This window comes from Elgaria multicarinata, chromosome 1 (assembly GCF_023053635.1).
Source record: "Elgaria multicarinata webbii isolate HBS135686 ecotype San Diego chromosome 1, rElgMul1.1.pri, whole genome shotgun sequence".
NCBI lineage: Eukaryota > Metazoa > Chordata > Lepidosauria > Squamata > Anguidae > Elgaria > Elgaria multicarinata.
In genome coordinates, this window is record NC_086171.1 from 140,453,393 (window position 1) to 140,560,807 (window position 107,415).

The window sequence follows — 107,415 nt, forward strand, 5'->3', positions numbered from 1 at the left end:
ATATTAGATCCGAACACAGCCAAGAGGATTCAATTTTCGGTAAAGTCCGTTCTCTTCCCCACCTCATCCCCAACCCCCCCCCCCCCCCGGCAGCTGTTCCCACCCACCTTTCATTTTCTGGCAGTGACGTCACTGTACACGCAGCTCTGGGAACTGTAAGGCTCCACCCCCTTCCTCTTTGGGTTACTGGAGCTGCTGGGCCCTAGTGTCCATCTTTGCTTCCGAGGTATTTCGTTACGATCAGGCTGCTTACTTGCCGTGTTTGTCAAGACAAAGAATGGGTGTCTATTAAATCACAGCATTCTGTCGGGACGAACGCCTGTAAGTGGTGCAGCCGCGCTATGCGGCTGGCAAAGCCTCAATGTTGACACAATTTTTAAAAAAGCAGCTCATACGTGTCAGCTCCCCTAAATTTCGAGACTCCGGAAAAAGGCTACCAGCAGCAGCAGCAATAAACGTGTATGTTGCTGCGGCTGTACCATGCAACGGACTGAAGCTTTCTGAACGGCAAATATTAAACGACAAGGGGTCGTGGCTCAGTTGCATACAGAAGGTTCCAGGTTCGATCGCAGACATCTTCAGCTACGGCAGGAAAAACAACTGCCTGAAAGTCTGGAGAATCGCTGCCACTTAGTGTTAACAGTACTGGGCTAGATGGCCCAACAGTCTGACTCATTATAAAGCAGCTTCCTCTGTTCCTGTGTGTCCGACATTGAGGTCTAGATGGAATCAAGGTCCAGAAAAGAAAGGAGGAAGAGGGGAATTTGACAGGCACACAGTAGCACAGGCCACCATACCTCTTCAGGTTTCCATTACTGACCTGGAAGATGCTGCGAGAAGATCACTCAGGTTCGTTATCAGCATCAGTGTGGACAACCAGGGCTTTGTATAGTAGGGAGGCTGCAGGATCTTTGCCCACCCTGATGCCCTAAGAAGAGTTTAGAACGGCCTTTCCCATCCTGGTGCCCTCCAGATGTCTTGAACAACAACCCCCAACATCCCCCCAGCCAGCCATGGGTGGGAGTTGTAGTCCAAGACATCCGGAGAGCAAGGAAGGCTGATTATGAATCCAGGGATTCCTAATTTATAATTTATAATCCTAGGAACCACAACTTGTACACTTTGCACCATCATAAGGATTGCTGCCTTTCTGGAGGCAACAACATTTTAGCTTTCCTCTCTAATCTGGTGCCTATAATGTTTTATTGATTGGTAAATTTGGCCCAATCTTTGCTTCCCTCATCTCTTTCACTCCTTCCCCCTCCCCACCCCTTAGCTGAGCCCATTATCCCCTGGGATCCACTACCACAAAGAAAAACAGAACATAAATATTAGTTATAATATTTAGATATGTTAAAATACTTGACAGGCCCATGCAGTCCACTGCACAATTTGGTTCCACTACCAGTCTGGAATCAGTTCAGGGCATCTAGTATAAAACATATGACTTCTGATAGTGTCCCATTATTCCTTAAATTTTAAGGTGCAATTCTATGCATATTTAGACAGAAAAAAGTCCTACAACTCCCAGCATCCCCCAACCAGTCATGGCTGACTGGGGAATGCTGGGAGCTGTAGAACTTTTTCCCTGTCTAAACATGTATAAGATTATGCCTTTAAGCCTAAAACATGTATAAGATTATGCCTTCAGGCAATGATGGACGTATGATTTAGGAATCCACGAGTGGGCAATATTTGTTTGAGTCCTTTTTCATATAATATTTTCTCATCATAGCTTTGGATATCTTGCTCTCTCTCATAACACTTTGGGAATCTTGAACTAACTCAGTTTTTTTGACAATGTTGAAGTTGGTTGCTAGTCCCCAGTTCCATGGAATAGTGACTACTCGGTAGTCTAAACCTTATTTTGGGAAAGAGGAACATACAAACTTTAGGTCCTTCTTAAGTTTATTGATTGAGCTTTGTTTTAACTTTTGCCCAAATAAAGAACTGGAAACCACTAGTAATCAACTTCAATACTGCATTCTTTTGATGGTTAAAATCTGTCCTTCAGCTATGTGCTTCCTTCCATTTCATGTTTGTTAAAGTACCCATAACTATCTCAGTTTGCAGGATGATGAGATCCCTAGCAATTTGTGTCAGTTAATCTGCAAGCTTGCCTACTCTACCTCTGCTTTTTAGTTTTAGCTATGTATGTATGATTTTGGATTGTGTTCCATCAAGAACAATTGTATTGCCTATACTGGATATGACATCATTAGGTCATTCCCTCACAACATTAAAATGGCATATCTTTAACCCACTTTTAAAACAATAAAGTGGTGGTATATATGTGTGGAAATACAGTAACTATTTAAACGTGTAAGCCATAAGTAAGGTGGGGCTATCTTCACAGTATTCACAATGACTGCAGACACAATAAGGTTGCTTACGAGCGGTATGTAGACTCAGAAGTCTACTGGGACTCCCAGATAAGTGGATATAGGACTGGAACCTAAATCCTATTGAAATTAATGGGCTTTAAGCAGCCTGCATGCAGTATTGCAGCTAATGGGTATGGGAGTTTAGCATGAAAATGAGAGCTTAATTTCATGAAGCATTTCCCAAATATAACATCTGATGAAAACATCCCTAATGCATCTGATGAAGTGCACAATGCCATGAAAGCTTATGCCAGTATAAATTTGTTAGTCCTTAAGGGCTCAGTCCTATGCATGCCTAGATAGAAAAAAGTTATCCAGCTCCCAGCAACTTTTTCTTTCTTTCTAAGCATGCATAGGATTGTGCCCTAAGGTGCCACAAGACTCTTTGTTTTTGCTGCAACAGACTAACACCTTTCCCCAGAGTACGCACTTCCTGATATGGGTATAGAAATTAAAGAAATCATGTAATAAATTATATTGTTTTCTGTTATCTTCAGTACTTAAATGTGTGTGCATGCCACATGAATACAAACTATTATCCCCTACCTTCCTCTCTCTCTCTCTCTCTCTCTCTCTTTTTTTTTTCTCTCCACTATGCCTCAGGATTGGCAGTATAATATCCTGTACAGGATTTTTCAAAAAGAAGACCATACACATTTAACCATTAGAAATACTTGATAGGTAAATCATTGAAAATATATATATATATATATATATATAGCTGTATTATACCAATTCTTTTTTCTTTTCTTTTCTTTAAAAGAGGCTATGATCCTTCAACAAGATTTGTGTGTTCTGATTTCTGTTATTGATACATATGTTGTGAATTGGCAGTTTTCCAGATTTTGCAGAGCTAGTCTTTTAGGGATGAGCAGTGTGCCTCATTTTGTGGCAATGAGTATGCCTCAGGATTGACCAAATTTATAGCTCTTTGAAAGTCCAAATGGACTGGCTTGAGTCATATGTTGGCAGGTGGCTGGGCAATTGCAGATATTCTTGGAGGATACTGATTATTCTTCACCCATTTCAGTCTGGGTTCAGACCTGGTTTTTGGAAAGAATCAGCCTTGATTACTCTGATGGATGACCTCTTGTGGGAGAAAGACAGAGGGAGCGCAACTCTGTTGATCCTGCTTGAACTCTCAGTGGCTTTTGATACTGTTTACTATGGTATTATTTTGGATCATCTCTGTGAATTGGGAACTGGAGGCACTGTGTTACAGTGGGTCTACTCCTACTTGCAGGGACAGTTCCAGAAAGTAGCATTGGGGGACTGTACCTCAGCTTCCTGTCAAAGATGCTGGATGGTGCCACAAGGTATCACCTTGTCTCCCAGACTATTTACCATCTATATGAAGCTATTAAGAGATTTGAGTTCAGCTCTCTTTCTCCTGACTCAGGAGAGGCCTGAGGCATCTTCTGCTAGGATGCAGTGATGGGTTGGATGAAGGCCAACAAATTGAGACTGAATCCTGACAAGAAAGAGACACTCTATGGGTGGGTGATTCCTAGGTACAGGAATTGTGTGGATTTTCCTGTTCTAGATGCAGCTGCACTCTCGCAGAAAGAATCATCATTATCATTAGAAGCTGAGTGGCTTCTGTGGCGAGGAGTGCCAGTTACCAACTCACAGAGAATACCATGTCAGCAACACTCTTTCTTGGCCACTGTAGTCCATGCATTGGTAAACCAATGTTTAAATTACTGTAATGCACTTTTTGTGAGGATACCATTATGCTTGCTCTAGAAGCTGCTGCTAGTGCAGAATGCAGCAGCCAGGATGCTGAGTGGAGTGCATGGCCACACAGCTATTACACCAGTTTTGAAGCAATTGCACCAGCTATCTGTTAGCTATCAAGGTAAGTACAAAGTCTTGTTGTTGTCATATTAAGCCCTGAAAGCCTGGGATCAGATTACCTGGGCGATTGCCTCTGCCCCATACAGACCTGTGTGATCATTAAGATTGGAGGAGGTCTTGCTGGTGGTACCACAACCTGCAGACTGCCAACTTGCAGCAACTAGGAAGCAGGCATTGTGGAATGGCCACCCCGGTACCCAGGAAGCACCAACTAGAACATGGTTTTGGCACTATTTAAAGACCTAATTCTTTTCTATGGCCCCTAGACAGGGACTGGGAGACCAAAGGATAATTTGGATTGTTCCACACCCCTCCCCTTCCCCTCCCAACTGGCGTGGAGAGAACCAGGCTGGCTGCCTTTTTGAGATTGCAAAGGTGATTTTGGAGAGGGGGTAAAGGGGGCATGGCATCCAGCCAAAATGCATGAGCACAAAAGCAAAGATCGCCTACACTGCTCCTCCTCTTCATATAGGGTGCATGTAAGTCTCCAAGTTCAGCGGATTACAGGGGCATTGCCATAGGGTTGGTCTTTCAATGTTTTTATCAATGTTTTATGCAAATGTTTTAGCAATTAGTCCGTATTTTAATTGTATTTTAATGCATAGCATGACGTATTTTAATGTTTTTAATTGCCTTGTAAACCACTTAGACATAGTTTAAAATATGGACAGCGGTATATAAATCCAATAAATAAATAAATAAATAAATAAATAAATAAATAAATAAGGTATGGCCTAACTTTGTGATTTCAAGTGTTGAATGACATGAATCATCTCTGGTGGTGGGTAAGTAGTCATGTGTTTTGACAGTGAGTTGTACTACACCTGCAATCCTATACAGACTTGCTAGGAAGTAAACCCCCTTAAACTCCCATCTAGGACTTTCCCAGAATAACCTTGCAAAGGATCCGGGCTGCTCATATCCTTTCTGTTAATCCCATTGGTGCCCAGGACACACTCCATATACAGTTGACAAAACTGTTATAAAGCGCTTTAACGCAGTAGTGTAGCTCCGGCAGGTCTGGTTTCGCTCGGTACCTGTTTTTGCGAGAGTGCTAGGAATCTCACTATGTATACAACCTTGAGTTTCATTGTCAAGTAAAGCTGGCTTTTAAATAAAACAAACAACGCACGTCTCTCTATGCAAATAGAAGCCGGATTAACCACAATTTGCAGGGCGTTGTGCAACCTAGGATAACGCTAATGGTACAATATTTATAAACATTTGCTCGTTATCTTTTTCATCAGCTACCAGGAAATGATGCGAAAGGAGAGAGACTGTTCCCACACACCCCACTCCACTCCACGCCCTGCCCCTTCTCCTTTTTCTTATCGGCTAAGGCTTAACCTGTTGGAGGAGCGAAATATCACTTTAAGAACTAAGTATGTCCGAGAAATACTGCATGCCCGAAAGCGTCGCGAAGACGGAGGAACCTTCAGCGTCTCCAGTGCGCCTGCTCCGGGTAATTCCCGGCGCATGCGTACAAGGCTCAGCAGTCAGCCGCCGTCTTCCTCACGGAGCCTTTGGCAAGAGGAGCCGATCGAGGACTTGGGGCGGCGTTGGAGTTTGCGGTGCCGTCCGCATCTTGCGTGGGGGGCGGCGGCGGCAGAAGTCTCGGGGTTGCTTAGTTCCGGGCAGGACCACCGACCGGAAAGCCCTCTTCAGCGTCTCTCCGCTCCTCCTCTGCCCCTCGGCTGGAGAGGAGGCTATGCGGGGCAGGGCGTGAGAGCGGCGGGGGCGGACGCAACCCGTTCCTCCTCGTCCATGGAAGCGGTGAGTGTGGGGGGTGGGGGCGTCGACGGGGAAGAAGAAACGGGCCCTTTCCTCCGTTTCAACCGGGTCTTTTGAAGAGGCGGGGACGTGGGGAGGGGGGGGAGAAATGAAAGGGGGAACGAAAGTGAAGAGCGGGGTGGTTAGTCTGGGCAGGGTTGCCTCGGAAAGGGGAATCCCTAAACTCCCCTCCTCTTCTCCCTCCTCTGGGAAGGCCGAAGCCCCCTCAGAGACCAAGAAACTGCCCTCCTCCCTTTCAGATTAAAATGAGGAAATCTCTCCATTCTGACACCCACCCACACCCGGGGAGGGAAGGCTGGTCTCTCCTCTAGCAGTGGAAGGTGTGTGGGGTGGGGTGGGGGGAGAGTGTTTGATACGGGAGAGGGGGGCAGGGAAGGGAAGGACGGGCCAGGTGACTGACTGGTGGACTCAGAGCTGGGATGCGCGCGTGAAGTGCGTGAAGCCGTCCTTTCTCAACCGGATTAAAATAAAAAAATGGAGACGAACCCGCTTCCTTCCTTTGTTGCCCACACAGTCGACTCGCTCGTGCAAGTTCTCGTTGCACTTTGGATATAAACATCCCGAACAGAACGGGTATGGCTGACATCCTGTTTATAATCGGTCTGTGTTCTTCAGACAGCGCGATCTCTTTCTCTCTTCCCCCTCCCCTCCTTTTTCTTGTCATTTCTTTCTTTCTTTCTCCCCACCCCCAAAGTAAGTGTGTGTGTGTTTGTTTGCCAGTTTCCCGGCATCTCGGTCACCAAATCGAATAAATGACCCTATCCAACGATTCGCGTTCCTTGTAATAGTCGCTCGTCGTTACGTTTTTGATTGTTGCAGGAGTTTTCAGAGAAAGGGACCGACAGAATAGTAATCGTGAATCATTGAGATAATGGTTTCGTTTGAAAGTTGTTGTCGCATTAGGAAGTTCCCTGTTGTTTACAGTTTTGTCTTGGGGCGGGTGTGGGGAGAGGAAGCTGTCATTCTAGGGCGAAATGAGGTTGGCCTGGGGGGGAAAGAGGAACTGATACCTACACAATTGGCAATGTTGCACAAGGGCAGAGGAGCTCTTTGGTTCCTAGAGGAGAAATAGATTGTGAAGCGCTAGGTGAAATATGTTTTCCTCTTCTGTGTAAAATTGTACACCTAGCAAACTTGTTCAGGGTGTCTTGTTCAATCTTCTGTGCTTTATTTATATATTTTGGTTTTCAGCTTACCTGGGTAGTAATGTAGGAACTGTGTGTTCTGGGTAGTAGTGCAATAAACTGTGTTTATTGTATATATTCTACATTTGTGTAAAGTGGCTTGCACCAGACAAAAATGGAGTAGTGTTATATGTGACCCAAACAGATTCAAACAAACTGTTAGAATAGTGACAGAACTGGCTGTAAATTCCAGCACTATAGGGCAAAAAGACTAGTTTTTAGAAAGTTACTGTCAGTAATGTTAATGCCATTTTGACAGACTTTGGAGATGCCCTCTTCATCTGTTAGTATGAACAGCAGAATCTATTACTGAAATTACCAAGGGGGGATCTACATTACTGCTTTAAAGCGCTTTATAATAGTTTTGACAACTGTTGGGGCCCAGGACACACTGCATATACAGTTTTCAAAACGTTTTTAAAGCGCTTTAAAAGCAGTAGTGTAGATTCCCCCCAAAACTGCGGCACTACTTTGTGCTACTGAGACATGCATTTGAGATAGTCTGTTACCTGGACTGGCCATGAGCTAAATTGCATCCTGGGCGAGGAGTGCCATTGGTGCCTAACCCCCTAGACAGCTTTAGGGCTCCCCTCAGCTCAGCTTGGTGCCCAGGCAACCACCCAGCTCACCCACCGATGAGGCTGGCCCTGTTTGTTATGGTTTTTCACATTACTTGTAGCTTACTATTTTGCCTTTTGAAAATTATGTGATTTTACTTCTAACAGATAGAAATTTAGCTATCCATGTATGTTTCACTTAGCATTTAAGATATTTCTAAGTAAACTTGCATAGGGTTGTGTTGTTAACTCAGTGGCCCAGTTTGCAAAACATAAGCTTATTTGCCACCACCCTGTGTATGCTACCTGATTTCCCCAGTTACCCTCCCTGTGTGTGACTTGTCATTACGTGCAAATCGAGAAAGGCTGGCTGGCTGGTTAACAAACCAGCAAGAACCCATGGCCATCCTAGGGTTGATGTGTGTTTTCTTAACTATCCCACCCACCCTCACTGGGTTGCACATAACGATAAGCTGCACCCAGCAAGGGTAATTAGGGAACACAAGCCATGGCTTATTAACCTGTGCACGTAAGCCACAGTGGCTTATTCTCCCCCACACACACACACACATACATGTGCAGGTAACATGCCCGGGGGGGGGGGCTTTACATAAGTACCCTTGGCAGTGTGGCTTATTGGACCATGTGAACCTGACCAGAACCTGTTGTAGCCCATGGGTTCTGGATGACAACAAATGCAGGGGGTAGAGGGACTAAGCCATACTGTCCTATTTTCCCTCTGTGGTTGTGATAACCAGAAGTGTTGACTTGCCAGGTGTCAGGGATCATGGTTTAAAGAACTGTATCCTATGTTTTCTGCTGCAAAGGTGCAATCCTCTGCATGTTTAGACAGAAAAACATCTTACAACTCCCAGCTCCTTCCAGACAGCCATACTGGCTTGGGCATGCTGGATATTATGGGACTTTTTTCTGTCTAAACATGCACAGGATTGCACCCTAAAATATACCTATCCCCATGTCTGTGGACATAGGGAGGATTAAGTCTCAATGGTGGTTGCTCCAAGCCTCTCTATTTATAAAGGCAATGTGATTTATGGAGAGAAAGAAACTTAATTTATTTTTAAATTTTAAAAAACAAATTATTGGCTAAAGAAAATTACTTAGTAATTGTTGGAGTTTGCAAGTAGGCCCCATTGAATCCAGTGGGACTTTTTCCCAGGAAAAAGTGTACAGGATTGCAGCCCAATTACATTTCTAACAAGTAAGTCCAACAAAGCTCTGTGGTTCTTGATTCCTATGCGTATTTATTTGGAATTGGCTATCAAAGCACTTTTTGTGTTAATACTGTGGATCACAGCCGTGACACAAGTTTTGAGAGTTGTCGAACTATTAAAGTGTGTTTGTGTAACTTACAGCCCATTGAAAAATGTCTACTGATTTCATTTAGGGCTGTGCATTGTTTTGGGTCTGAACCCCAATTGGGCCCGCCTCGGCCTGAATCCAGATCAGGCTGAAGTCTGACATTAGTTCAGAAGTGGGGAGAAAAAGTTGAAACTTCATTCAGATAACACTGAAGTGGTTGGGCAGGAGTTCTCGTCTGGGAGAGGTTATATAGCCTGTTCAAGATTGGGTTTAACCCCTCTTGAAGGATTGGGTCTTGAGGCGCTGCTTGACCCAGTATATTTTTAAATATTCCACTGATGAGTGCCACAAGCTTCAGCTTGTTTCTCAGTTGTGGATTTCTTTAGAGAAGGGCCTGGCTTTGGTTAACTATGCCCTAGGTTAATTCCAGGCTGGATTATTAAAATGTCACTACATGTGCCCCCCTTTAGAGACAGTATCAAACTTAATTTGGTCCAGATAGCTGTCTAGGGCACAAAGTAGGATTGTTTTCCCCTGATTTTGCCTCCTCTACACTTGTTCACTATTTTCCAGGTTTGCCTTTAAAACCTTAAACAGCTTGGGACTAGGTTACTTCATAGACTGCTCCTGCGTGAGCCTCCCCTACAGTTAAGCTTGACATCTGCTCTCCGTCCTGCTCCTTTTTTTTAGATTAGGGCCTCTTCACTTGGTTACTGAAGTTGCCACTCTGAAGATCTACCAGCTCCCTACTCTTGTAGCATTTAAATAATGTTTGGCACCCCGTTTCAGCCTGCTTTTAGTTTGCCAATCTACTGCTGTTCTTAAATGCATTGTTTTTGTTTTTCATTATTTTGTACTGTTTATTAGCTTTTATTTTCATTTTTGTTAATACCTTTGTGTGATTTTGTAAGAGAAAAATGGGATAAAAATAATAATTGTGGACAGAACAGGGTGTTCTTGCCAAGAGGTCTTTCATCTGGAGTATAATTATTTCAGTGGAGGAATTCAGAGCTGCCTTTCAGTATGCAGAATTCTCTTATTCAGAATCCACTGAACTTTGTTAACTGCTCAGTGAAACAAGTGGAGGGCTAACAAAATAGTGTAGTATTCTCAGCTCATAACAGGAGTGTTCTGTTCAGAGTCCCTGCCTGGACCATATAATGTTTGGAGTTTACCAGGGAAAGAGTAAAAGCCACCTTTTTCTTTGCCTCTTGAAACCTTCCTCTGCTAAAGGGTTTGAGTTGGCAGCTACCCCTGAACCTGATCACTTCATTGTTATATATAAGGCTGAAAAAGCTTCTGGAGAGTAGGACATGGGAAAAGTGGTCCTTTGTTACTTTGTTGCATCAACTTCCCCATATAGTATAGGGAGGAAACTTTTTTTAACCTCACGATATGGACCCCTAGCCTAATTCCCTATCTCCAGTATATTTTCCATAAACTGTTAAGCACTTCAGCAGGCCAATTCTCCATTTTCATATTTTGTACCTCTGCTCCCCATGAACTGGCATCCTCAACATTTTATAGAATTTTAAACATTTTAAAAAGTTGTCATGGTAATTCAGTCCTTCATCCCCACACTGCAGGTTGGGGGTATGTGTAGTTGAGAGAATGGCTTATGACAGCCCTGCAGTGGAGCTGAAACTGAGTTGGGTTTCTAGCCAAAAACTCGCCATACAAAACACCCCTCAGATTGCAGCAGTCTACTTTAATTGTCCCTTCAGACTCCCCTCACAGCCCCAAATCATCTTTCAATTGTGCTTCATTGACTCCAGTGCTGCTCTTTTGAACTTTTAGATCCTTCATATTAAAAAAAGTGCACTTCCCATATAAAATAAGACTTGTGTCTGGGTGGACTAAATTCTGAGTATCTAGGGAACTCCTCGAGTATTTGGAGACCACTTATTTGTTGGTTGTACTTGTTGATATCTCTACTTAATAAGCCAAGATATAATTATCCATACTAAATTATTGCCTTAACTGTAGTAGTTTGCATCTCAATTCTTGTTGAGACACACACAAACACACTCTACAGTTAAGGCTGCGTTTATAATGGACTTCTTGAAATATTTTATGACTGTTGTAACTTCACTGAAGAACTTTTGCATGAAAACTATTCTATTTTGTTTACTTAGCTGGATAGTCTCCAGATATGACTGTAATGTCCTTTAAATAGAATTAAAAGCCTTTTTGTGTGTGTGCAAAGCTTCCTCTACTTAATTTAATTGCCTAAATGTAACACTGATTAATTTATTTAGAACAAATGCAGTACACGTTGGTATGAAAATCTAGAAAGCCAAGGCTTGTACAGTAATCAAGACTATTCAGGATTTTAGAACCTGCAGAGGGGTGATCCAGTAGACAAGATATACTTAGGCTTTCCAAAAGCTCCTGAATAAACATAGCAATCATGGACAAAGATATTAGTTATAGGATAAATAACAGGAAGTGGAATGTAGGAGTAATCAGGCAGCTCATAAAGGAGGGAAGTAATATATTTATTTAAAGCATTTATACCCTGCTCTTCAGAAGGAAAGTTTTCCAGAACAGCTTACAGATCAATCAAAACATCAAGGTATTCAGGGCAGTGAAAACTCAAGCAAACTGCGAACTGCAAAAAGCTCCAAAAGAATCTCTAAACTGAGTGAATGGGGAACAAAATGGCAAATGCCATTTGCTGTAAGTGCAAAGTGTTGCACGTTGGGACAATGACTGGTCAGCAAAAGATGTTGGGTCATAGTGGTGGATAACTTAATGAAAACATTAACTGTATGGCAGCTGGTGAAAAAACAATGCATGCTCTATTGAGAGAGGACCGAAACAAAAAGTGCTCATATTCAAATGTCCTAATACTATATATTGTGGTCACATTTGGATTACTGTGCACAGTTCTTGTCAACACATGTCAAAGAAGATATTGTATAGTTGAGAAAGGTGCAGAAAATGATTGAGGAACTGACCTACAAGGAAATGTTTGGGGCTTTGTTTTATTAGAAAAATGGTAAGAGGGGGAATGGGTGAATTCCGCTGGGCTGATGAAACATGCTCTGTGTAGGCCTGCCTTTGAAAACTGTTCAGAAACTTCAGCTGGTTCAAAATTCTGTAGCCAGACTGTTGACTGGGCTGGTTACAGGGAATATGCAACTTGTTAGAACAACTTGTTAGAACAATGCATTCTACATTAGCTCAAGCTTCTGGAGCCACTTTAAGGACAGCCCTACATAGAGCAACTTGCAATAATTTTTGTGAACTACGCAGAGAGCTTTGGCTATTGTGCAGTATAAAAATGCAATAAAATAAATAAATAATCCAGTCTTGAGATTACTAATACCACCATGGCCACGCTATCGATGTCCAGGAGAGACTGTAGCTGGCAAACCAGATGAAACTGTTAGAAGGTACTCCAAGATACCTCAGCCAGTTGGGCCTCTAGTGACAGTGATGGATCTAGTAGTACCTCCAGACTATGAACTTGATCTTTCACAGGAGTGCAACACCATCCAGAATAGGCAATGACCCTATTTCCTGGACTCAGAAACCACTCACCCACAGGGCTTCCATCTTTGCCAGGATTCAGCTTCAGTTTATTGGCCCTCATCCATCCCATTAGTGAGTCTAGGCACTGGTCTAGGACTTGCACAGCCTTACCTGATTCATATGTCACAGGGAGATTGAGCTGCATAATTACATAAAAATGTAATAAATAAATAAATAAAATACTGTGAATAGTTCGTAAGCCACCATAGCTTAAGATGGTGTGTGAATCAGGCCTTAGTGTCATTGCAAGAGAGGAGGATGGAGACTAACTCTGCCCCACTAGTTCCAACCAGCACCAGCCGCCTGGCATCTTTACTGAGTGTTATCTATCTATAGATGCAGTATTTTGGAAACATTGGCTGTCAATCAATTATCTGTAGGCTGATTAAACAATAAGTGCACCAGGGATTGTTTTAGATGGTTGTAATTTTTGGTTTTGCAATAAGGGGGAAAAACATTGAATTCACTTTCATTTATTTTAATATACTCTCAAGGATGATATTAAAATATAATGCATTGCCCAAGGTTTAAAAAATATTTGTATTATAAAAGAGGACTTTGGTAAAGATTTTAAATGTTAATAGTTTAACAGGAAACGGTAGTTCCTCAACATTTCTTGTTGTCAACTTTCTAGTCCTAATAGTCTAAAAGCAGAGCTTTCATCTATCTTACCACAGCTCTGGATAGGGCTGCTCTACCTGATAGGAACATAGGCTTGGTGACCTTATAATCTTGATGGTAAAGAAGCTACCTCATTCAAAAATCAGATCATACCTACTTGTTTTGTGTAGATATTACCTCATAGCTAATATTATCCATTGTCGCTTAAATCTGGGCTCACAATCTGAATGTCTCAAAATTCCCATAAATTAGAACACATAAGAAAGGCTTAAACATTTATCTTTCAGATTAATTTTGAATTTTATCTTTGAGAAAACAACTCTTTACAAAACTTTACTAATAAAAATGAAGTATATGCATTCTTCTATACATGTGTATATCAAACTTTTTGATGTTTATATCTCATGCAGTATCTTTTGCTCATTAGTGATAACTGAAAACTTAAAGTACACTTTCAAACTTGGGGGTCGAATGACCCTTTCACAGGGGTTGCCTAAGACCATCGGAAAACACATATTTCCGATGGTCTTAGGAAACTGTATTGACTGAACTATGTCATGTATCATCTTTTGTATTATTAAAGCTATTGTTATGTATTATTTTCATTAGCAAACCATCCCATGGCAATGGATCGTGTAGAGAAGAACGAAAATAATTTTATGGTTGGGGGTCACCACAACATGAGGAACTGTATTAAAGGGTCGTGGCATTAGGAAGGTTGAGAACCACTGGTTTAAAGTGTGTTCAACGCTATGCTACCATTGTTAAAGCAACCAAGAGAGGGTAAGAAAGAAGCCTGGGAGTCTATAGTGTCCTCCCCATCTCTTAACCATGGTTATGAGATTAAGAATGTTTCATCTGCACTGGGCCAAAGGAGAAAGAATGAATCAAAATAATACAGAAGAGAGTGGGGGTGGGGCGGGAGATTTTCCTGAACCCAAAGGGCTACAGTTTAGGCCTCAAAACAGCAAATTTCAAGATAGCTTTCATTAACATTCCTTTTTTTTTTTTTTACCAAAATCTAATGAGGAACACAATTCTTGAGCCAGAATGAGACTTTCTGTAGGAATGTACTGTAATTGGAAGCAGGCATACAACCCGTCTGTCAGTCCAACTGCTTCCTTTAACTAGCTTAAATAATGTCATGAAATAATTGTTTACAATGTTTTCAAATGAGAGTATTAATGCCAAATTTTAATCTAGTAGATGATGAGCAAACATCCACTGTTAAACATTAGACAGGCTCCTTTCCCACATATTGAAGGCAATGGGGAACTTTCATTTCTGGGAGTTCATAGGTTCCAATCCTGCTTTTTATTATATCTAACAAGTTATTGTTCTTGAATAACAGGCTAGGACGAGCATTAGTCTAATAGATGCTAAGAATATAATGTTCTTCTGCATCCATGCAGGCCCACTGCTGCCTACATATGTGCTTGTAGTGGTATAGGAGCCATTTCCCAAAATATGGATATGGGATGTGCTGCTCAAGAGCAAGGTGGACTGATTTAAATCTAGGCAGTTTAAAACACTGATTTTAATCATGGTTTAAGTCATCAAGAAAAAATGATCAGCTTAAATTACGGATTTAAATGATTTACATTACAAAATAGGCATTAAACAGCAAAACATCACAAAGTACATTACTTCACTTAAAGTACAATACTTCACTTGTTACAAATAGCCCTTGGAGTTTAATATTGTAACTTTAATTTGAAATTTTAACTAACCTAGGTTATTATAACTATAATTCAGATATTAAGAACCTTGTACAGTTAACTGAAATAACTGGTAAACACATTTATCTTTGAAACCCAGCCTTCTGGAAGATTAGAAAAATACTTCTGAATATTCACCTGTGATGCTGTTTTGGATGAGGATTAGAAATAAATCTGATAGAAAAGATTTTTGTTGATTCTTTTGTTGGTTCTTTTTCCTGCCTTAGGCTGTGGTAGCGAGTGGTTTGCCTTCATGATAACCATTTAGAAATCTTCAACTGGGCTCTTGTACAAAGGAAACTAATAATTAAGAAAACGAACCCACCTTTTGTCTATTTCATTAATTGCTGGTGGTGCAATGCAGCTAATATTTGTTTTAAACATATGTTTTTGCAATGTCTTGTTGCTGTGGCAATGAGCAGCATCTTCTGTACCTTGGTAGGGTGTTGTGAGGTCTCCCTGCCCCCCCCCCCCCCGCCAAGTGCTCTCTTCCTGTGGATCATAGTGTGTGTGTGTGTGTGTGTGTTCAGAGAGACTTGGCAGGCCAGTAGTGAAATGGTGGAACCCCATAACCTCCTGCAAAGTGTCATTTGGTATGGTATCTTCAAATTATTATGCCACAATTTCAGCTCCTCTGAGGGTAGAAAAGCAGGATACAAATGATTGATTGTTTTGGTAAGCTTTGGCATTGCTTTCCATCCCTAAATCTGGAAGTTTGTAAAAGAAAAGAAAAGATGGAACATCCTGAAAAACTGTGGGAAGACAGAGGCCTGGTTCAGAGAACACACTAAACCATGCTGCTTAACCACAAAATGGTTAACGGAATGCATTAAGATCATTCTGTTAACCATTTTGTAGTTAGGCAGCATGATTTAGCGTGTTGTCTGAACCAGGCCATTTAGTCTTAACTAAACACTACGTTATAAATCTGAATAGTGACACCGACTCCAATAGAGTTGGTAAACGAAGTTAACTAAGGAATCACTTAGACCACAATCCTAAAAAAGTGCTACAACTCCTACTTGCAGGACATTTTTTGTCTAAATATGCACAGGATTGCACCCTTAATGTCTTTTCTTTCCCTGTAGTATACTAATACCCATAAAATATTTTTTTTCATTTTAGTGTTTGTACTTGTAGACTCCTTTCAATAATAAAACATTGTTCAGCTCCATAGCATTAAGCAGTCAGTACAGATAAGATCATATTTTTGTGTGCTGGCCATAGTTTTCTGTAAACCCCACCTAATGCCCTAAAATGTCCTTCCTACATTAATATTTTAAGAGTAACATTACATTCCGGATTTCATGCCGCTCTTTTCAGATCCTTATGCTAAATTAAGCTGTTGCTTACTGGAAAACTATTACCATTATATCATAATGTACTTAGATTTGCGTAACGTATCTGCTGCTTTGAGACTAGGAAGGCTCATTCTGTAGTACATCAAGTATTTCCTGGACTACTTTTCACAGCAGTTGTGGCTGGGCTTGTTCTTCGGCGTGTGACTTTTAGCCTGATCTTTTGTTTATTCAGAAGTGAGCCATGTATTCAGTAAGGCTTATTCCCACTAGCAATGCAGACTATTGTAACAGGAGGCTGGAGATATTGTCAGGTTTAGCTTGTCTTTCCAATTTGTTTAATCTGAATTGCTAGAAGTGTTAATTTGTATTGGATGCATATATTCCTATAACTATGTCATTGTTTGAGATCCAATACTTCTCTTATACAAGCAGAAGGTATTTTACACCACTTGGATTTCTGGCAATTCTTGCCCCCTGCACCAAATTGCACATTGTTCCAGTGGGTTCCTTGCCTCTCAGGAGTGGTTTTGGGAGTCAAAAGGGGGTGTAGGAATGGGGGAAGCCTCATTGAACAAAATGAATTCTAGTGCATTTCTAGATGAAACCCTAAGCTCTGGTTCACCCATAACTCTAAGCTATAGTTTATTTAACCCATGGGTTGTTGAATTCTGGGTTGTTGAGCCCAGCTACACTTAACAAGCCATAGTGTAACCATGTACAGCCTAAAAAGCCTGACAAAACAACCCATCGTTCTGGGTTCATGTGTAATGACAAATAGAAGTTGAAACAATCACAGTTTAACCATGTACAGCCTTGAAAGCCTGACAAAACAACCCATTGTTTTGGGTTCACATGTAACAACAAACAGATGTTGAAACAATCCAGAGTTCACAATTCAAAAACAAACCAGGGTTGTTCATGGTTAACAAACCATAGTTGGTTAGCGTGGCTGGGTTTGCACTTAATGACAACAAACAAATCAAGGGATGCAGTGGACTCCATTCCCACCAGGAACAGATATTGGAAGGGACTGCTGCTTTATACACCCTAATGCTAGCACAATGCTCCAAATCATATAGGGAAGCTTGATCACATAAAAACTCTTGTTTGTGGAAACAAAAGAAGTAAGAGCAGGTTTCTCTTCCCCTTTTCTATAATGCATGAGTGTCTTGAGAAGTGGTGGCATTAGCTGTATAGCCAGGAACTTAAATAATTATGCAACATTGTTACTACAATGAAGATGTATTTTAGAAGACTTTGTTCCATTAGACGATTTCAAAAATTCCTTCTACTGAATGCAAAGATATCAGAACATACATACGATAAGTACTTATTGACTAGACATTGATTCTTCTGTCCCTCAAAAGATAATTGTAAAAGAATTGCAGTCACTATTTTTTATATTCCGGGAATAGCTGCTGTAATTGGAAACAAGAGTTAAGGGTTAAGTGTAATGTAAAAGCAGTTCTGAAAAGCAATAGTTTTGACTTATGTTGAGGGTTTCAGGAAAGCATTACGTTTTACTCCTCATATTTAAAGCTGAATTCCTTTTAATATTCCTACAGATTTTTATTTTTTTAGGACTTTCTACAGATGGATTAATTCTTGTGGCATAAACAAAATTCAAATGCATTCCTTCTTTATTACGTTATTATTGAAAAGATGGCTTATATAGTCTTGGGAAATGAAAAATATATTTTACTGTGAGATGCTGTAGAATTGTCTGTCAGTATTATGGGAATAGCTGTATGTTTCTAAAATGGTCATTTGCCAGCTTTGGAACTTTAGTAGACTTAGATGACAGTTTTGATAAAAGTGTGTTCTAGCTATATATTTTTATAGTTGGAATGGATCTCCCCCTTGGATGTATACCAGCTTTCCCCAACCTGGTGCCCTTCAGATGTGCTGGATTGTAATTTGCATAATTCTTAGCCAGCATGGCTATGGCTGAGAATTATGTGAGTTGCAGACCAACGCATCTGGAGGGCACCAGGTTGGGGAAGGCTGGTATTTACCAATTCTAGTTAAATGAACATTTCAGTGCATTGACCAGAGCAGGTTTTAGAAAGGGATCTTTTAAAGGAATCTTATGCAAGCTTAGGGAGATCCTCCACCTCTTCCAAAGCCCTGCGGCTTGCTTTACCATGGTGGGAGGTGTTAAGGAAAATGACTTTGCTGGGCTTTTCAGCCTGGTATTTTTTTCTTTTTTAAATCCAGTTCCCATGGAAGGTACTTGTGCAGCTCAGGGACCTAATGCAGAACCCTCTTCGGAAACTGAGGCACTTTCGAGTCAGTTGAGACAAAGCCACCCCTTGTCAATAGTAGACCCTGTGTAAGTAAGTGACTGTTAGTAGACTTACACAGGCATAACTAGAGTCTCTGGGGTGGAGGATGACGTCCTAACCCCTCCTCGATAGCTGTCCAAGAGGTAGGGCTTGCTCTCTTAGTCTTCTAAAGTCTATAATCTTCTGAAGTCTATAATTTTGGAGTGAATTTTTTTCTTTGCTCTTAACCAGGGTTGAATTGGTTTTGAATTGTTTTGAAGAGACATCCATTCATCTGACTTGGAAGGTCAAACATCTACATAAATGCAGGTATGTTTTTTCCTTTGTGCATTACAGCTTAGCAAATTAAAATGAGACCATACAATGTGCAAAACAACAACAACCCAGTTATGCCTCTAATTTAGTCCTTGCTTCCTTTCAATCAACAGCATGTGGTATCATGATATTTTAAAGCAGAGGTGGGCAACATATGCTCCCCTGCCATTATTATTATTATTATTATTATTATTATTAATTTCAGCCCCAGCTGCTGAATTTGCTGCTGCAGTAGCAGTGGCAAAACCAAACAACAATCTTCCTTGAAAATAAGGTGCACAGATAGCATTCACCTTTTATTCAAGCAAAATCACTGATGCACCACCAAAATTCAGTGGTAAATTCAGTGGAGGGTGTGTGGATGTGGCCCCCAGGGGGAATATGCCCCCCTCCACAACCCAGAAGTTACTCATTCCTGCCTTAAAGGAACAATGCATTTTATTATGGCACGAGCTTTTCTGGGCTGAAGCCCATTTTGTCAATTGCAAGACGTGGCACCAAAATGGATAGGTCTGTACATCCTGCATACAGGGAGATGGGATTTTTATTTTTACAGTGAGGTCAGAAGAACAAGTAAGAGGGAAGAGCAGACTAGAAGGTGGCACTATGGCATTCTCATAAGCAAAATGCTGAAATAGGTCTCTACTCCTTTATCAAGAGAGGTATACTGGTTTTAGATTGAGCAATACCTTGAGGTACCTGTGTAGCCCTTAGTCCCTAAAACACATTCTGAAACTGCCAATAGAAGACTTTGGCAGAGACATCTGACATGTGCCACACAGCCTTGGAGGATATGACTACTTGATTTTATTAAAATACTTTGCATATAAATGAATAACACCTGCTGATAGGAGAACTACTCTTTGTTCCTTTGTGATGTAATAAAAATGTTAAGTCATCCATTTGACTAAGTTTATGATGAAACGAAAGAGTAAATGCTAAAGCTGAAAGAGTTCCAGAGATTATTACTTACATGTTTAAAACTCTGTTTTCTTATGACAGTGAACTAAAATGCTTTTCCCAAGCCCAAAATGGAATAGCTGATGTTCATTGCTGTCAAAATAAAAAAAAACCCTAATCATTCCTATCTGTTCCAGGTGAAAATTTTGAAGTCTTCAGGTTGTGTTATTTGCTAACATCTCATTTTTGTAGGGAATTCTGGGTCCCAAAGCCCATCATAGAACATTAATAGCTTTTTGTTTATGTTTTCTAGATTCTGTATTTCCTCTTTTTTCTCTTATCTCCCATTGGCTTTAACCAATGTTCTGGTTAACATTCAGCTGCAATATATGGAACAAAGCCAGAATAAAATATTTAACTATTATATTACATTGTTTAAATATTTATGCCGTTTTGTGACATTCTTTCCTTCTTTATATATAGTATTTTAGTGTAAAAGAAGACTGCAAAGCTATGGCTTTCTGTGCAAAATTGAGAAGCTCCAAGAAAAATGAAGTGAACACAGAAGCTCAAGAGCAAGGACTTGAAGTAGCATTCTATTTACAAGAGAAGTCTTCTCTTTTGTATACATGTGGCAAGTATACAGCAGAAGAACTTTGCATTGAATCTGCCCAGAAATGCTGTGAGTTTTAGAAGTTTTCTATCTTGGTATTTGACCTATTGAATAAATAGGAACCCTTTTTAAAAAGGGATGCAGAAGAGGGGGCGGTGTCCAGGAAATTACAAGTCAGTTAGCTTAACATCTGTTGTGAGTAAATTGGTGGAAAATCAGCGGGGCTTCTGCAGTGGTAAGCTCTGTCTTGCTAACCTAGGAATGGAAAACTTGTAGCCTTCTTTATATTTTGGCCTACAACTCCCATCATTCATCACCATTCCTATGCTGCCTGGAGCAGATGGGTTGTCCAGAAAAATCTGGAAGGCCTCTTGTTTCCCAGACCTACACTAAACTTTTAGAGTTCTAGGAGAGTGCCAGCACCCTGGATAGGGATACTTAGACTTCCAAAAGTTTGTTCCACCTCATCCCTCAGTCAGAGGTGGCTTCGCTGCACACAGGTTTTATTTTATAAATGAGAGTTTTTACTGTTGCTGTTTTAAATATTTTATGTTCCCATTTTAATTGCATTTGCGTCGTTGATTTAAAAATGTTACCTTGCAAACAACCTTGAGGAGGTCAACAATAATAAATATTGTAGGGTTGGAAAAGGTGAGAAAAGTGACCAAAATGATGAAGGTGTTAGAGTAACTCTCCAGTGAGGAAAGGTTGCAATATTGGGGGCTTTTTAGCTCAGAAAAAAAGTGATTTAGAGGGGACATGATCAAAGTGTATAAAGTTATGCATGAACAGGGAGATGTTTTTTTGCCTGCTCTCATAGAACTAGAATCCTGTATCATTCAGTGAAAGTACATGGTGGGAGATTTAGGACAGATTCTTAACACTGCACATTGTTAAACCACAAGATGTGATGGCTGCCAATTCAGACAGTTTTAAAAGGGGATTAGACAATTTTATGGAGGGTAAGGCTATCAATGGCAACTAGTTATGTTTGCTATATGTGAATCAGAACACCCACTTCTGGGGAACATGAGTTGGAGGGGACTGATGCAGTCATGTTTTGCTTGTGGACTTCTCATAGGCATCTGGTCACTGTGGAAACAGAATGCTGGATTAAATAAGCCTTTTGTCATATACAGCCTGGCTGGAAATAGCAAAGTGTTCTGCAGGCTAGTCTTTGGGAAATTGTCCAAAGACATAGACTCATAGTAGAGTTGGAAGGGGCCTATAAGGCCATTGAGTCCAACCCCCTGCTCAATGCAGGAAGAAGGACAAAATTCCACATTTATTTATTTATTTATTGAATTTCTTTACCGCCCAATAGCTGAAGCTCCCTACTCTTAAATCTTGTTTTTGGATGTTGGAATATTATTTCTTTCAAGATGGTTCCAGTACGCCCAGTTTAATATGTGTGGCTCCTTTTTACTCCTTCTTCATGGACAGTGAAGATCTCCTGGGTAGATTTGAAGAAGAATACATCTACTAATTCTGGCTGCTGAATAACATTTACTTTATTATAAATGACAATGAATACTTTAAAAGCCCATTTATTATTTATGCTAATTGAATTTAAAAGCTGTCAAACACTTTTCTCTGTACTTACTTTAAATGTGTAACACATTTGCCAGTAATTTTTCTTATAAGGCAATCTTATTTGAATGATTAACTTTAAAGTATGGTGGATTTCCCCACTTCTTTTCTTTCTTCTTAAAGAAAATATCTTTTGTGAAAGGTCCCAAACCTACTTAATATTATTTAACTTCTTTCTGGCTGAATTTCACTGAATTTAGATGTTAACTTCCGAGACATAAATTCAAGATGATTTGGAATCTCAATGAGTCTCAAGTAAAGCATATCTTTGGTTTATTTGAAGGATTGTCTCTGACCTCTCAGTTTGACTTTAGAAGCAAATGGGAGTTTGGATTGCATGATCAGGGGTGTTCAGTAAATGAAGGATCTACCAATTTGGATGTTGCTTTCTATTTGTGTTCAAGAGGAGAATCAGGGAGGAAGTGCGTAAACCCAGACCTGCTCCTAATAATTGCTGCAGGGCTGTGTGGGAGCTAACATCTGGACAAAACCTGAATTTCTGAATTTGATCTTTCCAAACTTCCCCTTACATGTGGATAGTACTGTGGGTTGCTGCCAGACTGAAACACAATCCTGACAGTTATTTATACGTGAAATGTTTTCTGATTAGTCTCATTTCTCTTGTGCCTTTTCAGTCTACTATCAACACCTACGGCTAAAACAAAGATTTAAGGGGTTAGATCCAATGGTGTAATTCCATCAGCAGAACTTGGAGAGGGATGAGTCCCAACCTCCCTGGCACACCCTCAAAATTTGATCCCGAGGCCTGGCAAACCCTCGGGAGCAGGTTTAAGGGCAGTGTGGAGAGTTGCATGGGAAAGGCGAGAGGGAAATAGTGCCCTTAACACTAGTGGACTTCCACTAGCATGACATTGGATTTCATTCTATACCTGCAATCAATAGATGTTATAACAGTTCTTTTTTATTTTTACTGTTAAAACATTGCCACTTTTAATATTAAGCACTCTATTTAACCATCTTCCCTTTTTACGACTTGAGAAAAGATGTATTTTTCAAGGTACCACTGAGTTGATGATTTCTATCGTTTTCTTTTTAAATAGCTATATCACCATTGTGCCACAATCTGTTTGCGCTCTTTGAAGAAAGCAGAAACTTGTGGTATGCACCAAATCATGTCTTCCAGATAGATGACAAAACAACACTCCGGGTTCATTATCGCATGAGGTACATATGACCTTATGGAGAAAGGTCTTTGCGACTTAAGTCTCACCAAAGAATTGTGTATTTGTGTTGCATATGACATTTAATTTGCTTTGCTTTAAAATGCAACCAGCCTTCAGACTGTAGCCCATGAAATCTCTCTACGAAAGAGCCTGATGGCTGGAGGGGTTTGAAAAGGGTGCGTTTTTTGCTGCTTATGAGCCACATGAATATTATTGTAGTTTTATTATTTGATGCTATTAGCTGCCCTGCATTTCCCATAGAGGGGTATAAATAGAATGGATGAATAAACATGACAGTCCTAAAGCTATAATTAAATAGCTCAATGTTAATAAATTCATTTCTTATAGCCTGTAGGTATATATGGGCAATATTTGAGCTGCTCACAGGCTACTGTGTAGGGAGATAGTGGTTCCTGAAGCAATACACAATGAACAGAAACACTCATTTCTAGAATGTGGCAGATCAGTGGAGCTCTGCTTGTTTCCAGGATTACTTTCTTAAGCACTAATAAGTAAAAATGGACATGAGAGAGAGGAGCTGTTAATTTGTGTGTATCCTTTATTTCAGTTATTTCATTGTCATTTAGTAAGGCTCTTATTTCCTAGTTATATAAAGTGAAGGAATGGGATGAGGGAGGGATCTAAAAATGAATGGGATGCATGTGAAAATAATGAAAGGAAGTTTGTGCCCCATCTTGTCATCCCAAGGTTCATTCTGACAATAACCCTAGAATTGCTGATAGTGCTTCTGATAGGTTTTTTTTTCTTTGCAAATTTTTATGCTTCTTGTACCTTCAGACACAGAAAATGGTTATTGGTAACTTGAGGGAGAGTATCTGAATCAGCTACCTAGGGAGGTTGTGGGCTCTCCCACACTAGAGGCATTCAAGAGGCAGCTGGACAACCATCTGTCAGGGATGCTTTAGGGTGGATTCCTGCCTTGAGCAGGGGGTTGGACTCGATGGCCTTGTAGGCCCCTTCCAACTCTGCTATTCTATGATTCTGTGATTCTATGAAAAGAAAGGAGAAATCTGAGCACACATTTTATATGAAAAATAAGCTCCCAGTCAATTTATTTTGCCACAAGTCAACTTTAAAGTCATATTTCATAAAATGTATTGCACACCTAGTAAACTTACGATGCGAAGACAAGATTTAAACTGGAAACCTCTTGGTTTGCTCCTCAGCCTTAACCAGTAAGCTTCATTTGCTCTGTTTAGCTCTGGCAAAAGTCCATGCGAACAGAATGATACCACTTATTTATGATGTGCTCTTTTAAACTTTTGTTTTAATTGTTTTAGTATCAGATATTGTTACAGTAAAAGCTAAGAGGATATTTCCTGAATATTCTGTTTAGTATTTGGGCAGTATACTTTTTAAACATACCTGCATATACTGAATGAAACTGTAAAGTGTAAAAACTGAGAATAGTAGTACAAGAAATATTGAGTCAAGCTCAGTAGTATCAAGCCTGATACTAAATACTGCAAACTTATTTTTTTTTTCAAGGTAGAAGTGTTCAGCTTTAATTTTCAGTAACAGAATATCCACCAAGTGACAGACCAGCTCATTCTTGGAGCAATGAGTTATTTAAGCTATCATAAACACTTAATCAAGCAAAGGTTTTGAAGTACAAAAATAAAATATTTTTATAATATGCCGATTGAAGCATATAAGGAAGTATGAGTTTAGAGTAGATTGTTGTAGATAATTAAGCAGGCTGCTCAGAATGAGCCTAATCCCAGAGTCAGTATGTAACTTGATTTAATCTGATTGGCAGAATGGAAATTAAGCAGAACCTTTTGCAGGAAAATTACAGGATCTCTCTATCAGGTTACCTAGGGATGTGGTGGAATTGTAGCATTTGCTGTGTTAGATGATAGCCCATGCTGTTTCACCTCTGAAGCATTGGGAGTTTGCAGGATCATGACAAAACGTCATACCCAGCCTCCCCTGCTCAAGAGGCACCCAATCCACCACCAGCTCCCCTGCATGATCACTCACCAAGAAACGAAAATCTAGTATGAGGCAGAACGTAATAGTATGAGGTGGGGCACAATCCAGCAAAAAGCTGGGAATTTTCAAATTCCTTTGGTAGTGAATGGGGAAAAAGTCAACCATATGTTTAACTTTCCCACTGAAATTAGTGGCGCATAAGTGCATAACTTTGGCTGAATATTGCCCATTGTTTTTTAAGAATGAAACAGTTTGCATCTCTTTGACATTAATACTTCAAAGCTAAGCTGTCCAGATTGCTGTCTTTTGTGGCTGTAATCTAATATTATAATTTTTGTGAACCGCCCAGAGAGCTTCGGCTATTGGGCGGTATAAAAATGTAATAATAATAATAAAAAATGCTGGGATATCATGTGTAATATCCTTGTAAAATAGAATAAAACAAACTTAGTAATGTGTGTGGGCGTTCAACCTTTTATGATTACATATTGGTACTAGTTGTAGAATTTATCCTTTTCACAAAACATGCAAATTTGGAGTGCAATCAACCGCTTACAATCATGTTTGAAGACCAATCTAACAAGGCTTCTGTGTGTAAAATAAATGTAGCCCATCAGCACCTATGTAGCTGCCAATACCTTTGTCCATCTTCAAGGGGCCTGTGCATATTTAAGGAGCCCCCACAATAATTGTGCCATGCGTGTGACTTTGCCTTGTGCTATAATGCTGCCTTGGCCTCCCAGCAGAAAATTGAGCTACCCAGGCCAGTGTATGTGTGTCATTACTCTGGGTTGATACAGGGATATTTCAGGGGAAGCACTTGCAGAAAGGAAGGCATGCCAAGGAAAAATCCCATATTAGGAAACTTGTAGATCCATTACTGTTGGACTGTATAAGGGGGCTGTGGTTGTAGGGCCTGGGAGGGAGCATTAAGGAGCTGGATAGGTCAGCTAGATAGCTCAGCTGTATATGGGTTTGCTAATCTTAAATCACAACTGAGCAATCTTGAGACAATTGGTTTACTATAAGTAGATCAATATATTTTTGATCAAGTTCTGTTTGGGTTTTTGCTGATTCCTTATTTTCTAGTTACATGTTAAAAAAGATTAAATCATGCATGTAGCACCAAATAATTTCCTGAAGTCCTTATCATTATTTTCTCAAGGTTTTACTTTACTAATTGGCATGGGACAAATGAAAATGAGCCATCTGTCTGGAGACATTCTCCGAAGAAACCAAAGAATTCTTATGAGAAGAAACAAGGAACACCCCTCCTTGATGCAAATTCATTAGAATATCTCTTTGCACAGGCAAGTTATTTGTAAGAGGGAATTGTAAGTTTTGTTTGTGTTGGCATTTTTTAAAATAAATTTTACAAACAACCTTTGTTTCTTCAGTGGAGGGGATGCTCTCATGATTATGTTGGCTTTATCTTTTTTTTAAAAAAAGAAGATCAGTTTAAACTCTGAATTACATTTTAGATGTGTAAAAGGAGTGCATTATTAACACTTACTAAATGTTTAATAATCTGCTTTTTATTGGTTTGTTTTAGTAATTTTAATTGTACACTTGCTTTGAATGCACATGTCCAGCAAAACAATCCACAAATAAGATGAAATAAATGGGGTGCTACTCCTTTTGCATAATACATTTTGATTTAGTATTCTGTAGTGCATATGTGGCCTTGTATTGTTCTATGTTTTTTGTTGGGAAGAAGTAACATTACTGTTCCTTTTTTAGCATGTCATGAGACTTTCACATAGAAGACTCTGTTTCACGTAGCTCTTTGGCTGGAGTGATATAACTGTGCCAATAGCTAAACCAGATTTCTCTCACTTCACAATTTAGGGACAGAATGATCTGGTAAGATGTTTTGCACCTGTTCGGGATCCTAAAAACGACCAGGAAACTCATGAAATTGAAAATGAATGTCTGGGCATGGCTGTACTTGCAATCACGCACTATGCAATTAAGAAAAACCTGAGGTTGCCAGAACTTCCCAAGGACATCAGGTGAGTCAGAAGTAGTTATGTATTGTACTACACACATTTCTCTTTTGTGATGGCAGGCAGCTGAATCGGAAGGAAGACTAGGTATAGGACATGGATTATTTTTCTCTTACTAGTAACAGACAATGGAGAAGCAAATTAACTTTTCCAGTCCTACTGTGGGTTCCTAAATGGTTTGTTGGAAGATAAATGTTTGATGTCTGATGCATGTCCAAATACTATCAGTTTTTTTTTAAATAAAACCCTTTATTTTTCCAGATTCCCTTATTTGCGTATATTTGTGCTCACATACACTATTGCATACCACATGTCACACCAAATAATGGTTTGTGTGAAGAAATCCAACTATGATGTGTGTCAAATGTACAAGCTAACCATGGTTTTACTAAGCAGTCAAACTGGACCTGGTTTACCAAGCAGTCAAAACCCAGAACAAACCTTTATTTTTACCTGAACTGTAATCTGAATGCCTATATTGAACATCTGTGTGGAATTCGAGCTGACTCGCAATTGGTTACTGTTTCGAAATAAGGATTTGACCAAAATTGTGCCCTCACTGGCTTCAGTAGAACCAGAATGAATCAGAACAAAGACATAAAATAAAACAGACACCTGAAAGGACTATTTACTTGGGGTTTGCCCAGTCTTCTGTACTTTGCTGTCTTCAAGATGGCTGGGTCTGGGAAACATCAGGCAGGGATTGGGCTGGAGGCTGCTTTCTGTTTAATGCAGAAACAATCGTAGTAAAACCTAAATTGATTTTTTTCTTTATAACCTTTGTCCTAAAAGTTTTGTGGTTTTGAAAGATTAAACAATGCCTCTGTGTTGCTTAGGGCTGCAAGCAGAGCATCTTGCTAGCCAAGTGTTCAGTCCCTGAGAATCACAGAGGTGAATAAGCAGACTCTTCCGAGTCCAAGATGCCTGCTCAGTCCAGGCAATGCAGGGAGGAGGTATGGGGTGGGTGGGGAAGGAAAGAGGGGAAACTCATTGGAGAGGTGGTGCAGCTTTTGGACTGCCTCTGAAGGGTCCTGTTATGTAGGAGCTTCATAATATTTTGATTGTCCTTTATGCCAGGTAGATAATCTATATATAGGAGGGGGCCTTAGTGTCTTGAAGAGGGAGTTCTTAAATAGGATAATGGGTGGGTACCAGAGAGTGCTGCCAGGACACTGAGACTGAAAGTTAATAGCCTTCAAGAGATTAGAGAGGATGTCCGGCAGCATGAAGACAGGTGGTGTGCAATGCAGTAAAAGATTTGGGGGACCATCTTGGTCCCATGATGTGGCGAGCACATTTTTCAACATGGGTAGGAGAACAAGTCAACCCTGTAAGGTAATATTTCAATTGTTCTTCCACAAAAAAGAACCAGTATGCCAAGTTCAAGGCTTCATAGTACTTATTGTTGGCACTTAGTTGTAACCATTTTACACGTATTTAGCTTGTTCCATCCTGCTGTGCAAATGATAATTATAAGGTGCTTTATACTTAAACTTACGTGAACTGAATGGTTCCTGTGTGCCAAGCTGATTACTGAACCCTTATTGACCTGTACTGTAAAAACATCAGGTGCAGCTGAATCTAAAATGGAACAGAACCAAACATGTAATGATACGATTCCTGGTGACTTACCCATACCCTATGCTTTTTCTCGCGTTCTCATCCAAGATTGTCTCAGGTGCTAACCCAAACCCATCTACTTTGCCCTGTTGACAAAATACCAGTTTGAGTCTTTCAATCATTCCCCATTAAAAAGTTTTGTTCAATAATTAATGAATTATAAACATTGCCTTTATTTGCTCTTAATAACAGGAATGGGCTTATCTAGGATATACAGTGAAGCAATTGCAAACACAGGGTGGTGGATGGACACATCCAGGCTGTGGACAGACTATAGTCAGGCCAGGGGCATGCTTAGTGAACTACCAATGAGAGCAGGAGTATTTTCATTTCCCCTCAGTTCAGCACTCCTGTCTTTATGGAGCAACTGTCTTAACCATGGGTTTGTCAATTTGATCATAGCAAACCAAAGTCAAGCTTTGTAAATCTAGTTTGGTGTGTCTGTTTAATTGAGTCACTGTTGTTGATTATCACTGTTGTGATAATTTTCATTTATCACACCAATGTTCTGTACAAAAGTGGCATATTTAAGGGGCTGTTACCACCTGGCAATTTCCTTTAGATTTCTTTGTATAAACAATATCTATACCTTCACTAATTTGTGTCTGTTTAGAGGAATTCTACATAATATTGCTTGTATGTTGCATTTCTATGAAGCTGAACTGCAGCTTGCACAACAGAACAGCTTTTTCTGAATCACATGGGTTTTTAGGGGGGAATTTATGCTAATACACATTACCACTAATGTCAGGCATATTTTGCATTTATGCAAGTGTGCATTATTGCTAATGTGAATTAGTACTAGTAGAACAAAATTCTGATTTTAAAAAGTTCAATTATGTCAATGAATGGACAAACAATGGAGCAAAATATACCTGATAATCCATGAAACACTGATGGAATGTATTTAACAAAATCCGTACATTCTAGTCTCAAGCAATATGATTAGGCAGCCAAATGCAACTTCTTAAACAATTTCTCCTAAGGGGGTGTGTTTTCTGCCTAAATGCATTTCTTTAGGGTACAAATTTTTATAAAAGCTGGAGTTTTTGTATCAAATAAAATCCACTTGATTTCAATACAGAGGAAGTACTTCATTCAGTTTACCAGAGCAGTTTCCCCTCCATAGTTACAACAGAAATTGCTAATGATTGCAAGTCACCAGGGCCTGATCTACACAAAGCAGGATATAACACTATGAAAGTGGTTTGAAAATGGTATATTGAATGTATCATGGGCCCCACAGTTATCAGTCCACTTCAAAACCATTATAAAGAAGTAGTGTAGATTCTCCCCTGATTGTCCCAGGCACGGCTGTTGGATGTCAAAGACCCAGAGTCTTCATCCAGCAGCAAGAAATTTTACTTAGAGCAGTAAAAGCGAAAGAGTCAACTTTATTGTATATGGTTACCAGTTGGATATTACAAGGTGAGGCGACAATTATAGGATCCCTGGTCTCTTATTACTTGAAAGCCTAGTTCTTAAGCACCAATATAAATGATAACATTCTGTTTTTCCTGTCATTCTAAGATCTGGTTTAGTATTCTATGGGTGCATACGGATGGGATGTCAGAATAAGGATGGGGTTTTTACACTCAGCGTCTGTTCTTTTAATGGGGGTTTCTTAATAAGGAAAAGCATTGAATGCCAGCACCTGCTAAGTAACTAAGGTTTCCCAAATACAAATATTTTTGTTAAAGCTGATTTCAGTAGAAAGCACTCATTTTCTGGCTCGTTAAGCTTGTGTTAGGTTTGGAACATGATATTCCCACACTTGTATAAGATATTCCTACTCTTGTATAAGAGGGTTCGCAATACTTTGATTGCTCAGTAATCCTTACAAAAACTCTGAGATAGATCAATAATAATATCTCCATATTGTTGAGGGGGAGAAGCTGATACTAAGAGGTAGGGCTGTGCCCTAGGACCACCGATGAGGGACTTGCCACTTGACAACTCTTTCTCATAACTGTTCCACTATGGTTAATTTTGGGCTTCTCAAGCTTTGCCACGGTGTTGTCTGATCCCCCAACTACCAAGCTTATCACAGATCATAACTGCATTTCATTATGTTAAATCTACTGTCACTAACAACCATTTTTTTTTACAACCTAGAATATTAACTGAAGACTAACTGCTTCTTATTATTATTATTATTATTATTATTATTATTTGCCTACAAAAGGTACTTTTAGACTTAGAGCCAAGTCTGGGCTAGGGGTATTTATGTGTTTCCTTTTTTCTGCTTTAGACCCCAAAGTCACCCCAAAGGTTCATAGCATTGAGAGAGGGTGCCAACTGGTTGGGAAAGACAATCAGCTTTGCCAGGGATCATTGGATTATTCCAATGTATACTCCTGTAACGTGACATACTATGTGGAAGTAGCTTGTGTGCTGGCAGACGTATGTTTGGAGAGGGCCTCAGAAGTGCAAAAGAGCAAACTCAAGGTTTATGATTATTACGTAGGCAAATGCTTACTTGCGCAAACATTTCAAGCGTTTAAAAATCAAAAATGTACAAAAGACAGGTATAGAACTAGGCATCGTTAAGCAGACAATCCAAAACAAAGGAACACAGTGGATATTTAACTTCTTGTAATTATTGGTTCAACCACAGATGCTCTAGGCTAATCTGGCGTTATAGAGCTTTTAGAGGACTAGATATTCATTTCTAAATCATGACTTAGCCACAGGAGCTTGGGGCGGGAAACCATTTCATCTTCCTTATGCAATGAAGTGGCATCCATCAATCCCCACTATGTAGATGAATGAAGGGCAAGTCAGAAATAATAGTCTCCCTGCGGAAACCAGTCATCCTTGGGGAAACTTAAAAGATACCATTTCAGTCAATTTTGTTACTCTCTGAAGTGTGCTTCTTGCTGACTTGTTCAGCACTAAACAAAAGGCTTAGCTCAGACAACACATTTCTCAACAGTGGTTTTAGAACTCCACGGTGGAGTTCTTACATTGTCATTGAGAAATGTGTTGTCTGGCGGGCAAACACTCCATGCTGAATATCCACACTATGCAGAGTAGAGTTCCTGCACAAACATTGTGTTGTGTGGAGGGCTCCGCAGAGTTTTCTGTTGAGTTGACTTCTCCCACTGGCTACAGAATTCTCTGGCAAGAGTGGTGGAAGGAGTGAGTGCCACCCTAGAAGAGCCGCTGGGATTAGTTTTTTTGCAGCAGTGGCTGATGGGATACCATTGGGAGGACCGGGGGAGGAGAGATGGCTGAAGAATTATCAATCAAATGTTGCAATGGATTTTACTCAACTCCACGATAGCCCACAGTCACCAACGGTGGAGTTAGTACATGTTTTGTGGGGAGTACCTCCTAAAAACTCAACCATTGAGTGGAGTTTTCACATTGCATTGACTAACTGAGTCAAACGTAACAGAAATTGCAAAGTTTGCTTTAATGTTTTGGCTTAGGTGTGCTAAGTTTGGCCCATTTTGCAAGGTATTTGCTCATCTGGAAGTACAAAGTGTGAAGTTTTCTTTGTATGAATTTGTGGCATGGCTGACCAACCTACACTTATGGCAATAAATGAAGAAATGAGAATCCCTAATTCTGATAAACAGCCAATAAAAACCTACTTGCTTATTTACTCACTAATTAAATAAATTAAATAAAAGCACACCATGAATTTTGACACTAATTTGTCAAGGGTGTGAAAAGAACCAGTATATTTAAAGGCGAGGTTATTGAGCAAAAACTATTAAAAGATATCCATACATCTGTGAATACATTGCACCCTGAGCTTTCAAGCATTCTTTTTTGTTTATATATGTATTTTTATCCAAAGATGTTTTCTTTTTGAAGCTTTCCTGTTATACCTTGGTTTTCATTAAATATCCCTTCTGGAAGATAATGACAGGAACAATGAATATGCATTTTCTTTTTCCCCATCCCTTTCCAGCTATAAACGGTATATTCCAGAAACTCTGAGCAAGAATATTAGACAGAGGAATTTATTAACCAGAATGCGAATAAACAATGTTTTCAAGGATTTCCTTAAGGAATTTAACAACAAGACCATCTGCGACAGCAGTGTTTCTCCACATGATCTGAAGGTGAAATATTTGTCAACAATGGAGACACTAACAAAGCATTATGGAGCAGAAATCTTTGAGGCTGTCTCATTGCGGGTTTCATCAGAGAATGAAAAAAATTTGGAGGACTCTACTATCATCCCAAATTATGACGTGATGGTGACAGGCAATCAGGGAATTAAGTGGCGGCTTAAACCATATGTAAGTATCCTAATATATGAGAGATATGAAAATTAGTTTGAATAAGACCAACTAAGTGTTGTTGTGTTTTAATCATGTTATATAAGGTGTTTTAACTTGTGCTTACTTGCATAAACAGACTTGGCGCTGCTAGGAATATTTTCTGAAGTAAGTAAGATGTTATCAGAACCAAAGCTTACGGTAAACACATGTTTAAACAATGGACAAAGATCTTTCCAGGGACAGCACTTTCTATGAATTTGAGGGAAAGATGTTGACATGAAATAAACAAAATTCATGAATGTTTTATTCTAAGGGTGTAATTTACAAACCTGGTCATATTATGGCATCTCTAAGCTTTATTTGAAGAGTTAATTCTCTGTGGAGCAGGGAAATCTACCTTAATTTATCAATATAATTAAAACGTTTTCTCTTATGAAATGGCCATGTGTCTAGACTTTGTATTTACATTAATTTCACATTTATATTTAATTGTTCTGATACTGACCTTCATGTGCTTTCTGTAGATACATATTTTTATTCCAGTACTGCAGCTTGTCTCTCCCCTCCCCACCTCTTAACCTACATACTTTTATGTCAACCAGGTTACACAGAGTGATAAAGAAAAACATAAAATAAAGAGGAAAAAAACAGACAGTAAAGTCAAGAAAAATGAAGAAAAAAGGAAGAGGGAGGAATGGAACAGTTTTTCTTACTTTCCTGAAATTACTCACCTTGTGATCAAGGAGTCCGCTGTCTGCATCTACAAGCAAGATAATAAAAGAATGGTAAGTGCTCTAGGTCCTATAAACAATTCAATACACTTGTACTGTGCTCTACTGATTACATAACTAGTACCCTCTTAATTCTAGACCTGCAATCACTGACATAGAATAGGACCCTTACTTCATATTAACTATCACTGAAAAATTGAGAGAGTTCTTCCACTCTTCTTATATTGGCACTGTGAATATGTATGTATGTTAAACTAATCATGTGCCTGTCACATACGGGGCTTGTTCAGAAGGCACCTTTAACCACAATGAATAAGACCTTTTGCTTTATTCACCATAGTTAAAGCCATGGTTTAAGGTATCTTCTGAACACAGCCTGTATTTCTGGCTTAACCACCATGGTTAAAGCCATGGTTTAAAGTGTCTTCTGAACAGGGCCATATTGCACATGCTCCCCTACTCCCACGGGCATGTTTTCATGGTGTAGATAAAGTGAAACAGTGTGCATCACCTCACACGTTAAGTGGATCATATATTTTTAATGTGTGCTTTTTCCTATATGACGTGAAAAGACCCTTGTTCACCTCACCATTTTTGCAGCACCATTCTGGGTACATTAAGCCTCAGATGGGAGCTGTGTCCAGGTTTAATAGCAGTGGAATCATAGCACTGTAAAGTACATGAAGCGCATCTTACATATATATATATATATATATATATATATATATATATACACATATACATATACATATATATATATATATACACATACATACACACACACACACACACACACACACACACCCCTGTGTATGTGGTCATCCAAAGCATTGGAGTGAGATGTTCAAATACACAGATAACAATTCAAGTATGTTTCATTAAGGCTGAAATCCTGTGCAAATTTACTTAGAAGTAAGTTCTGTTGAAATCTCGGTGAGACTTGCTCCTGAGTAAATAAAGATAAGATTCAGATTGTGTGCAGCTGCTTTTGTACTGAGCCAAAGTTGGGAAGCTGTGCCTGAAGTTCAATAGATCTGAATGAAGCAAAGATCTATATGTTAGGGAAATTATCTAGGTCTAGAAGTGGCGTTTCCCCCCCGCTTTTTTTTTTTTATCAAGCCTTCAGTTTTCTTCTCGGAACATGAGGAAAGGTTCCTAGATTTATTATTTATTTATTTATTTATTACATTTTTATTGATTACATTTCCTGTTTTCGTATTGTAATTTCCCTCGATTACATAGATAAAGGATATATATTTTTAGAAAATTAAAAATTAAAATCCTGGAGAAAATAAAGAATGAATGTCTTTCTAATTGTTGATTACAGTTTCTTATAATTCTTCATAAAATTACTTTTCTGCTCTAGGAATTTAAACTGTCTTCACGTGAGGAAGCCTTGTCATTTGCTGCTTTGATAGATGGATACTTCAGGCTTACTGCAGATGCTCATCATTATCTCTGCACAGATGTCGCACCACCCTTGATAGAACACAATATTAAAAATGGCTGCCATGGTCCCATTTGGTTAGTTAATGTCCTTTAAACACTCTGCTTTCTAAAGAGACAATAATCTTTATGTGAATAATTTTCATATTTTCTTTCACGAATCTTACTTTTAACTAATCTACCAAGTAGTTAAAATCTGAATTCTTAGGATTTTTTTTTAAAAAGTGAAAACTGGTGATGTGGAAATATACTTTAAAAACTCGTAACTGTTTTTAAAGCATAGATTCTCTGGCATATTATAGTATCCCATACCTGCATTCAATTCGACTGGTTAACCTAACGAGATTATGAAAGCTCCAGAGCAAATATCACTATGCGTATATGGGACTTCTGAATAAGCATAGTCTTCTATGTGGTGAAAACCTCTATTTTTGCAATGAAGATTTTTTCTCAGAGCTCTTTCCATTATTAATCTGAGAATCCCATGTTCATGCAGGAGCTATGTGTGCACATCTGAATAAAATGTGTAAATTGCCCATTATCTTTTCCTCTTCTTGGAACAGCTTATCTCCTGGATACTTCCTTTAGTAATTAATCTTAATGTTTTTAATGTTGTAAACAATTGCTACAAAGCATGAGTCAATGACCGAAATCTGAATATGTACTTAAAGTGCAGTGAATTCATTTTGGGTCATAAAAATGGATATTCTTATTCTAGATTTCTCAGTTGAAACTCATTCTCCTTAAATTATTTGATTCCTGTTTAAAATACATATTTAAAAATATGGACTACCTGTAAAAGTGTATCATAAAGTATTTGGCAACCAATAGTTTAAAATGCAGTCTAAATTTCAAGGGGATGTTAAATTATCCTCACATACAACTGCTCATTTCTAAATACTTTCAGCACGGATTATGCCATCAACAAGCTGAAGCAAGAAGGCAATGAGGAGGGGACATATGTCCTAAGGTGGAGTTGTACAGACTTCAATAACATCCTCTTGACAGTGATATGTAATGAATACTCACAGGTATGATGGAGTTTTACCAGTTGCGCATCCAATGGTTTTATCTGCCTAGATTATTTTTGATCTGTAAATGTTTGAAGAGTAGGATTGAGAAGTAGTAGTCTGGCCCTTGATGGTTCCAAACTTTACGCTTATGAAAATTGGGCATGAATTGTTCTCACTTACTTATGAGAGGCTATAAGATGGAACTGGCTGACTCTTACTGTAGCTTCCTCAAGCTGCAAGTGATAGGTTTGATCAGGTTCTAGGCTCTTTTATCTACTCTATAATTGGGGGGGGGGGGGAATCCAGGGAGTGTGGTTAATGAATCATAATTTCGTTTGGGTATAGTTAGTTTTTCTCATATGTAGTATCTTATTTCTTGCCAATTGGAGTGAGATGTATGTGTAGCTAAAATATTAATCTGCTAATTTGGAACAGATTAGACCTGAAATTGTCTGACTGCCATAGTACCTCTATGATTGATATGACACTTTCACCCATTCTGCTTATGATGGATGGCAAAATTATTGGTGAACTTGTTTGTTGCACTTTCTCAATAAGAGAAAACACATATGTTGTTTTTCTTTCCAGTTTGTGTGGAGTCATCCAGAGCTCCCTTATTTACCACAAGATAGAATTAACTTGTTTTAGCAAATGCCTGCTAAATCAATTCCAAATATGATTTCACTGCATTCTCTGGAATCTCTTCAGGAATAGATTTAGATTTAGTTACTTTCCACGCATTTTACTTAAAATTGATTTATTCTATCTCTTCCATACTTCCTTCTCCACAGCAGTTGCTAAATACTCCCAAACAGTACAAAAACTTCCAGATTGAAATGAATAAAGATGGATGTCTCCTGCATGGATCCGATAAGTTCTTTCCATCTCTGAAGGAATTGATGGACCATTTAAAAGGGCAGCTGCTTAGAACAGACAATATAATATTCACACTTAAGACATGTTGTCAGCCAAAGCCAAGAGGTAAGTGTCTTTACATTAATCAATAAAACTCTTAACAACACTCACCCCCACCACACATGTATACCAAGAATTATTTGATCCTTTCAGTGGAATTGTGTGCTCATAGTTCTAGCCAATCCTAAAGTATCAAACAGGTCAGTCCTTTTTAATGTAACAATGGCCCCATTCAGAAGACACCTTAAACCATGGCTTTAACCATGGTGAATAAGCAGAAAGCCTTATTCATCGTGGTTAAAGTCATGGTTTAAGGTGTCTTCTGAACACAGCTTGGCTTTCTGGCTTAACCACCATGGTTAAAGCCATGGTTTAAGATGTCTTCTGAACAGGCTCTGAGATTTGTTCAATGTCAAAGGTCAATTTCATACCTTAGTACCTAGAAGCACTGCATGTATAAAAGCCTCTGCCTGGGAATTGTAACAAGGAGTTTCAATAGCTGCTACAAGTGCACAAACTTGGAGAGACTGCTTCCAGCCCTCTCGTTGTAATGAGAGAGCTACTATTTCTGGTATTTTGAGTCATGCCCCCTTTTGCCTTTAGCTCCATTCACCACTGGAATGCAGCCCCCTGAGAGCTGCTCTGAAATGGAATTCAACCATCAGGCTGAAAGAGGTTCTGTACCTCTTCCTTAGAGGGGTGTGGTGAGGCCAAACTGTCATTCTTAGCTCCTCCAAAGAAAGGCAGGCTACAAATACAAGCAAATAATAATGACTTTTGCAGGTGCATTGAAGAAAGTGAATGTTCCTTTGTATGTAGTATTTCAACAGCAATCATCAGCAAAAGTATTCCAATAATTAGAAGTATTCTAATTATTGGAATACTTCTTTAAATGTAATGTGCTATGTCAAATTACATACTTTAAATGTAACGTGCTGTGCCAAATTAGTGTCATCTAGTGTAACAGCTAGAGTATTAGTGCCCTCTGAATTATTTTTGCCTTACGTTTGAATCCTACCTTTTCATATAAAGAACTCAGAGCAACCTACTAACTCAAAGTTGTTATGAGGCTATGCTGAGAGAGGGTGACTTGCACAAAATTGTTCAATGAGAATCATAATTGCATGGGGATTTTAACTTGTGTTTTCTATCATCAAAGCCATATTTAGACTCTAGCCTATATGTGGGCTGAGCAGGGCTATGCTGAAGATTATACTCTGCATATCTTTAATTCTTATGCAATTATTCCAGTGCGGGGCTATCATTATGAAGATTGCTAACAACAGTATTTTGCAAAGCTCATAAGAAGTAGGGAGACAACGGTTTGAAGCATATTAAAGAGGACTTATTTTCCTTACCAGAAATCTCCAATTTGCTAGTGGCTACAAAGAAATCCCAAGAATGGCAACCAATATGTCCTTTAGGTCAGCTCAGCTTCCATCGAATCCTTAAAGAAGAAATAGAACAAGTAAGTAGTTATAGAATTGAAAATATTCCATGAATATATGCTTTCCTGCTGTTCTTTGAAAACTGCTTAACGCTGATACCTAAGAATATGTAGCAAAAGTCTGTTAACCTCACCTCACAATCTCTAAGTAACTAATATTAAATCTGCAGTGAAAATTCAAGTTACTATGCGCCTCCTTCCCCTTTCTAAATTTTGCATGTTACTATATGCTGAGGTAGGCAACATGGTACTCATGGGCACCAGTGCGACTCTGGACACATTTCTTGGCAGCCACAAAGGTGCCACACCACTCCCCCTTTTTTAATTAACACATTGTCCAGTAACTAGGATTGCTGTGAAATAAGTTTCTGTTGATGCTGAATACTGTGAGTTCAAAAAAGTTGGCGAATAATGTGTTGGGGCTCAGCCCCCACCTCTCCCTAGTACTCAGTAATTTTCGGCAGGTTACTTGTCCTTTGCCATGCCTCCCATGGCAGCCATTTTGTGGTGATGCTCAGGACAGTTTCTCAAATTGCCAGATGTGTTCACAGAAAGAGAGTGATAGGTCAGGTTGCTTTTTAGATGAGATTATTCATATAAGTTTGTTTTTAAAAAAGACTGCTTTAATACAGTAATGCGTATCCATTCAGCATCTTACCAAGTACAGATATATAATGCAATGTAATGCTTAATCTAGCTTCACCCTGGGCTCATGTGCTCCCCTCCTCCTCAAACACGTTAGCAAGAAGTTCCACTTCCATTTTAGCTTAACTGTAGCTTGCCACGTCGTCCAATCCTTTTAAAGTTAATCCTAGCTATGGTTTGTTTGAAACAAGCCAGCCTCAAATCAGGATTTATGAAACTGTCTTGTTTCAACAAACCATAGCTGAGATTAACCACAGTTTAGGATAAAGGACATACTAAACTGCAGTTAATCTACAGGGGAAACAGAAGCGTCATTATAATGAAACTTCAAAGTGCAAAATACATTTTAATGTAAGTGTTTTCTCCGTGGTGACTAATGATATGAGTGTTACTAAAACAAACAAAAGGCTTATTTTGCTAAAATTTCTAACTGTTGGATTAAAATTGTATTTAGGGTGAACATCTTGGGAGAGGAACAAGAACACAGATTTACTCTGGCATTCTTCGTTATAAGGATGATGAAAGTTATCACAGTGAAAAGGCAATGAAAGTTCTTCTTAAAGTCTTGGATCCCAGCCACAGAGACATTTCTCTGGTAGGTTCCTCTCTGTAGGTTCATTTATAAAATGGTTGATGTCATTGCTGCTAATTTTCTTTTATATACATTGGAGCGTGTAACCATGCATTTGTAATATAGGTAAGAGTTTATCCCAGGCTTCTCCAGATGTGTTGAACTACAACTGACAACATTCTGTGATGTGAGTTGTAGTTAAAGACATCTGGAAGATATCAGGTTGTAGAAGACTGGTTTATCCAAATGATTCTGAAGCTATATCAATACAGAATAAATGCCTCGGAGTTGCCTCTGATGGGCTGAAACTCATTTTGTTGTGCTAGAAGGGACTATCTCCTATTGTCAAATATTGGCCATTTGGTATGCAACTTCCCAAATCTCTGTTGGTAACTGAGGTACTCATTGGGAAGATGGGAAATGTTTCTCCTTTGTTTAGATGGGGAGGAGATATTTCAGGCATGGGCTTTCTCATTTCCTATTGGTCATTGCTAGATAGAGATACTCCTTCATAAGACTCTCCTCCTCTGATATTGTTGGGATTTGGAAGCCACTTCTTCCTGGATCTCACACTGGATCCTTACTAATTCCTGATGGCATTTGGAATCCAGAAACTTGGATTCTAGTGAAAGTCTAGCAATAGACTGTAACGCCTCACAGTGTGCTCACACAATAAATATGTATTGAAATACATATATGCATCAAACCTTGTTATATTAGCACTGACAGATTGGGTTAGCGTGTCCCTGTGAGCTGTTTTTTCCATCCACGGGGACTTGTTTCCCTCAAACAACCCACCCTGAAAAGCCAAAGTCTGCAGCAGAGGTTGTTTTTACCTACGGTGGGCTATTGTGTCATCTGGCATGCCAGCATGGGTTACTGCAATTGGCTACCAAGTCGCTCGGCAAGAGCAGCTGAAAACACTGTCAGTGCTCTGCTCCTCTTGAGTTATCTCTTGTTTTCCTGCCACATTCAGCTGTGTCTTCACCTCCAGACCATCTCTGCCCTCCCCCTGCATGATTCCACCTGTGGTTAAAACCTCACTCTTCCATGAAAAAGCAAATCTGTGCATTTATCCAGTAGCACATGTGGCAGCTCCACATAAGGGGAGCCTTATTAAATTTCATCTCAATCCCACAAAGTTTCAAGAAGTTGGTCCCCCCCCCATCCCTTTTTGTTGTACATGGGTAGAGATAGGGGACCCAGCAAAGGCTTAGGAAGGCAGTACAAGGGAAGGGAAGGTATGGTTTCCATCACAAAGGAAGCTGAGATACCTGGGCATCTGGGCAGGAGGAATACAGAAGGTGGAGAGAGGAATAAACCATGCTGTGTGCTTGTTTTCCTGATCATCTGACAGGAGCACAGTAGATGGTTTGCAAAACACTGCATAGCTTATCACACACCATGGATGACGTGATGTGTGAACATATCCCTACTAACGAAGTGTGCAATCTGGTCCTTTCTGTGTAGCTGGGAGTGAACAAATTGCTCTAGGGTACAAATTTGTTCATGTACACAGTTTGGTCATAAACCATTATATAATCTGCAACTAAGTAGGTCTTCAGTCAGTTCTTACGGGGTTATATTCAATGATATATAGCCGTACTAATTACTCCAAGGCTGTGTACTTTCTGTGGCTGCAGCGCTTGACGTGAGAACTACTTCTTGATTAATCTGAACTACAGTTATTTGCGAGCGGAATTTTGGTCATGGATTACAATCACTTCAAATAGTCATGTAAACACATGCAGATCATTGAAATTACAGTTACTGTCTGAATCCATAGACTTTTAGTGTTTTCATAGTTTTGTTGATCTTAAATCTCTGCTTTGGTACCCCCTGAAAAATATGTGTATTTTAAATAGGCATTTTTTGAGACAGCAAGCATGATGAGACAAATTTCCCACAAGCACATTGTCCTTCTCCATGGAGTTTGTGTCCGCGATGTAGAAAGTAAGTAAATTCTTTCTGAATACAACTTTTCAAGTAGAAGTGATGGTTGAATTAGTTGGTTTAGAACAGAGGTAGGCATCCTGTGGTCCTAAGGGCCTCAGACTATTTAAAAAAAATATTTGAGGTAAAAATCACATATTTTCAATGTAATTAATAAGTAGATAAAAATATTAAAACTTTTTCAATGAACAAAACGCATACATTACATAGGAAATCCAATAACAATTAACTGAAATCACTGGAGTTTCAGTATATTAATAACCTTATATTTATCCAAAGAAGATTTTTAGGGGTTAAAGATTTGGATGTCATTATCTCGATGTGTTTATGACATGCTGGTGGTTTTCTCTGGGAACCTTGTTTGTTAATAAATTATACCAAATTGTATGGAATGTGTCAGATCCTTTTTGTTGCCTTTGTGCCCTTGACTGTTTAGTTAATTTTTCAGCCAATGTTCCAGAGATCATTATCCCATACAGCTATTGACAGATCTGTAGATTCTTTGCAATTCTTTGCTATTAGTTGATGATACGCCGCCATCATAAAAGTCAGCATTTCTTTTTCCATTTAATGTTCATTAGGGCTAATTTCAAAAGCCCTCTGTCAACTCAGATCTCTGGCAGGAGCTATTTGTTCCTCGGTGAGAGAGAAGAAGGATGGAGGAGGACATGGTAGAAAAGAGGAGGGTTGGCTCTGCCCACTCAGGGCTCTGGTCCTGCCCTTCGATAACTTCTGTGTGTCCATCGATGGCATGCAAACTTTCAACAATTGCCACTATGGGAATATGGACCCACCCTTATCTTAATTTCTTTTCCCATTTTTCCCAGCTTCCAGCATAGAAATTAAAAATTTCCTGGAAGATTTCATTTGTGTGATTTTCTTCTACAGTAAAAATGCATTGAAGACTGAATTACATGTGCTTTTCCTATGGCACTAATTCCCCCCCCCCCTCTGTGGTTTCAGACATTATGGTGGAAGAGTTTGTTGAATTCGGGCCTCTGGATCTCTTTATGCACCGCAAGAGTGATATGCTTACAACTCCTTGGAAATTTAAAGTAGCAAAACAATTGGCAAGTGCATTAAGCTATCTGGTAAGTCCTAGGTGTTACCTACCCATTGCAATTATTTCTGTCAAATCTTCTCTACCACAAAATGCCCATTCAATGCAGCTAGACATTTGACATGTCTTCTGAAAAGCCAGCTATAAATACATACTCATGATTTCTACTTCATATGATCGGGGAATGCTCCTATACCTGTTCAGTGTTCACTCAATGTAAGTGAACATTGAGCAGGAATACACTGGTCCTAGTCCCTTCCCCACTGATTTTCTGCTTCCCTCCATCCCTGACAATCAACCAGCATTCTGTATCCACTGAGTATGCTTATTTCTCATTGGGCAGTTTTATGGAGAGTGTTTTCTAAAGATATTTTTGTGCTTATGTAAACATTGGGCTTCCCCGAGCCTTTGCAAGGACATTGCCATTTTGGAACTAAAAACATGCAATAACAGACCACAGAACATGAGTCCAGTTAACATATTGCCAGCAGTATATTGACTGTGATAGTGTTCAGGGTGACTGCATGAATAGATTTCCCTGGCTTAGCAAACAAAGCTGTTTTATATGTAACATAAGGATCACAGTCTGACAATAACTAGTAAATCTTCAAATAGATACTTTAACACTGCAAAAATCTGCCCTAAGAACCTATCCAGAGGGTAATAAGATAATCCTTACCCACTTTGAACAATCACTCTATGAACTGGCCATGCTGTATGTTGTCTTTAGTACTATATTCCCAGAACAACTACTCTTTTATTTATTCGCAACATTTATATACCGCTTTGCATCTAAATAGAGTCTGAAGTGGTGACAGATTCCAGATTCTTTGACTTTCAGAGGTGGGCAACTTGTGGCCCTCCAGATGCCTACAACTCCCATGACCATTCACCATTGGTTTTGCTGGCTAGGACTTATGGGAATTGTAGGACAAAACATCTGGAGACCCAGGAGTTGCCCACACCTGCCTTAGCCCTAAGGATAAATTAAGGAAGTTCTCAGAACAAACGTTTCCTGCCTGCACCTCCCCTCGCCCCACAGTCACCTGCACCTCCCAAAATGCCTCCTGGAGAACTGGGTAAACAAGGTGGGATGGGGCACAGGGGCTGCTAGTGGTGGGGAGGCAAAGACAGGAAATATTCCTTCCATGAACTTCCTTGTTAACTTACGTTAGGACCCAAACCATAGTATTCTGTGAATTGTTATTTTAAGTATATTTTTCAGTATACTCAAAATGCATGATTGGACCATGCTAATTAATATTCTTTTGAAAATGCAGGAGGACAAGGATTTAGTACATGGAAATGTGTGCACAAAGAATATACTGTTGGCAAGAGAAGGAATTGACAACGAATATGGACCTTTCATAAAACTGAGTGACCCAGGAATTCCAATAACGGTGCTGAGTAGACAAGGTATACCCCGGATCATAATTGTGTTCTTATGTATGCATCTATGGTACTAGTATGCTAACAGTTGGTAAGTTTAGCGGGTGTGTCAGCACTAGTTTCCCTGTACTAGGAAAAAAAAGTATGTGCAGTCTATACCTCATCCCAAGTTGTTCCATTATTAGGTGTTGTAACTAAAAGCTTAATTTTAGAAGTACTAGCTTGTCCACAGTGAGGTAGTGATCTCATAAGTTAATTACATTTTCTGTGATGAAGTGATTCCATTTCCCATTCCTGAGCTGTCTGCCAATAAACTTCATTGGATGATGCTGAGTTCTAGAGTTATGAGAGACTGAGAAAAATTGCTGAGAAAAGCCATGAAATTTAACTCCTAGTAAAAGGCAGCTGGACAACCAACTGTCAGGGATGCTTTAGGGTGGATTCCTGCATTGAGCAGGGGATTGGACTCGATGGCCTGTAGGCCCCTTCCAACTCTGCCATTCTATGATTCTATGAGCATTACAGGACAGCAAGCCAAGATCCACATGGTTTGGAATATTGCTTGTGGGGCTTCTGTTTTGTCTTCAGGCATGGCTAGAGGAGAGGGAGGCATTGCCAGTAGCAGCCAAAACCATAGATATATGTGTGCAGAATACATTTCATTACTGATAATTTTATAATTCTTTCTTATGCCGCTGCTTTGCCATTTTTTTTAATCAAAAAGGTCCAAATGTGTTAGCCTTTCCTGATAAGATGTTCCAACCCCTGATTCTTTTACTTACCTTTTTTCCAGCTCTGTAACAATCCTTTCTGAGACAGAACAGTTAGAACTGTACACTGTATTCTAAAATGTGGCATTTGTATAGAAATTTTTTTGAAGATGTGCAGAATTATAAAAACAAATTGCAGAAGATGCATACTCCATATCTTCATCCAGGTCCTTTTCCTGTATGCATCTTCCCTCTTGAAATAGACATTTCTATTATAGTTCTTGGCTTGAGTTATAAGTGATCACCTGAAAATATGTTCATTTTCGAAGACAACCTGAGACACACCAAATATTTAGGCTCTGTATACCATAATTAACTCCAAAATTCTTCCCACCCTTTTGCTTCATTTAAGAATGTGTTGAACGTATCCCCTGGCTTGCACCAGAATGTGTTGAAGACACAAAAAAATTAAGTGTGGCAGCAGATAAATGGAGTTTTGGTACAACATTGTGGGAAATTTGCTACAATGGAGAAATACCACTTAAAGACAAGACGTTAGCAGAGGTAAGGCTTTGGGGGCTTCAGGTATTTATTTATTTATTTATTACATTTTTTATACCGCCCAATAGCTGAAGCTCTCTGGGCAGTTCACATTTCTATCTTACTAGGCGGCTTTTTTGTGGAAAAAAGTTTTAAGTCTCTCATAGAAAGCTTGCGGGACAAGTGGAGTTATAAGATGAATGACCTCTTCTTTGAGTGCCGTAGGGCTTTTCAAAGACAAGGCTGATCAATCACAGTGGAGAATTTAATTCTGGGGGGGGGGGGGGGAGTTCACTGATAGGTGCTCAGTTACTGAAAACTTTCCTGATGGAAGTCTCTTGCCGAGTTTGGGATGGGAGAGAAGAAGGTTTCTTAATTATGTGAATAACACAGTTGTTTCCATCCTGTGGTCTTGCAGAAGGAGAGGTTTTATGAAGGGCATTTCACGCTTCCAGCCCCATCTTGCAAGGAGCTAGCAGATCTGATGAAGCAATGCATGCATTACGACCCTAATCAGAGGCCATTCTTTAGAGCAATTATGCGAGATATCAACAAGCTAGAAGAACAAAGTAAGGATTTTTCTTTTGCATCTTTTCCTTCTTCATAATAGTACAGTAGTAAATGAGTTTTCTTTGCTCAGTAGTATTCTTTAACATAACTGAATATGCCAGCACCTTGATGGCAATTTAAAAACCTTATTGTGTAGTTCTCCTGGGGCAGAGAAAGTGTTTGCTTTTCAGAAAATACTGGTAAGATTATTCTATGGTAGATTCATATATAAAGCTGTAGAGACAGATCCTATCCTGGAGCGTAATTTTTCAGCAGCTAAGGAAACTTCCTTTGTGAGGTGAGAGTAAAGTTTTCTAGCTCTGCCTCATCTGAATCCTGATACTGCATCAACTCATCTTTTCTATGACTCGGTTTGCACATTGTTATCATCTCAGAATTTGTTAACCTTGGATTGATGAAAATGCATCGGGTGTGAGCTTGTGTGCCCAGCCATCCGCTCCCACTGCAATAAACAATCTAAGGACGTCCCGACCCCGAGTTGTTTGTCGCTGTACCCAAACCCGGAAGTCTGGGTTGTTGGGGGGCTCACGGAGTTCAAACTCTGGGTTCTTCATTCCCCAACAATTCAGAAATCTGGGTTCAAATATCACAACAACCCGGGCTGAAGTGTCCCTGGGTTGTTTATCACAGCCGAGCCAGGCGGGTGCACTGGAACTGGCTGGATGCTTGCTCCTGCTGCATTTTCAACCCACAGTTAATAAACCCTGGATTGTTGATGACATGTGAACCAAGTCAATATCTTCTTGCCAGTGCTACAAGTACAGAACCACTCCCCACTCCCATAGCCCTTGGTATACAATGAGAGGCAGCTGTAAGCAGTCTTGCCTGCTCGTGGAGTTGTGAGTATGCAGGCGGGGCTGTCTGGCTGTCAGTTCTGCAACAAGGAGAAGTTTACTGTACAACTTCAGAGTTGAACAGGTGGCTTCTGATCTCTGCCCTCAAACACTACCCATTTCCCTCTGCCAGTTGCAACTTCCTGCTTTCTGAAAGAACTTTCCATTGTGTGGGGAGGAACAACAGTTTTTTATCATTGGTCTTTCATTATTTGGCACACAGAGGAGGGTAAACACATGATTGGCACATGGAACAGCACATCCAGCAAGATGTGGTGTGTGCTAAAGCAGAGTAACCCCAAATGTAGAGTTCTGAAAATTCAAGATTGAGTGCTCACTTGTGCCACACTGCTATTCTTATCTATGTCAGATCCTGATATTGTCTCTGAGAAGAAACCTAATGCAGAGATTGATCCCACCATTTTCGAAAAACGTTTTTTGAAGCGGATTCGTGACTTAGGCGAGGTATGTTTACTACTACTATTACTACTTAATATTTAGTGAAGATTAACATTGACACTGTGTGAGGTGCTGTATGGAACATAGAAATGGCATTCTTCCTTCCCTTTGGGGCTTGTAGCAGTAGTGTGCCAAAACATAGCTGAACTGTATTTTTACTGTGATCATCATTCAGCATTCTGCTTGTTTTAGTTTCAAAAATGCTTGTTGAGAAAGAATTGTGTTAGAATCAGCACTGTTTGGCTGTTTTTCCTGTGCAGGGTAGTGGATTTTCTTACACATTTACAGAGAGACAAGCATGGCATGATCCCTTGTGACAGAAAGGGATATAAATGCTGAATCTACCTCCATGGTGCTTGTGAAGGCAAAGAAAAACGCAGTTGCCAGTTTCTGAAGAGAGAGATGTGCCAGCACTCAGCCTGTCTCTCTCATCAATAAGTCCCAGGATCTAATTTTGGGCCTGTTCAGACAACACATTAAACCATGGTTAGGCTGCTAACCCTTTTGCAGTAGATGGTTAGTGGCCATGTTTAAACCGTGGATAGGAATGGTTCTCACAACAGAGTAAGTCATGGCTTACACGACACGCTAAGCCATAAAGTTTAGCTCAAAACGCTTAACCATTATGGTTTAGCATGTTGTCTGAACAGGGCCTGAGATTATAGTGATATCTTCAGTGAGGGAAAGTGCTTCCCACAAGCATAGAGGCACTCTAGTTGATTATTGCTTTATATACTATTGTCAATTCCAAGCAGTGACCCTGGAAGCCCCCAAAATGTGGTGATGGTTGGCCCATCCAAGTTAGAAGCAGGTGGACTAAGCCACCACAGATCCACTGAGCCTGGGATCTCCGGTGTAGTGCCTACTGGCACCCCTGTGCCCCTAGACCCCTCCCTTAGTGCCTGCAAATGCCATTTACCAACCTCTCAGTTTTTCCTGTACATTGGGTGGTGGTTGGGCACCCTGGAAAAGAAGTGCCCTTTACCCTTTAATTCCCTTTTCCCAGAATGCCGGCATTTGTAGGAACAAAAGGAAAGCGAGAGGGCAAGGCAGCTGGAAGTGGATGTTTTGCTTTTCAGCCACCTACTCAAACTACCTTAAAAAGGGCTGGGGGTGGGGTGGGAGTGGGAGTGGGATCAGATATGTAGTTTGACTTGTGGGGCTCACACTGCCTTGTACTGGCCAGGTTACCTGTCTCTGTAAAATGGCTGCTGGAGCAGAAAACTGTGGTTCAAGAGAGTGGGTTTGTGTTTTAGGGCTCATATCCAACTCAGTTTCTTGGCCAAGTTATTAGTCTCTAGTGATTAGCCAGGCCTCCATGGCAGCCATTTTATAGTTTCTCAAATTTTGAAATGTGCCCTTGGGTGCAAAATGTTTTGGGGGGCCTGCGCTAAGCAATAAAGTATTTGCTGTTTCAGCCCTTTTGGTCACCAGTACATCTAGGGGTGAGCATATTACCCCAACATTAAAATCACTCCACTGGCTGCCAATTAGTTTCTGGGCAAAGTACAAAGTGTTGGTCATTACCTTTAAAGCCCTAAATGGTTTGGGTCCAGGTTACCTGCGGGATCGCCTTCTCCCATATAGTCCGCCCCACACACTCAGGTCCTCTTGGGTGAACTTACTTCAGTCAGCTAAAACTAGGCTGACATCAGTTTCCCAGAGGACCTTTTCTTCTGTCGCCCCCAGATTGTGGAATGGTCTGCCGGAGGAGATTTGTAAAATTAACTCTCTGTGTGATTTTAAGGCAGCTTTAAAGACTAGCCTTTTCCGGCAGGCCTATTCAGATCAATGTAAAATCAAGAATTTTTAAGATGTATTGATTCCTGTTCTAATGTTGTTCCCCACCTCGATCCAAAGGGAGAGGCGGGTAAGAAATTATTATTATTATTATTATTATTATTATTATTATTATTATTATTATTATTATTATTATTTAAAAGAAACTTTCAAATAGCAGAGACCAAATAGTGGTTACTTTCAAACAGTGGAACTTCCAAACAGTGATTATACCTTTGGTGTAATCAAACCATCCTGCTAATTAAGGCAGCTACTTACTTTGCAAAACAAGTCTGTAATGGTGAATTATCGTATGAAGTGGCTGTTTTTTTATTTTCCCTCTTAAAATCAGGGTCACTTTGGCAAAGTCGAACTCTGCAGGTATGATCCTGAAGGTGATAATACAGGAGAACAAGTGGCAGTAAAGTCGTTGAAACCTGAGTGCGGTGGGAACCATATTGCTGACCTAAAGAAAGAAATTGAAATTCTGAGGAACCTTTATCATGAAAACATCGTAAAATACAAAGGAATCTGCACAGAAGATGGTAACTGAAAATGTTTTCATTTCTCATTCCAGGTTTCTTAAATTAATTTCTTTAAACTATGGTCCTTTTTTCCAAACAGTATATTAAGGAGACGACGGCTACTCAATTTTAGCAATAAGCCAATTGATATAGCTCAACCATAATTGCGTTCAGAGTATGCTGACGTAACTCGGGATGGGTGAGTCCCTCCTTCCATCTCAATTCAGGAGGAGCTCAGTTGAAATTAATTATGTTCAATAACATAGATGGTATTTCCGACCCCATTACAAATTTCCGATCCTGTTGCAATGATGAACATCTTCCTTACCCCCCCCCCCCTTTCTGCTCTCTTACATTGTGAAGCTAGCACCAAGGTCTCCGTTACACTCCGGAACCCGGACACAGCAACATCCTCTCGGCATATGTCATTTCTCAGGGCCCCTCAATCTTAATTTCCTACAGTTCTTAACCTGTACTGCTGCTCCTGTGGAAGCACGTGTATGTGTGTGAGCGGGGGGCTTAATGGAGGAAGCAATGCAAGTCCTTCAGTGCTGTTGCGATTGTGTATGTTTTGAAGTGCAGGAGGGATCTTGTGGGAGGTGTAGCACAAAGCCCAAAACATGACCAGTCTGAACTTTCAAGAGAGTTTTGGCAAAGTGTTAGAATGTCCAACTGGTGAAGTTAGTGGCTGCTGAATAGTTTTTACAATTAGTTAAAAATAATCTAATGATCATATGAATAAAAGCCAATTTGTGTTGAAAAGATGGAAGCCACTCTAGGTGGTGCATTTTTTAATTTTTGTTTGTATGTGGTGCTCATAATCACCGTGCCTGGTGAGTTTCTGGTGTCTGTCTTGCATTGCCTAGAGCAGCTTTTTCTGCTGCACTTGTTGCTACAGGGTGGGAAATGGCATCTGACCTTCCCCACCACCCCAACTTCTGCTCAGTAGTGGAAACAGTTCCAGATATGCACCTGGATTTTCTTTCTGGGCGTGCCTAGGAAAAGGAAAAGCACTTTCCTCCTGCCACGTGGCCTTCAGAGATGGTGAGGAAGCCATGCCAATTGCTTGTCTATGGCCACTTATCTGGCACAGGAGTAACCACAGTAGCTCCCTGAGTGAATGAGTTGAAATGTGTGAGTTGAGAGAAGGAAAGAGCTGGAGCCATATACCTTTCAAATTGATGAAAATAATATTTTAATATTAATTTGTAAAATATTATTTAAAATTCATTTTTGTTCTTTTAAAAATTATAAACACACCATTTGTTTTTTAGAGGTTCACATACATATTTTGTTGTGTCTTGGAACCCATTCGGAAATCTTATACCTCATCAGGCCAATCCTATGCCTGCTTACTCAGAAGTAAGTCCCACAGACTACAGTGGAACTTGCTCCCAAGTTAGTGTGCATAGGGGCAGTATCCAACAGTGACACTCTGCAGATCCAAATAGTGCTAGCAGAGCTTTGCTGAATCTTTCCGTTGCACAAGCCGGTTGCCCATTACACTTGCACAGTCAGTTGTGTGAGCAGTTGCACAACACATTACACAATTTGCACTACCAGAATGACAGTTGGATACTGCTCTAGGATTGCACTTCTAAGTATCCAATAAATAGTAACGTTATTATTATAGTTTTCAAAAGTCTTGGGTGTTTTTTTCCTGCAGTAGTTCATTGTGACCGTTCACATAGTGTTCAAATGTAGTCATTATGCTCTAGGGTTCCATCTACTGGACTGTTCAAGAAAATCAGCTAAAATCTCAGGACTGCTTCACAAATTACGGGAAAAACGAAGTTCAACTGTATATTTCTGTAGTAGTCACGATAATATGTGTAGTGTCGTGTCTGAAAACACACAAGTAAACATGCATGTAGAAGCCACAGTTGGCTGTGGGAACACTTATGATGTGTTTTCCCTCCATTTATTATAGAGGCTGCTGGAAAAACATGTGTCGGAAAAACAAATAGGATTTCTCATTTTTCCAGTTAATGTGTGAAGTGACCTGTAATGCCAAGGCAGTATTTGAACACTGGGTGAAACAGCACTGGGGAATACATTTAAAGCAGCCAAGGGTATTGACTCTCAAAGTTAAGATAATTTCTGGCTTTCTTGTTCAAAGGTGGAAATGGAATTAAGCTTATAATGGAGTTTCTTCCTTCTGGAAGCTTAAAGGAATATCTCCCACGAAACAAGAGTAAGATCAGTCTGAAACAACAATTGAAATACGCTGCACAAATCTGCAAGGTAAACTCTGTGTTTATTTTAATGTGCTAACAATTGGTATCTTGACATTTTCATTAATACATTCCGTAGCACAGTAGCTTTTTGAAATCATTATTCAGAAATAAAATTACCTCGTTAGCCTTTGAAAAATATTTAATATATTTCTTCCTCTCCTTTTAGTGCAAGCCCTCACAGGACAGCTTACAATAATTTTTAAAAAAAACAAAACAATTGAACAAACATAATAAAAACAACATCAGATTAAAAACATATATTGCAGTTGACAGCAATAAGATCAGTAAAAGAAAAGTCTTTAGAACCTACATAAAAGCTTCAACAGAGGTGGCCAAGCCATGTTTTTGGGAGAGGGTATCCCACAAGTGTGGGACCACCACTGAAAAGGCTCTGCTCATGGCACCTGGCAACCTGGTTTAACCTTAGTGATTGGCTAGAAAGCAGGACAGTTTTATGCATGGGCATGTACATATGGGTATAGTTGGTCTTTCAGATAATTTGGTTCCAAACCATTTATGTAGTTCACCTCTTCTTTGGGCAAGTTCTTAGTTTTAACATATGTCACTATATTTTACTGAGACGTATAAACTTCCTTTTATGAAAGTTGAGAATTTAGAGATTATATTAAGTTGGGGACCCTGTATTGCCCAACCTTATGTTAAAACAAGCTTTACATCTAAACCGCTTGTAGCAAAAACATGCCTTTTAATGGGGCATCTAGCATAAAGAACCTACTGTTCACTTCACATGTGTTTCAGTTCCAAAACTGAAATGTTTCTTTGGATAGTCCAGATCATTGGTGCAGAATCACCAACAAAACAAAGGGATTTGGTATAAATTCTTGAGAAAATTCTCTAGTGGTATTTGAGGTAGAAGACAATAAAACAGACTTGAAACGTTTGTGTATGTTTCTTCACCCATCAGGGAATGGACTATCTGGGGTCTCGACAATATGTTCATAGAGACTTAGCAGCAAGGAACGTTCTCGTTGAAAATGAGCAGAGAGTAAAGATTGGGGACTTTGGACTAACCAAAGCAATTGAGACTGATAAGGAATACTACAAAGTCAGTGATGATCGAGACAGCCCTGTGTTCTGGTAAGAGATGTATTGAGAGTATAAGAATCTAGCAGTTTATTTTATTTTTTCCTACAAAGGTTAAGATGCTATGCTTGATAAAACTGAATGAACCACTCTCTGTTCCATTGTGGATTATTCTGATGCACAGAATAAGGCTATCTGGCCCAATTCAGGCAGTAAATTGATTAATAAAGGCAAATTTAACTTTGTCAAAAACTCTTGGATTGATTATATGAGTTGGCCACGAGAAAAGGTTATTGTTTTGCCTAGTCCAGCCTCAGCATCACTCTGACTGGTGATTGTTTTCCTGAATATCCATGGGAATATACCTATAATCAGTCCATGTATACAACGAACACTGTGTTGCTTCCGGCGCCTCCTAAAAACAGCTCTATTCCGGGCAGCATTCCTTGATTGACAGCCAGTTTTTATTGGCATTCTGGATTTATATATATATATATATATAATTTTAATGCTGTTTCAATTGTTGTGTCTTTCACTGTTTTACTTCTTATGTCCACCATTCCAGAATCTGTTTGAGATATGGAGCGGTGTACACATTTTGTAAATAAATCAAAATAAATAAATAACAGCTTTCATTAGTGTCTAGGTACAGGAACTGCTTGCAAAAACATGTGAGTTGGCCTTTAGCTGTTACTTTCTGAAAGCAGACTCTGTCTGATATTTTGTCTTCATTATCAGTCATCTCTCATTTTTAATTCATTTTTGTTTCTTGGCTCCTTTTTGTTCAATTGATGCATAATACTTTTGCCTAAAAAAATATGGAGTTCATAAACAAGTTACTTTGTAATTATGCTAGTCATCTCTGTTATGTTATTAACATCACTGTCCAGAATTCCAGTGTCTCACAATGTACAATGAGTTATGAATTTTGTGTAGCAGTTCTACCAAAAATAATAAATGAAACTTTATACATCTGTAGGTATGCTCCTGAATGCTTACTACAGAGCAAATTCTATATTGCTTCAGATGTTTGGTCTTTTGGAGTGACCCTCTATGAACTATTGACCTATTGTGATTCTGAATGCAGTCCAATGGCAGTAAGTAGCTTTGAAAGGAAACGTTATTTTCAGTGTAACTTTCTGTGTATTCACATAATTCAGGATCTTCTTCAAAATATGAATAGTAAAAGTATCAATGTATGTAAGTTTTCCCACTGGAGGTTCTTGGTCTTTCAGATTTCATGGCAGCTATGTTGTGCAAACTTAAGTAACAGTGAATTTCTGGGAATGTAGTAGAGACTCTCTGAAACTGAAAGATTGGATAAAATAAAAAGATGACTACATTGTCTGATAGAAATGTTTCTTTATCCAGCTAATCTCTCAATTGTTAAAACTAGTTCTTTAAAATGTGAGGATGAACAATTGCTCATTCTAGACCATTTAAACATCCTAGAATAGCCTTTCCCAGTTTGTTCTGGACTTCAGCTCACATTACCAGCATGGCCAATGGTCAAGAATGCTGGAAGTTGTAATCTAAAATATCTGAAAGGCACCATGTTGGGGAGGGTTGCCCTAGAAGCTCAAGTGTCAAAATGGTGGTATTCTTAGTTCTCTAATGCCATTAAAAAGCTGTTGCCTGTAAATAAAAATGTACCACTCCTACCCTGTGTTTGGCACCTGCCAATCTGTATGTCAGACATCCACTTTTACTAATATGGGGAATGAATATTAAGCATATATTTTCATAACTTGTAGGAATTTTTGAAGATGATTGGTCCAACTCAAGGCCAGATGACAGTCACACGGCTTGTGCGTATATTGACAGATGGCAAGCGCTTGCCATGTCCTAAAAACTGCCCAGAAGAGGTAAGAGACTACAAATTGGTGTTGTCATCATTATGTGTTGTCTTGTGATGGGAGAATTCCCATCTGTTTTGTATTTATGAGCTTTCACAGGAAAAAAAGCTTGTTCTCTTATGTAATGTTTGTGTATTCTTACTTTTGCTTTCATCTTTGTTGCATAAGAAGTACCGCTTTTTTCCAATGCATTTTGAATCGCCTCATAAAATTTCATCCAGTTTTCATCAAAGTCGTTGGCATTAATCACAGTTCAGTCAGACATGTGAAAAATATCCTAACACAGTTTTGTAAGGATCCAGAGAACTCTGGAGTTCCTTGAATTATCACACAGGACACAGCTCACGAAACTCTTGAGGTTGGGGGAATTCCGGAGTAGAATGAATTAAAACATAGGCATATTTCCTTTTCATATACTCCCTGAAAGCTCTTCTCTGGCCCATGTGATGGGTAAGAGGCTGTCAACCACCCCCGCCCCCTAGTTCTTAGTAGTCACAAGGGAAAGGGCCTCAAGCATCAACTCATCCTGGTTGGGAACTCCCCCCCACCCCAGTTGGTCAGACAAGCTCAAGGATTGCACAGCTCCCTTGCTGTCAGTGCTTTGTACTAAATAGTAAGGACTGTACAGTTCCCTGGAGCCTTTGAAGACTTTAGAACAGCTTTGGCTGAATTATGGTTTATATCCTGTGATTTGGATGAAAAAATGGATAAGACACAGAGGGGAAGTTGAAAACCCACTGATCGTACATATACAGAAACTTATTTTCTATTGTGGAGAATTCTGTAGGTAAATGATATTTATTTCTAATACATCTGAGTATTTTAAACTGGACAAACTTGTGACCCAAATTTTACTGTATGAGTGGGAGCGAAGAAGAAATTCTTCCACTGGTCTACTTGAGCTATTTGTATGATGTATTTGTTTTCTTACCTGCCTTCAGTTTTTCTATTAGAAAATCAGGATAAATATATATATAATAAATACACACACTTTGGCAAAATATCAGCAACAATAAATTGTTGTGATATCTGAACCATTCTTGTAGGATGACATTGTACAGATTGCAAGGAAACTAGCATCTTTTAGGATACAAAATCCTATGCATGTTCAGGCAGAAAAAAAGTCCTACAATTCCCAGCATTCCCCAGTCAACATGTAGGCTTTTACTGTCTAAACATGCATAGGATTGTGTTCCTAACGTATTTAATGGAAGAATTTCAGTGCTTTGAGGCAGTCTCATCCAAAGCTAAATTGACAGTATCAAATTTTAAGGAAGTCCCGTCTCACTTATGGTGGTGGACTAAATCAGTATAAATCAAAGTATGTGTGCTTTTTTAAAAACATGGATTGAAATGAGTTCCAAACTCTGATATTATATTAAATGCATGCATCTGTTAATCGTGGATTAAACAAGCCACAATTAACCTAACTATTGATTGGAAATGTAACTACTAACCCACTATTGATCTATAGCATCCGGGTTTGGATGTAGCAACCCTCAATCAGAGGTTGAATATTCAAAAATTGCCATGGAACTTGCTTGGCATGCACTATGGCAAAAGGTGGATTAATTAATTAACCCATGATATGCTACTGTTCCATCTGAACCAGGTCATTGTCTGGATCTTATTTCTTGATAATAAGAGGTAAATACATTTTGGGCTGGATCCTGAGTTGTGTGGGGCAGAACTCCACTTGACAGGACATTCCTGCAGGTAGAAGTGGGGAGAGGTGGTTTTCATTGGTTCTCTCCCCTGCTGCCTCTTGAAAAGCTGTTGAGGGGAGTTGGGGAACCCTCAAACAGCCAGGGCGGTGGTAGTAGTGAGAGCTGCAGGTGGGGGATGTGGCAAAAATCACCTCCCCCTTTTGTCCACTCAGAAGCCTGTGTTGGATTTGACTCTGATGAAGAGAAGATATGTCATTCACGGAAGATATGTCATTCTGGATCCTTTTGTAACCAATACGTACTTACCTTTCTTTCTTTTTTTGCTAGGTTAACCAACTGATGAGGAAGTGTTGGGTACAAGACCCAGGCGAGAGGACAACCTTTCACAATCTGATTCAAGGATTTGAAGCACTTATAAAAATGTAATCCAAAGTTTTTATACTGTTACCTTTAAATATTTGAAAATATATATATAAGGCCCTTTATTACCTGTTGTAATTTTGTACTTTGGTAATGCTGTGTTTAAAAGGGTGTCTTCTGTCCAAGAGGGTTTTCTTTTTGAATAGTAAACCCTTGGATCCAAATAATGAAAGCAAGCAGCAGGAGCAGGAAATGGTGTTGAGTACTTTTCCAATCAATATCTATGCTACTCTTACAACTGTCAGCGTTCTACCATTTAGGATCTGATTGGTATTTCAAAAGAATCTTGCAGCATTGGTGATGTTCACTCAGCTTAAATTGTTTTGAGAACTGTGACCTTATACTAAGAGTTTTAGTTATTTGCCTATATGCAATTTGAATCATGCTGGACTGAAAAACAAAAGCTGTTATCACAGAACAGTATCATGGCTCAGTGGTTAAGGTGTGAGATGTTGCATTAAACATTTTGTGGAACTAAAATGAACGAGCAGAAATTTTTATGACAGCCTTAAAAGAGAGCATTATGTAGGAATGCAAGATGACTGTTTCAATAGGGGTTCTGAGGCGCACAACTATTTCTACAGAACCAAGGGCGCTTTGGCTCTCTATTCCTCAAACATCTGCTGTCCTATGCCACATAGTGAATCACCATGAACTTGCATAAAGTTTCCAAAGCATTTTGTTATGGAATTAATGCCTGCTGTTTCAAGTGGAAAATGTGAAAAACAACAAAATAATCGCCCAAGATATGCCCAAGCATTTGGGCAAACCTAAAGTAGCTGTTTCAGTCCTAGCCTATATTTCTCTTGGTATGTTTGTTGCATTTGTAAACTGCCTCTAGTATGTTCATTAAAATTTGAATGTACAATCAGCACTTCATATAGGAAGTTTCTCCTCTGTAGTTCCAAATTTCTAATACGTGCTAAAAGTCAGGTCACTCAAAGATCCTCTTTAATGTTTCATTTATTTACTTCTCTTTAAAGAGATCTCTTGTCATTTGAAGTGCTGCTTCATAAGCCTGTTGCTTGGCATGCAGTCAGTCTTAGAATGTCTACCTGAATTTTACATGCTCGTTTTGGGGAGTTTCAACCCTAGGGGGACTTTACCATGGCCAAGAGCCAGTGTGCTCTTGGCCAAGAGCCATGGTTGGTCACTAACCCCTTAGCAGCAAATGGTTAGTGAGTGTGTTTAAACTGTGGGTTAGGAATGGTTTACATGACATGCTAAGCCATAATATTTAGCTCAAAATGCTTACCTACTGTGGCTTAGCATGTATTCAGAATAGGGTCAATGACTATTCCCAAAACAGCAAGTTTTGTTTGCTGACAAAATATTTTAATCGCTATGAGATTTTCTGTTAAGAGTGGATGTTTTTTGTCCTTACCTTACAATGTAGGATTTTAATAAATCAACCTTGTTTGTCACCAAGCGTGATGCAAAAAATAGTCATTCAGAGGAAAGAGTACTGAGGAATATATAGAAGGAACTCTTTAACTCTTGTGCATGACAGCATTTAGGCCTATTATCATGTAGCAGATTGTCAAACAAAACAATTAACTGGAGTGATGGCTGTAACTGTCTCTTGAAGCCGTAAGGATAAACTGAACATGGATTCAGTTACTGTATATGAATTTCACTCTGGATTCCAGCACACACTGTGTGTGCCTAAGGATATTACAAGAGATAAAATAAACCATAACTATAGAGGGGATGTGTGTATTATTCCTGCCATAAAAGAAATAGGTGATGAAAGCTTAACAGCACCAGGGAAAGTAGGGAGATGATTAGTGTAGATTCAATGAAATCAATGCAACATTAGTTATGACTAACTTATGTTCTTTGATTTCCATGGGTCTACTCTAAGCCTGACTAAGACTAGGTCCAACCCACAAAATTTGATCAACCCTAGTGTTTTTATTTCTCTGGCTTGGGGCCATAATGCATGAGTGACGGAACTATACTTTTCCCTTATGTGAATTCTCTTGTCTTTTACAGGTGAAAGTATAAAATGGGCATTGTTTTTGTTCAGTTTAGAGCTATCTTTCAGTATTGCCTGTTTTTGCTGTAATCCAATTATGGTATATGCACTTTGTTATTCTTTATATAAAAAAATAAAGATTTTATCCATGAAAGTTTGTTTTAAAAGTATTTCTAAAATACTTTAAATCTAAGCTAGCAGATAACAACTTTCTTCAAGGTGATGACTCATTTCCCCCCTTCAATGGTATACTACATCCATTATCCCCATTATTCCACAACTGCACCCTCAACATCTTTATTTTGGTTTTCAGGTATGTAATACGTATCTATCCCACCAACCCAACTTAGATGACCTTCCCCTCCCCTCCATGTAGAATGTGGTGTGTAATCAGCTCCATTAATATTCATTTGTCAGCGAAAGATGTGAAAGTAGATGTGATACACATACAAAGTCAGATGGGGTTGATCACTGCTCTGACGCATGCTCCAAAGTTACCTGGTTTTCATCAAAAGAAAGTCGAAATACTTCATATTCTCTTTCTTGGTTATGTTCCATATCTGTGTACAAACTGGAAGGTTCAATGTAGTTCAGATTTAGGAGCCACTAGGTCCCTTGCTATGGCTCCTCTCCCTTAAGCTAATGAAAAAGCTTCCTGCCATGGGGGGTACATAGCGAAGCACACGCAAGACACCAAGAGCCATAGTGATCAAGTTGCATCTATCCCTTCACTCCCATTCAGCAGGGGTGGGAGAAAGTGATTCAACCTCAAAACTCTAGAAACTCAATTTCCTAACCCCTCTGAGAGTGCAAACCCATCCCATGAAGAGAGGTAACTGCTAGCTTAGCTACTGCTATCAGATTGACTGCCGACAGCCTAGAGAAAATTATGTTCATACAACTAGAGCTATCTGTCTATAATGTTCTAGAGGAAGACCTAGAAATTGAGAGATTTCTGCCACTCCAACATTCTATAGGACATTACAAGTGTTGCTTTGCTATACCCATGCTTAAAAAAGGAATTGCTTACTTGTTAAATCATCTCAGGAACTGCATGGCATGTTGAGCAAAGAACTATACAAACAGGGTGTGTCTTAGAGGCTGATCTCAAAACTTACTGGAGGGGCAGCTATGTTAGTCTCTAAAGGGATCATAAGACTATTTTTGGTATCAAAGGTACTCAAGCTAGCACAAACAACTCCGCTGGGTGTGAGGGGGCTGTCACTAATATTCAATACACATTGCCTCTCATCTTCCCTTCTCGGCTTCATGACTGGTCCCTTCCTACATTGGCAAGACAGCTTCAGGAATTCAAAATAGCCATAAAAGTATAAAACACATGGAGTAGCTTGTCAGTTTATTTATCAAGAAGCTGTTTGTTCAGAAAGAAATTCAATGGGAATAAGATTACTTAATAAACACAGTAAAGAAGGAACCTCTTATAAGTCTCAAAGGCAGCCATTACTTGTAGGTCTAATTCTTCAGACCTGCCTCCTAATCCAGAAATTTAATCACGATTAAGCCCCATTGAAATCACTCAAACAAGTTAGTTCTCATGGCTAAATTTAAATTCCATTGGATTTCAACCAGGCTTAAGTACAATCAGCTGTCTCTTGCATGGGGCCATAATGTGTATTTCTCCATAACCTTCCTCAGCAACACCTGACTCTGCAGATTTTTTTTTTTTTTTTTGGATAAATGATCAAGCATTTTATTACCACCATTGTGGGAGCTTATGCTTTTTAATTGGGCTTCAGAAACATCAAACTACAAGTGGTACTGCTCTAGGAGAAGGCTATGGATAATACCACAATTGTATTGGTAAGAAATATGACTACATTAAGACCTATGTCTGCTTCTTTATTTTTTTTAATCCAAAGATGATTTGGCTAATTTTAACTAGGCTGAATTGTAATGCTTGTACTCAGCCTAACAGACTGTCTGGGCTTTAATCCAGCATGCAACCCCCATTAAAATCAATCATGGAATATTACTATTGTCAAACATCAGGAGAAAGGATTAAACAGCAAAGAATCTAAATCCTCAAAGAGGTTAAAAGAAAAGCACACCAGCATAATTGTTTTCTTAAGACTAATATTGCAACTTCTTCAGCAAGATAGCAAGAACATTTTCACTCCCCATTATTTTATTGCTTTCAGATAAATTCTCAACTTGCAAAGATGCCATTTTAAGGAACTTAATTGTCATCTAACCCATAGAAACTAGCCTGGAGGATAACAGTGATTACATTAGTAGCCTTCCCCCACACTTGTTACACATAAGTTTACTTAGAAAAACTAATTTCCTATATGGAATTGTTCTTTGAATATCTACAATACATATTAAAAGTGAAAGATATGGATGACAAGAATAGAATTAAGTGGCTTTGACTTCAAGCATGATCCTAATAGACACGTTTTCTTTTAAGATACAATTCTGCATAATGTACACCTGAGCTCTGAGTGTGTTGGCCAACATATTCCACTGGGCCATCTTCTGGAGTGGTGATGAGGTATGAAGAACCCCGCTTTTCGTTTCTTATTGGTGTCATCTACGGATTATAAAAGTGAAGTATGACAATTGTGCAGTTCTTTAAAAGTGTTGATTTCTTTTCTTAAGTGTTTTTACAGCACCATAAACATCTATGTGCAAACAGTTTGGATCACGAGTTTTATTCCATTCAAAGGAGTGCCCTGAGTAGAGTTCAGCTGATGTTGGGATGGGGGGTAGGCAATTTTTCCAACTTTTCTTTCCCTCTGCAGCCCCAGCACCATCTCTGGAGCACAACTTCATAAATTCAGCAAAGATGACCTCTTCCTCCCCCATTTAGTTACTGGAAAAGCTCTATTACCAGAAGGAGATTTCCATCTGCAGGAGGCTCATGGTGGATGCAATGATTGTATAAGCTTGGGTTACTTACTTACTTAATTACATTTCTATACCACCTAATAGCCAAAAACCTTAACAACCACAACAATTAAAGTGATAAAATATATTACAAAAATGTAAAATATAAAACTACAGTATAAAACGTAGTAAAAATTAGAATAAACCTAGCAGCAGTTGAAATCTTTCCACTACCAACAGCTTGCGTAACAACTCCCAAGAAATCCATCAACAACATTATTCATTTCCTGAACACTTGGTGGCAGCACAAGATATCCATCTAGCAGCCTGCAGTTCTCAACTAGGAAAAGGGAGTGCATTCAATCTTTCAAAGTGTGGGCTCCTATGCGTTTCATATAATACAAATGAAGGAATTTCAGCAATTGTTTTATACTTTATTCCATCTTGTCATGACACAAAGGTTTGAAGAAATGCACCTGCCCAAATTCCTCATTTATATCATGATCAAGGAACATGGGCCCTAATGTTGAAAGGCTGGCCATCCATAATGTATACTGTGATTCCTAGGATGCATCAGAAATAAGTGTGTATACTCTTTCCTCTTACCTTCAGTGGGTTTTGAGGTGTAACTGGCACAATGCCTGGATGGAAGGATCCTTGGGCTGTAGCATAATATGAAGGCATGACCTGTAAATAGGTACTATAGTCACCATAAACTCCACCATCAGATTCCTACATGCAAACAACATGGAGAGATATGACAAGGCATGTGTTAGCAGGCTGCCAGCCATTGAAACTAAGCAAAAACATTGGGGCAACATTGCTAAGAGAAAGGAATGCTCATAACATTTATTGACACTCTTCTCTTAATATCTTAAGATGAAAGTATCTATTAAGAACATAGTATTTTAGGGTAAAGAACCCTAAAAGCAAAGATTCTCCAGGAATCTCTTCAGGTATTTTGTTTAAGGGGTGGCAGAGACAGTAGGTGGATATTGTTTAAAAGCAACACTGTTTTAATTGGACATCTGACCCAGAAATGTGGTAAATACAAACTTGGAGACGTGGTAATCCAAATAACAGTTAAAAATAATTATTCCAGTTAAAAATAATCCTTTTTGTTATTTTTCTTCTGTTTTTACGACCAAAATGTTTTAAATTAAATACATTCTGCCAGTGAAATTAAGGCTTAATTTTCAGCACAATGAAAGACTCCTGCCTAGATTGCTTACAGCCGGACGAGCCAAGTAGAACTTAGCCTGATAAAGACGGAGGTAGCTCAGGCCTTAAGTCAGCTCTTCCTGTGACACATGCTCTTTTCAGGAGTGCCAGATAAAAGGTTAAGTTGGAGCACACATTTGTTTTATCTCAATTATATCCTTCCCTTCTTCCAAGGAACTCATAGTGGCAAACATGGTTCTTTTCTTCCCATTTTATCCTTACAACAACCCTGCAAAGTAGGTTGGGCTCAGATATAGTGATTGGCCCAACATCAACAGTGGATCTGAATTCCAGCCTTCTAAGGACTAGTTCAACATTCTACCCCCTCACCAGCCAGTGGCTCTATAAACCCCCAAGTGTGTCTAGTTTGAGTTATCAATACCAGGAATTGGTGCTGGCTGTTAATAGATACTCCTAGCTAACATTAAGTCTCTGAACAGGCTTAGAATTAAGTGTTGGAAAGGCAGTGGAATTCATACCCTACAAATACTTTCTTGTGAAATCTGTCCTTACAACGATTATACATATAGAGGATGAAGATAAACAGGCCTGTACCCAGCTTTTAAAGAAAAGATTTTACAACTGACAAATGCTTACCCTATGGATACTTTAATAATTTTTATTTACAAATTATCTATGCACAAAATTTTGCTAAAAAGAAATTTTAGGTGTCTATGGTTTATATTACTGGACTAGTCTGTCATTATTACTTATAAGGAGAACAGGCAAAAGTTTACAGAAAGTTACTGCACACCCTCAGTGTTTGAGTTCTTCACAGTGCATATATATCCTTGAGATGCTGAAAGATGTTTATTTATAGAAATTCGGGAACTGCTAAGTAATACGTTTGTTTTCTTGTATTTCAAAGGTCTGCCTTATATATTAGTACACTGAAGAAATAATAAATAAATAACTTACCTCTGTGCCATCATTTTCTATTTCTCCTACTCTAGCTTGAATGGTATGGTATGCCTGAGCATACTGTTGATACCACTGCTGGATTGAATCCTGTCAAAGGCAAAGCAATTTTCACTTCCATGATTTTACATCATGATTATTATGTTAACGAGAGCATAAGCTTTGGAAAACAAGAATATGTGTATGGTCTCATCACTCTCACCACTCCAGACCAAATTCTAGCACTCTTTTGCTTATTCTATCTCATTTTCTGGAGTAAAGCAATCAGCAATACTTTGATTATAGTGATAGTGAGTGAAAGAGAGAGAGGATATTAGGGGTGAACAACTTCAGTAGATTTGGGGGGGGGGGAGGTAGTTCTAGCTCCCAATACCCACTGTTGCTGAAATTTCTACCATCAAATCTCCACCAGACTTTGCCAGCAATTCAGCAGCAAGGTAACAGGCACATTTTTTGCTTTAAAACATGGCATAAAGGGAATGTGTGCCTCATTTTAATGCAAAATTATACTTCCCTGACACATAGGGAATGTGATTTTGCATTAAAATATGGCACATGCTTTCTTGTGCCTTATTTTAATACAAAAATGTGCTTGTTTTTCTTGTGTCACTTCAGCAGCAACAATTTGGGGGTGGCTAGGACTGCAAAAGGACCAGGGGACATATGCAGGTCACAAGTTGTCCACCTATGGTATATATATTTACTGCCCATAAATAAGTCATCTAATTTATTCCCTGCACAATTAACTTTAATTGAACAATTTCCAACAGACTTATAATGTACATATTTTCTTGAATAGAGACTACAACATTCTACATATTTTTTTAGCATTGCCCAAATGCTTTTTTATGATTAGAAGTGTATGTCTGTGCGTCAGATTTTGTATAACACCCTCTTCCCAGAAATATGCTTTGGTAGAGAGAGAACAAACTGCATCTTACACATCTACAGCAGAAGTAGTTCTCTGTGGCTCTTCACCATGTATTAAACAAATACTTTATTTTAGAAAGAAACTGATATAATTGTGTGCCAAGTATTCTAATTCGTGGAAGATTAACTAGTTATTGAATCCACCTAGATTTATGTTTTTTGATACATACAGAAAACATGTTTGATCTATTTTTCTCAAAAGTAAAAGTCTCCATCTTTGCTGAAAGAAAACTTAGGGTGCAATCCTATGCATATTTATGGAGAAAAACATCCTACAACTCCCAGCATTTCCTAGCCAGCAATACCAGCTGGAGAAAGCTGGGAGTTGTAGGATGTTTTTCTCCATAAATATGCACAGCATTGTACCCCAGGTAGCTATTGTCATCCTCAGTCTACATACCAGACAATCCGACCGACCAACCCCCACCCCTCCGTAAAACTAAATCTGCAGGAAACACTTTGTACATGATTGTGAGTACTAGCAGCAGGACCACAACAGGATCATTGCCACTCTGTGCTTCAGTATTAAATGGTACAATTTGTATTCCTGTAAGATGTAATGAGCTCCCTAGGGAGGTTCGCTTGGCACCTACATTATATGCTTTTAGACACCAGGTGAAGACCTTTTTATTCTCCCAGCATTTTAACAGTCTATAAATAATTTTTAACTTGGTGTTTTAAATTTGTAATTTTGCATTGCTGCTGTTTTGATCTGGTTGAGCTTTTATATTGTATTTTATATTATGGTTTTATACTGTTGTTTTATACTTTGAATGTTTTTAATTTTTGTGAACCGCCCAGAGAGCTCCGGCTATTGGGCGGTATAGAAATGTGATAAATAAATAAATAAATAAAATATAAATCGCAGGATTGTCTAAGTTTTATGGTAGACAATACAAATTGGGTCAATTTGTTTCTCCCTCTACAGAAACCTGCTCTCAACAATTTTCCACAATTAGATGATAAATGCACACTCTACACAACCAGGCAATAAATGCAGATAGATAAATATAAAACTTATCTAGAATATAGGGGGATTCAGATAAGAGGCACTTTATTGTACACATTTTCCTTAACTTTCTCTTAAACTATTTCTTCAGCTTTATTGCTTTCTTAAATACTTGCACAGTTTGATTAGTTTCCTGCAGAGTCAGGGACTTCAATTTGTACTCGTATGGCAAAACCTATCCCAACCCTAATGTTGTAAAAAAACAAAAACCCAACCACCTACAAGCTAGAAACCTGACTCACTCCATAATGCTTTTAATGCATGGTAATTTATAGTTTTCCTAAACTGAGGATAACCAGATGCTTTAGACTACAACTCCTGCGAGCATTATCAAAGGTCAGGGATTATGGGAGTAATAATCCAAAAAATCTGGGGCGGGGCAGGTTGCATATCCATGTCCTAAACAATAACTTGCCTAGAATTCAACACTTTTATAATAAAAAAAAAACCCTTCTGATTTAAAGGAGGCGCAGCCACCAGCTGCAATGATACCATATGAGTGTCACATACCTGTGTGTAATCCCCATACTGTGGTGAATAGTTAAAATAGTTTTCTACTGATTGTTGCGGCGTGGTTCCCTGAGCAACTGCAGTGTCGAGCAAATTATTGGAAAGTCCAGGCTGCTGCTTAGTATTACTGGTTTTACTTGCAATTGCTGCTCAAAGGAAAAAAAAAGTATTGTTCCAACATGTCAGATAAAATTGAAAAGAATATGTAGATATGAAACCAGAATGGTGCAAAAAAAAAAAAGTGTAAATGCCATCACTCCACAGGGCTTATAGCACAAAAGAAGAAACCTAGGCTAGAAAAGGAAGGAATGATGACAGGCCAGAGTAGGATACTAGCACACTGGTTGAAGCAAGATACCATTCTCAGGAAATGCTGCCAGCACTACGGGATGGGATTTTTTTGCTGTCAAACAATTGGCCTGCTCCTTAAAGTGTAATGAATGTAAGAATCCAGGCCTGAAGGCCTTGTTTGGAATAAAATTAAGCGTTTTCGAACACTTTCCAAGAGACAGGTTATGCTATCATAATGTCTGCTCTATCTTCTCTGACCTTTCACCAGTATTTTGACTTCTATAAATACTGCTGTATCATCAAGAAGCACCTACTCCAAGAACATCCACTATTAAAATGAATGGTCAGTCATTTTCTTAACGATATTACTAGACTAACAGTCCTATTAGCATCTAGTAGTGTGAAGGACAGATTGTAGATAGCAACAGTAACTTCTTTGACATCACAAGTACAAAGAGCAATTGGGATGGAAATATGTTACTTCAGCAAATGTGTTCTCAAGACAATACAAATCCACAGGCAGGGGCATTTGGAGAGGATAATAAGTTGATATGGAGGGTTTAACCCTTCCTGCACCTGCAGATTCTCCCTTTCTAATGCCTTCTCAAGGCTGTTTTTTTTCTCTCTGTCAGGTTTATTTCTGGCCTTGGAGCAAAGCTAGGGGGAAATGGGTTAAAATGGGACAATCAGTGAAAGAAGAAAAGGTTAAGAGCTATGACTGCCAATTCTCACCATAAATGCCTCCCCACCCCCCACCAGCCACCAGGACCCCACATTCTCACTACGGGTATGTTTGGACAACATATTAGCCAACACTGCCCTCAGAGGCCCCGATAAGGTCAGTGTTGGAAATCCCATGTTTTTCTCCTAACGTGCAATTCTGTCCTCAGAGAGTACCTAATACAAAACTTCAATGTAATTTTCTTTTCTTTTTCAAAAAGCAACTGAAAGGGGTCCTAATTTGGAGTGGGGCCATGGTATGTGTGTGCATCAGGAGATGTCTAACCCTACCCTTCTGTGCTACAGCCCCAATCAAGATCTCATTTTTTTCATACACTAGGAGCAGCTACTTGCTGTGGAAGGAAAAACTAGTAGGTTTAAATTATCACCGCATGTTTCATCATCTGCAGCTAATAGCTCCAGGGAAACCATCTGGATTATGGCTGAGGCATGGTTGGAAGGGGATGGATCTTCTGTCTCCCAGTGGGCCTGATCCAAAACAGGGAAGGCTATTGCTGCTTTTACAAAGAAAATTTGGCTGTTATTGTTTGGCTTTCGTAACCAGCATTTCCCTAAGAGTCACTGGAATTAGGTGGGATTGATTGCCAAGTCTCACCTAATGTGCAATACAACATACATGAGACACAAAGCTCGTCTAAAAGACTGGATTAGCCAGTTTGACTATATGAAGTTAGATTAGGACAACAGAGCCCAGTCTCATGATCCATATAATCTACAAAGATAGCATAAAATTAATACTAAGAAGTATCAGCTACTAGTAGGACAAAATATGAGGTACAACGCTATTTTTAAAAAAGGCAAGTTTGAAGTTATATTAATACCAAACACTGTGGGCACTAGCATTATTTCCCACACTCCCATCTAGAAAAAAGTCCCTGCTTACCTGAAAGACACATAGAAGGCAGCACACTTGCCAAGTTCAAGTAGGGATTTGTACTAAGATGAATTTCTTTGGGGGGATCTCCCAACAGAGAGGTCTGATTATTTGAAGAGCTCTGTTAAAAACAAACAAACCTGTTTTCATTCTACAACTGGAATTGAAGTTAATAAAATAAAAGGTTGACACATCTCCAGGAGGTCAAATTACATCAGAAAAAAATCAAGTAGATATTGAAATTAAATATCCCATTAGGAGATTTTTCACTTTTCCAAGTAAGAAAGTAATCTTATGGCCCCTGGGAGGTGGTCTAATAGGAAAGTGTGGATCTTCCCCTTTGAGGCTGGAGACAGAGCTCCAACCACAGAGGAGGAGATCTTACTGTGGATCTCCAATGCAACTCCCTCCAATCCCCTCCCAACCACCGTGGAAACCTATGTGATGGCTCCAGGTCCCAAGGTCAGAACTCCAACCTTGGGTAGGGGGATAAACAGGTATAGCAAGGATGTGGAGGTGGGTGGGGAGACTGAAGCAGAGGATCTGCTGGATCAAACAGCCTCTCAGCTCTCAACCATGCCCTGTCCCAAGAAAACATGTAGACATGTTCAAGACCATGTCTACATGTTTCCCATTGCTGGCAATGAGATGGAATGATTTTTCTTCTGTCCATGGACAGAAAATGCTAAACCTCTGCCTCCCTCGTGACTCTCTGCGCTGCCAGCAAGAGATCCATGGGATTTCTGACTATATGTGTGTAGGATTGTGCTGAGTGTCCTCGGGTCGGAAATATTGCAGCTCTGTAACAATAGTAATCAACCGTTAGGGTTGATTGTGAGAAAGAGTGTGTGTTTGTGTGAGGTGAAAATGTGAGTGTTAGGGAGAGAGAATGGGCATAGTGAAGCTGTTAGAAACAAACCTAACAATTAAAACCAAATCTAAATTTTCCCATGTTTCCTCTTAAGCCCTAATTGATGAGAATTATGTGCCTCTTTCTCTTTTCTCAGGAAATATTTCTTGAAAACCAATACACAAGCAGAATCAAATGTTCTATAATAACAGAAGTATCTATTATGAAACCATACACATGCAAATAATGTAAATGCAAATAAGTTCTGATTTAAAATGCGTAGCCTGGATTTATTTTTACCCTGAAATAAATTCTCTGGTCTCTTCAGGCCAATTCAGCGGTAATATCCCTGGCAAAATTAAAGCTCTTCAAGTGTTAAATCTTGCTTAAGAAACTACATTTCATATTAACTGCAGTGTAATGTTTAACTATGGTTAATGCAGAATTTACTGCAATGAGGGGAGAGCATGCATGGTCCCATGGCCTACTATGGATCTCTTAATTTTGGTTTAAAGAGCCTCTTTAATTACATCTGCACTGGTCCCTAGACACTGTTTCAATTTTTTTTTTACAAAATATAATACATGTTTACATCATGAGAAATCTGAATAAAACATATTGAATAATTACAAATATAACCTTTCAGCTAGTACATTTGGTTATATTTAGACATGTTAATAAAAGGCAGTTATTATGTTGTTATTCAGAATAACAGAACCACATTTAGATGCCTTTTGTAATTAAGATGAACTAATGAAAATATTGCACAAAGTTATTTCCCACTGTCTTCAGCAACAATAATGAACAGAGTTGCAGTAGTACAATACTGTTAGCTTTTTTTGTTTTATCTGATGTTACACCGTTTATGCTTTTATTGCTTTTAGTGTTTATACTGCTTTATGGTTGTAAGCCGCCTTGGGAGGGCTTCTGCCCTGAAAGGCAGCTAAGAAATGTTTTAAATAAATGAAAATAAATAGGCACAAAAGCTAGATCCAGTTTTCTTACCCCCAAGCTTGAGTCAGTGGTCTTTGGCTGGCTCTGTGGCTTGAGATGTCCTGCCCGTAGGCCTCCAGCAGTGATATTTGATAAGCTCTGCAGATAAGCTTGTGACCCTGAGCCAGTGCCTTCTGTCAATGCTACTGAAGATGCCAGCTTGTCCTGTGTGATATTTTGCCTTGGCATTGTTTGCCCAACCACATGCTGATTTGGAAAGAATGGCAGCATGCCCATTCCTGTTGCAACCGGTGTTTGAGCTGGAGTCCGATTAGATACTGCACAGTCAACCATAAATGGGGGGGGGAAAGTCTATTAGGCAAGAATTGCCAGGACATTCTGCTCATGTGAAAAGCACTGAGGAATCTGTTTAATAATTGCATCAGAACAGATAATTCTAGTGACAGGGAAGGAACTACAGGAAAAAAAAACACCTAGCAGCTATCTTTAAATGGAATAATTAAAGTTTTACTTGTCTATCATTTTATACACAAACCACAGAAATAACCACAAAACAGCTGCTTGTTTCCTTGTGCTGATAGTGGAATTCTGAATGTTAGGCAAGTGTTAATCTGTTTTTACACTGCCCAAACTATAACAGAGCTATTGCTGCTCTCTTTGGGATATACAAGGACATTTACTATTGATCAGTTATTTATTTATTAAATTTATATGCCAACTGTCTCCTCAAACAGTATTCAAGTTAGGTTAGGTAACATTTAAATAGTTAATATATTTTAATCTTTTATTTATCCTGTCAGGGAAGTAAGTCATTGTTAAAAGATGTGTGTTTATTTTAAATCCAAGACTTTAATTCTGAATTATTCAACACTAAGGCTACCATCCAAGGCAACTTACCTGGAGGTAAGTTCTACTGAACAAATATGCAAGGATTACCCTATTAAAGCTATTGTTTGTGCTTCTAAATAAAATAATTACAGAACCGAAGAAAAATCTCTAGTGGGTCCTTCCTTTCCCTTACTATTATTTCTCCCCTGGTCCTTCGTAGCTGTGCGTACATCTTGTCAATTTCCTACTATGTTACCTAATAATAATACTCCATTTTGGTGCTCCTTTTGACAGCTGAAACATACAAGGAAATTGACAAGGCAAGACTATATTGGACAGCTGAATCTGCACTCTTGCACACTTGTGAAAGACTGACAAAAGTAGTAAAATAAAATTATGCCCTCATTTGTGCAATTTTGAGGCGAAGAAGAAGGAGGAGGAGGCGGCGGCAAATGAATGACGGTCCTTCCAAAGTGCTGTTTGGGCATTGGTGGAGGGACAGTCACCAGTGAGGTAGGCTGGAGATAGCACTGGCAAGACTGCGAAGAGTGGTACAGGTGTTTTTTTGCTGATCTTGCCAAGTGGCTATGTAGCCACTTGGCACAAGCTATGGTGCCAGGTTCAGATATCACGAGAAGCCACCTTGAGAACAAGTTATCTTCAACAATCATTCTAGATGCCATGGGTTCTCAGGATGGCTTGTTGGGAAGAAATAACTCGTTACATCATCCCCACCATGTTTGGACACCATGGTAAGCCACTGTGGCTTATTGTGACATGCAAACCTAGTTGACAGCATGTTTTCAGAGTGGCTCATTATGATGCCCAAACCCAGCAGGGTGGCTTCGTCATGGTTTGTTCAAAAGGGCTACAGAGTCATCTGGCAAGAGAGATGAAAAATCTGGCTGCTCCTCATCTGGCTGCAGAACTCTACCTGGCATCAACATGTGCTACTGCTGCCTCCTTCCTTCCTCCAACCCCTCTGCCCCTTCCTCCTCCAGTTCAATGCTTCATTTGAAAATGACCAGCTTTTCCCCCTTTTGAATGGAGATTTCCTAGCAGAGTTAATGTGTGCATGCATGAAAGAATGGTACCGGTATCAACAGCTCTGCCCCACTACATAACATATTTATAGCACAGCAGGAGCAAGTCAATAGTAGGCAAATTTGAAAGGGTCGAAAACATCTTATAAGAGATGTGCCATTTGAGATGATTGGCCCATTAGACTGTAATACTTAAGAACCTTGAGGTTTTGCTACTTTTTAAGTCTTGCCTGTTTTTTGCTTCTTTCTGCTTTATTTTATACAGCTTATCCTGAAACAGCAATCTAATGTAAAAATGCTGCACATAGCGTGTAACCATTCTTGATGGACAAATTCTGCAAAATTATCAAGCTCACAGTGGCAAAGTTTTATATGGGTATGGTAAAGGAAAAGGAAACATTAAAATTGGAAGAATGCAGATAGAATCAAGAGCTGAATTTCCACTAATATAATTAAGTACATAAATACATAAGAAGAGCCATGCTAGATCAGACTGAAGGTCCATCTAGTCCAGCACTCTGTTCACGCAGTGGCCAACCAGTTGTCAACCAGGGACCAACAAAGCAGGACATAGTGCAACAGCACCCTTCCACCCATGTTCCCCAGCAACTGATGCACACAGGCTTACTGCCTTAGATACTGGAGATAGCACATAACCATCAGGGCTAGTAGCAATTGATAGCCTTCTCCTCCAGGAATTTATCCAACCCCCTTTTAAAGCCATCATTACATCTTGTGGTAGTGAATTCCATAATGCGCTGGGTGAAGAAGTCCTTCCTTTTATTTGTCCTGAATCGCCCACCAATCAGCTTCATGGGATGACCCCACTGGGTTCTAGTATTTTGAGAGAGGGAGAAAAATGCCTCCCTGTCCACATTCTCCACGCCATGCATAATTAAGTACAGAATACACATGGCTATATGACCATTGCTTCTACTGCTGTCTTCTTTCATAAATTATTTAACTTTATCCAACAACAGAGCTTGTTGCTCCTGCACCAGTTATTTAAAAGAAAACCATCAGTACAGCAGTCATCACTACATTGCTTTGGTTAAACACTTTTCTTCCTCACACAGCTAGAGCATGCTTCCTAAAGGGGCTACTCTTCATAATTGTGGATATATTGAACCTATTTAGAAGCATATTTTCAAAACGGGTGCTTGCAACTATAATAGGAAATGAAATGTCACTTGCAATTGCGTGCTTCTCCATGGCTCCCCATGTCTGTGGTCACTGGTGGTACAGTACCCATTCCTAACATTGTTTGAAGCAGCACTGGTGGAGGCTCTCCAAGTAAACTTGGTTTCTGCAAAGAAGCATGAAATAATTGTGTAAGAGATATCTTATTAAACTGATCCATAACCTTTCAAATTCAGGCAATTTCCTTGACTATACTACTTCAAAACAGAAGATGAAGAGAAGAAAGAAAGAATGACTGGGTTCATACTTCATGATAAGCCATGGTAGTTTACAAGTTACTCACAATAGCTTATAAACCACCATGACTTATCGTGTCATCTGGGAGCACATTTCCCCAACCAGTGTGGCTTATTAAGCCAAAATAAGCCTCCCTGATAAGCCATGGTCTGCAGTGAGTTATTTACACTATGACGGCTCATTGTGTCATCTGATGCTCCACAGTAGCTTAAAGAGTGGTTTTAAGAGCGCCTACAGAGTCCCTTGGCAAGAGCAGTCAAAACTGCCACTCTGCTCCAACAGTTCCAGATAGCCAATGAGAAAAGCTCTAAACTGCCCCTGAAGCAGTACAAACTAAAAATAAAAACAGCAGTATTACAGAGCACCAATTGCCCCCATATCTACAGTGCAGCACTGCGTTATTGCGCTATAGTGGAAAGCAAAAATAAAGAGCAGCACGGAACGCCAATCACCCAAAGTGCCCAATTGTGATTTAGTGCTACTGTGCTACTGCACTATAGAGGGAACCAAAAATAAAGAGTAGCAAAAAGCATCAATCTCCCTAAGTCCAAAGGGCTGCAATTGCAATTTAGCACTTCTGTTCTACTGCAAATTAGGGTTTTGATGGATCATCGGGTACTTCCTCCTAGGGGAAGTTGTGTATCAGGTTTTGAACCAATCCTGCAAGCCTCCAAGCCTTTATTTGTGCCATCTCCGCTTTGGTGCACCTGGGGTTTTTGTTCCTCTAAGTGTAATTGCACAGGGTTTGATGGAAAATTAGGTGCACCCCCACCAAGGGAAGCTGTGTTTCAAGTTTTGTTCCCATCCTGCAAACCTCCAAGGGTTTACAGCTGCTATACGCTGAGCGGGAGGGCTGTAGACAGAGGAGTGAGGGAGCAGAAAATAAGCGACACACAGTATCTTAGTTGCCAAATCATGTGGGGGATACAGTAGCTTACAAACTACTGTGAGTAATTTATAAGCCACCATGACTTAAAGTGATGTGCAAACCCAGCCATTATATTTGCAAGAAAACATGGATTGAGAGGAAGACATTTCTACTTCTGTTTTTTATCCAGAATTATTGTCTAAAAGGTAAATACTACAGTCCTAGGGGCAATCTATTCAACTCACACTATTTGATTGGATATTCTCAATCTTCGCTAGTTGTGCCAATTGTAGATGGGAAAGATTCTGTAGCAGCATACTTGATGCATTTCCAAGAACTGGTCCCTGTCAGTTTCAAGGGAAAAAAGAAATGTCTTAAGTGGAACAGGCATTATTCAGCTAACTTAGAAATAAAGATGCAGAAGAAGAATTCATTTCATATGTCTGTTAGCAGGGAGGGCCATATCACTGCTTCTCTAAAGATTGAAGAGCTCCTTCTATCATTAAGGGAAGGATATGACCAATATTTATAGAATTACAGCTTCTGGACAATGGCCACATAACATACTAATTCTCTAGTATTATCCAAACAGCAGTGTAACAAACAAAAGTGTAAATAACAGAGACACCTTACTGATGACAGGTACAGTTCATAACAGCATTGGACAAGCCTTGCTGGATCAGGTGAAGGCCTATCTGGTCCAGCATTTTGTTTTTATTTGATCAGAAACCAAAAGGGAAATATGTTTCTCATAAAGAAAGTAAGAGTATTCACCCCAACCCCATACACCTCTTCCCAGTTTTAGTTTTCCACTACATTGTTTAGGTATTATTATTTTAATGCATTTTAAGAAACATATACAAGCATACCAGGTCTCTAGGAGATTAAAGATCACAAAACTCGCTATAACATGTATTCAAAACATATGCAACATAGCAGAAAAAGAAGGGTTAAACCTGTATCTAAAATCCACACAGAAATCTCTGCAAACTCAATTTAAAGAAGATGTGTTCAACAGCTACATTAATTGCATATGCCAATACATAATTTTGAAGATAAAAAGGTACTCCGCTGTTATTTGAGTTTTCTCCATTATTTATTAAGAGAATATTCCAATAAGGAACATTCCAATTTTGCCCAATACTGCTTAAAGCACCCTAATGCAACCTCAAAGCATTTAAGTTTGATTTTACCTCACAGCTTATTTAAAAAGATAATACTGAAAATACAAAGGGCTACTGGGAGTTGGACTCCAACAACATCTGTATTGGAACGTTAGTTGTGACTTACAGAAGAGTTGCTTTATATAGAGAAAGTGTGGCATCACAGCATTTAGTATTAGAGTCAATAAATCCAGGCTACAGCCAGTTTAAAAGAAGTTCAAATCAACTTACTTTACTAGTGCTTTTATACACATGGTCAGAGAAAGCTAACACTGTTTAACTACAAGCAAGCCCCAACGCTGGATGTGTGAGTGGGTGAGCAAAAGCACGAGATAGGGTTACTGGCTTCCTCTAGAAAAAAGGGATAGTGCTTGCTGCAGAGGCAAGAGGAAGAAGGAAAAGGAAGGGGAGGGAGCAGGAAATAAGGAACTGATAAGGCTACAGGACATTCTCTATTGCCCCCTAGTGTCTGGAGGCATGCAGAATTGTTCCTATTATCCAACAATCTGGAAGGCCACAGGATCCCTACTCTCGTATAAATTCTTCAAGAAAAACAATGTAGTTGAAAACATTTTAAAGTGAGCTAAACTAGTGTTCATCTAATAAACAGAGAGAGAGTGCTGCCAACTTCTTCAGCTAATTACAGAAAAACACTGCATTCCAAGGAAGCTGCAGCAATCAGGTTTGTCAGCACTCAAGTATAAAAATAAATTTGAAGGTACTACAAGTATGCTGTGAAAAGATATAGTTGATTGTGTGACAAATAGATCCAGGTTTCTGCGTAGAATTCAATGATTGATTAATACTAGAAATCTTCCTTTAAGTATATTTAGTGTGTGATTCTCTAGTTCGTTTGTGGAATATCTAATCCAAAGGAGCAGTCAACCCTCATTAATTAAGATTCTTGCTATTTACACCATGCCTCCCCATCCACTGCAATTTGAAAAAAAGCACAGAAGTACATAGTTGGCAAAATTACAGAGCAACATATATCAGGAAAAGAGTTAATTTTTCAAAGAAGAGAAGGGCAAAGATGTGATGCACATGTTTCCCGTGATCTTTTCAAACGTAACAAAATATCATTGGCGTATACACCAGATACCTACATAACGAAGTAAAAAGTTTGAAGAACCAACATCTAAATATGTCTATTCTCTTCCCACTGGCTTAGAAAATATTCACAAGTTTCAACATGTTTCTAAGAATCTGCTGAAAGGCTTATGAGCTTTCTGTTCAGGCTGCCTTATAAGAAATCTGCAAAGCCAAAGTCGAGAAACCTATTTTAGACTGAAGGCCATATTTGTACAGAGAGCGCTGTCAGGGGACATATGACAACAGTGGGTGAGGCCATTCTTTCCCATGCACACACTTTCCACTTACACTCACATGATGGGAAAGGTGATTGGTGCAAAAAACCTACAGGAACTGCTCTTTCAAGATGCTACTTTCAAGCTGCCTGGTGCAACTTGAAAGTAGTGTCTTTCTCAGAAGCCAGTTCCACGCGCCCCTTTCCTTTCTCCAGACCGTTCCCCTGTTCCATTAGCAATCTCCAGAGCAATCCCCCCAAAATGTCAGAACTGATAGCTGCTCCAAAGATTGCAGATATAACACAAAAGCTCTCAAGAGATCAGGAGTGTATCTTCAGAAAGTGGGTGTTCTTGAGAAGAACGGCCTTGCAGGCCAAATTGGGGAGTAGCAGCACAGGTCCCTCGTGGCTACGTTAAGATAAATAATTTGAGATTTAGCATGCGTTTTGTTTTAGCTTTTCAACAGAATTTTCTGAGAATGAGATGTTATCTGCATACTAGTTTTCTTTTTACCAACCCTGAGACTGCATAATAATATATGTTATTAACATAGATTAAAAAAAAATTAATCCCAAGAACAGAAGATTAATTCAGCACTTGATACTGAAGTATGAATCCAACAATACTTTGTTATTATTTTAGACATTAATGAAGCAAGCTAATAAAATAGAAATTTTGCATAAACATACCTGATGAACTTTGTTCAAATGTAAGAAGGCTGGGCTGACTGATGGGCTTACAAGGTGTGGTACACTTATGGGAGCTCCAAGAACTGCTTTGAAAACATAATAAATTGCCATATTTATTATAAATATACAGCATTTAATACCTATGTTAAGAAAAAATCATGAATTGCTAAAAATGAGTTTTACCTTATTTTTTCCAATAGTTCTACATGACCAGAGATATAAACAATTAGTCATCACTACAATTAAACTCCTTCATATGCCTGACAATCGGTTGCAGTATACACAGGAAATGCTTTTGCATTTTGTAGCATACAGGCAAACAATAGAATTCCTCCTAGGTGCAAATGGAAACTTTCCCACCCGCCCCCAACGGCTTTGATACCAATGCAATATCCATGGACATAGGCAACAAATGGACTTATATAGACAGTTTTTGCCAGTTAGAATAAGAGACACACATTTGAGAAAGCTTGATATAATCTAGGGCTAACTTCTGCTAGTGGAAGTAAATGCAAACTGCCTATTCAGATATACCTGAAACTGCAAAGGGTGAGGGCAAGATATCCTTTTTGGTTCTTAAGAGCTGTAGAGATAAATTTAAATATGCAGCAAGTATAGCTGGGGAAAAGAGGATAGAGGCTTCAAAGTTTTTGGAAGTGAAGCAGAGCAAGTCAACTCTGTGCACTTTGCCTGGCATAGAAATTTCATAGAATTTTCAGCTTCAGCAGCACAAATCACAGCTTGCACTTCTACACTTAAAGCTAATTTATAGGAACATTATTCTTAATATTCAGATTTTATAAAAGTGGTTTTGGTACATTTAATTTGTTGTCCCAATTAGCAAATAATTTGTCTTGAAAAACTCACAGGGTGAGTTTGGATGATTCTATCTTGCATGCAGACCTGTAGCTCTTTCCTTCACAACTGCCACGGCAAACAAACCAGGAAGTCTTTCATTAACTACAGGTTCCTGTTTTGTCCAAACTGTTAGGGGTGTGGGCTGGATACAGACAAATCCTGAGCCAAATTGAACAGAGCTAGTTATGTTCAGGATTCATCCAAAGTGAAGAAAAGGTTCTTTAAATCACTTTAGCACATAGACAGTATGCCTCCAAAAACTGATAATTTCCCTCCCAAGCACTCCATATAAGGAAAATGCCAGGGAGAGAGAGAAGAGAGGATTTTTTAAAATTACTGGCAGCATTAGCTTCCAAGCAGGAATAACTTCACCATGACTCTCCACTTTTACTTCCAATCACGGTGCTTTTGGGAGGAATTAGAAGGAACCATCCTTGTCACTGCAGGCTCAGGTGGACTCCGTGGCCTGAAGTACTTGGGGTCAGTTTCAGCTGATCCGCCAGCTACGGCCTTTCCCAGACAGGGACAACCTAGCCACAGTAGTCCATGCACTGGTAACTTCCCGATTAAACTACTGCAATGCACCCTACGTGGGGTTGCCCTTGAAGACGACTCGGAAGTTGCAGCTGGTGCAAAATGCACTGGAACATCTTATAAAGACCATATAACACCAGTCTTAAAAGAATTGCATTGGCTGCCTATACGCTTCCAGTTGGAATTCAAAGTGTTGGCAATGACATTCAAAGCCCTAAACGGCTTGGGACCTTGGTACTTGAGGGAGCACCACTCCCTATATATGCACGCTTGATATTTGAGATCTGTTGGAGGAGCCCTCCTCTGCGTCCCACCAAAACAAGACATACAATATGGTGGGATGTGTGAGAGGGCTTTCTCTGTTGTGGCACCCCACGTGTGGAATACCCTCCCCTTGGAGGCCCAACTGGGGCCAACACTGGCTTCATTTCAGCACCAAGTTAAAACATGGCTTATTATCAAAGCCTTCGAGGGGTATATTCTCCATGGTTACACATAGTTTTAATTGTTTTATTGCTTTTAAATTTTTCTACCCATTTTAATTTGCTTACAATTTAATACATTTTTAGCTGTGTAAATTATTTATGTTTATATTGTTCTGATTTTATCTGTACGCTGCCTGAGATCCCAGTGATAATAGGGTGGGATACAAATGTTTTAATAAATAAAAAACAAACGAACTTATCAGAGGCAACTTCTGTGTGTTCACTGCATTTTGTGACAGCACTCAGCAGCTCTATGAATGGCTTTTCTTGAGACCCAACATTAGCTGGGAGATGAACATACCCATTGCTGCTTGTAAAGCACATGGTTGCTGCTGATACCAACTACCCATGCAGTTATGTGAAATTCTACCAAGCCCCCACAACCTGAATGACCAGCCAAAAAAAGCTTTCCCTTCTTTTTTTCCAGAGGTCACAAACTGTTGCACAGCCTCTCTCAACCTGGTGTCCTCCAGATGTTTTGAACTTCAACTCCCATCAGCCTCAGCCAGCACAGGTAATGGTCCAAAATGCTGGGAGTCGTAGTCCAAAAGATCCAAAGGGCACCAAGTTGGGAAAGGCTGGGTTACGGGCAGGCAAATATGAAGTTTTGTGGGGCAAATGCTTCTGAATGATTTCTGTGCAACACTTGTCAGGAAATGTATTCAAAATTCTCATTTCTTCTTCTTACAGTTTGATGATTTAGTAATAATTTCATTATTAATGTTCAAAGTGATTACACCATCCTACTTCAGAGCATATATCTTAAAGCTTACCAAGTTTATTAGTACATCCATGTAACTGTGGTTGCAACAACATTTGTAACATCGCTGGGGTATTTAAGCTTTTCATGATCTGCACTGCATTTGGATCTGGAAGCAAGCCCTTTCTGCTGTTCTTCATCTTGAATAAAAAAGCATAGAAAAAATAGATTGCACGATAGAAGAATGACCATTCTGTAAAACCATTATTCCTTACCTGTAAATGTTGCACTTCAAGTAGCTTCTCTGTGCAGTCACAAATGGGACTGAGGACATTCAGGCCACATCATGGAATAGTCTAGAGCTCTGACAGAGAAGAAAGGTGCTCCCAACCTTTCCTTCAACCATGCAGATTTTAGTTACTGCTCTTACTAAATGCACCACTTCAAGAATATTTACAAGTAAGCAACCTATTAATTTTTTTTAGTTTGTCATTTCTGTGCAGTCTCACATACAGAACAACAAGTTGAGCGGACTGTCCTAATTAAATGCACTACGGAAATTGATAAAATATCATTAATTGTGATCTCAGATAGTCTTTTATCATTTGGGTCTAGAATGTGCAAGGCAATAGAAACTAGTCTAAGAAAATCCTTAACCAAAGAGTTAAACTACATAGCATCACACAACATCAATATTCAAAGATAAAATTAGTAGACTTCTTAAGTATTTTGCTAGGCCAGAGTTAACTTTCCATATTTACCAGTCCCACTGCCTCAGACACTTTTGAAGAGTTTTCTTCTTTCCACATCACTGTACTGTGTTTTGTGTTTTTAATTTAGTACTTTTCAACTGAACCTTAACATTTTCTTCTTAAGAGGAAGGGAGAACAGCGCATGTGCATTAGGTGCATTTCAATTAGCACCAGTGTACATATAGTGTGGAAGAACTATTCCACGACACGATCACAAAATTATGTATGCTTGATGGGAAGAGACATTCAATCTGGTTCACAGTTCCAGGCAAAAAGCAAGCCATATTTGCCCAATCTTCACGCTTCTCGAACTAGCACTAATAATGGATTTGACTAAGAGACTCAACTGACTACTATCTTTTACCTGGCATGACCATTGCTTTCTGGCATTTTTTTTAAAAAAAATGCAGCCTGACATAGTAGAAACATAGTAGGGAATGTCTCATCTCCTACCACAAGCGGAAAATCCAGGTTCAGATCAAGAACCTGACTACCAGCCAGAAAATCCTATACAGGAAAAGGTGGAATTAACTTGCTAGTGAGTTCTTAGGGCTTCCTACCTTTCTTCATTTCTTATACTAATTGTTCCAACAAAATCTAGTTGTGATCAGTAGACCATTTCCAGTGGGTCACAGGAATACATAGCTGACAACAAAGGAGTTGAGATATTACTGACCCATTTCCAAGCACGCTAGTATTAGCTTTTCATCAAAAGTAGAACTTTTAAGATTCATTTTTAGGTATTCTTAAGTTTAACTTATATGGTTTTAGACATAATATGACATGGATTTCTGAGATCCCTTGAGCTAATCCTTTTTTTAAAAAAATCAGATATCTAGCAATCACGTTTGTGGAGGAAATGCACAGTTTCTGTAAAAAGCTTCAGTAATTGTGGGCCAAAGTTGCTATGCCTTTCATGGCACCATACTTCTCTCTTGTTATTAAGTCATTTTCAACTCCTTGCTCCATTCCTGCAACCTATTTACTGGTTACCTGAAACTTTTCATTCTTCCATTCGATTACCATACTACACTAGAGGAATGCACATATACGCTAGAGCACTTCGGGAATTTGTTCAGATATGAAGTAACACACAACATTAACAACTTCCAATAACTTCAAATCAAGCCATATTCACTTATCTTGAAATTTATTTTTAAACAATATTAACTTTTCTCCTTAATTTACACAAGATGTGTCACTAATACGCCTCCTAGCATTGGCTCTTTTTAAAATGGCACTGCTCTCTCTTACAGAAACAAACCTTCCCAAACTTGCTTAACTACAGCACCCTAAAGCTTCAGACTCTTTCAAGCCAAGCTCAGTTCCCATTTCTCTGGTCTTTGATTCTTAGACAAAAGATCGAGATAACTAGGCAGCTAAAACCAATCCAGCAAGAAGAACATTCTGAGGGCAGATACAAATGCCATTGGATATTTCAGGAGTGATTTATAGTCTTGGCTCATAGAAAATTTGGCAAGAATTACAATTCAACGTATGAGCGCAACAAGACTTACATACAGACAAGTCAAGAAATAGTGTTATTTAGAGAATCAGTTTGCTTGACACCAACTATATTTTAGAATAGTTATTTCAACTTCTGCCTGTTCTATCCAAAGGTAACAATAATCATATCACTATATGTACCACACAGTTGTGTGTTTGTGCAGTATATAAATATATTTTTCACATGTTTCCTTTGGTGGTAGAAACTCCTTACCATGCGTTGTGCTGCTATAAGTGTAGCAAGAGTACTGCGCCCTGGAGCTCCAGGAGCACAGTAAGATACATGCACTCTCTTCTCTCTGATAGTCAATCCATCTGTGCCTTGGTGTACTTCCTCTGCCTGCTCTGCTGTTTCATACTCAATGACTGCAAAGCCACCAACAGAGCTATCTTCATCCTGAGCAAGCTGTAGAAACATTTCACAACGCAATGAATAAGGGACATAGTTTATGTTACTGTTTTGAAACATCCCTCTATCATTCCACTCCACTAAACATGAACTGCCTGGGCAAAATATTTAGCATTTCCAAGACCAAATTAACATTACAGATCACTCTTCCTTCAAGCTAAATTTAATACACAAATATTTTGCAGAGGACAGCTATGCTGCACTGTTCTTGAATTACTATTGCCCTGCCATCTAATCTCATGAAGAACCTGAGCTATGAAATAAATTTGTCAGTTATTTTATGGAGCATTAAGAGGCAGAATTAAACTGGGATTTTTTTCCTTAACCACAGGAAAGAAATTTACTTATTTTAAAATATGGTAAAGAAATACCAACTATTTTCAAATACATTTTAATGCATAGGACATTTGTGAAATTCAATGAAATCCTAGCTGATTAGTCTTAAGTCCTCAGTTATTGGCAGAGATATAGGAAACTATATGCTTTGCACCTACCCAAGGGAGAGTTTTTAGTTTATTTTACAGTATTACAGCAGACTTCCCAACATATCAGAAGCTGCTTTTTAAACACCCAAGTTACAAAATCTGTTTGCATTTCAATAGGTGACAGGATTCTGTTGTGCTAAAAAAGGGGAAAATAAAGCTTTGGCTGGAGGGGTGCTTTGACACATGCACTCTTCTGGATCACTACCATTAAGTTTCACTATTTCAGTGGCCTTTACTGTCTCACAAGCATTCCCTAAAACAGACATAATGGCATCAGTATGTGATTATCTAATCACCTAGTGAAAAGCAGGAATTACTTGTTGTATACTGTGCTCCACCCAACATTGCAATACTTAGTAATAGAATTAACATATAAAGATAGCTAAATATATTGAAACTGGCCATATTTATACAGATGTTGCTGGTTCCTAGTTGACTGTGTCATACCAATTTACTGATAGACATTTTCAGAAGGTATAAAGTTATTCCGTATCTGCTCAAGTAACCCCCACAGGAAATTCAGAGCTCATCAGGGCTCATTTCGTGCCAACAGAGAGCTTTTGCCCTTTGATAAACATGCAGCAGCTGTTCATTCTGTCCTATGGAATCACTCTGGAACAATATAAAAACATAAATAGGTCTAATCCACCTGTGCAAATTGTATCAAAATGAATTGAAGATTTCCACAAAACACCTAACAACCAGAACACTCCTAAAATCTATAAGAAAGCTATTAACAGAAAAGATACAGCAAAAAAATAACATCTCCTTATATCCTCAGACAATAATATTGCCACAGGTCAAACAGAGAGGAAGCAGTGTAGGGTTTTTGTGAACTATGTATAAACAACATTGGAGTAATGTTTAGAAAAATAACATCTGTGACCAAACATAGCCCAACTGAAAGAACAGTCTAATACAAATATATTTCCAGCATACCTGAGTGGAAGGAAATACAGCTCATTTAAAGAAAGGAGTCAGGGAATAAGAAAAGTCTTCAATGCCTCTCTAAATAGATAAGGAAGAATTTCTGTGAACATATGAAACTGCCTTGTATGGGAGTTAGACCACTCATCCATATAGTCTAGTATTTTGTCTCCCTAAGAGGGAGGGAGGCAGCAATATGCCCCAGGCAGCGGCGAGCCCTTGGGCACCTTTTTTGGTGCCTGCTAGGGTGTCCTACCCGTTCTTTTAAAAATAATAATATATTTTCTTACTGATGGCTGGGATCACTTCAAGATAAAGTGAGATCCTCAAGCTGCTACCATCTTCATTTCCCATGAATGCCTGGGAAATGAAGATGATGGACAGCTGCAGGCTAGGCTTTTGTCTACAGCGCACCCAGCCACCAAGAAATTGACTGTTAAAAGAAGAGAAATGTGGGTTCAAAGGACTTGTTTAGTGTGTTGAACTCTGCCTTGTATTTAGTCTTTTGAGCAGGTTACTTGTCTTTTGTGACTAAGCAAGCTTCCCATGGCAGCCATTTTGTAGTGGTCTCCAGGAGAATTTCTCAAATAGCCAAATATGCCCATAGGCCCAAAAAGGTTGCCCACCTATTTTAGGCAGAATTTAAAAACATTAATTTTAAGGCAGTGTTTGCTTAAAACTTTTAATTGCCCATGTGTGTGTATTTTTAGTTCTTATTTTTATAAACTATTATTGTTGATTATTAGAATAATAGAATCACAGAATCATAGAATAGCAGAGTTGGAAGGGGCCTACAAGGCCATCGAGTCCATCCCCCTGCTCAATGCAGGAATCCACCCTAAAGCATCCCTGACAGATGGTTGTCCAGCTGCCTCTTGAATGCCTCTAGTATATCTTAATTTGGGTTAAGATTGTTTTAAATATTGCTGAATTTCTCTGTTTGCTCCCATGGGTTTCCTTTCAGGGAAATAGGTGGGAAATAGGTTTTTAAAATAAATAAATAAATAAAGGGTTATAATTGTTTTAAAATGCAGCCACTTCAAAACAGAGATGATGGACTTTGTCATCTTTTTCAGTTTCCAAAATGATATCCATTGTTAATCTATTATAGCAAAATGAAAGAGCTTTATAACACCTTAAAGTCTAGGAAATTTATTGTCGCATAAGCTTTCATAGGTGACAGTCCACTTCATCAAATGTATAAACTGTTAGCTTCAGATAGCAGGTTGTCTGTACTAGTAATTATGTCTAAATTCAGATTATTTTGTGTCCTACAGCTGTAATAGTTTGATCTATTGAGGGAAATTTATTACATTTTTCTTAACCCCCACCCCAAAAAACTCCATCAGAGGCCTTAGATTTATAAGTAAAGGTTTAAAAATCCTCACAAGGCAGCTCTCTAAAATAGAAATTCTGTAAAAGTTGGCGATAAATAAACTATGCAGGGCAGTCTTCCAGACGGCCCTTTACATAATTTCCAGGTAACTAACACAGGACAACTATAGCCAAACCTAATAAAACCTTTATACTACTACTACTAGAACAGTCACAAACAAAGTATAATCACTCACTAGGTTGAACATATGAAGTTGCAAATCAAACAATGATAAATACATGTAAATAGTGTTGCCAAGCCATAAAGTATGCAAATACAGCACTTTGACTTTCAAAGATACATTTCTACATACCTGGTAGAACACAGGTTTATAGTTAGTTGAGAAAGTTTGCACCAGTTCTTCTCCATCAGTGTAGTCTATAGGGAGGTTTTCCACACAAAGGCACTTTGAATGTATGAGTTCTGGAGTTAATTGGTTAATATCCATCCACTGAGCAAAGACGACATTACCACCTAACTGTTTCCCTAGAAGGTCCAACCTAGCCTTAGCTGCAGAATCCTTTTTCATGTATTCCACAAACCCATAGCCCTTTGAATAACCAGTGATTTCACTATAAATCAAGAAGTGTCTCTCAACATTGCCATAAGGTCGCACCAACTCTTCAAACTCCTGTAATGTATAGGAAGAGGGCAAATTGGTAATGCAAAGCAGGGCATCAGTTGGCTGAAGCTGTACTGATATCTCTCTTCCACGAAGTGAGTGTTGGTGAAACAGCCGTATTGCGTTCTGAGCTTGTTCCCCATTCAGTAGAGTAACAAAAGCTGAAAGACAGCAAAATAAGCCAATATTTACATAATGGGGCCATTTGCACAACATGACAACTCACTGCAGTCCCACAGGCGCCAAGTTGCATATGCAACCCCCACTTGGGGCTGGTCATATGCAAACTGAGCAAACATGAGTTATGCAAGGGTTAAACAAAGGCATAACCCATACTCACTGGGTTCACACATGATAAGCCATGCGCAGGGGTTGCATATGTAATCTGGCGCCAATGAGCAGCACAGCTCACCGTGGGTTAAATAATGAGCTGCAGCATGTCATCTGAAGCTGGTCAATCTCTACCATAATTCATCTTCAGCAACAATGTTAGCATGATGAAGAAGTCTTGGAACAAGAAAAGCAGAAGAATTTCTTATGAAGTGGGTGGTTACTTCTGTGATGCCCCAAGAGGAGAACATACAGGAAGAACAGATGGCATAAAATGTAAATCTGATATGTTATTGCTTATATTTTTATTAACTCTGGATCAAAGTAAAGATTTAAAATTCATGATGGTAGTCTCTTGTCTCATCAAGAAGTGGGAGCTCCACTTCCACAAACTGTCTCTGCTGGATTTCCCCAAACACATCATCCCACTGGAGTCCCCCATCCTAAAATCCCAGGCTTTCCTGATAGCCCTTTGATCCTCAAGTGAAGCTCTTTGTGGGGAGGGGGCACAGGGGGCTTCAATTAGGTAGGAGGGATGGGAAATTTTTCTTGCATGAACATTCCATTGTATATATTCCAAAGTGCCTGATCCTTAGCCAATCACATAAAACGTTATTTTTTTATAGTATTTTTATCTCGCACCTCAGCCAAAAAGGCTCTCGGAGTGCCTTACAATCAATCAGTAAAGAAGACAGTCCCTGCCCTCAGGCTTACATTCTAAAAAAGAAAGACATAACACACAAGGAAAAGGGGATGGGGAGGGAAGGGGGGGAGAAAAAGAAATTAAGGAGACTGTTCAGCAGGGGTGGTGGGAAGACCCTGCTCCCCACTCTCATCTCTCAATGGAAGGGCAGACCAACAGCTCCTTCTTCCCCAGAGGGTCATGATATCAGTTAGCCCAGGGGCGGGGGTTGTTCCAACTGGAGCAAGCCCTGATGGTCTCTCTGCCTGCTCCTGTCTCTGAACACTGTACAAGCAATGCTTACTTTAATAAAATAACATTCTGTTTGAAGTTTTTAATCCCAAAGGCAAACTTTAAAGATTATTAGCAGTGCAATTAACAGCTCAAGCAAAACAAAGGTATGTGATTTTAAATAAAATCTAAAGTAACATGGGATGTACCTATTCGCTTCTGTAAGTCACTATTTTCTTTTCCCATGATGCTTTATCAAAAATGCCATAAAGTGGCTAGGAGGTGACTGGGCTGCCTGGCACACCGTAACCTTTTAAAGATACTGCTGACATATCAAATTTCAATAGAACCTTTTCCTGAAATTCAATTCCAGGAAGCTCTGGTTGCAAGATTACTGTTTAAGACAGAAAACATCTTTTATTCTAGATTGCCTATTAATCATCTGTTTCTACTAAACACCAAAACTCAAGCAGAAGTGAAATCGAGTGGTAAGATGATACCACTGAGAATCAGGAATGTTAACATTTTCTTTCAAGCCTGAGTCATCAGAGGTTACACTATCCTCAAGTCTAAGAGGTTTACTAAATAAATTATAAACCTAACAGTCACACTTTTTAAAAAACAGGTTTAACTCTGCTGTAGCTGTGGATATCTTCTATGAATTAAACACACAGATGCGCATTATTATTATTATTATTATTATTATTAGACTTTGTTTAACCCCCACTGACTGGGTTTGGTACTATTATTATTGCAATTATTATTATTTATTACATTTATATACCGCCCCATAGCCAAAGCTCTCTGAGCGGTTTACAAAAGTTAAAAACAGTGAACATGGTATGACATGCCATGGCTTGTTGTGGTTTATTTGGGCCCTGACAGCTGCGGGCACCACGTTGCATATCCAATCCCTGCTCAGGGGTTGTCATGTTGTGTGAGCAGGAGTTATACAAGATTTAAACATAATGCTAACACAGACCATGGGTTATATGGGGGTTGTTTAACCCTCGCATAGCCCACGTTTGCTGGTTTCGCATAACACAACAACCCCAAGCGGCAACCCACAGTGAGTTATCGTGTTGTGCAAACAGCCCCATTAAAGCTTGGTCTATAGACTAGATCCACTAGGAAGTCTTTCTTATGATTAGGCTTTCTTTGCATTAAATTTGCAATCAAACATTAAAATAGCAGTGAAACAGTAAAATTTCAGTGACCTTTTATTGTATAAGATATCCAGTGACCAACCAGAGTGTGTAATAACACACTATATCTCCTATAAATAAAGCAAATAAAATTCTAAGGGACACATCCTATAGGGAGATACTGTGGTGGCCAGTAGTGAGATTTAAAAAACAAACAGTTAGTGATGCCTACGGAATCACTAATTTCTCTTATCCAGATGGGGTACTGAAACTATTACTTTCCTAGAATTTTGTAAAGTTACCTTACCTTATTTCCAACTCTCTGTTGTGTCTTACACTTAGTGTTCCATATTTACATAGAGATAGGTTTGCAGTAAGTAATAAAAATTACTATGTCTAGTTAGAAAAAGTAGTACAGGTATCTTCTTAGAATAACCTCTGTTTATGGGTTCAACTCCACATTCTGTTTTCGGAACCTCAGGTCACTTTAATTGCACTAAATAAATTAACAGTGCAATCCTATACAGGTCTACTCAGAAATAAGTCCCATTTAATTGGATAAAGATTATAGCCTAAGACATGGTTTGCACATAACACTAATCAACCAATGAATTGGTGAGGCACACCAGAGCGAACAAGCAGCTGTCTCCTGTGTGCTTACCTCTTTGAATCAGCTTTCATAAACAACCCAATAGAACATCCCATTCCTGGGTTGTTTGATGAGACATGCGAACCTGGCACTCTGGGTTGTAGATGACAAACAAAGAGTTTTGACCCAACAACAAACCATGGGTTAAAACGCTAGGTTGTTTTGTCCCTTGGCAACCCTGAATTCCAGGTTCTCATGCTGCATCAAACAACCCAGGAATTGTACATGCCACTTTTTTTTTAATCAACACATTAAAAAAAATCAAAGCATTCTCTTACCAGCAGCTGGAATGCTTTGAAATAAGTTTCTGTTGGTGCTGTTGGTGCTCAAAGGAGTTGTTCAGATCTCACCTCTGTCTTGTATGTGGCAAAGGACAAGTAAGTCCTCCTTAAGAGCTATCACTGTGCCAAGTTTCATCTCTTTATCTTTAAAATGAGGGAGCTGTAAGCATTTGATTAATTTCTGTTGACTAGAGCAGTTATCCAAAAACAGGCGGTTCTGACAGGACAGAGTAAGAGGAGCTGCTCCAAAATCACCTCAACAGAGCTCTGGCTCGAATTTTGAGGCTAAATAGACCCACTTTGCACACCCCTACTAAACACTCTACTGCAAGTGCTCCTGAGGCAAACCTCAGGACCACATGGCATTATCAGAAAGGCTGCATCTGATCAGCATCTGATCAATTTCCTTACCTACCTTCCTCACAAATCAGGTAGCCAGTTCAGCCGAAATGGTATAGTATGGTTTATACAAACAAAAAAAGGAATCAAGGTGTAGGGAAGAGACAAAGGGAGAGTGCCAGCTTGAGAGTTGTTTAATGCTCAGTTATGTAACATCACACCATAGTTTTGTAATATATCTGAACTAGCACACTGCAAATACAATTTAACTTCATATATTACAGAAACATAACTAGTTTATAAAACATTCAAATCTAATATATATATTCTTATTTTCCTTGTTCTTACCTGTTCTTTTATTTTTGTCCACATAGCAATATTTCAATTCAAAGTCTTTTAATAATTCATGGATTTCCTGGAAGAAAAAGAAGATTTCAGTACTAGCATTTTGAAAATGTTCTAAAGAATTTTTGATAGGAGATGCTGCTAAACAAACATTAATTAGGAATGAATATGAGTGAGTACTCACTTCAACAGCAAATATGAGCCTTTGAAAAGTAAAGTTCATAAAATAATGCTTATTTTTTGTTTTATGAAAAAAGCTATCAAAGGCTGGCATATTGAGTTGCTCAATTACATAGTAAAGTGATTCAATGTATATTTTTCTTTTCCTTTTTTACTACATTGGATAACAAAACTACTACTACTCCTCACAGTGAAATCCAAAATACATTATCTTGTTATTTGTAGAAATAAAACACCAAACTACAACAATGGAATGCTAGGAGTTAAAGGACTTTTCTCTGCATAGGATTGTATCCTAAACCAATGCCAATTAGCTGTAAAACATTTATGGTTACAGGGCAATCCCTCTTTGCTACTAACATTTTACATCTTGCTTGCACAACATATCAAGATGGTATGCTGAAACCATGCAGATCACTACTGAAAATAAGACTATAAAGTAGCAGTTAAAGACCAATATGAACCGCCCAGAGAGCTTCGGCTATTGGGCGGTATAAAAATGTAATAAATAAATAAATAAAATAAATAAATAAATATTATTTTGAGCATTTCTATGAACTTTACTTCTCTTATGATGCATTCCCCCCCCCTATAATTAGGCAGTTCTGTCCCAATCCCTATGGAATACAGTAACTAGCACCTGTTTTACAGGTGCTAAATGCTTATTCTTTCCAAGGGTTGTCACAATCACTTTTACCTAAAGATGCTGCGCATTAATTTATCAGTGAAGAAAAACATTAGAGTGATGTTGGGCTGGCTTCTTCTCAATATATTCCAGCTTTATGTTTCTCGTATGCTTTTTATTGCCATGCCTCATATTTATATGCTTATGCATTGTGACAATCTATTGTGATGTGCCTAGGCTTTTTTGTGTTTACATAATTTATGTTCACACTACATCTTATTATTGAGTGATTACTGGGTTTAGGAGTTAAAAACTAGGGAGAGGTTACATTTTACAATGTATATAGCAACCATACTCAGGTTGGTAAAATCAAGATAGTTCTAGAAAGAACATGAGCTTTTCTTAATAAACAAAAATATGCTCAGCCCGTTGGAGTTAGAAGCGTATTCACTCATAATACACAGAGACAGAGAGCGAGAGAGAGAGAGAGAGAGAGACCTAGTTTAAACTGGTTTTCTTCTAGCAAAAAGGAAATGAGGGTCACATAAACTTTTCCTTCCAGGAGTTATAGGTATAAGGAACAGGGGCTGCACACCTTGTCCTTAGGGAAGGGACTGTATCAGCAAGCCCAGGGGAGTGACTGGACAACAATAGTGGAATGCAGGACACAGGAAGAGATCATGAGATCTTGATCATTATGAAAAGTAACACAAAGGCATTTTAATAATATGCACAGACATTGCTAGTCTTTTTTCCTATTTGTATTATACTTCCAAATGTCGCTTTCTTATTTCTTAACCCACTATACTGTACTATTAATGAAGGTTTATTTGGATTTGACTTGATGGTTGGGTTAGCTGCTTCCACTTCAAGGTATTATTATTATTATTATTATTATTATTATTATTATTATTATTATTATTATTTATTTATATAGCACCATCGATGTACATGGTGCTGTACAGATAACACAGTAAATAGCAAGACCCTGCCGCATAGGCTTACAATCTAATAAAGTTGTAGTAAACAATAAGGAGGGAAAGAGAATGCAAACAGGCACAGGGAAGTGTAAACAGGCACCGGGAAGGGTGAAGCTAACAGTATAGAGTCAGAACAAACTCAAAGTTTAAAAGCTATAGGGAAAAGAAAAGTTTTTAGCTGTGTTTTAAAAGCTGTGATTGAGTTGGTAGTTCTCAGGTGTTCTGGAAGAGCATTCCAGGCATGAGGGGCAGCAGAGGAAAATGGACGAAGCCGAGCAAGGGAAGTAGAGACCCTTGGGCAGGCAAGAAGCATGGCATCAGAGGAGCGAAGAGCACGAGCGGGGCAATAGTGTGAGATGAGAGAGGAGAGATAGGCAGGAGCTAGACCGTGAAAAGCTTTGAAGGTCAACAGGAGAAGTTTATATTGGATTCTGGAGTGAATTGGGAGCCAATGAAGAGATTTCAGAAGCGGAGTGACATGGTCAGAGCGGCGGGCCAGGAAGATGATCTTAGCGGCAGAGTGGTGGACAGAGACCAGCGGACTGATGTGAGATGAGGGGAGGCCAGAGAGGAGGAGGTTGCAGTAGTCCAACCGAGAGATAACCAGTGCGTGAACGAGAGTCTTGGCAGAAGAGACAGACAAAAATGGTCGAATCCTGGCAATATTATACAGGAAGAAACGACAAGATTTAGCTACTGCCTCGATATGAGGAATAAAGGAGAGCGAGGAATCAAATATAAAGCCAAGGCTACGAGTTTCCTTGACCGGAGTAAGCGTGACATCGTTGACAGTAAGAGAGAATGAGAGATGAGGAGAAGGTTTAGGAGGAAAAACAAGCAGTTCAGTTTTTGCCATATTGAGTTTCAAACGGCGATGAAGCAGCCAGGCTGAGATATCTGAAAGACATGCTGAGATACGATCGTGGACATCAGGAGAAAGTTCCGGAGATGAGAGGTATAGGCTAGGTTTTTACATGCAGCAGAATGAATTGGAAAAAAACCTGCCAGAATGCTGACATGAAAGAATGAACTGCACCTCTTCAAACTGAGCTAGAAGATATTAATTTTGAATGGTTGACTGCTATGCTTGTTCCTATTTGCAAGATGTTTTTAATGTAGGGATGTATTTAAAAAGATAATTTATCTTCCCACCTACAGTCTCAAATGGTACTAGCTCTTGTACTTCCTCATTTTTGCTAAATATTTAGACTAGGCCTCGATTCCATCACAGCAGGTGCAACAAACAGTTTGAATGGAGATAAAATCAAGCAAGTCAGACAGGCAGAAAGGAATAGAATGTGCCAAACTAACAAATAAGTAGGCATGTTTAATATAGCTTGAAATTCCCTACCTGCATAAATAAGCTTAATATTGAGTTTCTGATCTGAATAATTTGATATCCTGATCAAGCCATACACGCACACGATTGGTTTTTAGAAAACCACAAATGTGCATGTATTAAGCAATATGAGAGGTACAACTTTGGCTGCAAGGCAGAACAAAAGATGTTGGGAAAATGCTGGAACTTCAGATACTAGCTGAAGCTCATCAGCATTTGAACTGGTATTTTTCCCTCCCCTCACTCAGTCCAATGAAGAGGTTGGCTGGCATTGCCAAACTATCTCTTGCTTCAGGCAAAGCACGGTGTAAGGAGAATAAGTCAGCTTGCATAGAAAGAGTTTTCTCTTGTCAGCTCCAAGCAACTTAAACAGCCTACTGCAGAACACAGGCTCTAGTGCCAGCCTTGGAGCAAGGGCCGGTGTTGAGAGAAATATTCTTTCTTCAATGGTGCCTACAAAGACTTACTCCTTGATATAGCATCTCATTTTATTTACTTATATCCTGCCTTTCTAGTGCCTGTGCACTACACAGAACAGTTCACAATTTGATATAAAAGCATTAAAAACACCTGATGAGGTAAAAATACAGTGAGGTGAGATCAGTCCTGATAGCCATGCAATGATGCAAAGGTAACTGCAGAATTTCTGCAAAGAGAGGCCAGAATTTTAGTGGACGCAACGTGTCTCTTTTTGCAGGTCACATTCAACTGTCTAGTGTTCTTGGGCTCACATCAGTATTTCAACAATGTGTAGTTTGACAAAGGGCCAAACTACAAATTATGCTAAAAGTATGTTTAAGTAATGTGCAACTGACTATTTCTCTTTCTTTAGAGCTCCCTCTGCCAGATTAGGACAGCAGTGTGTGAGATTTAGCTCTTTCCCATTGAACCATTTCCTGGCAAAAACCACTCCTAAAGTTGCTATTTGCCCCTCAAAACAGCACTTTCAGGGCAATGTAGCAGCTTTGGCAAGAAAACTGTTTTTGGGAGATTAACTCTCTTCCCTTTGCCACAATCCCAATCTCGACTGGGGCCCCATAGCTACTTTTTCTAAAGAGAGACATGACCAGTTTTAAGCATGTTAGTTAAAAACGCAACATGTAGTTTGCCCTAAACAACCTGATTAAGTGCCTTTTAGAAATACACATCAGAACTTATAGGGCTCTAATAAAACTCAGTTTGTTACAGTGAATCTCTCCACTCTAAAAGGCTTCTTATATCACAGCACACTCCTGTCTTGCCAACCTGCTAATTCAATATACATAGCTAAATGGGTAATAGGGTTTGATCCGAAGAGGATCAAGTGTATTCTTTTTAGTCAAATTGGATACCAGTCTCTTATTTCATCGGTTAACAGCTGTCAAATGCCATGTTAATAAAACATGATCCTGCTCCTCAGACTATCTATCTACACACAGATATTATGCTACTGAGTAAGCAAGCACACCTGCCCAATGGCTGGTTTATACAAGAGAATACAATTGTAACAGAAGGGGAATACAAACTGTAATAGGGAATTTCTTTGAGGTCTTCCTATCACTGCTTCAAAAGGGAGCAAATAGCTACTATAAAGAAGCATTTTTATTTTTTTGTACAAGATATACTTTACACTTATAGAATATATAGTTGAAACTGTATCTGAAACTTACACAGGTGTCATCTACTTTTGTCAGCACACATCATTCTCCTGGGAATAGTCCATCAAATAAACAATTCCCAGCTCACACCTATGAAATATTTTTTAAACGATTCATACAATAGAGTAAACTAACTAATACTGTACTTAAACAATGCTGTGCAGCCTGGCAGTGTTTGCGCACTTACAAATAGGGCTGCCAGAGTCTAACTCCTAAACTACAGATTGCAACAGTTGGTTCAACAGCTTTAAATCAGAGAGAATGAACATTCAGAAATGATATCTGATGCTAAAGCAATACATATTCTTGGGGCAAAATTGGTGTCTTACTTGCTATGTTATGGGAAAAAGGGAATCACAAAAAAAAAAAAATCAAATTATTTATCAGCATCACATTTTATACCACCATTTTTCCAAGGAGATCGGGTACACATAGGGCTATCTAACATTTCATTCTCACAACCACCCTGTGAGATATGGGAAGTTCTCCAAGGTTACCCAATTAGCTTTATGGCTGAATGAGGAGTTTAATCCTAGTCTCCCCAATCCACATCCAGCACTCTATCCATTGCACCACACTGGGATCTCAGGGCAGTATCCAATGTGAAATGAGCACTAACATAAATTATATTGCGATAGCATAAAGTATCTATAATGCAACACCAATAGCATTAGCTGGCATGACAGATTTTTTCAGGGAATCTGAAATTCTGTGTTTCAAATTGTAGCTTACTATTCACTATTGTCAGCCAGATCAAACAACCAGATCAAAATAATACAAAGTACCTTATATGAATTTAATTTATAACCATTCTCTTCAAGAGACCTAATTCTCCTTAAATCCTAATATAACAACTTAACTACCACGGAAAAATCGGTAGATAACATTTAGCTCCTTATCAGTCAGCTATGCTGACAGATGCATGTAATAAGAATTTCTCGTTATCCCATGTTACATTGAGAGGTCCCTTTTCTTGTTTATTTCCAGTAAAGCTAAGCATAGCCTTTGGCTATTACTTATTGCCTCTATGCACTTCCTCAGTTCCCTAGGTGGATGAGATAATAGATGGTAATGAAATCAGCAGTGTCTTTTATGAAAAGGAATCAGAAATGTAATAAAGAAAAGCTGCCCCATAAATTCTGAGGCAAATCACTTAATTATGAAAAATACAAGCTACAACACTACATTAAATAAACAGAGATGTAAAACAAATATTATGTTCCACCAAAATTTAAAAGTTTTAAATTCATCAATATCTTTTAAAGCCATTTATATAGTAATCAAGACAGTAACCATGTAAATAAAGAGTTTAAACATTAAATAAGAAACTTGTTCCTGAAATTCCTTTCCATTAGCCATTTCTAAAATGATTAATTGATGGAGAGCACCATAGGATGCTGCAGACCTCCTTCCCTGGGCACATAGACAGAGTTATGAGCAGAGAGTGGGAGATCTGATCATGGATCTTCCCTCCATCTCGTAGTTGCAGCAGAACACTTCTGTTACAAGGTAACAAAAGCAATCTCTAGGGAGAAATCAGAGAGTAAAGGGTGTGTGTTGATGAGTGTGGGGGGAGGTGAGAGACCAACCATAGATACTATCTTATGGTCCCCTCCAACCCATAAGATTGCACCCTGAATTGTGTCCAACAACACAACATAGAAACAAGAAATAATTTAACAATGACCCATGTACAACAATAAAGATGTATGAAACTGTAGGGCTAAACCCATTCTTGAGGGTCTATGGTTTAAATTTCACTAGGAAGTATTAATTAGGTCTTTCCATTTATTTCATTTTAATTTCATTTATTATACTTCTCTACTGCACTATGGTCAGTTCACAAAGTTTAAAAGCTATTAAAAATACATTCACATAAAAACATAGACAGCACATACAGATAATATATATCTAAAACCAAATTCTAGATGGTTACATGTGACTGTGGAGGTTTCAAGCCCCGATCACTCTGGTTGGCAAAACAAATCCAAGGTTTCCAGCATGTGTAAAAATCATTGTCATTATACAGAAATAATACAAAGAAACAATTTTTCTATAAACCTATTATCCTGCTGCCTCCCTTCCATAACATTTACCATATTTGTCAGTTTAATCATATATGTCATGTCTTAAATTCTATAAATCTACTGTTCAGACAAAGGAGAATGAATATTTCCCAGCTACAGGAGATAACCATTTGAGTCACCATTAACAAATGCAGAATCATTTTGATATCCTCTGTTGAAATTATCTCATTAACATAAAATAAAAATAATCATAGATCCAATGGTAAATAATTTCCAGTCATATTTTTATTCATTCCAGAATAAAAATCCAGTAAGTTTTAATTTTGAGAAATGACCAAAAAACATGTTCAAGCACAGGGGTGGGCAAAATTAGCCCTTTACCTTCTGTGGTAAAGGGCCAATTTTGGATACTGGGCAACTAGCTAGGAGTCACAGCAACAACAACAAAACCCATTCATTTTCACCATGGGTAGACAAAAAAAATTATAAGTCTTTGTTTTTCTGTTTCAATATATTCTCTTAATATATTTTCTTACATTACTTAAGCTCTCTTTCCTTTTTCCTTTATTTCTCCCCAATCCTCCCTCCACCTCCCCATTCATCCTACCAAGGCAAAGTGGTAAGCATGGTGGCATGAAGATACCATGGAAATACTTCATAGTACGGGTGCTCTGGTTGTTTTCTCTATGCGGTATTTTCAGTGGTGCTTTCTTCACTAAGAAAATGAAGAGGAGACACACATATGGCTATGGAGAGCTGCACATTGCCCATTGCTGTTCTAGCAGATTCATATAACCAACATTTATCACTTGTTCTGGAGTGGATTCTATTTTATCTTGATGGGATCAAACCACTAACAGTTCAATTTATAAAAAATTTCTTTGGAATTCATGCATAATTGTTGCTTGCCGTTATACAAAATTTCCAAATCCATTTCCAGATTTCCAATGTTATTTCTTCTCTAAAAATTCATTCCCCATGTGTTCCCTTTCTTACCGAACAAATAAAGCCCACTTGAAAAAAAAATGATGGACAGATTTCTATTGTGCCAGAAACAAGCCAGATGTTTCTGCTTTCAAGGGTTTTTACACTCTCATTCTTTAGAATTTCTAGAAAAAGACTTACAGTCATGTTGAAGCAGCTGTTAAGACAAATACTTTACCACTTTCTCACATCCTTAGCCAGAAGTTTTCTGTTTGTTTTTTGAACTAAGGGAGCAATCCTATGTCCCCTAGACAGCCTCTGGGGGATATAGGATCATTCTGCTTCCTGATTCTGAGCTTGAAGGCAGCTTTCCCAGCTCAGAGCCAGGATACCACGCCCCCCCCCAATTCTCCCCCTCATAGCCAGTGCAAAGAGAACTCCGCGGGCTCCCTATCTGGCTGAGTAAACAGAGAACAGGGCCTTCCTGGGGGTGGAGAGGAAACTGGAGAGGCTGGCTTATGCCTTTACCTATTGCTACTCCAGCCTCCTTCTCTCCCCCTCCCTGAAGCCTCCACCAGACAGACAAAATTGGCTATCTAGCTTAAATACAGTGCAGGAGGTGCAAGGCGTCTCATACTCTGCATTGGATACACGTAAACCTTCGTGTTCGGAGGCTTACATGTACCCATAGGATTGCATCCTAAATGACTTCGCTAATTTTGTGAAATTTTGAGAAACCTCTTTTAGAACTAAAAGCTGTACTTCCACAAGATAAAAAGTATGTTAAAGAAATGTTGGTTATTTTCAAAATTAAAGACCTGCATATGTGTATCTCTCCAAAACTCTCAGTAAACATATCTCCAAAATAATTACAACTTATGAAATATTAATCACTTGACACTTCAGCTTCAAAAGCATATTATGACATTTCTCTGTACAGGGAACATGAGTAGTTGAGTACCTATCAGTCTGAGCTGTGAACTTTCAGAAATACTAGAATACCAGGCTCACACTGAACACTGTAGATAAAAGCTCCTGTCTTGGATGCTACCTTCTGGTGTTTGGGGGAGAAAGGGAAAAGTCTGCTGCCCAATCACAGCTACAGTAAAACCCTGGATTTCAACACTGTTTTCTATGAGCAGCTCTCATTTCTGCCCTGGGTGTTGGGGGGGGGGAGTTTAAAAGAACCAGAAGATGGGCAGACAGTGCTTTTTAAATAGTTTATAAATGACTTAGAATTGAGATTGAACAGTGAGGTTGCCAAGTTTGCTGATGACACCAAATTATTGTGTCACATTTAGGGTGATGACATAATAATTTGGGACTGTGAAGAGCTCCAAAAGAATCTCTCCAAATTGGGAAAATAAGCATTAAAATGGCAAATACAGTTCAACATAAGCAAGTGTAAAAGGATATACACTGTGGCAAAAAATAATGAAACTTCAGATATATGCTGATGGGATGGCTGGTGATGACTGACCAGGAAAGAAATCTTGGAGTGGACAGGTTCACATGATCACTGAAGGAAAATAAGTCACCATGGCTTATCTTCCTTCCTTGATTGTGAGAACCCGGTCAGTGTATAGCGGCTGTGAAAAAGGCAAATTCTATGTTGGGCATAATTTAAAAAATGGAGTTGAGAGTGCTAACGTACTGCACAAAGCTGTAGATATTGATTATATTCAGACCTCATGGCAGCATGTGGTGACAAATCATGGGTTAATTAACCCTTGAATTGTCGGTATGCCCATCACACATGAGCCACTTCTTGGTTGCATTAGCAACCCCCAGATATTGCCTTCGAGGGTTGTTGCCCTGACATCTGAACAGGGGCACTTGGGGATGTTTGTGTGTTAAACAAACCCAGATTAACTCATAGCTTGTTCTTGGGTTAAGTTGGGGTTGTTTAACCCATGAACAACCTGAAGTCCTCCTGTTGAGTCATCACAGAAACAACCATTGAAGTTGGCAATCAAGTGTGGTTAATGCGAACAGAAAAAAACTTGAGTGCAGTGAATGAGATTTATTATTTTATTTATTACAACATTTGTATACCACACCACATCTAAATAGATTTCATACCAATGAACAATAAAAGATACAAAACAGAATAAAAGAATAAAACACTATGTCATAAAAATACTATTCTTTAATAGAAACAGAATTCTAATAAAACTGTCGCTTCCTGAAGGCTTCCTGAAATAAACGTTTTTTCCCCCAGAAGGTGCTGGAAATAACACAATGTTTACACCTGCCTGGGACCATCATTGGACTCCAGGGAGTCCAATCAGGCCATAGGTCCAAGTAGAATCATCAGGAGCATACCATGGGCAGGCTGGTAAGGAAGAAGATGCTCTCTCAAATATCCTGGTCCTAAATTGTTTAGGGCTTTGTACAGTAGTGCTAAGACCTTAACCTGGCGCAGTAATGAATAGGCAGCCAGTGTAGTTCACTCAGCAAAGAAACTGCATACTAAAAAGAAGCAGCTTCCAACAACAGCCGAGCTCCTGTGTTCTGCAATAGTTCCAGCTTCTGAAGAAGTTTAAAGGGCAGCCCCACACACAGTGCATTGCAGTAATCCAGTCTTAAGGTTACTAGTGCCTGTACCACTGTGGCCAAGCTATCCCTGTGTAGGAGAGGCTGTAGCTAGTGAACCAACCGAAACTGGTAAAAGGCACTCGCAGCAGACGTGGCTGCCTGGGCCTTAAGAATAGTGATGCATGTAGGAGTACCCCCATACTACACACCTGATCCTTCAAGGAGAGTGCAATCCCATCCAATATAGGCAATAAGCCTATTTCCTGGATTTAGGAACCACTCACCCATACATGTGATCAGTATGCTGATGATACTCAGTTCTACTTCTCCTTGTCGTCTAAGTCAGCTGGGGTGGTGAAGGTGCTGGACCAGTGCCTGGAGGCTGTAATGGACTGGATGAGGGCCAATAAACTGAAGCTGAATACTGATATGACGGAAGCTTTGTGGATTGGTGGTTCTGGAATCCTGGAATTGGGGAAGTGACCTGTTCTGGATGGGATTGCACTCCCTCTGAAGGAGCAGGTGCGTAGTTTGGGAGTACTCCTAAATCTATCCTTGTCACTGGAAGTCCAGGTGGATTCCATGGCCCGGAGTACTTGGGGCCAGCTTCAGCTGATTTGCCAGCTACGGCCTTTCCTGGACAGGGACATCCTAGCCACAGTAGTGCATGCACTGGTAACTTCCCGATTAGACTACTGCAATGCACTCCATGTGGGGCTGCCCTTAGAGATGACTCAAAAGTTGCAGCTAGTGCAAAATACAGCAGCTAGACTGCTGGCAGGCACATCTTACAGAGACCACATAACACTGGTCTTAAAGGAATTGCACTGGCTGCCTATACGCTTCCGGTCGGAATTCAAGGTGTTGGTAATGACATTTAAAGCCCTAAACAGCTTGGGACCTCGATACTTGGGGGAGCACCTCTCCCTATATATGCCTGCCCGAGACTTGAGATCTGTTGGAGGAGCCCTCCTCTGCATCCCACCAGCACAACACATATGCTGTGGTGGAACATGGAAGAGGATTTTCTCTGTGGTGGTATATAGTAAGTTCATAACAAAATTGAGATTCATAATTTGCAGAAGCTCTCAAATTCTCCTCCCTCCGCTATACAGGATGGTTTCAGCCAGAAGAATAAAAGGAACCTTTTCCCTTTCCCATGGTCTGGAATGACCAGCACCCTAGCTAAATAGTAATTAAATCCTCAGGTTCAGAGCTGGAAGATGTCACCAAACTTGAACCCTCTATTGCTATATAAATAGTAAGGAAAGTCCAGGTTGGGTGTAAAGGGAATTCAGGGTGCAATCCTATGCATTTTTAGACAAATAAAGGCCTACAACTCCCAGCCATGCTGCCTAGGGCATCTTGGGAATAGTAGGTCTTTTTCCTTGCATAGGATTGCACCTTAAGTGTCCTTTTCCATTTTTTCCTACCCTAACTCCCCAGCCACCCCCCACCCCACCCAACACAAAGCCTGAACAGCATTACAAGACTCCTGTTTCAGGCTGACTGGAGCACTGAACAAGAACACTCCTTTTAGGGCCTGGGAATACCCTTCAACATTTTGCTGCTATTCCACTAGTTATAAAATATTTTTAAGGCTGCAATCCTATGCACATACACCCAAGAATTCACCCCAATGAATTCAGTGGGATTTTATTCCAAGCAAATATATTCACCTTTGAGTTATTAATTTTGCACTATCCTATGTCTATTCAGAAGTAATTCTTACTGTACTCAATTGGACTTATTCCCAAGTAAATGTTCATAGGATTGCAGCCTTAGTAACTGAAGACATAAGATGCCATGACAAAGCTTATCAATGACTAACAACCAGGAACAAACATGTTTTAATATTGAACTACAAAAGATACTTCATAGTAGATATGACACCAAAGTATCACAGAACTGTTATGTCAAAGTTATTCAACCAATGCTACTTAAATTAATGAGTTATTTAAAAAGATCAGATGATAAGACATTTCTTTCTACACTTTTTATCTCTCTTTCTCTCTTCCTCCCTTTCCATGCATTCCATCCCATTCTCTCTCCCATTCGGTTGCCACTTCCACCCTCTCAATCAGTCAACATTCAAAACCACTGAGCCCTTATGGGAATATTTTTAGGGTCCCCCCCATTTAGCTTTTTTCCCCTAAAAGATTTTTTCAACATGTTCAGAAGCCAGGTTCACCCCAAGTCTGCTGATACCTCCCTCTTGTGCATATATGGTGCTACAGCTCCATAAGTATAGGAAGCTGAGAATCAAAATAGAGGGAACGATAAAAAGTAATCACAGAAACATGAGACACTGTATCTACATTTTCCTAAAGAAAATTGCATCAGAGAACAGTCCAATCCAATGCATCCTCACTTGAAGCCCCACTGATTTCAATGGGACTTACTTACTTGTAAGTACACACCGATTGAAGATTTAAGACATCTCATGAGTAAGGTAAATCTTCATGTAGATTTCTTTGCTAGATTAAAAACTCGGTGCATAGATAATATGCATTGTGATTCAAGAGGCCAATTGAACCATACAATCCCCACCCATACTGCTTTGAGTGAAGCATATTCTCATCTTGGTTTGTAATGTGAATCTCCACATACACAGCTCCATCACTTGTCTTTGGCCCATTCTTTCTCATAATCCCTTGCTGGGCCCAGCTATCTCTGGCTTCAAGACTATATCGTGGCTTAGTATGATGGACATCTGTTTATATTTTGTTCACATACATAATTAAAATGTATACTTGCTGTAAACAGCAGTGAAAGAACATCCTTAACAACAGAAGGCAAAGGGAAATAAAGTCTTTCTTTTAAATCATCATCTAAATTATTGTTGCTTTGACAATGCAACACATTTCCAAAAGCAAAATGTATTTGGACACCATGTATTTACTCTATCCATGTGTAATCCACTATTCCTATGGATAGAGCTCTGAGCATACACGGGCAACATGGCTAACAAAAATGAAAACATCTTGACAGTTAACTCCTTTTTTGGTAACACTCCTTACAATCATATTGCTGCTTTCTATTGCAAGGTTTATTTGCATCAGGAAGATACATGCCCTCAAATTACTTTTAAGCACAGCATAGTAACTTGCCCCTCTCTGATAGAAAAACTCTTGAATGACTAGTATATTTGAACGTATCCTCCTACATGTGTCAAAAGTCAGAAAGTACAATAAACCAGTATAAAAATGATACAGGCACATACAGATTATTGTAGTTTTCCCGTTTGCATTAAGAAGAAAAAGCACACACCAAATCAACAGTGAATTGTGTGCTTCCGCTTTAGAGTACCTGTTTTAATAGTTAATCTACAACAGGACTAAAGGATCTAGTTATATGATTTATTAATACTATCCTAAGTAAACCAGACCTACTGCTGATAAATTATTATATAGTAGCAAATGGAATGGAGCATAAATGCAAATCTTCCTGAATAAACTACATTAGTGCCAAGCAGACTGAGGAATACGTAAGCACTTATTGTGACAAGAAGTTTTGATTTGAGATTTTAAAACAAAGAATAAGAACCTTACACATTTTTAACTATTTATGAAAAACTCATGTGACAGAGCTAACAGACCCAGTGTTTAAGATATTTACATTTAGTTGAGTTTTTCTATCATGAATGTGCCCACCCCACACCAGCAAATCCATATAAAGGGCAATATAGAAACATAAAAGCTTTAAAGGATCTCTCTTCTTACGACCACCTCACAATAAATAAAAGTAATTGGCATGATTTCTGAGAGAACTATACAATGGGACATTTCCTATTCTATAGACCTGCTGGACTTTTGATAGTTCGATTTAGTGCATAATAGAATAGGACAGTGTCATCTTCTCTTAATCATTCACTTTCATTATAACATTCACGGACCAATTCAGTGATACTTGTTTGTCTGCTCAGAAGGACACATATAAGTCCACAGTACCTTTGCCTTTACCTTGCTAACTCCTCACAAATACTCTCTTCATTGTAGCCCCGAACTCCTTTGTGATAGCAATTCTGAAAATGGGTTAGGTCAGAATGTCATATGGAACTAAGCTGTAGCATGGGCTGCAAATGGAAGTCTGCTACAATGAGGGACGAAGGTTGATAAGGGACAAGTGATTGTGCAGGAAGAGTTATAATATGGACAGTTGTACCAAACAATGCAACGGTCTTCATTTTTTACTTTTAAAAAGTTTCTTTAAAACAGTACATTTCATTAAAAGTATGTCCCTAGTAAAAGTTTTCCGCATCTAAACATGGTGGTTTTCTAGTGAATACTACTAGCCCACCTAAACCTCACGACTGTACAATCTACCAGCAGCTTCTAAGGCTGAGGTGGATAACGTGTAGCCCTCCAGATGTTGTTGGAGTGCAACTACCATCAACCCTAGCTAAATAGCTAATGATGAGGGATGATGGGAGTTGCAGTTCAACAACATCTGGAGAGCCACACAACTTCCATTCCTGCTCTAAACTAAATAATCTGAATAATCTGTCACTCTAACCTAAGGCAGACAATTTGTTCAGTATTCAGAAACACATAAGGAACTAAATTGACTAATTTGCATATTTAATTGCACATGGCTTGACAATTGCAAGTTATTTGCATCAACCTACTGGGTATGACATATTTTCCTAAGATATTTTTATTATGAAATAGAAACCATCAGATAAACTTGAGTCAGTCTTTGATATAGAAATCAAGATAGTTATAAAACATAGTAAAAATTAAATCTGAGTTTTACTTGTTTAGGGCACAATCCTGTTCACGTTTAGACAGAAAAAAGCCCTACAATTCTCAGTGTTCCCCAGCCAACCGTGCTATAAAGATGAGGTGGATAATGTGTAGCCCTCCAAATGTTCCTGGACTGCAACTCCCATCAACCTTGGTTAATATAGCTATGTCAGCATAATATATGCTGGTTGAGGAATTTGCTGGGAGTTGTAGGACTTCTTTCTGCTTAAACATGCATAGGATTGTGCCCTCAACTATTTCCAAGCCTTTAACTATTTTCAAATGCATCTGTGCAATCATGATAATCATGAGGACATATGCCTATATCTTCTCTTTGAACTACGAACAGCCTTCGCAATAGGACATAGTTATCCTAAGCAACAGATAGAAGAAGAGCCGGGGGAAATGAAGAAAACTAACTACCTTCAGCTATCTGTTCACAGTTAATCCTCCCCTACTTCTTGTTTAACAAGACCTGTACACTTCTTCACCTTTGTTCAGTAAGCACCTTTGTTTCAGAAAAGGACTATATGACTTCTACTCAATACAGTGGCTGGGATCAAAAGACCTACACAACTAGTTCTGCATGCCCAAGGGAACTTTGGGCTTATATTTCTCAATGAACAGCAGTCTTCCTGCAACCATTTCTGAAACTGAAGGGACCGCCAAAAGAGTTTGCAAAGAATTTAGATTAGTTCTTTAGATCCAATGCCTAGCACAAAAAGGCACTTCATGTTAATAGAAAGCATTATGGGATGAGCACCCCCAGTATAATCCATACACCTTTTCTAAAGTCACAGACAAAACCAGGCTTGTAAATAGCCACTTGCCTGGTTGTCTGTGGAACTAAGTATCTTCTCCAATAACCAGACAAATATATTCTTTTGTAAATTTAAAAACATGAAGCACAAATGACAGATATGGGTATATGTAGGCAGTGAGGGAGGTAGAAATATTTGTTGGTTAGCAGGGCTAGAGAATAATACCAGCCTCATTACATGCAACTTTAAAAGGTGTTTCAAAGAAAATTATATTAACTAATTGTGACAGGATAGCTCCACCCATCAAAATTTCCCCCTTTTATACAGCCCTGTCCCATGAGTTTGGAAAATCTCGGTTGCCAACCTATTATCTACAGATTATGGAGAAATAAAATGGCATTTACGAACCAGAACTGCCATCAATGTTAGCAATGGGAAGTATTTACAAGTTATACATGCACTCATTTTCAAATCTAAAACTCTTGTGAAGCTTTCCTCCACCTACCCTATAGTCATATCCCTAATAAGTGAATCCAATTTTTAAGATGGTTTCAGAGAGAGTAAGAGGCATACAAAGAAATACACAAATTAAGAAGAGAATATACAAGATGCATGCCCAAAGGCAAAACAAAACATGGTGAGGATATCAAATAGAAAGCACCTCTACTTTCCAGGTAGGACAACAGAAGCAATATTTGCTTTCCTGCTGGTCTTAACTTTCAGGGCTAACGTTTCTGCACATATCTTCCCTCAGCCCCCCTCAACTGTGGAGAGGTTCCTACTCATCCCATTCCCTCAGGAGTACAGAATAAGGGTGTCTACCTGGCCCACTATCATTTCCTCTGGAACTTTTGGAGTCTTATTAAGGCTCCCCCTACCATCCTTTTCCATTGGGGTGGGGTGACTATTTGCACTAAAAAACAAAAACAAACCACACTTACTTACCTTGTTCCTGGTATATATCCATGATCTCTGCTTTTCCTAAACCGTGGGCCCCTAGACGCCCTCTCTCCCCACATATGGGGTTTTTTCCCTTCCTGCTTAAAGATTGGGGTTCCCTACGTATTTTTCCTCCCCGGAGGAGCCCAGAATTCGAGCAACTTGTCACAACAGTTGAAGTCAGTCCCGTCAGTGTCTCCACAAGCGCATACTTGCAGCCCCTGCGGCTTACCAGCCCCTCACCCCCGACCTGGGGAACCTGCCCTCATCGAGGGTCTCTGCCCTGCCCTGTCCTGCCCCTCACTGCACTTTCTACGCTTCGCGGAGCGGGGAGGGGGAAGCGTGCTACCCACCTGGCTGCTGCTCTCGGCGGGCAGGTTCCTCAGCAGGATCTTGCGCCTGTTGCTAAGTTCCCGCCTTGTGCTCTGGAGCCTGCGGGCGATCTCCTCAGGGGCCAGAGGGCGAGGCGTCTCGCCCGCCCCCACGACGGACTCCCCCAGAGCCCCGAGCAGTTCCGCGCCGGACCCCGCCGTTGCCGCCATCTTGCCGGCCCAGATGCGAACGCGCTCTCGCACCGCCCGAGGGAAAAGCGCGCGGGGGGGGGGTAGGGGTGGGGGGAGTGAGCTCGACACCACCCCGAGCTCAGGCACCAGCTGCGGCGAAGTGCGGCTCGCTGGGACACAAAGAGAACGCAAGGAGGTCTCCTTACCCGCCTCCTTTCTCTCTCTCTCTCTCTCACACACACACAGCCCGTGTGCCCCCTAACCTCTAAAGTCTCTCATTACACTTCTGCACCCCCTATACACACACACAAACAT

At 39.3% G+C, this 107,415-nt stretch overlaps 2 protein-coding genes across 6 annotated transcripts; one reads left to right on the top strand and one right to left on the bottom strand.

Moving 5' to 3' along the window:
- The first annotated feature begins 3,868 nt into the window (after positions 1 to 3,868).
- On the top strand, positions 3,869 to 58,921 carry JAK1 (Janus kinase 1). Of its 4 annotated transcripts, XM_063137853.1 has the most exons (26): positions 5,734 to 6,014; positions 18,790 to 18,867; positions 20,257 to 20,455; positions 23,038 to 23,161; positions 26,282 to 26,426; positions 26,965 to 27,128; positions 32,665 to 32,998; positions 33,583 to 33,765; positions 35,078 to 35,235; positions 36,065 to 36,188; positions 36,962 to 37,151; positions 38,447 to 38,553; positions 39,632 to 39,772; positions 41,614 to 41,701; positions 42,665 to 42,792; positions 44,042 to 44,177; positions 45,273 to 45,424; positions 45,819 to 45,969; positions 47,174 to 47,268; positions 49,394 to 49,586; positions 51,685 to 51,809; positions 52,728 to 52,900; positions 53,826 to 53,943; positions 54,601 to 54,711; positions 56,697 to 56,791; positions 58,785 to 58,921. In XM_063137853.1, the coding sequence occupies exons 2-26, from the start codon at positions 18,862 to 18,864 to the stop codon at positions 58,786 to 58,788; spliced, it is 3,444 nt and encodes a 1,147-aa protein (XP_062993923.1). In that variant the 5' UTR covers positions 5,734 to 6,014; positions 18,790 to 18,861; the 3' UTR covers positions 58,789 to 58,921. The 4 variants fall into 4 exon arrangements, with proteins under 4 accessions (XP_062993907.1, XP_062993931.1, XP_062993923.1 ...); XM_063137837.1 differs by lacking the exon at positions 5,734 to 6,014 and adding an exon at positions 3,869 to 3,880 and having other exon boundaries at positions 56,697 to 58,921; XM_063137861.1 differs by having other exon boundaries at positions 5,733 to 6,014; positions 36,965 to 37,151; positions 56,697 to 58,921.
- A 1,188-nt stretch (positions 58,922 to 60,109) lies between these two features.
- RAVER2 (ribonucleoprotein, PTB binding 2) lies at positions 60,110 to 107,175 on the bottom strand. Of its 2 annotated transcripts, none has more exons than XM_063137881.1 (14): positions 106,951 to 107,175; positions 89,906 to 89,972; positions 85,592 to 86,061; positions 82,297 to 82,488; positions 79,898 to 80,024; positions 77,248 to 77,330; positions 74,334 to 74,432; positions 72,978 to 73,089; positions 69,964 to 70,229; positions 68,118 to 68,229; positions 66,203 to 66,348; positions 63,754 to 63,843; positions 62,221 to 62,346; positions 60,110 to 61,318 (listed from the first exon to the last, which is right to left on the bottom strand). In XM_063137881.1, exons 1-14 carry the CDS (start codon positions 107,137 to 107,139, stop codon positions 61,172 to 61,174), a joined length of 2,226 nt encoding a protein of 741 aa, XP_062993951.1. In that variant the 5' UTR covers positions 107,140 to 107,175; the 3' UTR covers positions 60,110 to 61,171. The 2 variants fall into 2 exon arrangements, with proteins under 2 accessions (XP_062993951.1, XP_062993942.1); XM_063137872.1 differs by having other exon boundaries at positions 77,248 to 77,333.
- Between the last annotated feature and the right edge of the window lie 240 nt (positions 107,176 to 107,415).

Coding starts and splice junctions, on each gene's coding strand:
- JAK1 (XM_063137837.1), top strand. Junction 27,129..32,664: donor GAACTTCCCAAGGACATCAG/GTGAGTCAGAAG, acceptor ATCCCTTTCCAG/CTATAAACGGTATATTCCAG. Junction 37,152..38,446: donor TTGTCAGCCAAAGCCAAGAG/GTAAGTGTCTTT, acceptor TTTCCTTACCAG/AAATCTCCAATTTGCTAGTG.
- RAVER2 (XM_063137872.1), bottom strand. CDS start 107,139: ATGGCGGCAACGGCGGGGTCCGGCGCGGAACTGCTCGGGGCTCTGGGG. Junction 73,090..74,333: donor AGAATATCCAATCAAATAGT/GTGAGTTGAATA, acceptor GCTTCTTTGCAG/AAACCAAGTTTACTTGGAGA. Junction 68,230..69,963: donor CCACTGACTCAAGCTTGGGG/GTAAGAAAACTG, acceptor TGTTTTTAACAG/AGCTCTTCAAATAATCAGAC.